Source organism: Miscanthus floridulus, chromosome 17 (assembly GCF_019320115.1).
Source record: "Miscanthus floridulus cultivar M001 chromosome 17, ASM1932011v1, whole genome shotgun sequence".
NCBI lineage: Eukaryota > Viridiplantae > Streptophyta > Magnoliopsida > Poales > Poaceae > Miscanthus > Miscanthus floridulus.
In genome coordinates this window covers 107,495,974-107,618,150 of record NC_089596.1, presented here as the reverse complement: position 1 = coordinate 107,618,150, position 122,177 = coordinate 107,495,974, and the positions used below count along the sequence as shown (strand labels likewise).

The 122,177-nt window shown below is 49.2% G+C and overlaps 5 protein-coding genes, 1 long non-coding RNA gene and 2 pseudogenes across 8 annotated transcripts; 4 read left to right on the top strand and 4 right to left on the bottom strand.

Moving 5' to 3' along the window:
* The first annotated feature begins 3,511 nt into the window (after positions 1–3,511).
* Positions 3,512–12,322, top strand: LOC136516980 (26S proteasome regulatory subunit RPN13-like). Of its 2 annotated transcripts, XM_066510494.1 has the most exons (12): positions 3,527–3,675; positions 3,774–3,833; positions 4,084–4,122; positions 4,211–4,285; positions 4,385–4,451; positions 4,528–4,603; positions 4,936–5,051; positions 5,134–5,160; positions 5,245–5,336; positions 11,330–11,407; positions 11,507–11,561; positions 11,868–12,319. In XM_066510494.1, exons 1-12 carry the CDS (start codon positions 3,589–3,591, stop codon positions 11,993–11,995), a joined length of 900 nt encoding a protein of 299 aa, XP_066366591.1. In that variant the 5' UTR covers positions 3,527–3,588; the 3' UTR covers positions 11,996–12,319. The 2 variants fall into 2 exon arrangements, with proteins under 2 accessions (XP_066366592.1, XP_066366591.1); XM_066510495.1 differs by lacking the exon at positions 11,330–11,407 and having other exon boundaries at positions 3,512–3,675; positions 11,868–12,322.
* Positions 12,323–50,648: 38,326 nt separating this feature from the next.
* LOC136518382 (uncharacterized) lies at positions 50,649–52,344 on the bottom strand. Its single transcript, XM_066512030.1, has one exon. The coding sequence runs from the start codon at positions 52,125–52,127 to the stop codon at positions 51,042–51,044; it is 1,086 nt and encodes a 361-aa protein (XP_066368127.1). The 5' UTR covers positions 52,128–52,344; the 3' UTR covers positions 50,649–51,041.
* Positions 52,345–59,733: 7,389 nt separating this feature from the next.
* On the bottom strand, positions 59,734–66,860 carry LOC136518699 (CSC1-like protein At3g21620). 2 transcript variants are annotated; one of them, XM_066512385.1, is made up of 13 exons: positions 66,498–66,860; positions 66,366–66,386; positions 64,726–65,055; positions 64,362–64,508; positions 64,098–64,233; positions 63,527–63,628; positions 62,700–62,819; positions 62,486–62,566; positions 61,966–62,306; positions 61,598–61,843; positions 60,690–61,014; positions 60,353–60,586; positions 59,734–60,263 (listed from the first exon to the last, which is right to left on the bottom strand). In XM_066512385.1, exons 3-13 carry the CDS (start codon positions 65,037–65,039, stop codon positions 60,003–60,005), a joined length of 2,307 nt encoding a protein of 768 aa, XP_066368482.1. In that variant the 5' UTR covers positions 65,040–65,055; positions 66,366–66,386; positions 66,498–66,860; the 3' UTR covers positions 59,734–60,002. The 2 variants fall into 2 exon arrangements, with proteins under 2 accessions (XP_066368482.1, XP_066368481.1); XM_066512384.1 differs by lacking the exon at positions 66,366–66,386.
* A 3,554-nt stretch (positions 66,861–70,414) lies between these two features.
* LOC136516163 (uncharacterized) lies at positions 70,415–83,596 on the bottom strand (annotated as a pseudogene).
* Positions 83,597–84,722: 1,126 nt separating this feature from the next.
* LOC136516162 (G-type lectin S-receptor-like serine/threonine-protein kinase LECRK1) lies at positions 84,723–87,252 on the top strand (annotated as a pseudogene).
* A 14,721-nt stretch (positions 87,253–101,973) lies between these two features.
* Positions 101,974–103,335, bottom strand: LOC136518460 (uncharacterized). Its single transcript, XR_010774511.1, has 5 exons — positions 103,175–103,335; positions 102,855–103,102; positions 102,677–102,769; positions 102,250–102,589; positions 101,974–102,168 (listed from the first exon to the last, which is right to left on the bottom strand). It is a non-coding gene; the product is annotated as an uncharacterized lncRNA (long non-coding RNA).
* A 2,677-nt stretch (positions 103,336–106,012) lies between these two features.
* LOC136518459 (uncharacterized) lies at positions 106,013–111,521 on the top strand. The gene is made up of 12 exons (XM_066512120.1): positions 106,013–106,470; positions 106,786–106,963; positions 107,088–107,224; positions 107,335–107,536; positions 107,645–107,883; positions 108,067–108,178; positions 108,334–108,475; positions 108,605–108,747; positions 108,842–109,011; positions 109,137–109,565; positions 109,653–109,708; positions 109,810–111,521. Exons 1-12 carry the CDS (start codon positions 106,249–106,251, stop codon positions 111,272–111,274), a joined length of 3,495 nt encoding a protein of 1,164 aa, XP_066368217.1. The 5' UTR covers positions 106,013–106,248; the 3' UTR covers positions 111,275–111,521.
* Positions 111,522–113,627: 2,106 nt separating this feature from the next.
* LOC136516912 (vacuolar cation/proton exchanger 1b-like) lies at positions 113,628–118,316 on the top strand. Its single transcript, XM_066510414.1, has 11 exons — positions 113,628–114,278; positions 115,569–115,636; positions 115,729–115,757; positions 115,848–116,044; positions 116,149–116,370; positions 116,470–116,601; positions 116,700–116,816; positions 116,898–116,951; positions 117,038–117,154; positions 117,641–117,731; positions 117,815–118,316. The coding sequence occupies exons 1-11, from the start codon at positions 113,850–113,852 to the stop codon at positions 117,874–117,876; spliced, it is 1,518 nt and encodes a 505-aa protein (XP_066366511.1). The 5' UTR covers positions 113,628–113,849; the 3' UTR covers positions 117,877–118,316.
* The last annotated feature ends 3,861 nt before the right edge of the window (positions 118,317–122,177 follow it).

The following is a 122,177-nucleotide window of genomic DNA, read 5'->3' as shown; positions in this document are numbered from 1 at the left end:
GATTGTGTGTTTTTTGGGGTAAAAAGCATGTCTGTCCTCTTTTTCGACGTTTTGGACGAGTCTTGGTAAGCAAATTGCATTTTTATATATATATATAGATGGGAGTATGCTCTAGTTCTACGGATTCCAAACGGGCCATTAGACTGACGATGATGAGAAGCAGTCAGTCATGTGGATGTGGGTCGAGGTCGATCATTCGATCCTTTCCATTTTGCAGGGAGTAGTACACTATTCCCTAGGTTTTTATTCGGAAAAGTCAAAAACACTGTGTAACTTTGATTGACTATCAATCAATTAGTGAGCCTGTCCTTTTTTCATCGGAAAAAAGAAGAAAAAGAAAAAAAGAAACAGGCCTAATCTTCTACGGCTAAAAAGAAAGAAACTAAGACCATCGTTTCATGTGACAATCGTTGGTCCGTCTCTGCCCCTTGCGATAAAATTTCGCGTCGTAGCTCTGCTCGTCTGTGCGATTTTTTTTTGCCCTCCCCTCGCCCCCGACGCCACCTCCCACCCCGCGCGACTCCCCCACGCCCTCGACGTGTCCTCCGCGCGCTCCACCACTGCATCGTCTCCTCCGTGCCCTCCCCCATCCGGATCTCTCTCCTCGCAGAGGCTCGTGCCCTCCTGGTGGTTGACGCACACGCCAGCGCGTCCTCGGTACGTGGCCAGCGGCGTCCTCGGCGCTCAGCCGACGGGGCTTGTGGCTGCGGTAGCGCCCTCGGCGCGTGCAGCGGCTGGACCTGTGGCGATGGCGGTGACCCTCACAATGCTCTGCGCCGACGGCAGTGGCACGTCGCCCCACCGCCGCATCTCCCCCTCCGCACCCTCTCCCTCCCGGATCTCACTCCTCGCGGTGCTCAACGCGCACGATGCCGGCGTCCTCGTCGCCGTCTCCGCCGCCGCCGTCTTCTTCGCGGTGGCGCTAGGGTTTCCTGCATCGATCTGGCTCTGATCTACAGTTCTCAACATCTTTCGCGGGAAGATATACAGCATGTGCACGCAGAGGCCGCCGCACGACTACTCTCAGCAGCTGTACCACAGGTGCCGGGAATCGTTCGGTAGTACATCGCCTCCATGGTGAGCCGCCTGTTCATAACCCTCTTGCTCATGTGAATGCCTGTATTTTTTTTACGTTTGCGCTTGGTTAGTTCATAGGTTGGGACAAGAACAATTCGCGTCTATAGGGACCAGCTCGCCCAGTTCTTCCACCCTGGTAGGTTTTCATTTTCAGAAATGCTACACAACATTGTTTTAGCACGAAAAAAACACATGAATTTTTTGCACAAAGAAACACACACGACGAGGCCTGGACGCGGCAAGCGCAGCACCAGCAGGATGTACGCAGGGGAAGGCCTGGAGCGCATGGGAAGCCGCCTGGAGGACAGTGCGCCAGCAAAGGAAACTGGCCCAGCTGGATTCCGATGAAGAGGAGACAGATTTTCAATCGATAAGCGCCCTCTGCATCCATCGTCTCCGCTGTATAATTTGTTCTTCCAGTAGAAAAAAAATTGTTTTCTGTGATATGTGATCTTATGATATGTGGATCTGTGATATTGTGATTGTCTGAAGGTAGAAGAAGGCTAGAGATAAAAGAATGATGGAGACTGTTGGATCTTAATCTTATGGTGCAAAAAAAATTCATGTGTTGGAATTGCATAAAACACATGGTTGTGCAATAGACATCTCTTCATTTTTACGCGCAGTGGCGGCGGTTGATTCACGATTGGCTGCCGCATTAGCTACCTCTCAATTTTGGTAGATTGTTTCTTACATTACTTCCTCTGGTTCAGTTTTCGCACATGGTTTTAAATATATACATACTGAACTATACTTTCATGTTCCCTTCATAATTATTTGAAAAATAACTATATGTCTCCTTCAGATTTGGACATCAAATGCCTTTGTATAGTTTTTGTCGGGTACCATAAAAAGGGTCCCTAAGCAAGAACCGAAAAAATCGTTTAGACCTCGTAAAAATCGAAGCTAAAAACAACCACCGGTAAACCCCCACCTTATCCGAGGCTCAGCTGGGCCGCCTGGCCCACCTCGAACAAATCCAGGCCCACCCGAAGCGGGCTCGGCCCAAAATAAAACCACGAGGCCTCGACGGGGTACCGATTCTCCGTCTCGCTCGAGCCCCGCATGTAAGACCTCGGACGGGGTACCGATTCTCTCTCGCTCGAGGCCCCGCACGTAAGGCCTTGGACGGGGTACCGATTCTTTGTCTCGCTCGAGGCCCCGCACGTAAGGCCTCGGACGGGGCATCGATTCTCTGTCTCGCGAGGCCCGCACGTAAGGCCTCGGACGGGGTACCGATTCTCCGTCTCGCTCGAGGCCCCGCACGTAAGGCCTCAAACGGGGTACCGATTCTCTGACTCGCCCGAGGCCCCACCCTTGAGGACTCGACGAGGTGCCGATTCTCCGCCTCACTCGAGGCTGGCTCGGCAACAACCCTGTCGCCTCCGCCTTGACCGATTTTTCTAACAGGACGTCACGTCCAACCAACGTGGCCAACCACTCCCGCAATGTCAGCCGAACGACGGCTCAACACAGCGGAGTGACCGACGAGATGGGAGTCGCATCGATGCCATGCCGTTCGAGGCAGGACAGGGCAGGGGTTACCGGTCGCTGTGCTCGGCACTGTGCCCACGACTGACACCTATGCGCACTGTGCTGCCTAACCCCACCTCCAAGGACAGCGCGGCGTGGAGAGTCATGTCTGGGTCCTGTAGCCTCGGAATCAGCGTACAGGACCAACTGCTCCCTCCGAGCCTTGGCTACCTGCTTTAGGGTCTCGATAGCCTCGGGATTCATGCCCGACGAGCCCCTCACAATGGTTCAGCCTTGGCATCTGACTGGGCCTCGCCTCTACGTTGTCAACATCAGCGACCGGTCGTCGTTCATAGTATGCGCCATGCCCTCGTCAAGCCATCACAGAGCTCCCACATCGCACAGGATCAGGCGTGATCGGCGCGTCGCTCAGTACACCGAGACAAGACCACTCATCGACCATGCCGCCACAGTGACAAGCTACAGGGCTCAGATATGTCGTCCCTGCTCATGAACGCCACGTAGCGAATCTGTGTACCGCCCCCACGCCTCCCTTCGACTATAAAAGGGAGTGACCGGGGCCGTTTCTAGGCACGCACAGAGGATGAACTCACGAAACACAGACGCACACGCAGACGGAGACATCACTCAGATAGACACACTCTGCAATACGCACACCCCTCCGCACTGCCTGAGATCAACATCTCAAGCAACCCACACAGCTCCATGTAGAGACCTGCCCTTGTCACTTCATCCATTACCAAGGCAAAGAGATATTGGCTCAAGGCTGACCCTTGATGAAGTCCTATTTTAATCGGGAAGTAATCTGTGTTACCATCATTTGTTCGGACACTAGTCAATAATGCTTAATAGTTTTACATTCAATGACAGAGCACTGAAATCTTCTTCAGTTGCCAGAATGTGAATGATCTGTATGTTTAAAATTTGCAATCTCATTGCTTTGTTGTTATATCATATAAGCTGTTAAATTGGTAAATGTGTATTAATGTATTTCCTTGATGTATTTGTCAGGATATCATGTGTGAGTTTCGTGCCGGTAAGATGTCTCGTGAGGGAACACGAGTGGTTCCAGACACACGCAAGGGTCTTGTCCGTGTTGGGAGGGTATGGATACTGAAACTTATACTAAGCTCAACAATAGAACTTCTAAGCTAGTTGATTATTTCTTTATTTGAATTTCACTGCAAACCTCTCTTTTGTAGGGTGAAGAAGGCTTAGTCCATTTTCAGTGGCTTGATCGTGGACAGAACATCATTGAAGATGTATCCTCTTGCACGTGTATTTTTTGTAGGCACTTCTTGCTCTGTTCTGGTTTTCTTAGTTGATAGTAATACTTCAAAGAAATTCTTGCTGTGCTAGAAATCCTAGTTTGCGGAAAGTGCCTGTTTCAAATGTTTGAACTTATATATGGTTCCTCTGTGGACTTTGAATATTGTGCCTCCACTTTTCCCTGCTTTTAGTTCATATCATCATCACAGAAGTTTTGTCTGTCCTTGATTCCATCTTTCAAAGGATCAAATCATCTTTCCTGATGAGGCAGTGTTTGAGAAGGTATTGAGTAATATAAGTTTAAGATGTTTTCCATGTTATTCTATTGAACTTCTATGCTTCAGTGATCAACCCTAGTTGACTTCATTAGGTCACAGAATCTTCTGGAAGGGTTTACATCTTGAAGTTCAAGCATGACAGCAGAAAATTCTTCTTCTGGATGCAGGTCAGTTATGTGTGAAACTGAAAGTTTCTGTTGTGAAAGATGTAGCACTTTTGTCATTCTCAAGGTTTGACTATCATGGTGCTCTCTTTTTTTTTTCAGGAACCAAATGCTGATGGGGATGCGCAGACTTGCACGCAAGTTAATGCCTACATAAATAGACCATTAGGTAAGCTCTTAATGTTGGGAGTCAGCACATATCTTTTGGTTCTTGGTCATTTGTCTTAAGTCATATTGCTGTGCAGATGCTGAGGCTGATCTTCGAGTACCTATTGAAGCAGAAATGTCTGAAGATACGGCTGATGATGATATCTCTTCCAGGTACATAAATCCAATGTGTTTTTAACCCCCTATCAACCTGTATGGCCATGGCAATAGAAACTGCATGTATTAATATATATGCTCGATGCAGTGTCAGAAACAATGTCAGCATCGTCTTTATCTGGCTGATGTTGTCCATTGCCTTCACTGCCCTTGTTTGCATCATGATATTTTATTATGCAGTTATAAGCAAATACAGTTTTTCTTAAAATGTGGGGAAAAAATTGCTCTCATCTAAACCTGCGATATTTTTACATATTAATGGATGAAAGCTTTACATTTTTTTGCATACGATCTTGTTTGATAACTTCTGTACCTTTCTTTCATGCCAGAGCTGGGAATTTAGTTGAGAGCATGACTGCTGATTTGGCTGGTGAAGTGACGTCTGCTGCTGGACCTGTACGCTTGGAGGATCTGCAGAGAATTCTGAGTGCAATACAGCCATCAGGTACCAGCTTAAAAATACTTTCCATTGTGTGAGTTCCTATATGCTTCTCTGAACTTGTACTTACATTCTCTTGGTACATCAGGTGCTGCATCTTCTGACCCTGATGCTGGTAAGTGCTATGGTAAACTGGTGCACTCTTGTTATTGATCAACTAGGTTTCTTTTTAATCTCTTGGTTCGTGCTGGTGTTGCAGGACTAGGACTAGGAGACATCTTGAAGCCTGATTTGGTCTTGCCATTAATTGAGAACTTGCTCATTGAACAATTGGCATCACATCTTCCGGAGGTTTGTACTGATGGATAAGTCTCATGTGTGGCTGGTCTTTGTGGGGCTGTGATGCTCACATGGTCCTTGTGGCTGTTTTTCTGTTTTTAGGACAGCATCTTAGACTTAGAGGACAAGCATCTTAGAGGACAGCATCTTAGACTAGAGGACAACATCTTAGCTAGGACAGCATATTAGCATCTTAAACTAGCATCTTGGCATATGCTTGGCTGGCTAGCAGCCTATAAATATGTAACCCCAACCCCTCAGGTTGGTATGGCATTTGTGTGAGCTTGTATGAGAAATAGACAAGAAAAATTGCCCCAACTCCTAGTGTCATCCTCTCTCGATGAGAGTAAGAATTCTCCTACTACCAAGAGTGAGAATTCAGCGACTAACAACTGGTATCAGAGCCGTATTATCCTGTAGCTTGAGCATCTCTTGCTCATCTTCTCTCTCAGCCCCACAACAGCCCCAGCTGTTGACAGCAGCAGCTCCTCCGGCCGCTCCTGTTCACTCCTCTCCCAGCTCGTCTGAAGCAGCCCTCTCCCCACGTAGCAGCCCCCCGGTAGCGCGTCATGTCCGCAGAGGCAGTCTCAGCGCTCGGTCGCCTCGAGCACGCGGCGTCGGCAGGAGGCCGAACTTGCCGCGGCAGAGGAACGCGAGCGAGCGGCGGCAGAGACCGCTGCGGCGGCGGCAAGGGCGTCGAGGCTAGCAGCGGCGGAGCTGGCAACAGCCAGAGCGGAGGCGGAAGCAGCGGCGGCGGCGAATGCAGCGCGTGCGGCGGCGGCGGAGGTCGAGGCTCTGCGCGGCAGCATCGGCAGCTCCATTTCCGCTGACGACACCGCCGAGGCGGACCTCGAGCTGCTAGAGAGGGAGGCAGCGCGAGCGCGGGCGGCGCAGTGGACAGCCGCGCACGTCCACGAGCGTGGCGGCAGCCCAGATAGGCGCGGACGCGCTGGCGGCGCTCCTGGAGGAGGTGCGCACGGCGGTGGCGCTCCTGGGGCAGCCGCGCACGCCCACGAGTGCGGCGGCAGCCCAGACAGGCGCGGACGCGCCGGTGGCGCTCCTGGAGGAGGCGTGCACGGCGGCGGCGCTCCTGGAGGAGGCGCGCACGGCAACGGTGGAGAGCGCGGCCTTCACAGGCAGCGTGGCTCTCTCTCCCCGGATCGGTCCCGACGGGTCGATGGAGAGCGCGGCCTTCATAGGCAGCGTGGCTCTCTCTCCCCGGATCGGTACCGTGGTTACCACGGGCTCCAGGCTGTTGTCAGGGACGTCGGTCCCGGCGGTGGGTGGCATACCCTCACCAAGACCAACTACGTCGAGTGGGCTGCGGTGATGAGGGTAAAGCTCCAGGTGCGGCACATGTGGGAGGCAGTCCGGTACGGCGACGTCGACTACGACCTAGATCGACTGGGCGCTGGATGCTCTCATCGCTGCAGTCCCGCCCGAGATGCAGTTCTCGCTTACCAGCAAGCGGACTGCCAAGGAGGCTTGGGACGCCATCGCTGCGGCACGCATCGGCAGCGACCGCGCCCGCAAGTCCACACTGCAGACACTTCGCAAGGAGTGGGAGAACCTGGCCTTCAAGCCAGGTGAGGACGTTGATGACTTTGCTCTCCGTCTCAACACTCTGTTGCAGAAGATGGTGCAGTTCGGCGACGACACTTACGGCGAGGAGAAAGCTGTCGAAAAGCTCTTCCGCTGCGTCCTGGAGAAGTACAAGCAGATGGCTCGCTCGATCGAGTCTCTGCTGGATCTCTCCACGATGTCGATCGAGGAGGCGATAGGTCGCCTCAAGGTCGTCGACAGCGATGAGCCACAGTCCCTCTCGGGGCCCATCACCACTGGCGGGAAGCTCCTTCTCACTCGGGAGCAGTGGCTTGCCAGCCAAGGTGACCGGAGGAAGGGGGAGCCTTCTTCCGCGACAGGGAGCCGCAAGCGTGGCAAGCCACGCAAGGCGCGCAGAGACGCCCAGGCCGGGGCGCGAGGACGTGCCGAGGGTGATGCCCGCAGAGGCGCCCAGGGCGGCGCCGCCGGCAGGCACAAGCCGGCACGAGACGACGCCTGCCGCAACTGCGGCCAGCTTGGCCATTGGGCCAAAGACTGTCGACAGCCACGACGCGGCCAGGCCCACGTCGCACAGGCGGAGGAGGAGGAGCCGGCTCTGTTCATGGCACATGCCAGCATCGAGCTACCTCCAGCGGCACCGGCCGCAGCGGCTCTCCTCCACCTTGACGAGCCAAAAGCACACGCCCTCCTCGGCGACAGCTTCCGGCAACGACAAGACTGACGGGTGGTGCCTCGACACCGGCGCCACCCATCACATGATCGGTCGACGGGAGTTCTTCACCGAGCTTGACTCTAGCGTCCGAGGCTCCGTCAAGTTTGGGGATGCCTCCGACGTGGAGATCAAGGGCGTCGGCTCCATCATCTTCACCGCCGTGTCTAGGTGAGCACAGGCTGCTCACCGGAGTCTACTACATCCCCGCGTTGAGGAACTCCATCATCAGCTTGGGACAGCTGGATGAGAACGGTTCGCGCGTGGTGGTTGAGGACGGAGTCATGAGGATTTGGGATCGTCGTCGTCGCCTTCTTGCCAAGGTATCCAGAAGCGCAAATCGACTCTACGTCCTTAACGTGCAGGTGGCACAACCCCTCTGTCTCGCTGCTCGTCGGGACGACGAGGCGTGGCAGTGGCACGAGCGTTTCGGGCACCTTCACTTTGAGGCCCTGAAGCGGCTCAGTGCCACGGAGATGGTGCGAGGCCTGCCGTGCCTCGACCATGTGGAGCAGTTCTGCGACGTCTGCGTGTTGACGAAGCAGAGGCAACTCCCCTTTCCACAGCGGGCTAGCTTTCGAGCCAAGGAGAGGCTCGAGCTTGTGCACGGAGACTTGTGTGGCCCGGTGACACCGGCCACACCGGGAGGACGACGCTACTTCCTGCTGCTCGTCGACGACCTCTCCCGCTACATGTGGGTGATGGTCCTCGGCAGCAAGGGAGAGGCTGCGGACGCCATCAGGCGCGCGCAGGCTGCTGCGGAGGCGGAGTGCGGCCGCAAGCTGCGCGTGCTGCGCACCGACAACGGCGGCGAATTCACGGCGACTGAATTCGCGTCGTACTACGCTGACGAGGGCATTCAGCGCCACTACTCCGCGCCGTACAGCCCACAGCAGAACGGCTGTCGTCGAGCGGCGCAACCAGACGGTTGTGGGGATGGCTCGGGCCCTCCTCAAGCAGAGGGGGATGCCGGCTGTCTTCTGGGGAGAGGCGGTGGTGACGGCCGTCTACATCCTCAACCGCTCGCCTACCAAGGCGCTCGACGGCAGGACGCCGTACGAGGCTTGGCATGGGCGCAAGCCGGCGGTCTCCCACTTGCGGGTCTTCGGCTGCCTCGCGTTTGCCAAGGAGCTTGGCCGCATCAGCAAGCTCGACGACAGGAGCACTCCGGGAGTGTTCATCGGCTACGCGGAGGGCTCGAAGGCCTACCGCATCCTCGATCCGAAGACACAGCGTGTGCGCACGGCGCGCGACGTTGTGTTCGACGAAGGGCGAGGATGGGCGTGGGACAAGGCGGTGGACGACGGCTCGGCTCCGACGTACGACGACTTCTCTGTCGAGTACGTCCACTTCGAGGGAGCTGGGGGAGTAGGCGGCTCTTCTTCGGCGAGCGCGTCTACCCCAGTCCCCGAGCCTCCACCGACCCCGGCGCCTGCTACTCCGACAGCACCACGCTCTCCTGCCAGGACCTCGGCTGCGATGAGTTCTTCGCCGGCTCCATCACAGCCGGCAACGCCACGCACTCCAGCACCGACAGGCACCACTCCGGGCACGTCTACTCCACCACCAGCTCGTGTCGAGCACGGCCCAGTTGAGCTCGCTACTCCGCTCTCTCACGACGAGGAGCGCGTCGACGCGTACCACGACGGCGAGCCGTTGCGATACCGTACGATGGAGAACCTTCTCGGCGACCAGCCGGTGCCGGGACCGGTGCCTCACGACCTGGAGGCGCAGTTGCACCTTGCATGTGACGACGGCGAGCCTCGGTCGTTTGCAGAGGCCGAGAGACACGCGGCATGGCGCGCCGCGATGCAGTTGGAGATGGATGCGGTTGAGAAGAACCGCACCTGGGAGCTTGCTGACCTTCCTCGTGGTCATCGCGCGATCACCCTTAAGTGGGTGTACAAGCTGAAGAGGGATGAAGCCGGTGCCATCGTCAAGCACAAGGCTCGCTTGGTGGCACGAGGTTTCGTGCAGCAGGAGGGGGTCGACTTCGACGACGCCTTTGCTCCCGTGGCACGGATGGAGTCCGTGCGACTCCTCCTTGCGCTAGCTGCCCAGGAGAGCTGGCGTGTCCATCACATGGACATCAAGTCGGCGTTCCTTAACGGCGACTTGAAGGAGGAGGTCTACGTGCACCAGCCGCCGGGATTTGCGATCCCCGGCAAGGAGGGCAAGGTGCTCCGCCTGCGCAAGGCCCTCTATGGCTTGCGGCAGGCACCAAGGGCGTGGAATGCCAAGCTGGATTCCACGCTAAAGGGGATGGGCTTCGAGCAAAGCCCGCACGAGGCGGCCATCTACCGACGGGGCAATGGAGGAAATGCCCTGCTGGTGGGTGTCTACGTCGACGACTTGGTGATCACCGGCACCAAGGATGCGGAGGTGGCGGCATTCAAGGAAGAGATGAAGGCCACTTTTCAGATGAGTGACCTGGGGCCTCTCTCCTACCTGGGAATCGAGGTGCACCAGGATGACTCTGGGATCACGCTTCGACAGACCGCCTACGCCAAGCGCGTCGTTGAGCTAGCTGGGCTCACCGACTGCAACCCAGCTCTCACTCCGATGGAGGAGAGGTTGAAGCTGAGCCGCGACAGCACGACAGAGGAGGTGGATGCTACGCAGTACCGGCGTCTTGTGGGGAGCCTTCGCTACCTCGCCCACACACGGCCGGACTTGGCATTCTCCGTCGGCTACGTTAGTCGGTTCATGCAGCGACCGACGATGGAGCACCAGCAGGCTGTGAAGAGGATCATCCGCTACGTTGCGGGGACTCTCGACCACGGCCTCTACTACCCGAGGTGCCCTGGGGCGGCACACTTCGTCGGGTACAACGACAGCGACCACGCCGGCGACATCGACACCAGCAAGAGCACGAGCGGGATCCTCTTCTTCCTCGGCAAGTGCCTCGTTAGCTGGCAGTCGGTCAAGCAGCAGGTGGTGGCTCTGTCCAGCTGCGAGGCCGAGTACATAGCGGCCTCCACCGCTTCGACTCAGGCGCTCTGGCTCGCTCGACTGCTTGGTGATCTCCTCAGCAGAGACACTAGAGCGGTGGAGCTCAGGGTGGACAGCAAGTACCGCTCTGGCCCTGGCAAAGAACCCCGTGTTCCACGAACGCAGCAAGCACATCCGGGTGAGGTACCACTTCATCCGAGGCTGTTTGGAGGAAGGCAGCATCAAGGCGAGCTACATCAACACCAAGGACCAGCTTGCGGACCTGCTCACCAAGCCCCTTGGGAGGATCAAGTTCCTTGAGCTCTGCTCCAGGACCGGGATGGTTCAACTCTCCCACAAGACGACGCACAAGACTTAGGGGGAGAATGATGGATAAGTCTCATGTGTGGCTGGTCTTTGTGGGGCTGTGATGCTCACATGGTCCTTGTGGCTGTTTTTCTGTTTTTAGGACAGCATCTGACTAGGACATCATCTTAGCTAGGACACATATTAGCATCTTAGACTAGCATCTTGGCATATGCTTGGCTAGCTAGCAGCCTATAAATATGTAACCCCAACCCCTTAGGTTGGTATGGCATTTGTGTGAGCTTGTGTGAGAAATAGACAAGAAAAATTGCCCCAACTCCTAGTGTCATCCTCTCTCGATGAGAGTAAGAATTCTCCTACTACCAAGAATGAGAATTCAGCGACTAACATGTACTACTGAGATGATATGTTACCCTGGCTTCCAGATTAACCGAACCTTGCAGCTCAACAATTCATTGTCATTGCTCAATTCCAGGGCTCATGGACTCCTGGTGATATTGTTGAGCTTCTCCAAAGTCCTCCTTTGCGCCAACAATTAGATGCATTCACCCACGTTAGTTACTCATCCTTACCATTCACATGTGCTACATGGTGATGTTACTAGTTCCTGGTAGTAGTGGTATGCTGATTTTGATGTTTGGTTGTGTGACAGGTTCTACGGACTGGGCAGATAGATCTTGCTCAATTTGGAGTTGACCCCAGCAAATGTAAATCCTTTTCACAGACTCCAACTCTAACACTTGATAGTAGATTCGTATATGTAGTGTGCTTGGGGTAATTAATGTCTGTAAAATAAAATAAAAAGGCAATCTGTTCAGCGAGGAAGCCTTGTTATTATACCTAAGGCTTAGGCAGTATAATAATGATAAAAAAAACTAAATGCCAACCATTCATGATGCTTGTTGCTGAACTTTGGAAACATTTTTTCCCTTCGCAAATTTTGCAGTCAGGGTAAGTATGGTATGCATCAGTTTTTGGTATCTGAACTTTTGTGCGTGTTGTGATTATGGCAGATAAGTTCACGGTGGCCTCATTCCTGGAGGCATTGGAAGACTCGGTTGCAAGAGGTGCCTCTGAAGCTGGAGACAAGGATGCAGAGACCCAGCGAGGCAGTGGGAATGATGCCATGGACGAGAGTTGATACTTGATAGGGGCAGCATCCTTGTACTAGGTGTTTGAATGCGAGTCAAGTCAACTGCTCATATCATGACAAGTCTTGTGTTGTTCGCATAGAACGCTAGCTAAGCTAGCTCATGGTATTTTGGCACACTGAAAGTATAGTTTCTAGACAAGTTTTGGACATTGTTACTGTAAGAAGTAGTACTAGGCAACAGTTCATCAGATATACAACATTGTTACTGTGAGAAGTAGTACTAGGCAACAGTTCATCAGATATACAGTACCATTTAAGGTTGGAAGGCGATTGTGTGTTTTTTGGGGTAAAAAGCATGTCTGTCCTCTTTTTCGACGTTTTGGACGAGTCTTGGTAAGCAAATTGCATTTTTATATATATATATAGATGGGAGTATGCTCTAGTTCTACGGATTCCAAACGGGCCATTAGACTGACGATGATGAGAAGCAGTCAGTCATGTGGATGTGGGTCGAGGTCGATCATTCGATCCTTTCCATTTTGCAGGGAGTAGTACACTATTCCCTAGGTTTTTATTCGGAAAAGTCAAAAACACTGTGTAACTTTGATTGACTATCAATCAATTAGTGAGCCTGTCCTTTTTTCATCGGAAAAAAGAAGAAAAAGAAAAAAAAGAAAACAGGCCTAATCTTCTACGGCTAAAAAGAAAGAAACTAAGACCATCGTTTCATGTGACAATCGTTGGTCCGTCTCTGCCCCTTGCGATAAAATTTCGCGTCGTAGCTCTGCTCGTCTGTGCGATTTTTTTTTTGCCTCCCCCTCGCCCCCGACGCCACCTCCCACCCCGCGCGACTCCCCCACGCCCTCGACGTGTCCTCCGCGCGCTCCACCACTGCATCGTCTCCTCCGTGCCCTCCCCCATCCCGGATCTCTCTCCTCGCAGAGGCTCGTTGCCCTCCTGGTGGTTGACGCACACGCCAGCGGCGTCCTCGGTACGTGGCCAGCGGCGTCCTCGGCGCGTCAGCCGACGGGGCTTGTGGCTGCGGTAGCGCCCTCGGCGCGTGCAGCGGCTGGACCTGTGGCGATGGCGGTGACCCTCACAATGCTCTGCGCCGACGGCAGTGGCACGTCGCCCCACCGCCGCATCTCCCCCTCCGCACCCTCTCCCTCCCGGATCTCACTCCTCGCGGTGCTCAACGCGCACGATGCCGGCGTCCTCGTCGCCGTCTCCGCCGCCGCCGTCTTCTTCGCGGTGGCGCTAGGGTTTCCTGCATCGATCTGGCTCTGATCTACAGTTCTCAACATCTTGTCGCGGGAAGATATACAGCATGTGCACGCAGAGGCCGCCGCACGACTACTCGCAGCAGCTGTACCACAGGTGCCGGGAATCGTTCGAGTAGTACATCGCCTCCATGGTGAGCCGCCTGTTCATAACCCTCTTGCTCATGTGAATGCCTGTATTTTTTTTACGTTTGCGCTTGGTTAGTTCATAGGTTGGGACAAGAACAATTCGCGTCTATAGGGACCAGCTCGCCCAGTTCTTCCACCTCTGGTAGGTTTTCATTTTCAGAAATGCTACACAACATGTGTTTTAGCACGAAAAAAACACATGAATTTTTTGCACAAAGAAACACACGGCGAGGCCTGGACGCGGCAACGCAGCACCAGCAGGATGTACGCAGGGGAGGCCTGGACGGCATGGGAAGCCGCCTGGAGGACAGTGCGCCCAGCAAAGGAAACGGCCAGCTGGATTCCGATGAAGAGGAGACAGATTTTCAATCGATAGCGCCCTCTGCATCCATCGTCTCCGCTGTATAATTTGTTCTTCCGTAGAAAAAAAAATTGTTTTCTGTGATATTTGATCTATGATCTGTGGATCTGTGATATTGTGATTGTCTGAAGGTAGAAGAAGGCTAGAGATAAAAGAATGATGGAGACTGTTGGATCTTAATCTTATGGTGCAAAAAAATTCATGTGTTGGAATTGCATAAAACACATGGTTGTGCAATAGACATACTCTTCATTTTTACGCGCAGTGGCGGCGGTTGATTCACGATTGGCTGCCGCATTTAGCTACCTCTCAATTTTGGTAGATTGTTTCTTACATTACTTCCTCTGGTTCAGTTTCGCACATGGTTATAAAATATATACATACTGAACTATACTTTCATGTTCCCTTCATAATTATTTGAAAAATAACATATATGTCTCCTTCAGATTTGGACATCAAATGCCTTTGTATAGTTTTTGTCGGGTACCATAAAAAGGGGTCCCCTAAGCAAGAACCGAAAAAATCGTTTAGACCTCGTAAAAATCGAAGCTAAAAGACAACCACCGGTAAACCCCCACCTTATCCGAGGCTCAGCTGGGCCGCCTGGCCCACCTCGAACAAAATCCAGGCCCACCCGAAGCGGGCTCGGCCCAAAATAAAACCACGAGGCCTCGGACGGGGTACCGATTCTCCGTCTCGCTCGAGGCCCCGCATGTAAGACCTCGGACGGGGTACCGATTCTCCGTCTCGCTCGAGGCCCCGCACGTAAGGCCTTGGACGGGGTACCGATTCTTTGTCTCGCTCGAGGCCCCGCACGTAAGGCCTCGGACGGGGCATCGATTCTCTGTCTCGCTCGAGGCCCCGCACGTAAGGCCTCGGACGGGGTACCGATTCTCCGTCTCGCTCGAGGCCCCGCACGTAAGGCCTCAAACGGGGTACCGATTCTCTGACTCGCCCGAGGCCCCACCCGTGAGGACTCGGACGAGGTGCCGATTCTCCGCCTCACTCGAGGCTGGCTCGGCAACAACCCTGTCGCCTCCGCCTTGACCGATTTTTCTAACAGGACGTCACGTCCAACCAACGTGGCCAACCACTCCCGCAATGTCAGCCGAACGACGGCTCAACACAGCGGAGTGACCGACGAGATGGGAGTCGCATCGATGCCATGCCGTTCGAGGCAGGACAGGGCAGGGGTTACCGGTCGCTGTGCTCGGCACTGTGCCCACGACTGACACCTATGCGGCACTGTGCTGCCTAACCCCACCTGCTCCAAGGACAGCGCGGCGTGGAGAGTCATGTCTGGGTCCCTGTAGCCTCGGAATCAGCGTACAGGACCAACTGCTCCCTCCGAGCCTTGGCTACCTGCTTTAGGGTCTCGATAGCCTCGGGATTCATGCCCGACGAGCCCCTCACAATGGTTCAGCCTTGGCACTGACTGGGCCTCGACTCTCTACGTTGTCAACATACAGCGACCGGTACGTCGTTCATAGTATGCGCCATGCCCTACGTCAAGCCATCACAGGAGCTCCCACATCGCACAGGATCAGGCGTGATCGGCGCGTCGCTCCAGTACACCGAGGACAAGACCACTCCATCGACCATGCCGCCACAGTGACAAGCTACAGGGCTCAGATATGTCGTCCCTGCTCATGAACGCCACGTAGCGAATCTGTGTACCGCCCCCACGCCTCCCTTCGACTATAAAAGGGAGTGACCGGGGCCGTTTCTAGGCACGCACAGAGGATGAACTCACGAAACACAGACGCACACGCAGACGGAGACATCACTCAGATAGACACACTCTGCAATACGCACACCCCTCCGCACTGCCTGAGATCAACATCTCAAGCAACCCACACAGCTCCATGTAGAGACCTGGGACTAGCTCCCTCTCTCGACCTGCTTGTAAACCCCTACTACAAGCACCTCGGTGCAAGGAATACAAGATTGATCTCGCAGACTGGATGTAGGGCACCTATTGCCTGAACTAGTATAAACCTTGTGTCACTTTGCATCACCATCCGGGATTAGGGGCACGCAGTACATTTTCACTAGTTGGTTGAGGGCTCGCCGGTCCAAAACACCAATAGTTGGCGCGCCAGGTAGGGGGTCACACTATGTGTCAGCTTTGTCATCCCAACAAGTTCTGGATGGCAGACCTCGTGCGACCACTGTGTCTTGGCACGGTGATCTGGTTTTGGAGCCTAGAGTTCATGTCTCTAGGACATGAGTACGATATGGTACTCCTCACACCCAGAGCCCCACCGACCGACGATGACATCACGCCCCAATAGCCTAGGCGCAAGCGGCGCCCAGGCCACCGCTCTCGTCGCGCTCGCCAGGCGCGGTGCGGGCGGGACCACCTTGACACCGTGCTCCACCGGCGTCCCATGCCTGGCTGCTGGTACAGAGTCCTTGGTTGGGGACCTGTCTACTTAAGCCTAGGCAAGGGAAAACGCCAGTGGCGCGCAGCGACGCCCCGTCATCAAGCTCTGCCATGCCACCTCCTGAGGAGTCGACTCTGGCAGAGCAAAGCCTAGAGATGGCACCATCCCCATACCCCTTTGGGTTTAGCAATACCGCCGCCGTCTATGCTTCCACCTACACTTCCGCTCACGTGGAGCCCTCAGAACGCCACCAACATTTTGCCCTCGACCTCGATGCCACTACCTTGACCCACATCCACGTTGACTCCTCGGAGGAGGATAAGGCATGGGCTAGAGTGGACTTCTTCGGGCTTCACGACCCTGAAACTATGCGCCGCTTCCTGGCTGCGAGCGACTACTGCTTCGGCTACTCCGATTCTGACGACGAAGGCACTTACGACCCCACTCATGAGTGCTTCCACGTCGAGCTTAGGATGCCGAGCACGGGCGATGAGAATGAAGGGGTAGGTTCTCGCTCCCCGTCCCCCGAGGGGGTGGGCGGCGCCGCACCTCCACACGTTGAGCCCTGGGCAGCACGGAACGAGGACCTTGCCCCCGAGGAACTTTGATGTTTGGACCTAGAGTAGCTCCATGAGCTTTAGGCCAAGGTCGAACAAGACTGACTCCTTCTGCAGCAGCTTTGAGACACTCTCGAGCAAGAGCAGCGGGGTCGCGGTGATGGCGGAGCAGCCCGGCGGAGGGCTCGCGACGTCAACCGTCGCATCAACAACGACGAAGGGGATGATCAACCCCCTATCTTCCATCGTGCTAGCTAGAATGTCACGGTAGCGGCAATGCTGCTCCGAATGATGCCTGAGCCCTCTACCTCGGAGGGGCGACAGGCCCGTAGCGAGCTCTAGGAACTCCTCGAGACCGCCGCGGTGTAGCAGGCTGAAAGTTTCGCCTCTCGACGGCGCGGAGGCACCTCAGAACTTCCCACGACACCGCCTCGGCGGGATAGGGAGGCCTCAGTTCGTCCCGAGCTCGCTCAGGCACCGACAGCCAACAGGGTCTCCTCGGTGCACGACTGCCTCGGCGATCGACGCGAGGCGCAAGGCGGCCACGATGCGGTCAGCAGGCGATGACGCCACGATAATGAAGGGCCTGCCCGAGGCTACCACCTGCACTAAGGTGGTCGCTACGATAGTAGGGAGGACCATAGTCCTTCTCCTAGGCCACCTGGCCCTCGAGTCTTTAGCAGAGCTATCCGCGATGCTCATTTCCTGGCCCGGTTTTGGCAACCGGATAACCTCACAAAGTACAGCGGCGAGACCAACCCCAAACTATGGCTGTCCGATTACTGCCTGGCTTGTCAGCTAGGCAGCATGGACGATGACCTGCTCATCATTCATAATCTCCCCTTGTTCTTGTTAGACTCGACGCGAGCCTAGCTCGAACACCTCCCACCCTCGCAGATCCACAACTAGCGTGACTTGGTAAAGGTCTTCGTCGGGAATTTTCAGGGCACATACGTGCGCCCCGAGAACTCCTAGGACCTTAAGAGCTGTTGCCAAAAGCCGGGCGAGTCTCTCTGAGACTTCATTCGACGCTTTTCCAAGCAATGCACCGAGTTGCCCCACGTCGGTGACTCAGAAATTGTCCAGGCATTCCTCTTTGGCACCTCCTGCCGAGACCTAGTCTGAGAGTTAGGCCAGAACGTGCCGACCTCGACGGTCGCGCTCCTTAACATCGCCACCAACTTCGCCTTAGGCGAAGAGGCTATTGGGGCCATCTTCCCCGACAACGATGCCAAGGGGAAGCAGAGGGATGAGGCCCCTAGGGCCTTGGCTCCCCACCTCCCCAAGAAAAAGAAAAAGGGTCGCTAGGGGAAGTAGGAGGTCCTCGAGGCCGGTCTAGTCACGGCCGTAGATCATAAGAATCCTCGAGGCCCCAGAGGCCCCAGGCTCTTCGATAAGCCCTCCAAGTGGATCGAGGCTCGTCCGATCAATCGAATCAAATCTGAGTGTCGGGGACCTAATACCGGGGTACCCTAGAAGGTGGAACCAATAACCACCGAACGTTAAAAACTTCTAGACAAATAAGAGCGTCGTTTCATCCCTTGTTCAAATAATAGGAGTTTGGTTCCGCCTCACCCGACGCCTTTTGAGATAGCTCTGCCTCGCCCGAGGGCTCAGGGTTAGTCTCCGTCTTGCCCGACGCCTTTGAGGTGGCTCCGCCTCGCCCGAGGGCTTAGGGCTAATCTCCGTCTCGCCCGACGCCTTTGAGGTGGCTCTGCCTCACCCAAGGGCTCAGGGCTAATCTCCATCTCGCCCGATGCCTTTAGGGCGGGCTTGGTCTCGCTCGAGGGCTGAGGGATAGATTCCACCTCGCCCGACCCCGGAGGGGAAGGGTCGGTCTCGCCCAAGAGATAGGGATTGGTCTCTGTTTCACCCGATGGCAAGGAACGAGCCTCACCCTGCTCCATATCTAAAGACTAGATTCATCTTACCTGACAACTTCTCCCCGTTGCCTCAAGATGATAGGTACAGGGCAAGACAAGACGTTCGGGTCAACCATAGCTCCAAGAACCATACCCTGCGCTCTGGTAGGAAAAGTACTGCCAGGGGATGACGGGATAGGTGTTTTAGACCCTTCTGGGCGCCGCAGAGCCCGAAAGGTTGTACAGGTGCGTGCCCTCGCCCTGTAGAGTTGTAGGCACTGCCTTCAGCCCTGGGACATAGAACCCGACGAAGATATACGACAACCGCTACGCTCTAGAAAAGGATTTGCTATCTCCACGAATGACAGATATTCCGTCACCACGCTATGGACCCGAGGGAGCGGCGCCGGCTTCCCGACCCGTCAGGTCCCCCAAGACAGAAGGCCTCGACCATGGCGTTACGCCGGATCCTGACCCCTCGTCCCTCCGACGAAGACTCACAGGAACCAGAAGGCGTGCGGAGCAAGGCTGGGAGAGGCTAATAAGTCAAAACCACTGTACTACAGCCCATACCCTGCGTAGGGATGAAGAACGAGGCCGGGTAGACGTGAGCCACAAGATTAGGTAAAGCCCTCATCCTTGTAAAGCCAGCCCCTTCATCTTAAAAGGGGAGGCGCTTCTCCCATCAAAGAGACGGACTTTAGACCGAACAAGAACACACACCTACATACAGTCAAGCTGCTATGAAGCTCTTGACCTCCTTTCAACCCTTCCATCAGAGACTTGGGACCAGTCCCTCTCTCGATCGTTTGTACCCCTTACTACAGACCGTTCACGGTGCTAATAACATGAGCAGCAATAAACTGGACGTAGGGACATTCGACCCGAACCAGTATAAATCTTGTGTCCTTTAGCGCACCATCCGAGACTAACACGCATTACTATAAATTTATTTGCCGGTGCTCGTACGAAACACCGACAGTTGGCACGCTAGGTAAGGGACTTTGCGCGTTCTAGAAAAGGTCTCGGATGGCCACCCACGCAATCAGCTGGGCCCTAGGCGCACACGTGCATTTTGGTGACCTAGATTTCATCATTACACTAGAAGGAGAGCTGGCGCTAACTCACACAGCCGCCCAGTCTCTCTCTTCCATCGACCTCAGCCGTCTTAGGCTTGAGGCCCCGCTAGGCAACTCCCTTGGACCCCTGTCATCAAGGGAGGCCTCGCACAACATCACCCTGTGTCCAGAAGGTCCCGTACAGAGTGCCCCGACAGCGTTTCCATTTGGTCTCCGCAACGCTGCGGCGACCGCTGGCCACCTTCTGGCACTACATGCAGTCCAGTCACCCACGGACATCGAGTTCATGGGGGCGATTGAGCAGGATACGGAGACCCTCTACGGGCTCCTCAACGAGGAACCAGGATCATTCTCCAGCTCGAATTCCAGTAGGGGGAGCCACCACCCTTCCTAGGAATGCTTCATGACGCAGACCCCCAAGGGTCAAGTCGAAAGTGTCTCTAGGGAAGAAGTCACCCCTATGAACAACCCTGACGGGAGATCTGGGGAAGAGACGATAGCCCCATCTTGCCTAAGGATGGAGTAGCTGAGGGCCCGTCAGCAAGAGATCAATGAGGCCGGGCAAGGGCTCGTTCGAGAGTACATGGACATCAATCGCGAGATTGAACGCCGCAAAGACGGGGGGCGCGCGCGTGCCACGGCCCGCACCGTACACCAAAGGATCCTCACCGACGATTGGACCCTTCCTCACTTTGCCCGAGCCAGCCAGAACATCGCCACAGCAACCGCCTTGCTGCATGGCCTTCCAGAGGCCGTGACAGCCGAAGATCACCAGGCCCACAGGGAGATTCGCACGTTGCTTGAGCGTGCGGCGGTGCAGCAGGCGGAAAGTTCGTTGTCTCGATGACGCGAACCCAACACCAGCCAGCGCACGCCCTCAGTGCATCCCACTAGGGATGTGTCTGTTCACCAAACACCGCCAGCCGGCAGGCAGCCCTCCGCCGTCCTAGTACATCAACGCCTCAGCCATGGCCGCGACGTACGCAACATCATCGACGCTCGGAAACACGCCCATGGCGACGATGGAGAAGCAGTGCACTGCGGCTACCATCCCTGACGTGGTGAACGCTACGATAGCAACGAAGACCGAAGCCCGAGCCCTAGCCTGCCAGGTCCTTAGGCCTTCGGTCGGCACATCCTCAACGCCGTGTTCCCCCTAAGGTACCGACCGCCTACCAACATCCCTAAATATTCTGGCGAAACAAATCCCGAGCTTTGGCTCGAAGACTATCGGCTTGCATGTCAGGCTGGTGGTGCGAGTGATGACAATTTCATTATTCGCAATCTCCCGCTGTTCTTGGCCAATTCGGCGCGAGCATGGCTGGAGCACCTACCGTCTAATGCTATTCAGAGTTGGGCGGATCTGACGGAGATCTTCGTGGGCAACTTCTAGGGCACGTATAAACGCCCTGGAAACCCATGGGACCTCAAGAACTACCGCCAGAAGGCCGATGAAACCCTTCACGGGTACATTCGGTGCTTCTCTCGGCAGTGCAACGAGCTCCCTAACGTCGCCAACGCCGACATGATAGGAGCCTTTCTGTCCGGAACAACCTGCGAATCCCTGGTCCACAAGTTAGGATGCAGGGGCCTGCAGACTACCAAGGAACTCCTGGACATCGCCACCAGTCATGCCTCTGGAGAGGAGGCGGTCGGAGCCATCTTTGATCGCTCTAACAGAAAGATGAGGCAGGACGAGGATGCCAGTGAAGGCGCCTCCAACCGTCCCGTCAAAAGGAAAAATAAGAAGCAACGGCGCGATAACTCGCTCATGGCCGCTGCCGACCGCAAAAGTGGTCGGAAGCCCATGGAGGGCACTCCGAACCACTTCGAGAAAATGCTCGAGGGGCCATGCCCAAACCACGCCCTCCCGGCCAAGCATCTATATAAGGATTGTGGCCTCATGCGCAAATACTTGGCCGGGGGCCTTAACAAAGGGGAGCAGGGGAAGGAACCTTTTCCCACCACAGACGACATAGAGGAGAAGGATGATGCCTTCCCAACGCCGACCGGCGCCCTCATGATCTTCGGAGGATCAACAGTGTACGACTCTAAGCGTCGCCAGAAGCTCACGCGCCGCGAGGTCTATACAGCCAGACCAGCCACGCCAGCCTTCCTCTGGTGGTTGGAATCCGCCATAACCTTCGACCGGACCGACCATCCGGATGTCGTCCCACATCCGGGAAGGTACCCGCTTGTCGTCGATCCTATCGTTGGACCAAAGCGGCTCACGAAAGTACTGATGGACGGAGGCAGCGGCCTCAACATCTTGTATGCCAAGATGCTCGACAAGATGGGCGTTGATCAAACGAACCTTTGCCCCATCCGATCACCTTTCCATGGTGTCGTGCCTGGTAGGCAAGCCGTGCCACTAGGGCAGATCGACCTGCCCATCACTTTTGGGGATCGGTCCAATTACCGGACTGAGACCCTCACCTTCAACGTAGTGGGGTTCCTGGGGACTTTCCACGCCATTCTGGGATGACCATGCTACATGAAGTTCATGGCCGTCCCCAATTATACGTACCTTAAGCTGAAGATGATGGGCCCCCGCGGGGTCATCACCATCGACACCTCCTTCCAGCGCGCTTATGAGTGTGAGGTCGAATGCTGTGGACACGCATCCGCAGTCATCGCCTCCAAAGAACTCACCACCCTCAGGGAAGAGGTCGTCGAAGAGGCACCCGATGCGAAGAAATCAACCGGGTCGTTCGAATCGGCAGAAGGCTCCAGGGAGGTCCTCTTGGACCCCAGCAGCTCTGAGGGCAAAAAAGTCCGTATCGGGACCACGCTCTCCTCCGAATAGGAAAGCGCACTCGTCGACTTCCTCCACGACAACAAAGGCGTCTTTGCGTGGAAACCCTTGGATATGCCAGGCATTCTGAGGGAGGTCGCCGAGCATACTCTCCAGATCCTCCCGGGCTCCAAGCCGGTAAAGCAACGCCTACGCCGCTTCGACGAGGAGAAATGTAGGGCCATCGGCGAGGAGATAGCCAAACTACTGGCCGCATGATTCATTAAGGAAGTATACCACCCAGAGTGGTTAGCGAATCCCATTCTTGTGCGAAAAAAGAATGGGAAATGGAGAATGTGTGTCGATTATACCGGCCTCAACAAAGCGTGTCCAAAGGATCCATTTCCTTTGCCACGAATAGACCAAATAGTCGATTCCACCTCAGGGTGCGAAACCCTCTGCTTCCTTGACGCATACTCCGGTTACCACCAAATCACGATGAAAGAGTCCGACCAGCTCGTGACATCTTTTATCACCCCCTTCGGATCGTTTTGCTACATCTCGATGCCTTTTGGTCTGAAGAATGCTGGGGCAACATACCAGCGCTGTATGATTAGTTGCTTTGGAGACCTCATCGGGCGAACCATTGAGGCCTATGTCGATGACATCATAGTCAAATCCAAACGAGCTGACCACCTTATCGCCGACCTTGAGCAAACCTTTGCGAAACTCCAGGCAAACGGCATCAAACTCAATCCCGAAAAATGTGTTTTCGGGGTCCCGAGGGGCATGCTGCTCAACTTCATCGTCTCCGAGCGTGGCATCAAAGCCAACCCAGAGAAAATATCAGGCATCACAAGGATGGGCCCGATCCAAAACATAAAGGGGGTTCAGTGGATCACAGGGTGCCTTGCTGCCATCAGTCGATTCATTTCATGCCTCAGCGAACGAGGACTCCCCCTTTATTGACTCCTAAAGAAATCTGACCGCTTTGAGTGGACAGCCGAGGCTCAGGAGGCGCTTGACATGGTTAAGCGATTTTTAACTAAACCTCCGGTCCTAGTGCCTCCATGCAACAGAGAATCCCTCCTGTTGTATATATCGGCCACCACCCAAGTGGTTAGCTCTGCCTTAGTAGTAGAGCGAGAGGAAGAGGGGCATGCCTTCAAGGTGCAGCGCCCTGTATATTTCATCAGCGAGGTGTTATCCGACTCCAAAACCCGCTACTCCCAAATCTAGAAACTCCTCTACACCATCCTCATCACCAAAAGGAAGCTATGCCACTACTTCGAGTCGCACCCCGTGACAGTAGTGATGTTGTTTCCCCTAGGTGAGGTCGTCCATAGCCATGACGCTATGGGAAGAACCGCAAAGTGGGCACTCGAGCTGATGGATCAGGGCATTTCTTACACCCCCCCCCGAACAGTGATCAAATCTCAGGTACTGGCTGACTTCATCGCGGAGTGGACCGAGGTCCAGATACCACCAGTAGCCGTCGATCAGGAGTACTGGACAATGTACTTTGACAGATCGCTAATGAAGAAGGGCGCCGGAGCAGGGCTAGTTTTCGTATCTCCCCTCGGGGTCCACATGAGGTACATAGTTCGGCTCAATTTCCCCTCATCAAACAATACTGCAGAATACGAAGCGCTCGTCAACGACCTATGAATCGCCATCGAGCTAGGCATCCGACGCCTCGACGTTAGGGGCGACTCTCAGCTGGTCATCAACCAGGTCATGAAAGAGTCATGCTGCCATGACACCAAGATGGAGGCATACTGTCAAGAAGTCCGACGACTGGAGGACAAATTCGATGGTCTCAAACTTAATCACATCCCAAGGCGCCTCAATGAAGCAGCTGACACGCTTGCAAAAGCAGCGTCTGGCCAAGAGTCAGTCTCGATAGGCGTCTTTGCTAGTGATCAACACAAACCCTCAGTGTGCTACGCAGGGTCAGAATGAGCCGACGATGGCCCATCTAGTCTGACCCCAGGGGCCGATCCTCCAACTACTTCGCCTAACCCCGAGGTCATGGAGCTTGAAGAGGACCCAGCCGCGGAGTCCGACCCTCTCGATGACTAGAGAACGCTTTACCTTGACTATCTCCTCCACGACATACTACCGGTAGACAAGACGGAAGCCCGATGGCTCGCACGACGCGCCAAGTCATTCGTTCTTGTAGAAGGCGAACTCTACAAACGGAGTCACAGCGGGATTCTACAACTCTGTATCCCTAGTGAACAGGGAAAACTCCTGCTGGGCGACATCCACGGTGGAGTCTGCGGTCATCATGCCGCACCAAGAACTTTGGTTGGGAATGCATTCCGACAAGGTTTCTACTGGCCCACCGCAGTAGCCAATGCCGAGCAAATTGTACGCACCTGCGAAGGGTGCCAGTACTACACTCGGCAAACACACCTCCTGGCCTAGGCTCTCTAGATGATCTCCATCACATGGCCCTTCGCGGTCTGGGGGCTCGACCTGGTTGGGCCACTCAAAAAGGCGCCCGGGGGCTTCACCCACCTGCTTGTCACCATAGACAAGTTTACAAAATGGATTGAAGCTCGACCAATATCCATGATCAAATCCGAGCAAGCGGTGCTGTTCTTCCTCGACCTCACCCATAGCTTTGGAGTACCGAACTCCATCATCACAGACAACAACACGCAGTTCACCGGTAGGAAATTCATTCGATTCTATGATGAACAACACATCCGAATCAACTAGGCAGCCGTCGCACACCCCCAGACGAACGGGCAGGTCGAGCGCGCAAACGGCATGCTCCTTCAAGGCCTCAAACCCAGAATTTTCAACCGGTTGAACAAGTTCAGCGCACGCTGGCTCGCTGAGCTCCCGGCCATGCTCTAGAGCCTAAGGACAACTCCTAGTCGGGCCACCGGCTACACACCCTTCTTCATGGTCTATGGTTCCGAGGCCATTCTTCCAACGAACCTTGACTATGGAGCGCCAAGAATCAGAGCATACGACGAATAGGGAGCCGAGGCATCCCACCAAGACGCCATGGACTAGCTGGAAGAAGCCCGCGACGTCGCCCTCCTTCGTTCGGCTAAGTACTAGCAGGCGTTGCGACGGTACCACAGCCGACAGGTGCGGGGTCGAGCCTTCAACATTGGAGACCTCGTCCTCTGTCTTGTGCAGAGCAACAAGGACTGCCACAAACTCTCCCCGCCCTAGGAAGGGCCCTACGTCGTCGCAGAAGTACTTCGCCTAGGCGCCTACCGGTTGAAAACCATCAACGGCGAGGTCTTCACCAACGCCTGGAACATTGAGCAGCTATGTCGTTTTTACCCTTAAAATAAGCGTATACTTTTTCTTATCTGTTTTTGTCATAACAAAACCCCGCTCCTTAGTGACTTCCGACCCCTGCAAATCGCGAGGGGTTAGACCTCACTCGGGGGCTGGCATGTGTGATCATAACATGTGACATATGTAATACAAGTATTACGCTTGCAAAAACCTCATGTGTTATATTTACAAACATTCTCTAAGATTTCCATTCGTCTCATAAACGAGTCCTAAGGGCTAAGATTTTGGGAACCAATTCTGAATACAACTGGTAGGACTGTAGGACACCCACGCCCCAGCGGCTGCAACCTCCTTGCTCACTAGCTCAATCAGAACTAGTTCACCCACATTCCTAGTTTCTTATGACTTAGACCATGAGAAGGGTCAGAAAGCACTAAAATCATTTCTACAAAAAAGGAGAAAGATAAAAAATTGCTTGCCATAAGCAAAAGATGTAAATTTGTTCATTTTTTGCACAAATTCATCACTTACAAAGTGATTTCATTACAAAAAGGAATAATATACTTGTAAATTCAGAGAACCGCTCACTCAGGGGCTTCCCCACAAAGTTATTCAATTATAGTCTCTGCTTAGCTTTACTACAAGTACTGCTGCGGTCGCCGCGCTACGCTCGGGGCGTGTACATGGACCAGCTCGTCTACTGCGGTCGCCGCGCCACGCTCTCCATCGGCGACGCCTGGGGCGTGTACATGGCCCAACTCATCTGCTACGGTCACCGCGCCACGCTCTCCATCGGCGACGCCCAGGGCATGTACACGGGCCAGCTCATCTGCTACGGTCGCCGTGCCACGCTCTCCATCGGTGATGCCCAGGGTGTGTACACGGGCCAGCTCGTCTGCTGCGGTCGCCGCGCCATGCTTTCCATCGGCAACGCCCAGAGCATGTACATGGGCCAATTTGTCTACTGCAGCCGCCGCATCACGCTCTCCATCGATGACATCCCACCGCTTCGCAGGATCCTCGAAGGCGCCGTCATCTACAACGCCTCCGCCGGGGCATCAAGGGACTACGCCATTGTCGTCAGCTGCAACCCCAACAGCGAAGCCTCCACCAGGGCGTCTGGGGACTATGCCATCATCACCAGCCACCACCCTAATAATGGTGTAGAGGCAGGAAACGTCTCCTGCCAAAGGAGGAGCACAGCGAACGACGGCGCAGTCAACAACGTACGGCACCCACCGGCGCCTCTTCTCTTTCGGCAGCAGCAACTCCTCGGCAAGGGCAGCATGCACCACCTCATCTACGCTGGATAACCTCCGGCTCGACATCATGCTCTAGATTCACGAGCGAATTTGTGAGTTTTCTCTCTCTCTGGCATTAATCTTCCTCACTCAGGAACCGCCGTGACGCACGGACGCATTCGGCAGAAAGGAAGAAGGAGAAATAGCGGCTCAGAGGCAGAAGAGGAGGTGGGATGAGAACTCCCCTCCCCCTCCCTATTTAAAGAGGAGGCGTTGTAGCTAAGGAAAGGCAAAAGGTTGGATGAAAAACCCTCTCCCTTCCCCTCTTTAAATACGGAATCAATGCTGATTGATACCTGAGGGGACGCGCCGGAACTGACGGGACGCACCTCGGTCAATGAGACGTCCCTCCTTGGTCAAACTAAACACTGCCTGGGTATGGCCCGTCACTGACCCGCTCCGGATGCGGCAATTAAGGCGCCCACATAGGCAGACAACCCTTCACCTCCCCATGCAGGACCACGGACGATCCGATGATAGGACCTTTCGGATCTCCTAGGCCGGCCATTCGGCCCAGAAGAGACGACGAACAAACGTCCTAAGAAAGAAAAGCATCTCTATCTTCTTACTTTACGTGTTAAAATTCATTCTCGAGCTTCCGACCCCGTCAAACGGCGGGAACACAAACATCACTCGAGGGTTGCCGAGGATGTCTACCAATCAAGACATCCTCCTCACCCAACCCCCTCCGTATGCTTGAAACTAAGGACATGAAATACGGGCATAAAACTTTGAGTAAAACTGGATGAACTAGCAGACCCTACGCCTTGGTAGCTACGGTGTTTCTGTCCACTAGAAAAATCATGCTCAACGCCCCTCGCGTCTCCAGCTTCGACATCTGCCTTCTCAAGAAGGGTTCGGAGGGGTCCGCCTACAGAATCTCCCCCAAAGGAGAAGCTATTAGGTTGCCCAAGTTAATTAAACGGCTCGGACCACCACCGAGATACGAAAAATAAAGAATAGCGATTCTTATGCAGGTTACTCCAACCTCATCGCAAACATCAGGGTCCGAACCCCACACGGACACATCTGGTAGGAGCTTTTCATCTCTCATACCGCCAAGGTAACATTACTGACCCCGCCTTCATTTCGATTATATTATACATATGCAAAACATCCCAACGCTTCGTGTCGCATCACGAAACGGCCATCGCCTCATTTGATATAGGCGACCACAGGCCGAGGTTCGAAGGTTGGCCCACAAAGGGCTCGAAGCCGCCTCATGTCGAACAGAGCCAGGGAGAAGTAACTGAGACAAGCCCCAGCGGCCCTGCCCGACCCCGCTTAGAAGCGGACAGGGACGTCTCGACCTTTTCTCGTTCGATTCTAACCCCGAGCCAAACCCACAGAATCTCCATCGAGGAGAGGCCATCGGGCCACCTGAGCCTGTCAAACGGCTCAGGCATCTGCCAGGAGGTGGGTTAAGAAGTTGTGGAGTGCCACCAGAGGGCTCTGCCGACCCCATCAGCAAATGATAGACCCAGATTCCACACGAACGTACCCGTTAGCGAGCTCGTTGAGCACGATACTCGAGCCGTTGAGGCAAGTGTTGTTTACTCAGCCCCTCCGATTGTGAAAATCGAGGACAGGGTAACACGCAAATTATGTCCGACCCCTATCAGACCCTAACAAGGCCCGGAGGCTCGAGCCAATCAATACAGGGACATAGGTTCGAAGGCCCCACCTTGCCATGCCCATAGAGTCCCTAGTTGGGGATTTCTGTTGGAAGACAGGGCGGGGAATATTGCAATGTCATCCAAGGACTTCGTCGACCCTGTCACCAAAACCACAGTTCCGATCTCCAGTAACCCCCGACCCCAGCAAATGCAGGGGGTCAGACCTTACTCGGGGGCTGGTTAAGGTACGGCTACCTCCTTTCTTTCTTTCAAAACAATCTCCTCGCATCAAGACCAGCGACAAGATTCGGAGGAACAGATTGGTAAGATCGCAAAAAATCAAACAAAACAAAATTACGACGCAAAATCACAAAACCGCGTCCAGACTCAAAAAATACCGACACTTATCCACATATTACATATAAGTTGTTCTCAAAATTATTCGACTAACTACTCCCGCGAAGGGAGAACCATCTCTTTCAGATTATCCGCCAGGTTTTTCGCAAGGGGAGCAACCATCTTCTCCATTTTCTCTAGCTCATCATCCTCATAGGTGGATGGGAAACCTTCGCTCATCACCTTCAGGTTGATTTCCTTCTCGTAATGGGCATGGGCGACGGTGAAGGCCTGGATGATTCCAGTGTGAAAGGCACTCTCCTCAAGCTGGCCCACCCGAGCCGTGATACCTGCGGCACGAGCCGCGAGCGGGCTGGTCTCCACTGGCTCCACCACCTTCAGGGCATTAAGGACCACCCTGACCGTAGCTTGCAGAAGATTATGCTCATCGCTCTCAACCTAAAGGGCCCTTCGTGCATAGGCAGCCTCTTTTTCTAGCTTGACGAAGACGTTTTTGGCGCTCAACCTTTGGCTCACCGCGTCACTGAGCTCCGCCTGGAGAGAGTGGACCACCTCGATGTCCTTGTCCACCTTCTGCTGAAGGGCCGTGGCCCTACTCTCGGCCTTCCGCCAGAGGTCCCGCTCCATCTCCCGCTCCTTCAGGACTTTGCCGGCCTTCTCATCAGCCGTGGCATTCCTCTGCAGTAGCTCATCTTGCTCCTTTTGGAGCCTGGCGATCTCCTCCCCATCCAGCTTGGACCTCGCCGACAAATCCTCGAACATCCCGTGGGCCTCCTCCATGTCTTCACGCTCCTAGGCAGCAGCAAGCTGTGTGGCCATGTCTGCTCGTAGCCAGGCCTCCTCGGAGAGGCGATCCCACTCCGTCATCTACTCGTGGAGGAATCAGGATTTATTCCGGCTATGAGCAACAAGAACCTGAAGAGGAAGAAGACTGGTATTAAAAATGTGAAAACACAAAAACATGCGAAGAAGGAAGAAAATCGAGCGGATACCTGGGTAGTAGGAACAACAACTTCACGCAGGGCTCCTCTGGCCTGGTCCAGGGCCTCCAGCATGGTTGAAATTCCGATGTCAAGACCCTCCCGCTCCATGCTCTCGGAATGATCATTGAGCGAGAACAGAGCTGACGTTGGGTCCTAGGCGGCCATCCACTGAAGCGGCGGCTCCCCCGTGTGGGGGAGCGGCTTCCTCCTGACAAAGGGGCCGGGGGCGGCTCCCTCTTGACCCTATGCGGCACCACCACTGCACTCGAGGACCCTCCGACTGGACCCTCCTCCGTCTAGGCCGCTTCGAGCGCCACGAGCGGATCCACCTGGCCTCTAGTGGCGCGGATTGCACTACGCCCTCGAGCGCCACCACGACCACGCCCGGCTGATCCTAGCTTGGCACGGTCACAACCACCTCCACCGGCGGTATGCGGCCCTCGGCCGGCTGTTCCACGTCTGCCATGGAGGAGGCCGCCTGCTCAGTAACCTCCGCGGGCATGAGTGCCACCGCACACGCCGTCGGGTTGGCCAACATAGATCCAACGTCGGCACCACTCCCGCCCGAAACAGGGGTGACGCCAAACGATGCCATCTGTCCCACTTGAATGGTGAGACTCTTCTTGGGCGCCAGCCCTAGGGGGTGACCCGTCCGCAAGAACCTACACAAAGGTAATAACCATTAGCTTAAAATAGAAATGGAAAAAGGATGAAAACAGGGGCAGCTCACGTTGACGTCCTCGGCCGGTGGAAGCGTTTTGGGGACGGATCCCCAGATCCCTGCCCCGACTCATCTGGGCAGGACCGTTTCGAGCCTACCCCCTGCTCTGGGGCAGGGGGGCTCACCTCATGGGGCACGACACCAGAGCTGCTCCCCTCCATCGTCTCATGGGGCACAACACCAGAGCCACTCCCCTCCCCCATCACTTTGGAGTCGACAGTGGCAGGCCTACTTTCTTCCATCCACCGGTCCTCAACCGGCATGCCGTGCGAAGCGGCAGACTCGTCGGCCTCCACCAACCTCATCGATTCACTTCCCTCCGTGTGGAACGGGAAGGGTCCCTGCATGGATGGGTGGCCACTTGTCAGCATGTCCTCATCCTCCAGGATGTCCCAATCCACACCGATGGCCTCATCGTTGTCGTCATCGTCATCATCGTCGTCCTCACTGCTCACATTCTCTCCCCGATCCCGTGCCTCCTGCTTCAGTCGTTTTGCCTTCTTTATCTCCTCCCTTGCTTTCTTTTCCCACTCGGCCATGAGTCGATTCACCGCCGCCATGACCTTGTCCTTCGGTAGTGGAACCGGACTATCCTTGAAGACTAGCCCCCTTGGCTGGTCCCAACATCACAAAAGCAAGTGTTAAAAAATGGAGATTTAGGAAAAAGAAAAGAGCACGGGAGAAGAGGGCTTACGAATTCAAAGAACCCAGGTTCTGGCCGCATTGGGGGATGTCTGGGCATCGGGTATACAATGTCGAGGATGCTGCCTTTGGAATCCTTCATCGGCTCTATCGCCTCCTTAATGCGCTGCGCCACTTCTGAAAAAGGGAGGGCCTCATCGACAAGCACCGTCCCCTCGAACGACATTTCGGGCATCATCCGATAAAGGGGAACCACGCGCGCCATCAGTGGCGCCACCCTCCTTGCATGATAGGCGCCGATAATCCCTGTCCCCTTTATGCCCCGATCCTTCAGGGCTTGAAGGGCGGAAAGAAGGTCGGAGAGGTGTTTCTTGTCTTTGGACTGGACGCCCCAGCTCCATGACTCCGGAGCCTCTTCGATGAGGCGTCTAGTGTACCTCGGTAGGGTGGCACTCACATCATCCCTAACATAAAACCACTACGAGTGCCATCCCTTGTTGGATGTCACCAGACGCATGTATGGGTATCCCCTCGACCAGGTATGGCGCAGATGAATGCTGGCACACCCCATTGGCGCGTTCACATCTTTCCCCCCAATCTTCTTCTTCGACAAACTAATGTTAAAGAAATACCGCCACAGATCAAAATGGGGATCGATCCCCAGGAAACCCTCGCATAGGGCCACAAATGCCGCCATGTGTTGAATCCCATTGGGAGTTAGATGCTGTAGCTCCATCTCATAATAATCCAGCAGCCCCCAAAGGAATCTATGCGCGGGTACTACGAATCCCCGCTCATGGAAGATAGCGAAAGAAATGACATACCCTTTGGGCGGCATCGGCTCACCCTCATCACCAGGCAGCAGCCACTCCTGGACGGTGGACAGCGGGTGGAGAAGGCCATGGTGGACGAGGTCCTCCAAACACCGTGGGGTAATGCTAGATCTACCCCCACAACTCCATCAAAACAATTGGGGAGAAAGGTGGGCGCGAGCTCGATGGCGGCTACGGGGCAGGCACAAGCTTGGCGGCGGTGGTGACATGGATGCAAGCCAGCTAATGGTGGTAGCGTGGGCGTAGGAGGCTGGGGCGATTGGTGGTGGGTGTTTCGAGATGCAGAGACAAGGGAGCAAAATATGGAACCATGGGGGCGAACCCTGTGGTTTTATAGGGGTGAAGGATGCAAGAAGGGCAACCATCCGCCTCGATCTCCAGGCCTGCCACGCGCCCCGCCGCATCACGTCACGGGACATGCGCATGCAGTCCCTATCCTCTCACCCCAAAAAATCACGGTGGACGGTTCGCCTTCCCCAGGCGAATCCGGACTCTCTACCCACCTGGGAAACGCAAGCCATGAAGACCTTTTTTCTCTTTGCCCACCTAGGGCCTAGAAGCTTGGTGGCCAGCCCAACTGAGGAAGGGTCCGCGAATGATCCGAAATCAAGGGCGCAAGCACCAGTTAGGTCAGCCCTGAATGAGTTCCCTACAAACGGGATGCCACGATCCTCTCAGGAAAACATCCAGTTGACAAAAATCTAAGTCCTTCAGCCTTACCTACGAAGGGACCAATACAACCCCCCGGGCGACTCTACTCAAATCACCCGGGGGCTCGGGGGCTACACCCATCGGGTGCGCTCGCGCGCACCCTTCGGCAAAGTAACTTCGACAAAATCAAAAAACACCCTCCAGGCGGTTCTACTCGAATCACCTAGAGGCTCGGGGGCTACTGTCGGGGACCTAATACCGGGGTACCCTAGAAGGTGGAACCAATAACCACCGAACGTTAAAAACTTCTGGACACATAAGAGGGCCGTTTCATCCCTTGTTCAAATAACAGGAGTTTGGTTCCACCTCGCCCGACGCCTTTTGAGATAGCTCTGCCTCGCCCGAGGGCTCAGGGTTAGTCTTCGTCTCGCCCAATGCCTTTGAGGTGGCTCTGCCTCGCTCGAGGGCTTAGGGCTAATCTCTGTCTTGCCCAACGCCTTTGAGGTGGCTCTGCCTCGCCCGAGGGCTCAGGGCTAATCTCTGTCTCGCCCGACGCCTTTAGGGCGGTCTCGGTCTCGCCCAAGGGCTGAGGAATAGATTCCGCCTCGCCCGAACCCAGAGGGGCAGGGTCAGTCTCGCCCAAGAGATAGGGATTGGTCTCCATTTTGCCCGACGGCAAGGAACGAGCCTTACCCTGCTCCATATCTAAAGACTGGATTCATCTTACCTGACAACTTCTCCCTGTTCCCTCAAGATAATAGGTACAGGGCAAGACAAGATGTTCAGGTCAACCATGGCTCCAAGGACCATACCCTATGCTCTAGCAGGAAAAGTACTACTAGGGGATGACGGAATAGGTGCTTTAGACCCTTCCGGGCACCGCAGAGCCCGAAAGGTTGTACAGGTGCGTGCCCCTCACCCTATAGAGTTGTAGGCGCCGCCTTTAGCCCTGAGACATAGAACCCGACGAAGATATACGACAACCGCTATGCTCTAGAAAAGGATTTGCTATCTCCACGAATGATGGATATTCCGTCACCACACTATGGACCCAAGGGAGCGGTGCCCGCTTCCCGACCCCTCAGGTCCGCCAAGATAGAAGGCCTCGACCACGGCGTTATGCCAGACCCCGACCCCTCATCCCTCCAACAAAGACTCACAGGAACCAGAAGGCGTGTGGAGCAAGGCTGGGAGAGGCTAATAAGTCAAAACCACTGTACTATAGCCCATACCCTACACAGGGATGAAGAACGAGGCCAGGTAGACATGAGCCACAAGATTAGGTAAAGCCCTCATCCTTGTAAAGCCAGCCCCTTCATCTATAAAAGGGGAGGCGCTTCTCCCATCCAAGGGACGGACTTTAGACCGAACAAGAACACACACCTACATACAGTCAAGCTACTACGAAGCTCTTGACCTCCTTTCAACCCTTCCATCAAAGACTTGGGACTAGCCCCTCTCTCGATCATTTGTACCCCTTACTACAGACCATTCATGGTGCTAATAACACGAGCAGCAACAAACTGGATGTAGGGACATTCGGCCTGAACCAGTATAAATCTTGTGTCATTTAGCGCACCATCCAAGCCTAACGCGCATTATTATAAATTTACTTGCCGGTGCTCGTACGAAACACCGACAGTAAAAGGATGAAAACAGGGGAATCGGCAGCTCATGTTGACGTCCTCGACCGGCGGAAGCGTTTTGGGGACGGATCCCCAGATCCCTACCCCGACCCATCTAGGCGGGACCGTTTTGAGCCTACACCCTGCTCTAGGGTAGGGGGCTCACCTTGTGGGGCGTGGCACCAGAGCCGCTCCCCTTCATTGTCTCATGGGGCGCGACACCAGAGCCACTCCCCTCCCCCATCACTTCGGGGTCGGCAGCGGCAGGCCCGCTTTCCTCCTTCCACCGGTCCTCAGCCGGCACGCCATGCGAAGCAGCAGACTCGTCGGCCTCCACCAACCTCACCGATTCACTTCCCTCCGCATGGAACGGGAAGGGTCCCTGCATGGACAGGTGGCCACTTGTTAGCGTGTCCTCGTCCTCTAGGACATCCCAATCCACGCCGACAGCTACCTCATCGTCGTCGTCATCGTCATCATCATCATCGTCGTCCTCACTGCTCATGTCCTCTCCCCGATCCCATGCCTCCTGCTTTAGTCATTTCACCTTCTTCATCTCCTCCCTTGCTTTCTTGTCCCACTCGGCCACGAGTCGATTCGCCACTGCCATGACCTTGTCCTTCGGTAGCGGAACCGGACTATCCTGGAAGACTAGCCCCCTCGGCTGGTCCCAACATCACAAAAGCAAGTGTTAAAAAATGGAGATTCAGGAAAAAGAAAAGAGCATGGGAGAAGAGGGCTTACGAATTCAAAGAACCCAGGTTCTAGCCGCATTGGGGGATGTCTGGGCACTGGGTATACAATGTCGAGGATGCTGCCTTTGGAATCCTTCATCGGCTCCGTCGCCTCCTTAATGCGCTGCGCCACTTCTGAAAAAGGGAGTGCCTCATCGACAAGCACCGTCCCCTCGAACGACATTCTGGGCATCATCCGATAAAGGGGAACCATGCACGCCATCAGCGGCGCCACCCTCCTCGCATGATAGGCACCGATAATCCCTATCCCCTTTATGCCCCGATCCTTCAGGGCTTGAAGGGCGGAAAGAAGGTCGGAGAGGTGTTTCTTGTCTTTGGACTGGACGCCCCAGCTCCACGACTCTAGAGCCTCTTTGATGAGGCGTCCAGTGTACCTTGGTAGGGTGGCACTCGCATCATCCCTAACATAAAACCACTGCGAGTGCCATCCCTTGTTGGATGTCGCCAGACGCATGTATGGGTATCCCCTCGATCGGGTATGGCGCAGATGCATGCTGGCACACCCCATTGGCGCGTTCACATCTTTCCCCCCAATCTTCCTCTTCGACAAACTAATGTTAAAGAAATACCACCACAGATCAAAATGGGGATCGATCCCCAGGAAACCCTCGCATAGGGCCACAAATGCCGCCATGTGTTGAACCTCGTTGGGAGTTAGATGCTGTAGCTCCACCTCATAATAATCCAGTAGCCCCCGAAGGAATCTATGTGCGGGTACTATGAATCCCCGCTCATGGAAGATGGTGAAAGAAACGACATACCCTTCGAGCGGCACCGGCTCACCCTCATCGCCAGGCAGTAGCCACTCCTGGACGGCGGACAACGGGCGGAGAAGGCCACGACGGACGAGGCCCTCCAAACGCTATGGGGTAATGCTAGATCTGCCCCACAACTCCATCAAAACAATTGGGGAGAAAGGTGGGCGCGAGCTCGATGGTGGCTACGGGGCAGGCGCAAGCTTGGTGGCGGCGGCGACATGGATGCAAGCCGGCTGACGGTGGTAGCGTGGGTGTAGGAGGCTGGGGCGATTGGTGGCGGGTGTTTCGAGACACAGAGACAAGGGAGCGAAATACGAAACCATGGGGGTGAACCCCGTGGTTTTATAGGGGCGAAGGACACAAGAAGGGCAACCGTCTGCCTCGATCTCCGGGCCTACCACGCGCCTCGCCATGTCACGTCGCGGGACACGCACGCGCAGTCCCTATCCTCTCACCCGAAAAAATCACGGTGGATGGTTCGCCTTCCCCAGGTGAATCTGGACTCTCTACCCACCTAGGAAATGCAAGCCACGAAGACCTTTTTTCTCTTTGGCCCACCTAGGGCCCAGAAGCTCGGCGATCGGCCCAACTGAGGAAGGGTCCATGAACGATCCGAAATCAAGGGCGCAAGCACTAGTTAGGTCAGCCCTGAATGAGTTCCCCGCAAATGGGATGCCACGATCCTCTTGGGAAAACATCCAGTTGACAAAAATCTAAGTCCTTCAACCTTACCCGTGAAGGGACCAATACAACCCCCCGGGTGACTCTACTCGAATCACCCGGGGGCTCGGGGGCTACACCCATCGGGTGCGCTCGCGCGCACCCTTCGACAAAGTAACTTTGACAAAATCAAAAAACACCCTCCAGGCAGTTCTACTCGAATCACCTAGAGGCTCGGGGGCTACTATCGGGGACCTAATACCGGGGTACCCCAGAAGGTGGAACCAATAACCACCGAACGTTAAAAACTTCTGGACGCATAAGAGCGTCGTTTCATCCCTTGTTCAAATAACAGGAGTTTGGTTCTGCCTCACCCGATGCCTTTTGAGATAGCTCTGCCTCGCCCGAGGGCTCAGGGTTAGTCTCTGTCTCGCTCAATGCCTTTGAGGTGGCTCCGCCTCGCCCAAGGGCTCAGGGCTAATCTCTATCTTGCCCGATGCCTTTGAGGTGGCTCTGCCTCACCCGAGGGATCAGGGCTAATCTCCGTCTCGCTTGATGCCTTTAGGGCAGGCTCAGTCTCACCCGAGGGCTAAGGGATAGATTCCGCCTCGCCTAACCCCAGAGGGGCAGGGTCGGTCTCGCCCAAGAGATAGGGATTGGTCTCCGTTTCACCCGATGGCAAGGAACGAGCCTCACCCTGCTCCATATCTAAAGACTGGATTCATCTTACCTGACAACTTCTCCCCGTTCCCTCAAGATGATAGGTACAGGGCAAGACAAGACGTTCGGGTCAACCATGGCTCCAAGGACCATACCCTATGCTTTGGCAGGAAAAGTACTACCAGGGGATGACGGGACAGGTGCTTTAGACCCTTCCGAGCGCCGTAGAGCCTGAAAGGTTGTACAGGTGCGTGCCCCTCACCCTGTAGAGTTGTAGGCGCCGCCTTTAGCCCTAGGACATGGAACCCGATGAAGATATACAACAACCGCTATGCTCCAGAAAAGGATTTGCTATCTTCACGAATGACAGATATTCCATCACCACGCTATGGACCCGAGGGAGCGGTGCCCGCTTCCTGACCCCTTAGGTCCGCCAAGACAGAAGGCCTCGACCACGGCGTTACACCGGACCCTGACCCCTCGTCCCTCTGACGAAGACTCACAGGAACTAGAAGGCGTGCGGAGCAAGGCTGGGAGAGGCTAATAAGTCAAAACCACTGTACTACAACCCATACCCTGTGCAGGGATGAAGAATGAGGCCGAGAAGATGTGAGCCACAAGATTTGGTAAAGCCCTCATCCTTGTAAAGCCAGTCCATTCATCTATAAAAGGGGAGGTGCTTCTCCCATCAAAGGGACGGACTTTAGACCGAACAAGAACACACACCTACATATAGTCAAGCTGCTATGAAGCTCTTGACCTCCTTTCAACCCTTCCATCAGAGACTTGGGACCAGTCCCTCTCTCGATCATTTGTACCCCTTACTATAGACCGTTCACAGTGCTAATAACACGAGCAGCAACAAACTGGACGTAGGGACATTCGGCCCAAACCAGTATAAATCTTGTGTCCTTTAGCGCACCATCCGAGCCTAACACGCATTACTATAAATTTACTTGCCGATGCTCGTACGAAACACCGACACCAAGCAAGCGGTGTTGTTCTTCACTGATATCATCCATAGGTTCAGGGTTCCAAACACCATCATCACTGACAATGGGACATAATTCACCAGCCACAAGTTCCTGATGTTTTGTGATGACCACCACATCCGTGTGGCCTAGTCAGCCATTGGACACCCTAGGACAAACGACCAAGTAGAACATGCCAATGGCATGATCCTACAAGGCCTCAAGCCAAGAATATACAACTGGTTGAAGAAATTTGGCAAGAAATGGCTTGCCGAACTCCCGTTAGTCATCTGGAGCCTGAGGAACACTCCGAGCCGAGCCACGGGGTTCACACTGTTCTTCCTGGTCTATGGAGCCAAGGCCGTCCTCCCTCCTGACTTGGAGTACGGTTCCCCAAGGCTATAGGCCTACAACGAGCAAAGCAAACTACACTGCCCGCGAAGACGCCCTCGACCAATAGGAGGAAGCCCGAGATGTTGCATTGCTACATTTGGCCAAGTACCAGCAAGCCCTACGACGCTATCAAGCCTAGTGCATTCGAAGCCGAGACCTAAAGGTGGGTGACCTGGTGCTGAGACTGAGGCAGAGCAATAAGGGCCGCCACAAGTTGCCACCACCATGGGAAGGGTCATACATCGTCGCCCAAGTGCTAAAGCTCAGGACCTACAAGCTAGCCAATGAGAAGGGCGAAATCCTCACCAACGCTTGGAACATAGAACAGCTACATCGCTTCTACCCTTAAATTTCCAAGCATTATATATATTATTTCTCGAAATACAATAAAGAAACGTTCTTTAGTTGTTCTAATTTTTTGAGAAACCCCTTGAGCCCATCAATGGGGATCGACGTTATGATAACGCTATAAGGGAGACTCAGCTCTGTCTCTACAGAGGTGCCCACCACGGGGCTCGAACAAGACTCGGCTCTACCTCTATAGAACCGAGCCTCCCTCGGGGGCTAGAAGGGGGGGATCCCCCCTAAGTCCCAGACACCATTTTTTAGTCGTTCTTTCGGAAAAAAAATTACACCAAACTCTCTAACATGCTCTGACAAATCGATTGCAAAAAACCTAAGGACTGAAAGTCTGTCTTAGGGCCAAAAGGCCGGCCGAGCTATGAGACGGCCTATGCCTCTAGGCTACGGCAACTCCCTCACCACCTTTTGCTCGAGGGGCAGCTTAGGCTCATAGGAAGTTTTTTTGCAAGAAGTATGTTCAAAGACGTGACAGAGGGCAGAGGCTAGGAAATACAATAAAAAATGATTAAAAAGCGTAGACACATAAGTACTTTAAAGTCCTCAATGGCCACAAGCATTACAATACAATAATAATCCTAATCTATTTACATGGCTCCTTTGGCCTAGGTCAAGGCTCAGCGTCGCCAGCATCGGCGGTCGGTGCAGGAGGAACCACCTCCTCTTAGAACAGCTTGGCCAGCGTCGTGCCAGGGGCCTTAGCCACCTCTACCAGCTTTATGACCTCCTCCTCGGCCTCCTCGTCATCCTTAGCCAAGACGTAGCCATCGCTGATGGCCTCGAGGTCGATGCCGGCGTAGTACGAGGAGACGACGGCCAGGGCGTGCTTGATGCCCGTGTGCAGCGCCCCTCGGAGTCGCTCATGCACTTGGCCGCTCAACGTGATCAAGAGGCTCCCAAGGGAGCTGCCTGACTCAACCCCCTCAACCTCTAGGGCCTTGCAGGCGGTACAAGCAGCGCTCTGCAGTGCGTTGTGCTCCCCGATCTCAGCCTCGAGCACTGCCTGCACTTCAACAGAGGCCTCAGCTACCCGAGAGACCTCCTTCTCCAACCCTGCGCAAAGACAAGCAGGATGGGGTTAAGCACAAAAGAAAATAAGCCGAACAGGGGTGAAGGCATATGGGACTCACCCTCGGCTTTCTCTTTCCAGCGTTGGACCTCGACCTAAGAGGCCTCAGCCGCCCTGGAAGCCTCCTTCTCCAGCTCTGCATCACATCGGGGAGTTAGGGGTCAAACGCAAGAAAAACAAATAAAATAAGGGGAACATGACTCACCCTCAGCCTTTTCCTTCTAGCCTAAGGCCTTGACCTAGGAGGCCTCGGCCACTTTGAGGGCCTCTGCCAGGGTGCCTTTCGTCAGTAGGTGCATGCCCTGCTCTGCCCCCAGCTACCCAGCGATGGCCTTGGTAGAGGCCGTCGCTTCTTCAGCCCGAGACCTAAAGGTGTCCCGCTCACCAGCCACCTGGGTTAGCTCCTCCTCCAGCCCCTTGATCTGCGCCGTCAAAGGGGTGGCCTGCTCCCGAGCCATGGCCGCCTCGGCCGTCATAATAGCACAGCAAAGGTGGAGGTCCTCCACCTTCGCGCTCCATGCTGATAGAAGCTCATTGGCATGGGCGAGCAAGTCCTTCTGCCGCTAGAGCTGGTCCCAGATGTCCCTCTCCCGCTGGAGGAACATCGACTTCCTGAGGGACCGAGCCTCGAGCTCCTAGACAGGTAGAACAGGGGTCAAGCACTGCAAGAAAACTCGGAAAAAAGACGACACCGCACGAGAAAAGAAGGTGCGTACCTCGGCAACGTCGGGTAGATTGTCAGCCACGACGAACAGCGCTGTCCACAGTGACCGCTCCGCCAGCTGGCGAAATTGCTCGAAGGAGCCCCAACGCCCCCCCCCCTCGGTCGTGTCCTCAAGGGCGAACAGAGGCTCCCCCTCAGGGTCATCCCGGCTCTGCCACAAGACGCGCGGGTGATCCCACCCGTGAGGCTCGGGTTGTACCCAGACGAGGGCTGAGCTTCCCTTGCTAGAGGTCGGAGCTGGCTGCTCTACGGTGCTAGCCGCCTCGGCATCCACCACCTCCATCCCTCAGGAAGTATCATCAAAGGAGATCGAATGGACCTCCACTTCCCGGGCGCTCTCCTACGACGGCGGTGGGCCTTGGACTAGGGGCAGTGCTGAGGCTTGCCCCGCCTCTGCCTCTGCTTCCTATGCCGTTGGCTCCACCGCGCCCACACCGGCCTCCACCGCCTCGGCCTCGGTGGTCCTGGGGGCTTCGACCTTCGCCACCTCAGCCTCGGTTGTCCTAGATGCCCCAACCTCCGTCGCCTCGGCCTAAGAGGTCTTAGGGGCCTCGACCTCACCCTCAGTGGCCTCAGCGACGGAGGACGCCTCGGCCCCATTTGACTCATGGGCCTCGGCCTCGAGGGACATAGGCACCTCATCCCCCGCTCGCTGTGAGGCTACCTCGGTAGCCTCTCCTTGGGCATCTGACCCCTTCGGGTCGGCCCTGGCCGAGGCCGCGCCACGCTGTATGGCAGCTTGCGCCTCCATCACCCATTGGGCGGTGGAGCTGGCGCTCACCTTGAGCGCCTTACGTGGCACCAGGGTAGGCGCTTCCGCCTGACACTTCTGGCTAGAGGCAAGGCACTCACAAGGTCAGCATGCGACCAAGGGACGAGCAGGAGGTGCTGCAACTCCACTGACAAAACACTTACCTCAAACGGGGACACAACCGCTTCTGCACTATGTCCCTCGTCCTCCGCAATGGTGGAGGCGGCGGCAGTGGCACGACCCCCATGTCCGTCGGTACCGATCAGCCCTCATTGGACCCCAGCGCCGCCTTGACCCTCTACGGAGGCTATTGGGTTGCTTCCTCCGTCGCCTGCTCCACCTCCACCATTGAGCCCACCAGGCTGATGGCGCACTTCCCTAACGCCCGTGCCTCAGGCGCATCGGCCTCGGCCCCAGGGCGAGCGATCGCCAACCTCGAGGCATCCTCTCCTCCTCCTCTTGGAGACGCTGGGCCGCTCACCGATGCCCCAGGCATAGTCCCCCCGATGTCAGGGAGATGGTCCAAGGGACCCTGCCCCGCCTCGCTCTCGTCTTCATTGCCCGAAGAATCCGTCGACAATGGTGACGGCGATGGAGACGCCTCCACCGAGAGACCGTCGTGCTTCTGTTGTCGATGACGTTTCTCTAGCTCCTTGCGCTCAAGGTTCTTCCCCTTCCGCCTTGCCTCCTCGGCGTCCTTCTACTTCTTCTGCGCCTCAACATGCGCCCTATTCACTGCCCACCGCTCTATGTCCTCGAGAACGGGTGGCGGGGAGGCTCACACATCCCTCATCCCCTACAGGAATGGTGAACGCAAATAAGGGAACAGGAAAATGCAAGGAGCAAGAAGGCTTCAGGGGCAGCAGTAGCGCGTGACTCACCAGAGAGATGTACCCCTGCATCGGGCGCATCGGGAACGGGGACAGACCACTGCTTCTCAGCCGCCCCTCCATCGTCTCTCTCACCCGACGTAGAATCTCCTCGTCGGAGAGGGCAACGGCAGCACCCTCTAGCGGTAGAAGGCCACCACGACCACAGTCGCCGTAAGGCCACGGCTGCGTAGCCTCTCCAACGCCTCCAGAAGCGGCCGCAGCTTGGGCTGATCAACCACCGGGACGCCGTACCTCCACCTCTCCGGCTGGCTCTCCACGACCCACCCGGTATAGGGGGAAGCCCGTTGTCGTCGTTGCGAAGGTAGAACCAGTTGTTGTACCAACGACGGTTGGACGACGTGAGCTGGGCCGGGATGTAGAGGAGCTACCGGTCTTAGCGCACTTGGAGAGTATAGCCGCCGGCCCTCATCGCCTTCTGCATGCCCATCGAGCCCGTCGGCTTGGTGGTAAGCCCTGCCCGAAAGAGGTGGAGCCACAACTCCCAGTGGGGGGGCAATGTCCAAGTACCCCTCGCAGACGGCGACGAAGATGGCCGCCTACGTGATGCAGTTGGGGTTGAAGTTGTGGAGCTCCACGCTGTAGTAGTGCGGGAGCGCCCGCATGAACCGGTCTACCGGTAGGCCGAGACCGCGCTCATGGAAGGCCATGAAGCTCACGACGTAGCCATCACGCGGCCTCGGCTCTGGCTCGCCCCCCAGAACAATCCACTCTGGTATGTTGGGGTCGGTAACTGAGCGGAGGAGGCCGTCGTCGACAAGCGACTGCAGCGTCGCTGAAGACACGTCGGACTGACCCCAAGGGTCCGCCTCAATGATAACAGCGCCACCGGCCATGGATGCGGTGGAGAATGCGGCTACGGTGGTAAGGTGAGCTCTCGCTATCCCTCTCTCTTTCTCCCCCTTCTCCCTTCTTCTTCCCGGCGCTCTCTATTCTTAGCAACGCCTCGAGGGCAGAAAAAGGCGAATGCAGGCAAGGTAAGGAGGAAAGGGGCAAGGCTCGTCATGTATTTATGCGGGAAGGGGGCGAAATGGACGGGCAATGAAACTGGGGAAATTTCCCTCAGATCTAGCGCAGTTAACCTGGATCCAATTAAACCGCCCACGCGTCCACCTTTTCCTTATTAATCGCGCACATACAGTAACGTCCCATCCACTGACATCATGTTGCATCCAACCGTAGCGACGGCAGGCGCCGTTCTGTCTCCCCAAGAAACTGTCTCAAAAGGCGCACCTGTCGTTGTCAGCCGATGGGGGGGAATATCCCCCACCCGATTCCTTTTAGACTAAGGAACTAGGCACCGAGCTCGTTACGGTCCAGGGGTTTGAAGGCTGGGCCCCTGAGGGTCTCGACAGCCGCCCCAGGACAACAGAGTCAGGGATGACTATGGGCGAGCCCGTACATGGCCAAGGCCCGAGCAAGCGATCGCTCGAGATGCCCTAAGTCATGTTCGAGACCAGCAGGGAGGTCTCTGAATGGGATCCCACCACAGGGAGGCACCAAGCCCCTGGGGCCAATCGAACGCCCCTAGGACCCACTAGAGAACCCCTCTAGTACTTTTGGAGCACGTCTCTAGACCACTTGCCGACCCCTATCGAATGGGGCACAGGCCTCCACTTGTACTTACCCGATAACAGCTCGCCGGATGTGTCACTGCTCACGCCCACCGAGGGTAGCCTGGCATACTCCACCCCTCCTTTCGAACGAAAAGGATGCGTGAGGGCCGCACAAAAAAGATAGGGAAACTCTTGATCGCCCTCTTGCTCCGCGTAGAGGCTCGGGGGCTCTTTCTGCATACACGTCGAGGCCCAGTCACCCGAATTCGCACTCAGGGGTTCGACAAACGCGATAAAACCCCTCGCTCAAACATGTGAAAAGCCCCTGGAGGAATAAATCCACTCCTCCAGGGCCTCAGGGGCTACACCCGGCGGGTGCGCTCGCTCGCATCCACCGAGGCCTCGAGTACGAAATACCATCCCGCTAGGAGCTGCCGCGAGCCAAGTCTCGTCAAAACCTCGGGAAGAGCGCTCATGCTCTCCCCAAGGCTCGGGGGCTACTGTCGGGTACCATAAAAGGGGTCCCCTAAGCAAGAACCAAAAAACCGCTTAGACCTCATAAAAATCGAAGCTAAAAGACAACCACCGGTAAACCCCTACCTTATCCGAGGCTCGACTGGGCCGCTCGGCCCACCTCGAACAAAATCTGGGCCCACCCAAAGTGGGCTCGGCCCAAAATAAAACCACAAGGCCTCGAACGGGGTACCGATTCTCTATCTCGCTCGAGGCCCCGCACGTAAGGCCTCGGACAGGGTACCGATTCTCCATCTCGCTCGAGGCCCCGCACGTAAGGCCTCGGATGGGGTACCGATTCTCCGTCTCGCTCGAGGCCCCGCACGTAAGGCCTCGGACGGGGCATCGATTCTCTGTCTCGCTTGAGGCCCCGCACGTAAGGCCTCGGATGAGGTACCGATTCTCTATCTCGCTCGAGGCCTCACACGTAAGGCCTCGGACGGGGTACCGATTCTTCGACTCGCCCGAGGCCCCGCCCGTGAGGCCTCGGACAAGGTGCCGATTCTCCGCCTCGCTTGAGGCCAGCTCGGCAACAACCCAACGTCAGCCGAACGATGGCTCGACATAGCGGAGTGACCGACGAGATGGGAGTCGCATCGATGCCATGCCGTCCGAGATAGGGCAGGGCAGGGGTTACCGGCCGCTGTGCTCGGCACTGTGCCCACGACTGACACCTATGTGGCACTGTGCTGCCTAACCCCACCTGCTCCAAGGATGACGCAACATGGAGAGTCATGTCCGGGTCCCTGTAGCCTCGGAATCAGCGTATAGGACCAACTGCTCCCTCCGAGCCTCGACTACCTGCTTCAGGGTCTCGGTAGCCTCGAGATTCGCGCCTACCGAGCCCCCCACAATGGTTCAGCCTCGGCACCGACTGGGCCTTGGCTCTCTATGTTGTCAACATACAGCGACCGGCACATCATTCATAGTATGCGCCATGCCCTGTGTCAAGCCATCACAGGAGCTCCCACGTCACACAAGATCAGGCATGACCGGCGCGTCGCTCCAGTACACCGAGGACAAGACCGCTCCATCGACCATGCCGCCACAGTGACAAGCTATAGGGCTCGGACATGGCATCCCTGCTCACGAACGCCATGTAGCAAATCCGTGTACCACCCCCACACCTCCCTTGGACTATAAAAGGGAGTGACCGGGGCCATTTCTAGGCACACACAGAGGACGAACTCACAAAACACAGATGCACACGTAGACGGAGACATCACTCAGATAGACACATGCGCAAGCAACGTGCAACACTCTACAATACGCACACCCCTCCGCACTGCCTGAGATCAACATCTCAAGCAACCCACACCGCTCCACGCAGAGACCTAGGACTAGCTCCCTCTCTCGATCTGCTTGTAAACCCCTACTACAAGCACCTCGGTGCAAGGAATACAAGATCGATCTCACAGACTAGACGTAGGGCACCTATTGTCTGAACCAGTATAAACCTTGTGTCTCTTTGCATCACCATCCGGGATTAGGGGCACGCAGTACATTTTCACTAGTTGGTTGAGGGCCCGCCGGTCCAAAACACCGATAGTTTTGTTCACTTATAAAATTGGTCGTGCACTTGCATTTCAGCAGACAACAGATTAATTGTACCAATAACAGGGGATTCCTCATGAATTTGCAAGTCCCACAGATCTTGTGCTGATGACGACAACCTAAAACGTTCAGAAATCTCTAGCTGAAAAAACACAATCATCGCTGTGGATTAATTACCTCCGATACTTGGATTTGTCAGCTCTAATGCTTTTTCTTCTATGTGAGTTTATTTAACTCCTGGTTGGATTTGTGTTCTGACTTTGATTGCATTTCCATTTGCCTATTGTTTTTGCAGGTTCCATCGCTGTTGCTGCATTGCTGCTTGCGTTCTTGGAAGAGCCATGGAACATGTAAAATACAGTTGGCCATATAAATATACAGCCTTCGGCATTCATTCCAACATGTAAACTTCAATCCTTCTACATACCTGTAAACTAATAGCATGCTTCGATGAGAGAAATAAAGTTTATTATGTATTTCTGTGCTTCACAGACCACTAACTTTCCCAGTAGACTGTGTAAGCCATTTCACACAGTTAACCTTCATGTAGTCATGTGTGTTAATTTAAAGTGTCCAATCCACACTTTTTCTTTCTTAATTTACAGATCGTCAGAGCAAGCAACGTTCCATAAATTCTCAAAGTTATTTCCTGCACGTGTCTCCTACAACTAAAAAAAGAAAGTAAGACCATTGTTTCGTGCGACAATCATCGCACCGCCCCTTCCCTTGCAATACCGTGCGTCCTAATCTCCTACGTCGCTCTGCTAGCAGTGCGATCGCCTCCCCATGATCGAGTCAGAAGGAAAGTCATGGAAGTCGTGAAGGCCGACACCTCCTCTCCCTCCCTGCCCTCGCGCCGCTGCGCCACCATGGAGGAGTCACAGTTGCACATCGCAACGCCGGACGGAGGCCGTCATGGAGGGGGCTAGAGCGCCATGGAGGGGGCCGAGCACCGGCCCTGGATCCGGCTTCCCTGCCCCCGCCCCCGCCCCCGCCAAGGTGTCTTTCATGATGGGGAGCTCGATCTGGCAGTAGGAAGGTGTCGTGGCGCCGAAACTGGTAGGCAAGGACCTGATCAGGGGCAGGGCTCACTGCGGCATGGATGGCGGCCAGCTGGCCATACCACCATCGAGGTGATGAGCCCTCTATCCACCCTCTTCCTGTCATGCCTCCGGCCTCCCTCTTCCTCCTCTCTCACTCTTCCTCGTAGGCTGGAGTGTAGGGCGGAGACACGATGGTGGCAGCAGTTTAAGTCGAGGAGGGCGCTAGCGAAGTGCATGGAGGCAATCAACTACGAGGGCCACCACGCATGAGGATGTGTTGGTCGCGCACAAGGAATAGGTGCGTCAGTACCCTGCCCCCTCTCTGTCTGCGATTGTGCACTCTTGGTCAGTTGAGATATGCATGTAAGGTGTTTGATGAAATTCCCTGATGGTGAGTGGAAATCTCTCGGATGCTTGGTTTAGTCAATAGGCTAGTCATTCATTGTTTGTTCATGTCATAAATTGGTGTTGAAAATTTGAGTTTAGTAGGTTCAAGTTTCAGAACCAATCTCAATCATGTTGGTATCCTTTGCTAATGTCAATCTGGTTCAAACACATTAAAATAGAGAGATCAACATTTGTGTATGCATGTCATATGACCTCGTGGCATATAAGGAGTCCTTGTGTAAATTTTCATACTGGTCAAACTATGTAATATGCATGATCTGTAAACCAATCGGGTGTTATAAATTAACTAGGCCAAACTCATGAAGGCAGCTAGATTTGTAACATTTTCATGGGGTGTTCTTTTTTCTATTGTTATTGCTATTGCTCTTTAGGAGAGAATGAGGACAAGAATTTTCATATATGCGAGGAGTAATAAGCTAGCAATCGATATTGCAATATCACTGGCAGATCAGGTATTGTACTACCATGGTCACTGATGCATTTTTTTAATTTATTTCTTTGATTGTAGTGAAGAGTCTCTATGGATATCGGTAGATGTATTACTAGAACAACTCTCTAGGCAAATATTAGTTCATTCCATGTCGTCGGTTGATATATTGTTATTATCAATGAGATTGTGTGGCACATGATAAGGTTATATGTAATCTTGTTCAGGATAAGAAAAAAATCAGTTAGTACATTTTTTTTCTTTATGGTGTTTCCTTGGGTTAAAATTGGGATTCTAGCACTGCTTCCGTAATTTGCCACTTACAAGTATGAAAATAGTGTTGTTCATGAAATAAGCTTTATCCTCCAATTCTGATTTTATTGACTGTGTTGAAGGCATTCATGTTCCAATTGGATTGTTGACACAGCCATTTCGTTGTAGGCTGTTGCAACCCTGACATGGGACCTGATGCTGCTGGCTGATGTGAACTACGAGGAGGAATTTGTGTTGTTCAGGCACAAGCCCAAGAGCGTCTGCCCCAACAAGTGCTTAGGCTCAATCAAAACTTGCAATTGCATTATTAGGCGTGGAGTTATGGATTAGGTATTATTCATTAAACCAAAAGGACCGTGCCCTGCTCATGCTCCGCCTCGCGTAATCCTCCTCTCCCTTCTCTGAATCATTTGATCCGATTTGTCTTCTGGGGTCGGTCTATCCGCAATCGTGAAATTAAAACTCTTCCGCTCTCATTGTATCAAGTTATGCACCCACTTAAGGCAAAAATTACAATAGATAAAAGCACTCTAGTTATGCAAATGAACACTATGCTAGAGCACTGTATATGCTAAGTTTATTGAAGTTTATGATTAATTTTGAAACATGGACTTTCTCTGAACAATACTTACTGATATACAGGAAAAATAACATTAAACATAAGGTTTTTGCTAGCTATGGAGTCAGGTGGTTTCAATCATGACCCTCCAAATGGTACTGCATTTCTTGTGAGAACTTGATTCATGATTCCAAATCAACTTACATTTTTTCTCATATAGTGTTGCAGCTTGCAGGAGTCACTGACAGACTCGATGTCCGACCCCTCTTCAGTTTCCACCTAGGGAAGCAGGTGAGGCACATTTTGTATCTTCCATTTTTTGTACGGGCTTGCCACCGACATAGTGACATGTGAAGATGTGTGGAGATATTGTGTTGTTGTATTGCTTCTATGATGGTAGCTTAGCTATAAACTACAGTGATGACAGATATTGCAATCCATTCCCATGTGGGAAACTTTTTTCAAATGTTGCCCAGGTTGGGTGGACAGTGTATACTAGATAGGTTGACATAGATTAATGTCTACTTTACCTACATGCTTAGAAATTACATACCACCGGGTTGCGTTGCTTTGAAAAGTAAAATTTTATGTTCACATTATCAGTTTTTTCATGAGAGAGAAGCAATCCTTCGTGGATGGTAGAGACGTGGAGCTAATTTATTTTTCCTATGATAATTATTTCAGATGTTTGAGCACTAACATGCTTCGATAGAACTCACAATAGAGGAAGTGTTTGGCTAGGATAGAAAGGACTACCGGTGAGACTGTATGACAGAAGGTAGCCACTTGCCCATTCACCAACAATGTTTGTCTCTGTCCTCTCTGATATTGTATTTAATTTTTGATTGGTCATATGTATTGGATTCAATCTTAGTGATTTTTTTCCTATAAATCTTTTAGATGGTTTAATTTTTTATTTCTTAGGTTGAATTCAGTAACTAAGTTGTTGAATCAGTTGACTAAGGAAGTTTAATATTTAATGTGCATAGAAGTTTTGTGTTTGATATACTCCAATTTCAAATATTTACTATTATTTTTATGTGCTGAAGCTACTTTTCTTTTTGTACTAGAGCCAAGAAACCTTGTGGATGCTCTGTTGCAAGTCTTTTTTCCTTAAGAATTTTTTCTAGATTTCTTTAGCATGTCCTTTTCAGCGCATTATTTACGGATGCATAGTGTATTTATAAATCTAGCTACTACCGCATCATATCACAACAGTAACATGTCATTGTAAATTGTTTGAACAGGTCTTTGAGAACTTTGTTCGTGGGAGAATGTATAATTGCAAATAAAGGAAATTAGTGGCTCCATGAACACGCTATCAACAATTGGGCTGCCCCTCGGTTGCCAAGCTCATTGCTACGTTGGGGCTTGAGACCTCCATGCCACGAGCGGCAAATGCAACGACAGTGACAAGGGTGAGGGGCTGTTGACGATGACACTCAGTGCTCAACAACTCCTAAAAACTACATACTGCTGGTGGACCCAAACCTGTGCAGTCCCATTAAAATAAAATATAGTTTACACTTTTTAATGTTGCATTAGGTATGAAACTCATTCAACATGGCTAATTTAGTGAACATAAATATTTTGAGTTTCACCAATGCTTATTGTAGAAGGTCATTATGACCGAAACATCTGTCTTACTATCAAATAGAAGCTTAAAATTTGTACACTGTAAATGCTTTTGCCTCTTTATTTGTTTTCAAATGTTTTTATGGATTAATCATTTGTTCATGTTCTGAAATTTGCTTGTTACTGCAGTTGGGGAACTACTTAGTGCAATTATTTATTTCAAGTGTATTACTATAAATCGTCTTGAATAATTATTAGGCTTTCTTTTGAATAATGTTTTCAACGAAGCTTGCAGATAAGACTGAGCCGATGTGTTGAAGCAAACCTATGTAGCTATGTCATTGTCTAATCTTTGGCCTTAAATTATATCTGACTTTGTATGAGATGGCCAAAGAATGTAAAATGATTTGGTTATCTAGCTATTGGCTTATGACGAAAATTTTAGGACAATTTCAATCTATAGGATTAAAACACTGCCTTAAGTGTACAGACCAGATAGTCGTAAGGAATATAGTTGAATAATTGTTTTGATTTCTTGTTAAGACTAAAATTATATTATAGTTATTCGTGCTTTATAAAAAATAATATAATAGTGACTATTGGTGTTACATATGGAAGTCGGTGTTTAATTTTCCAGTATTATTATCTAATCGTGCAATCCATGTGTTTTTAGTACAAAAGTTTAGTTGTCAGGTAGCGACTTTTGGGCGCGCTACCTAATTTAAACAAGAAGCTAGGATGATTTGTCTTTTCTCTTTTGACTTTTGGGCCTAAATCTAAATTAAATGGAATAATCCATCAACTGGCTAGCTACAGGAAGCGGAAGCCGATGACACCGTCGGGCTCGTCGACGGCCGCGCTCGAGCCTCCTCCCTGCAGTCTGCAGCCGGCGAGCGTCGGCAGGGCCATTGGCGGCGGCGCGGACGACGTTAACAATCCGAGCGTGAGGTCGAGGCCCATCGACGGCGGCGGCTGCTCTGCCTCTGCTTGCTGGTCGTCTTGTTGCGGCTCCGCTTCCGCCACAGCCTGGCTGACGTGAGAGGCGGCCGCCTCGGTGTCGTGGGTGTCCAGCGACGCGGACGCTGAGTGGCGGTCGCAGTCGTCGGACGAGGCGCGGCGGCTCTTGGCGTTGCTGTTGCTCACCTGATCACGAACAGCGGCATGTTGTTGCCCTTCATCGCTATGGTCTGACACCAGCATGTCGTCGTTGTGGTACTCCGTGGCCGGCAAAGCAGCAAGGTGCGGCTGCTTGTTTTGGGTCGTCGTCTTGGTTTTCTTCAACGGTGAAGGCGATGAGGATGTGCGCTTGAACTGGGGCTTGGACACCTTACGGAGAAGCCCCCTGCGCGTGTGTTTGTCCTTGTCGTCTCTGCTTTGGGCAGCGGCGGCGTCGTCCACTGCTGCTGCTGCTGCTGGTGGTGGTGGAGGTGCACCAGCAGCAGCAGGAGAGTGCTTGTTGGAGGAAGAGGACTTGGGGAAGACGTGTCGGATGTCGTAAGCCGCCGCCGCAGCAGCATTAATGGGTGGTCCGGCAGCCGCGGCGGCGTCGTCGGCAGAGACCTGGACGATGGGCGCGCCCTTGAGGACGGCCTCGACTGCGGCCTGGCACATGTGCCAGGTGCTCGACCAGAGGAGCCCGACTGCGCCGTAGACGGGGTTGACGATCCGGCCGCAGGCCTCGTAGAGGAGGGAGCGGAAGACGGCGGAGCGGAGCGCGTCGGTGGGCGCGGCGGCGATGAGGTTGAGGAGGCCCGCGCGGCCGTAGAACTTGGCGAGGAAGACGGTGGCGTTGGCCTGCGCGTCGGGGGACTTGATCCACTGCAGGCAGGGGCGGATGGTGCAGGCGTCGCTGCAGCCCTTGCGGAGGACGCGGCAGCCGTTGCAGCTCAGCCTCATGATCTATCTATCGATCGATCTCCTTCTCTCTTTCTTCTAATGTATTGTAGTGCTGCGGTGGTGGTGGAAATGGCGGCTGGCGGTGGCGCGTGCGAGCGAGCGTACCGTCGCGGTGACGACGAAGGAGGTGGTGTGAGCAATATGAATGAATGGAAGGAAGGAAGGAAGGAAGGGTAATTAATATATCCATCGTCATCGCCCCCCAACCCAACTACCCAAGGAAGGGAAGGAAGAGGAGACCTGGGCTAGGGGCTAGGGCTAGGACCGGGACAAAACCAAAAAACACGTCGTCGTCTTCAGGACGGCTGCGGCCTGCGGCGCCATTGGTTTCGATCGGCTCTGGTTTTGCTTTCGGTTGGGTTTTCCTTCCGAAAACTGGGAACGCACGCACGCGGTTCCGTCGCAGTCGTATATAAGTCTCTCGGAGCGAGGATAATTATACGTGGGCTGTGACTCTGCTGTAATTCAAAATAATAGATTTTGTATATAGATACTTTATTGACGGCTAATTCATTACTATTAAGACCGGAGACGGATCTATACAGGGGGGCTGGGGAGCTCCAGCCCCCCTACAGCTGATGCATAAATGGAAATATGGGGAGGATGAGGAAGAAGAAGAGGTGAAGGAAAGAAGAAAATAGAGAGAAAGATAAAGAAGAGATCAGCTCTCTTCAGTTCTAATCTGCATCTAAGATCTATTTTAGGTTTATGTGTCCGTGTGTCTGTTGGAGACAGTCATTTGGTGGTGGAGCGGGGAGGTGGAGAGGGGTGTGGGTGCATGCATCTCCATCTCCCCATCCGTGGTTCCATCCAAAACCGTGGTGCTGCCTTTGTTTCCTGCTCTTCCCTCCCACAGATTTGGATCAAGCATGCAATGTCTGGTTTTCAACTCCCTCCTCATGGTCATGGACACACCCAACCCTACCTCTAGGTTGCTGTTGGCCTGGATACTGCCTTTATTATTGAAAAAACAATCATGGCTAGTAGATCCTTCCATGTCTATATATATATATATATATATACACACACACACTCTCTATATATATATATATATACACGGGGTGACGTTGTAATTACCCCTGCTTTAATTTGAAGTTCAATCTCTACTTATTTAACTTAATTGGTAGCTTCCTCTAAATTTCTAAACTAGTAGATCTTACAATTCCTCCAACACATAGGATGGGAGACGGGATTAAATAAATGACAGAAAAAATAAAAATAGTTTTGAAAGAAAAGAAAAAAATAATCTATCCATTTTATTTTTTTGCGCATATAATCTATCCATGTTTTACAATAGTAGAACGTGGCAAGTAAAGCTCTTGCAGTGTAAGTCGTTTTAGTCGAACTATCAACTGGTGAAGGTAGGGCAAAAAAAAGTAGGGCAAAAAAGAAGTACAAGAAAGAAAGAAGTACGGGAGCCGAACGGCAAGCTACGCTACCTCCAGGTTTTGTGGGAAACCTGCTACGTACTGTAGGAGTATGTGTCCGTATATACGCTAGCTACATACAACTAATAACAGCGACGCATGCATGCACTGCACTCCGATCCGATCCGTGGTCGGTTGTCCAATCACCATCGAAATCAGCGACACCTGACGTGGCCTGGCCCCCAGTTCTCGGGATCGGGGGAGTATTATATCATCCTGAATTGGCAACCAATTTGGCATTGCTTCCCAACCTCTCTCAAACGTCGCTGTCTTTCTGTGGGCGCCTCAAAACCACGGCTGGTTTTGCTTTATTTCTACTCTCTCTCTCCTTTTTTTTCCCAAAATACTTAGCGGCGAGCGTCCGACCCTCCGGACATTCATGTTGCCATAGGCCGCCATGCTGGCATGAACGGCTCAACAAATGTTCCATTGTACTCGTATTTTTTATTAGAAAATCGTTCAGTCTTTGTCCACTCTCCAAAACAAAAACCCCACCCTCCACTCGTCAAGGTCCTACACTTCCAGCACCGTCGCCGCGGTGGCCGCCCGCCTACCACCATCCTTCCTCTCCACCGGGGGTGCTCGCGTGCCGCAGCTAGCGCTGATGCTGGTGGTGCTCGCTCCGCCCCATCGCGCGCGCTGCCCGTCTGGGCGAGGCAAGCCCAGTGCTAGTGCTCGCGCGTTGCCGCTTGTCGCCAGCTCCGACCCCAGCGACTGGATTCAACCGGGCCTAGCCTCCCCCATGTTGCAAAAGGCATGTTTTAAGTGTTTCAAATGTTTTATAGCTAGGTATATTGCAAGTGTTTCATATGGGTGTTGCAAAAGTGATCGGGATATCGCATATGGTGCCATGGTTGTACACGTATGTTGCAAGCTTTCGTTTCCAATATTCCATCTGTTTTTAAGACATATGCTGCAGGTGTGCTTATCTGGATGTTGCATGTGTTTACAATGGTTTCAAGTGTTTTACGGTGTTTTTGCAAGTGTTTCAGACCCATGTTTCAAGTGTTTCATCAGTCTTGAGATATATGTTCCAAGTGTTGCATCTGGATGTTTCAAAAAAAACATCGGGTGTTGTATCTTCCTCCTCGCCTCGATGTCTCCTCCGCCTCCAGCGCCACCAACGAGATCCGGCACGGCCCTCTGGGTCCTTCCCCTTCCAGGTGCTCAAGTTGGGTGTCGTGCAGCGGTGGAGGAGTAGGAGGGCCAGTGTTGGCCGGATGAGCTCGACGTGGGCTCTGGAGTAGCGATCGGACATCCGGGCGTTAGCCCTTCTGTTTTTTTTCTTGCCTCCGGCTCCCGTTATCAAAATGGCTCCGGCTCGTGTTCATTTGGTGCGGCTTGGTCTTTCTGGCGCGGAGGCCGCATAAAATGGACCCTAGGCCATGTTTAGATTGCAAAAAATTTCAACCCGATGAATAGTAGCACTTTCGTCTTATTTGATAAATATTGTCCAATCGTGGACCAACTAAGCTCAAAAGATTCATCTCGTGATTTCGAACTAAACTGTGCAATTAGTTTTTTTTTTACCTATATTTAATGCTCCATGCAAGCGGCTAAAAATTGATGTGATGGAGAGAGTGAAAAAACTTAAAATTTGAAGGTGATCTAAACAAGACCCTAATTTGTTTGGTTTTTGTCTGTACTTGCTCGTCTAACGTATGAAACACGTTACTCTAACTGAAATTAGAATTCAACCGACCGACCATTGACTCAACCCCTTCTAACTTACGCTCTGTGTTCAGAAGATACAAATTCTTGTTATATATTAGATGAAACTTATATATATATAATATGACACCGGATAATATCGTTATATTTGATTAAATCAGTAGAAAAGACGATACTAACATTATGATACCAACTAAATATCATTAGATAATTTTTATAAGATATGATTTCTATAGTAAGTTTTTTCTGAAGATATAAATGCTCATATTATTTTTCTATAAATCTGATCGAATATAAATCGGTTCAAGATTCCTTGGGCATTGCAGTGGTCCAAGTATGACCTGGGACCCGAACCTGTAACCTACATTTCATTTGCTTCTCTCCCTCGGGCCATGTGACGTGACGGCTTGGAGGGCCCGGGCACGGGCAGGGCCAGCCGACGATGACGACTGTGGACTGATGAGACAGGGACGGGAAGGAAGGAAGGAATCCGCGGTTTTGGGAAGGAAAGGAAGCCGGTTTTCCGTTTTCCTTACTTCTTCTTTGGTAATGGGTTAGGCAGTCCCAATGATGCATTGATGATGGTTTTTATCATCATTAAATGACTTGTCATGTAGATAAAACGCTGACATGACAACGTAATTAATGAAGAAAGAGAGCAAAAATCATAGAAATGGTTTCTTCATGAAGAAACCAGGTCTACTCTTGACCCAATGCACCAAGAAACCATGAAATCGCTATTGGGGAGAAACCACCAGTTTCTAGGAAGCTCGTGTCGCACTCCCATTGGAGGAAAAGATAGAGTTGGGAGAGAGAAAGAGAAAATAGTTATTACTCATAGAAACCATGGGTTGAAAAGTAGTACTTTTTTTTTGATGCGGTATCCTATGTTATAGAAACTACTAGTTTCTTTCATTGGGACTACCCTTATGGGAGTGGGAGCTCCGATCCCCACGTTAGTTTAGTTGAGTTTATTAATTATTTATTTAATCCAGCCCACCAGCTCTCGGTTTCCTTCGGGACACATAGGATAGCAGCACATGTACATATATTATATACATCTTTCTTCTTCTTCTTATTATTATTATTACGGTAGACTGAAGATTGTGATTATCTCCTTGTCTCATGGTACAGTAATAAATAAACTTGATTCATCAGCTTGTAATAATATTACAAAGCTGACATGCTTGCAGGCTGTGATAACCTCGTTCATGCATTCTACTCGATCTAGTGCATGCTATATATATTGCTATGGTAGCACCGACCTCAATCATACTGGCAACAAGTAGGCCATGTGTTCTGTTTGTTTGCATTGGATTGAAATATCAGATAGATATAGATTGCACATATCTCTTGGTTCTTCCTGTACATGCAAACAATCTATGGCCTGTTCGCTTGGCTGATAAGTCATGACTAAAAATACTGTTGGCCGATTTATTATGAGAGAAAAATACTGTTCGTTGGCTTAAAAAAGTACAGCTTACATAAGGCAAGCGAATAGGGCGCTAGACACTAACTGTACTACTCTCTCCATCCTGAAATACAACATATCCTTTAATTTTATAACATAGTAAGTATGTGACGATGTAAAATAAATGCTGCCACATGCATGTAGCCGTCCTTCTTTAACTGTAGATAGATCGACGATATTCTTGTGTTTATCATAGTTCGAACCTCGTGGGTGGTAGACGCAGGTACGTACGTGATTGGAGCTATGTATGGGATATATAGTTATATTAATTCACCTACAGAAACTCATCTAAAATATCAATAGAATTTGAGTGCTTCAGCGATTCATCTGTCTGTCCGTCCTGGCCTCTTGAAAGAGATTTGATTTTCCTGGGCTGGGACTGGGCCCAGCGCTACCATGGGCCATGTCCTGGGCTCGTCAGGTCGCAGCAGACGGAGGAAGACGGGCTGCCGGCACGCAGGCAGATGGCACTGATAGATACTCGTAACACACTACACACAGTGGTTTGACTTGGACCCAAGCAAGGCAAGAACAAGATTGGAGTGGACTAGACGGACAGCATCGTCCACATCATGGGCATGGGCGGCAATCAGGCAGGCCTCCGCCGCCTACGCATCTGTTTGTCGGCCACGCCGCACCCCGTGTCGGACGGGGCCGGAGCATCATGCTCATGCGGTGCTTCCTCTTCCTCTCCCTCTCCCTGCTTCCTTCCTCGTGCAGATGCATATGTTGCCTTGCCTGCACCATCGTCGACTGCATATATACACTACCATCGATCCCTTACCTGCTGCTACCAAGGCAAGAGAAAGCATTTGACATCGCCGATCCACAGCGCAAACACATACACTAGATGGCCACAGTAATAGATAGAGCTTGCTAGTTATGCAACGCGCGCAGCAGGGAAGTCCTGGCTGCTGCATGCTCTTGATCGATGCAGTCTACACCATCATGCCAGCAATCATCCAGTTCTCAGGACTCAGGTGATGTAATGCATGCAGCCATGCATCTAGCTACTTGCTCATTCCTAAAGGCTACATCTGCATACTACACCAATAACGCTAGCTGTGCCGTTTCTGCATTATTAGTTGCACAGAATGAAACTAATGACAGTATCATTGGTTGATTCTTGGCTACCTACCCACCTACCTAGCTGTTTACTACTGCTAGTATGTTGCAATGCCTACTTGTGCGCCACTGCGCATGCATCCTCCTTGTATTCATGCATTACCTGTTTCTTCATTTGTTTCTCCATGTTTTATTTGTTTCCTTCTGCAAGTGCCAAGGTAAAGACGACCATGACGATGAGCTGAAAACTCTGCAAGCATGGGCCGGGGTCAGACTGCCTCGAGCTCGTTGCATCTGTTCAATGGTCGGAGTTCCTCAACAATAATGCAAAGATATACGCGGCAGAAACTAAACAAAGGACATAACATATATGCAGTGGCTTGGCTTCAGCTAATCAGTTTCATCTGCGAGCTGGTTGAGGTGGGCCTTAGTTGGGAGCATGCATGCAAGACTGCTACCTTAGCTAGCTTCTTCTGAAAACTGTTCAAGTGCCTGCTGCACTTCTTCAGTCAGTCTGTGCAAAATTACAGTTTCATCCATATTCAAGTGCCTGCTGCAATTCTGCAGTTTGTGCAAAATTGCAGTTTCATTCATAGTCTCTCTGTTTCAACTCGTACGTACCTTAAGCTGTTTATTTATTTGGATTGGAGATGTTGATATATGCAATGAATCTACTATTCAGTCGAATTTCGCCTTCAATTCGTCCCACATACAGTTAGTACTAGAATAGATGTTATGTTAAGGTTAGCTCTCTGCTGACAATGCAAGTTGCTGGAACGACGAACGAAGCTGCAACAAGGAAATTGCAGGCGCGATACAATGTACCAATACAACGAAGATGCTCTCTGCCTCCTAAAACAAGTTTGCTTGCATGCATCATTCACCGTGCATGTGACGATACATATATTTGATTCAAAGCGCCCGTCCTCTTTGTCTGCTGCTGCAGCTACAGGCCAGGGTGCGTGGTTTGTTCTGCGTGCCTCCAACTTGCCGTGTCGTAATGGCAGTGAGCAGCAGATCAAACAGAAATATTCGGCGTAGGCAGGTGACCAAGCAGGGCATCTCTTTCTCTTGTGTGCTGTGCTGTTGTGCTGTGCCAAGTTCTTGTATTAGGAGCAGAGTAATCTAATCCGAGAGCTGGAATGGAGGAAGCTTAGCGGCAGCTACCAAGTGAAGTCTCACATCGCACATGACGACACATGCATGATCATGTGGATTGATAGATAGATGAGGGCACGCAGCCGACAAGAGGAATCGGATCATGGAGGCCATTGCAGTTGCAGTAGAGTAAAATATAAGGCCAAATATAAACAAGCTCAAGTTTTCATTGCCATGTCTGATGGTGCAGCAGCATGAAGGCGTGGGGCCGTGGGTTGCCAGTGATGCACATCACGCTCCTCTCCTCCAGGCCTGCAATTATGCAACTAACTAATAATGTACTTACTCCTGTCCTGCAGCTCTTTTTTGAGATCTGCGTCTGCTTAAGCAGTTAAGCCTATAGCTAGCTATATAAGAGAGAGGCCATGGGAAGCTGCAGCAAGCCTCTGCATATCCACAAGCATATATACATACATACATATCGCAGCAAGCCTGCCCATTCTGCCATTGCTGCTTGCCTGCTTCTGTCGCACAAGCAAGCAAGCAAGGAAGCAGCCTGAGGATGAAGATGAAGGCTGGGAGCCAGCAGAGGAGCCGATCAGCCGCTGGAGCTGGAGGGTTCGGCAGATCTCTCAAGGAGCAGAGGTCCAAGGTGTACATCGCCATGAGATGCGTCGTGATGCTTCTCAGGTGGCATGACTGATCTGCTCTGCTCTCATCTATGTACTGACCGACTGATCCGTCAAGATTTTTGTCTTAATTTAGAGTTCTTTTTTTCTTGGCTGTTCTCCGATTACCAGAATGGTAGGAGCTCGGCCAAGCTAGGTGATGTATGTATATAGAACTCTAGAGATGGATGGATGATGCTAACAAATTCATCAGATAATGAACTGTTGTATTCATATTCTTTGTCCAAGCTACAGTAAACATTCTCTCCCCTCGGTCCTCCCCCAGCTCTCTTGAATTCTGTTCTATGGGGTCGGTTGCAAATGGATCAACATATGTGTGCATGTATGTCCTCCTGTCTTGAACAACCAACACCCCCAAAGCAACGCAAAGCAAAGCAATGGAGCATGCAGGAGCAGCATCTCCCTCCTATTTCATTTTCATCCATTCTGTACAGGCTACCTAGTCTACTACTGGCTATCGCTGTAGAGCACTCTCGGGCACAGAGAGCGAATCCGATCCTTCGTGCTTGCTCTGCGCTGGCGTCGTCCTCCTCGAATGCCGCTTCGTCGGCACGATCACCTCCTCCCCCATCCACTCGTCGTCGTCCACCACCGAGTACCTGTCGTCGCCTTCGTCCCCCTTGAACACCGGGTGCAGGTACGAGTTGGCCAGGTACGCCTTCAGATCGAAGTTGGGCTCCCGGGCGCGTTCCAGGGTGTCCTTCATCATCGCCTCCTGCCAATTTCATTATATATATGTTCAGCAACTCGCATCGCAGACAACAAAATACCACCATCAATCTAGTACATGCCACGGTGAAATACCTGCAGTGGGTTCCTCACGAACGCCGGCTCAAACCGGTTCTTGCAGTACTTGTAAAACCAAAAGGTCAGCACAGGAAGAACAAGGAGCACAGGCGTCGACTGCTCGAAGTCGTTTGTGTTCATCAGTCCCAGGAGCAGCAGTTGTGATACAATCAACGCCGTGATTATACGCCCATGAACACTAGGCCAGAACTGTGCGGCGCTCTCATATTGCTGATTGTAGACATTTATTATCTAACACAAGCACACAGGACTCAAATCAGGCAACTTATTCAAAATCATTTTTAAATACCCCCAGTGGGTTTGACAATCCGTAAACTCTCAATGTGTTCTGTACCTGGTGGCGGAAGACGACATATGCGAACCCAAAGAACACCAATATGAAAGGAAGCAAGAACGGTGTCACCGCAGCGTAAACAAGGCCAAGCAAGAAGTATAGCTGTATTCTAGGTTCGGTTGAGTCAAAGCAGATACTGCCAGGATCCATTGCCTCTTCTCTGTCCTTTTCAGTTTTGACCAAGAACAAGTTCTTCAGATGGAAGAATATCAGCGGCTTCAGTCTCAATATTTCACCAGCTATTCCAGTCCAACCATCAACCATTATATATGTTATGAAAAAAGTCGCCTTCATTGGGATGGAATCACCAATGATCCTTGGTATGCTGCAGAAACAAGCAATTTAGACACTCTGGAAATCATGACTGCCTTTTATAATTTCATTATGAGAATGCAAGGAATAGATTATCAGAAACATATACACATGAGTTGACTCTCTCTAACATTAACCTCTTCTAGAGAAAGGCTCCAGTAACAGTATATTCTGCCCAATAAAGTTCCCCTCTAATACAGGAGTTAGTTAGGTCTTAGTGCCAAACCTGTACTGCACTACCAAACAATCAGTCTACCTTCTAAACTTAAGTTTTGTTATCACATTGAGCATCAATATCCTAACCTTTTTTTTTCTAGCAAGGATGCTATTAACATTATCCTAGACTCTTGAATTCTTTTACTACTCATCACTACTAATACTTCTACCGTTTATTGCTCCTGTGAAATGAACAATTAACATATCTGTACATGACAATGACTGCATTCTATCTGTCCCAAAGGATTAACCATCGGACTGAAATTATATCACCCACACAAACAGAGTACTCAGTAAGTCCGTATCCATGCTGTGCTATCACATCTTATACAGTAGGGATAATGTCAGTAGGTCAGGTGGCACAGGACATGAGGACATACTCATTTGCTGACGTATGGAGGTAGGTTTTAAGCTGCTCCAGAGCAGATCCTGCAATTACACTCGTCAAAAATACATTGAAGAACAAGAATATATAATACTTTGATGCAGATCGCCTCTCCAGAGATGACTGTGATATCAGTCCTTCAAATTTAGACATAAACATCAGTATAGTTGGAAGAACTATAAGGAAGATCTTCAAAGCAATTCCAGGAAGAAACCCTTGGATGAATGATTTAATGAAATGCCTGCATAATAGTTGACAAGCAGAAATCAGGGCATGTCATCAAAAGAACATGCAAAATACTACCATAAGCTATGCTGAAAAGTCAAGGAAATAGCATAAAGCCGAAAGTTAATGTAGACTTACAATTCAATCAAGGGTTTTAGAAATGGAAGTGCCTTCTCTATTCCTTCAAGGTTTGCAAGAGACTGTACGAGTGTCATTGGGATGACGTAAAAGAAGTTAAGGAAGAAGAATGCCACAGCAATTATCAACCTCCTAACTGTAAGGGACACGAATGGGATGGACAGATTATTCCAATAAACATCACGAGGTTCCGGGGCCCATTCTGTCAACCAGACTGTTGGATTGCTGGTTTGTTGGGTCTGAGCACAGACTGCTGCACCCCATCGGGAGCGAAACGAAACAAAGGCTGCTGGCACAACCGATTTTGGATCCTTGATGACCTTTTTACGCTCTTCAGCTTCCTGTGTATTGCAAAGCATTAATTTAAAGTTATAATGCACGTTAACTGTAAGCAAACACTAATGAATTTTGGAAACACAATATCAGCATTCAGCCCTATCAAAATAAGCAATATGTAAAGTATACGCTAAAGCACAGATGCAAGAGCTAACAATCTAGTTGCACAGAAACTACAACTTACTTCTTTCCCAATTTTCTCGATCTCTGATTTGTAATAGTCAATAGCATCCACCTTGGAACCAAAACATCCAAGAAAGCCAGTCTGCGACAAAGCTCAGGGAAAGCACAAGGAATTAATACTAAAGATACTAACACAGTATTCCAGTTTAGAGATGTACAAACCAAAATCTACATCAAAAAACAAAATAGCTATCTAATCATTCTTGCCGACAAACCTTTGTGGTGGGCCTCTCTGATGGATTCCGCTCATACTTTAGTCGGTAATAATCAAGCCAGTTTTGCATCTTCTTCTTCTTTTCAACCAGATCAGCAAGTTTATTTGCGTTGTAAACCACCTAAACAGCAATAAGGAACATTTATTTTCCTTCCCTATTGTAGAACAATGTTAATTCCCAGAAGAGTCTACTACTACTCTGGGACGAAAAGATGTGTGAAATGTGAAAGTAGCAAAGAAAAAAGGTATAATGCATATGCCAACCTAAATCTGATCTACTCAATCTCATAGATTCTACATCATCTTATTTATGCTTACCATTTCCTTTTCAGTATCATTCATAATTTGCAGAGACAAGAGTTATTTTGTTAGAATTAGCCGCATAGCCCTATTGGGCCTTGTAACTGTAGTTGGGCTGGGACTTTTTCTTGCCGCCCAAGCTACCCAGGGCTGCATATATGTAGATATGAATTGTACCACTTGCCTACTAACGTAGGGTGTTAGTCCTATGCACTGGGCTCAATGCAATACAACTATTATTTGTGTGGCATACCTTCTTTTTAAAAATCACTCGCTATTTGCAAAGGAGTTATAAAAGAAACTACATTAGAATCATGCTAATAAAAGAGTTTTTTTTTAAAAAAATCACTCGTTATTTGGAAAAGAACAAGAATTTATAATGAAGAGCAAATGTATTTGCATTATGTTAATCACAAGCCGCTAAGCACGTTAATAATGGGATGAAAAGAAATTATAAAGAGCAAAACCATAGCAATGCAGGGAGCATTAACCATCTGAATGTAGTCAGACACAGTTTAGTAGAAGTACCTGGTGTCTTAGATAATGATCGGGATGATTGACAAGGAAGAAATGTTCCACAAGCTCACTGATTGATTCATCAGGATCTGGTGGTATATTCCGCACAAGGACCTAAAACACATTGGCAAATTAGTAACTTTGAATTAACGAACTCAGAGGCACATCAGCTTATCATGAAAACTAAGTAAAAATAGCTCCGGTAAGAAGATATTTTGACTTCCAGAAAAGGATCTAAGAAACATGTTGGATTTGCAGCCACAAGACTCGAATGCAATTTATCTGGAACATGGAAGAAACATTCGCACAAGTTCCTAATTATTTGTACACCCCATAAAATCGAAGTCTTAGACCAAGTAATAGATGGATCTGAACACGAATTTGGTTTGTTACACAACGACGTAGAACTCTGAGAATGCAAAAAAATAAAGCGCAGAGTTGGTTAAATTATCGATGGTAATTTTATGGAGCATCTCTACTTGTTCAACTATTCAATGTGATATGCAACACAAAGTAAACATATGGATCCAAACCTACTGTCATAAACAGGAACAAAGTAGCAGAGTTTTTTAAAAAAACATACGGTGAACTGGTCTGGTCGGCGTTTCTCTGAAGCTAGAAAGCGCAACCTCATGTTTGTAATAATTTCATACTCTTTGAACAGTACATAGCAGGTCCAAAATGTGATGACATAAGCCATGCTCAAGTGAGCTATAAACCTGAACAAAACATGGGGAGTATTAAATATGCGGCCACGCCTCTGCCTTTTAAGCTACGTGTAAAGCCTAGAAAAGTAGAAAGTGTGACTATAGAGTTGGAAATAGTTAGTTTATGATCTGTTGCTCACCTCTTAGACCCATTAGGTACATTGGATATTGAAAGTTTGTCGATAGGACTGTAGACTACATTGTTGTGTCCTAGGGTATCATTGGTCCAATTGACTGGGACCAGAACAAGAAAAGCCAGAACTGTAATTGGAACAAATATCTTGAGCCTGCAGTGATTAGTAAGAATTCTATTAGTGCATAGACATCCAAAGACAGGGAAAACAGCGATGGAAGATATTAGAAGATTGAACAATGCGAACCTGTATAAGATGCCCAACTTAGCACTAAATCATTATGCATGTGAGTTCGTGTGTGGGGGAGAGAGATAAACAGCAGGAGATAACAGTATAACTAACCAGAACATAGAGAAGACATACAACATACCCGGTTATGTATATCCGTAGATAGACCACAGAATCAAGGCCTGCATGGTTAATGAGCTCATCCTGGGGCATATTGAGAGCAGCCGGCATCCAGTTTAAAAACTTCAAGTAGGATCTCCCGTCTAAGTTGACAAACTTCTGCACAGCTGCACCAGAGACGACTGGGTTGTCTCTCATTCCCCTGAGGTACCATTTAGGGAAGTAGACCCTGTCGTTGATGGGCTGCAACCGAAGGAATGCAAATGCGAGCAAGAAGGCAAGGGCAGTCAATACGTTGAAACCCGCGGCGACGCCTATGTCACCAAGTGAAGCCATGGTTGCCCTCTAACTCCTGCTTTACAAAACAACTGTACAAAGTAAGGATGACACGAACCATATGACCCAAAAAAAACATAATGGCCCCCAGAGGAAGCAAAGCTTGTTTTTTTTTTTTTTTGTAAGAGAAAATTGAATCGCAGACACAAGAATAAAAAACCAGCATGATGGCCCCCAGAGGAAGCGAGATTGTGAGAGAAAATTGAATTGCAGACACATGAATTTGTGGTTGCTTATTAGATTCCCAGGATCAGTTGAGACAGGGGCAAGGTAATTATGCCAGACTGGAAGCGTGTGGAACGAGAATAAGACGCTATGCATTAGTAACATTATGATAATCAAATCAATAGATGATGCAGGACGCCACGACAGGCGGTGTTTGAGTACCACAGGGGAGAAGGAAGGTGACACACACAGCAATCAATGGGTGGATGACGACTGCGATCCTGCTTATATGTCTTAAACAAATGGACAGCTCATGGAAAGGAACAGATAACGGAAGTGAGGGGCCTGGTAGCGTTGCCGAATGGATGGAGTGGAACAAAGCATGTGAACGGTCTCGAAAGCTGGTGGCTTTACCCCCATCCATACTCCGTGCATCCCAAAGCGCGGGAGAGAAGGCGTCGTAGTCTTTGACCAAAGGGAAAGATGTGCTTGCCATTGCCACTGCCTTGCCGACATACTACACTAGTACTCCTTGTAATATATATATATATATATATATATATATATATATATATATATATATATATATTCGATTCCATATATATGTACAAGTATAATCAGTAACAAATATAGAAAAGAAAAGGAAAGAAAGAAAAGAAAAGGGGGGGAAAAGAGAGCTAAGCTGCGCTTGTATTATTATGTGCTTTATTATATTATCAAACGCGTCGTGGGAGTGGAATGCAAAAAGAGGATGTTTTGAGCAAACCCCGAACCCCTCCGGAGAAAAGGGCGTGACTTAACGACTAAGAATCGTAAAAAGTGGAGACGGAAGAAAAGGAGGAGGGCGGATTTGATGCGAATCGGAGGCATCTGCATCCGCCTTTGTATGCATCATCATGATTCGTGAGATGAAGCAGCAGCAGGTTAGCTGCTAGCTGGTGAACTAGAGAAGCGGAACAAATCAGGAACATTTATTTGTACATACAGTTGAGCGATCTCTGGATAGATTGATGAGTTGATCCGATGGAAAAACCAAACCAAGTTTGAAGTGGAGGCGGAGGTGAGCAACAAACACCATTGAATTGCATGTGTGACGATTGATTGATTGAATGAATGGATGGATCTAATGTTGGGTGGGGGGAGAGAGAAGGACATACGCACCGTAGCCGGGTACCGCAAGGGCTGAAGAGGATTTGCGATTTGCGAAGCGGAACGGACGGATGCATCATCAGAATCAGGAAGACTAATAGAGAGGAGAGGAGGGGTGGAAGAAGAAGATAAGTGCTGTCTCACCTTGCGCTTGCGGGGTGGATGTGCTGTCTCTGGATTGCCTGCCTGGCTGCCTTCCTCCGTTCCCTTGCGTGTGCTGCAATCTGCAGCTAGCGCGCGCTGGCGGCTTCTTGTTGTTCCTTGCCTTTGCCTCCCCGAAGGAGAAGGACTAGGACTGATGATCTACTCCTAGCTTGAAACTACTAGTATCTTCTTGACTGAATGGGTAACGTTGGTGGATGGATGAATGAATACTCCTCTCCCTCCTCCTGATCCTATCCTAATTAAAAGGAGGGGGAGGGGGAGGATGAGGAAGAGGATGCTGGGAGGGGGCGGTGGGGGCCGGCAAGCGCGCAACGGTCACTTGCCTGGGTGCGGGTGCGGGGGCCTGGGGCTGCTGGGTACGCGACACGACACAAGAAGAAGAAGGCCGAGGCTGTTTTCTTTTCTCCTCGTCTTCCGTTCCGTTGCTCTGTTTGTGGTTCCTCCTGACCACACCAACGCCGTCCGCACACAACAGGAGGAGTAGGACGGTGCTGAGCTGGGCCTGGGGCCTGGGGCCTGGGCCAGGACGTGTAGAGCACGCGGTCGGCAGGAGACAGCGGACGCGGTCCATGCACGTGGACGCCCGGTACGTACGTGTCAAAATCAAAACCAAAGACCCCCGCCCGTCAAGTTGCTACTCCAGCAGATATGACATGACATGCTACATGTATTTTATTTATTATATTTACTTATTACAGTAGAAATAGGAGAAGGAGAAGGAGAAGACAAGGAATACTATATAAATGCTCAGCTCTGTTTTCCATTAATTAACCTATTATTAATCTGTGTGTCCAAATCCTTTTGATTGTGCCAGTCAGCCAGTGCCACCCAAACGCCTATATACTACTATCTCGTATATATAATATGGATGTGTGCTATGATTAATTATTCTAGTGGAGTATGCACGTTTCCTACTACTACTACTACTACTACAAGAAAGTCAAGATACCCACCTACATATATAATGGAGGAGAGGGAGAGGAGGCCTTTTCTTTTCTTTTCTTTTTCTCTGTTTCTGTATATATGAGCGACAAGAGTACAGTCAAAATCGACTCAATCTTGTAGTATCCGTACTTACATGCTTGCTTTTATTTATTTTATACACGTACGTACACGAATACAAAAAAGAACAAAGAGAAGAAACAGCTGCCTTTCCGCTCCACATCATCTCTCTCTCTCTCTCTACAAGCTGGCTCAACAACTGCTTCAAGAGCAGCTAGCCATTGGGCTGGAAAGCTCCCTGCCCCCATCACAGGGCCTAGCCCGCGTATGCCTCCCACATAGTGGGCCGCGGCCGCATTTTCGAGCTCGTCCCGTCCGTCCGTCCGTCCATGACCGCTCTCCCTGGCAAAGGTGCGGACCCCGGCGGCGTGTGCCTTCCTTTTCCCACTTCGACACTGCTCCTGCTCCAACCCCCTGTGCTGTGCTGTGCTGTGTCCCCTCACCTCTTTTCCCTTCTGTCTCCACACGGTTACTGCCTAGTTTCTGTCTCTTCAGCCCCTTTCTATTGCAGGTCACTGGATTCGGACGATACAGCGACACCATAGCTGTCGACAGCAGCACTGCGCATCGACCTCGTCCACACCCACCCATGATAGAATCCACTCCAGCCAGGGCCAAACATCCACAATCCATCCTACTTTCACGTATTACTAGTATATTTCTAGCACTAATAATAACTATTACTCAGCTGCGTACTTATGTCATCTTACCGTCCAAGGTGTTAATTGTCTTCCCTTCATCCAATCATCCTCGTACCAAGTTCAGAACAAATCAACTCGGCAATACATCACTCAGATACCATGTTTACTTCAAAGGTACCCGGTACTGCTCCAGTTATCCAACAACTTATTTAAGCTCTGCATTTGCTGCAAGCATAGTTTTTTCTATTATTATTGTATACATCACGCCCTTTTCTTTCTTGCTATTTTCTTCTTATGCAGCACTTAACTCTGTTTCTGGGACGTCCTCCAGGTCAATATCTTGTGCGCATGGGTCACGCAAATATCAGGCAACATCTATCTACGTTGATCCATGTGCGTTAACATGGCTTCCCTTTTTCTAGATTTCTTTTTTTTTATAAACCATGTGTGGGTTGACTGGGTGCTTTTTATTTTATGTATACATAATAACAAGCATGTTTGGCCTGCAGCCTCCTTGTACATGACAAAGTCTTTAGCCTTTAGACTTAACTAGGTAGCGTGTTCGTGCGTTGCTACGGGATAACTAATAATTTGTAGTAAAAACACATGGATCGCACGATAAGATAATAATACCGTAAAAATTAAATACCAACATTAAAGTGACAGTTAATCCAAAAAGCATAGTTTTTGAAATTAACAGTCACGGAGAACGCGGCGTCGCAGGCTCACAACTCTACAGTATAGACTTTTCCATAATGCGGCTAGGATCATGTCCGTGCGTTACAACGGGAACAAGATAATGCCACGATAATTTAAATTCGATCGTGCGTTGTATTGTTAAAAAAATGATTTTGACCGTGACGTTCGCAATAATCCATTTGTAGCCCATAGTTGTAATTTTGGATGGAGACATTTATTTAAATACCCATGCATCTCCTACTCACAACAATCGCAAACCGTATTTGTAGTTACATATATAGTTTTTTAGTTTTGTGCCCATATTTTGCCTAAATACCGACCGCTCCAACAAATCACCCGACCTCTCACAACCCGGAGGTGAAAACCTGCCTGCAGTGACATGAAAATTAATCACTTAATTTATGCTCATTGATGCCTCCTTATGTGTTGTCGTCATTCTACAAAACCATGGAAAGCCTCATGAAGGAAGCCTCATGAAGGAAGCCTCATGTTAACGACAAGAATAAGCCTTTTGCAGATGATGGCATTCCGAAGGAAGAAAAAGATTGGTATCAAGCAATCCCTACTAAACCTCAAGCCCAACACAAGGCCTTAACCTAAGCCTAACAGTCAACAAGCTACTAATGGCAGTTAGGAACGACACAAAAAAGGTGGAGGAGGTTCAAGAAGGGGGTTTGTGTGCGACTATCTTAGGTTATCATGCCCATAATATAAAAAAATATGCACCATTTTTGCCATGCATGGTCTGGACACTATACCATGAGTACAATCATTTTCAATTTATGTGGAGGACCAGATATTCAGATTATCATATGAGTAGAAAAGCACTGAAGCACCCAAAAAGAAACAAGCCTTGTCCTTTGCCTACAATGTGAGATAACATTGCATCCATATATTCACTACCAGTAAAGCAGATAATCAGTACTCATCACAGAAAATCTCCAACCAAAAGTTTATCTCCACTCTCCCAATTTCAAAAAAGAAAAACCTCACTCAATAGCCTTAAAGAAAATTATACCACAAACCTTGATTCCTGGTTCAACTTCTCTTAGCCTATGCTTGTCCAGATATTTCAATCACGTTATGCAACATCAAGTCAATTCCATATGAGTTCAGTAAGATCTCTTTCAGCAACCTTCTCAATTTCCTGCAACGAGTACTGTAGCAGTTCACAAATTGCTAATCCATCATCAAACATAGGAAACATATGTAGTCTAAAAGTGAAAAGGAGTACAATTTTTCTATCTTGTTCTTTACAAACAGGAGAATGTATAAACAGGTACTCCATCTCAAATAAATTGGCAACGCATACACTGAAGGTAGCTGTAAACCAAGAAAAATAATATAGTTCTTGTTGCATTGGTCCTGTCATTATGACTATTTCTTTTGCCCTATGAGATGAAATCCAAACTGATTTTTTTTCCACTGCATTTGTAAAGGAACAAAAGTCAATATATACATCACAACCTGATTTGACTTCAATGGTAGTAGTAGAAATAGAGAAACTGATCTCAATGATAGTAGTCAATATATACATTAGTCCTTCAACTGCAGTTACCAGTAAATAGTACCGATCAAGTACCTGCAAATGCACAATTGAATCAAATAAAGAACCTTTCTGAATATGCATTTATTGTACCAAGAACGAATCAGTCCAGGGATGGGAGCAAATCAGAACCCCCGGCGCCATTCATCTCCTCCGGCTCCTCCTCCAGCGTGGCGAGGAACAGATCAGAACCTCAGGGCGGACCGAGCCCGCGCATGGATCGATCCAGGGATTGGCGGACTGGGAGAGTAGATTGATCCATGCACCCTGAGCGATGCAAACCCTAGCGATGGACAGAGAAACAGGAGGCGAGGGGTGGGAGCTTTATCGGCGCAGGAGTTGGCAACGTCGATGAAGCCATGATGAAGGCTCACTGCGCCTTAGTGGATCCGCGCTGCCACGCGATGGGCTGCCGTGGCCGCTGCCGCCATGGCTATAGAGCACTCCGCACGCCGCCTTTAGGAAGCTGCTCGACGGGCCCTGTATATTTATTTAATAACACAAATTCACCAACTATCACAAAGAGTAAATCAGATATAACACGCTAAAGGTTTCATCCAAAGTGTTGTATATTTATTTAATAACATAAATTCACCACAATGAGTATCAGGCATGATCAGGGAGCAGAAAAAAATATCAAAAGAACAGAAGACATGAGGTAAGTACAAACCTGTATATTGCAAGAAAAGTTTCATGTATGGTTTCAGCCATAGAACCCACTATGTATAGGTAATATTTGACATTCGTAGCCACAGAAGGATAGTTAAAAACTATATATGGAAATGGAGAAATCCTTAGTAATGATGCCAATCTCCTTCGCCAACAAGCCTTACAAAAGCTGCTTTCTTGGGATAACAAAACACTTGGGAATAAGGCGATTGCGCCAAAACATATTAGAGCAATAGCTGGTCTGCTGAAAGTTGTTGATTCCCAGTAAAGAATAGGTGCAACAACTTGCAATGACAACATGGAAATCAAGGTCAGCAAGAAACTAAGAACGCAATCCAGGGATATCTGGGGCATCAAAAGTTATTAAAGAAAGCCAACACGTCTATTCAAGTGGACTATAAGGTGGTCACACTAAATTGGTGCCGATAAATAGATGATGTAGCCAGCTTATTCACTCAATTCAACAGAATAGAACTGTAAGCTCTCTGATCAGCTAAAATGAAGATGTCAGCATAAGACGAATGATCATCAACTTCCCGGGAGAACTCTCTCATATAATTTACTTTGAAGTGACGCAAACAAGTAGCGTCCGCGGGCACATGACCTCTAATTACAACTGCTCCTTGCACGTGCTATTGACTTTATTGTACATAAGTGTCTGATCTGACTTAATATTATAAACCTTTGGAAGGGATAATAAAGTTTAGTTAGTAATTGTAGGTAGAGCTGTAAACATTAATTTGAAAACAATTTCAATCCTTTTTATAACCAAAAATATCACAACTAATAGCATTACCAGTCTATTCCAGTCAATTTACGTTGCAGTGCAAGCACAGATGGAGAATCAGTTCATATCTTAGATATAAAGGCCAATCACAGACAATGATTAGAATTAACAGAATGTTATGGCTCATTGGGGCAAGATTTTTTGTTTTTCAAGAGTCATAGCACACTATGACAATTTCAAGTCTACTCTACAAATTCACATGACACCCTCATCCAATGTAGACACCCAAAAAAATTTTGACTTCCAAAAAGATCAATTAATATTCTATGTTATAATATATTAAAATCCTTGAACACTACAATAAAATAAGCTAGCAAAGTGTAATTTATCACCAGCTACATCAACTTCCAACGAAAACATATTGCCAAAAAGACTTGTAGGAGTATTCCTCCTAAAGTTAACTATGATAACAGGAGCATGGATAGAAAATGGAAAACTATTTCTACCAACTCTGGGGATTAGCTTTCACAACAGAGTTGGGTCCAAAGTCAGAACGGTAGCACAAGCTGTACTTGTTCCAAGTATCACTTCCATGTGAAGTTGCTTGTTGCGAATACAATTTTCTCAACCAAAGTGGGTTTGTTTAATTAAGAAGGCCACCAAAACAATTGTAGCCATGATGCCCGTCACAATAAGGTTCACTGGAAATCTGTACCACATCTTATAACATCCAAAAAAATCAAGAACCAGTTGGTTTGTGAGACTATTCCTACCTATCCACCTTTTGGTGAAAGCACATACACTACTGGAGGTCCAGAGCACCATGCCTGCAGACTCCACATATTGGGCCACTAAATACCAGTGAGAGGCATTGGCTGATATCAAAACTTCAAGAATTGGCAAAGCATTTCTCCTTCTCCTGTATTGCAGTTGGGAATAATGCTAAATGTGTTCTTTGAACAACGACATCCTATACGGTCCTAGTAATCTTTAAAACTGATATCTCAACGAAATTTATTGGTATTCTATTCTAAGCTCTGCTTCAGATTGAGATCCTAAAACTCTTGACAACCTCATCCTTTTGCTAGTAATATTGGCAAAATGAAAATTAGTCACATGACATCCTCATCCAATGTAGACACCCAAAAAAATTGTCTTCCAAAGAGATAAATTAATATTCTGTGTCATAATATATTAAAATCCTTGAACACTACAATAAAATAAGCTAGCAAAGTGTAATTTATCACCAACTACATCAACATCCAACGAAAACATATTGCCAAAAAAGACTTGTAGGAGTATTCCTCCTGAAGTTAACTATGATAACAGGAGCATGGATAGAAAATGGAAAACTATTTCTACCAACTCTGGGGAATAGCTTTCACAACAGAGTTGGGTCCAGAGTCAGAACGGTAGCACAAGCTATACTTGTTCCAGGTATCACTTCCATGTGAAGTTGCTTGTTGCGAATACGATTTTCTCAACCAAAGTGGGTTTGTTTAATTAAGAAGGCCACCAAAAAAATTATAGCCATGATGCCCGTCACAATAAGGTTCACTGGAAATCTGTACCACATCTTATAACATCCAAAAAACAAGAACTAGTTGGTTTGTGAGACTATTCCTACCTATCCACCTTTTGGTGAAAGCACATACACTACTAGAGGTCTAGAGCACCATGCCTGCAGACCCCACATATTGGGCCACTAAATACCAGTGAGAGGCATTGGCTGATGTCAAAACTTCAAGAATTGGCAAAGCATTTCTCCTTCTCCTGTATTGCAGTTGAGAATAATGCTAAATGTGTTCTTTGAACAACGACATCCTATACGGTCCCAGTAATCTTTAAAATTGATATCTCAACGAAATCTATTAGTATTCTATTCTAAGCTCTGTTTCAGATTGAGATCCTAAAACTCTTGACAACCTCATCCTTTTGCTGGTAATATTGGCAAAATGAAAATTAGTCACATGACACCCTCATCCAATGTAGACACCCAAAAAAATTGACTTCAAAGAGATCAATTAATATTCTGTGTCATAATATATTAAAATCCTTGAACACTATAATAAAATAAGCTAGCAAAGTGTAATTAAGAAGGCCACATAAAAATTGTAGCCATGATGCCCGTCACAATAAGGTTCACTGGAAATCTATACCGCATCTTATAACATCCAAAAAATCAAGAACCAGTTGGTTTGTGAGACTATTCCTACCTATCCACCTTCTGGTGAAAGCACATACACTACTAGAGGTCTAGAGCACCATGTGATGTAGACTAGGCCTGATCTTCCAAAAGGTGTAATAGCATTGATTGGTGGAGACTCGACGTTCATGATCTAGGCTTCGAACCAAGACTGATTCGGACCCCTGCAACCGTTACACCACTGCTCCGTTGGTTATCAACCACGCGAATGCGATTGACCTCGCCGAGAAGGCTTTCCTGCAAGCGAATCGAGAACACAAGCAAGAACAGGATGAACGCAATCTGAAATTACAAATAAATATGAGGCTTATGATAACAAGAAGGAGTTTAAGTCTTTATTCAAAAGGACTAATCGCCACAGGTGAACAAGATCAAGAACTGGGGCCCTGGTTCACAGCAAGCAGCCTTGGCGGCACAGTTGCAGCAAAACGATGTCTGTTTTACGAGAAAATCAAGAACTAAACAAAACTCAAATCCTAAGGAGAGCGACGGCTGCTATTTATAGAGTCTTGGGCATCACCCCCCTGGACGCACCCCCTAATGGGCCCAAACACGATATACGGTCCAACGGACCAAAAGACGGTGTCGCAGCACCCTGACAGATTCTGGATGCTGACTTGTTTCGATGATTTCTATTGATTCCGAAGGTCTTTTGATGTGAGACCACTTGGATTGGCTTCCTTATCAAATTAGCTTTCCAACCATATGTGGATCATCGAAAACGAAGTCCGGATGCGTCCTAGATGACAAGTTTAAGGCAGACTAGTCTTGGAACCCGAGATGGGCTCCAACTTTAGTTGGACTAGGCCTCCACTATGAGAAAGATGAATTGGACACCCATACTGGTCCTCCTCCTCTCCTTGGATTGTATGTGATGAAGAAGTGATGTCCTCATCATCCTCCCTTTCTTGAATTGAAGTCATCCTCGACTAAAGTAGATCGTCTCCTCCATTGGATGACAGCAACGATGGCTTTGGAAGAAGACGTTCATCTTGGCACCCAATCCTTCACAAAGGTGGCTGCCATGGTGGCTTCCCTACTGGGAATTCATCCTCCTTCAAAAGGTTAGTACCAAGTAGACATATAGGCAATGTATAAGTTAAAGTATAACAAGGTTCATCATGATCAGCAAGAACAGATTTAAGAGCAAATAAAACTTCTTTTATATTACTTGATGGTTTATTTATTGGTTTGCTAAAGTCTTTATCATGGCCTTTCTTTTTCTTTTCAGCAAGTTCCTTTTCATATTGCACAATTTCAGCAGGAGTTAAAGGAAGTAAAGCAATGGTCTTTCCCTTAAATATAAAAGTATATCTATTTTGCCTACCATGATGTAGAACATTATTATCATATTGCCAAGGGCGGCCTAACAAAAGTGAACAAGCTTGCATAGGCAGGATATCAAAATCAGCATAATCATGGTATGATCCGATAGAAAAATGCACACGAGCAGATTGTGTTACCTTTGCCTTACCACTATTGTTGAACCACTAACCATGGTATGAATGTGAAAGAGCACGTGTAGATAAACCAAGGGTCTTGACAAGCTTAGAACTTACCAAGTTATTGCTGCTCCCTCCATCAATTATAGCACAAACACAGAAATTATTGACAATGAGGAACATTTGAAACAAATTATGGCGTTGTAGCTTGTCTACTGGCTCCACTTGTGTACTCAAAATACGCTAAACAAGGATTGATTTGTAGTTTACAGTGCATGTCACACTATCAATTACCTCATCAGGATCTTCAGCACTATCCGTAAATTTATCTACATAAAGATCAGTTGCAAGTGCAAATTCATTCTCTTCATCACTAGCACTAGCATACCCACCATCATCAGTAGCAATATATGCACGTTTGCTAGGGCATTCTTTAGCAATATGTCCCATGCCCTTGCAGTGGTGGCAAACAATTTTAGAAGAGTGGCTAGAGGAAGGTGTAGTAGATCCACTAGAAGAAGGTGTGATAGAAGAACTCTTCTTTACAGGCGCTGGTGGTGTCTGCACATTAGAAAATTTACTCACCTCGGTTGGACATGAAGGAGTGGATGGAGTCGTGGAACGCCTAGGTTGTCGTCCCTGTACTTCCCTTTCAGCTTTAAGAGCATAATGATATAATTAGGAAAATCTAGTCCATTCTTTATAGTCAAGAACATCATGTATTTCACGACGCAAACCTCCAAAAAATCTAGAACACTTATCTATTTCATCCTCTTATATGTTACTACGTGCTAGACCAATTAAAAGCTTCTGATAATATTCCTCAACAATCTTACTATCTTGATTTAAACGTTATAGTTTTAATCGCAGATCACGCTGATAGTATAAAGGAACAAATCTGGATTTCATTCGTCGTTTAAGTACAGTCCAGGTTTGAGGTATTTGAGCATTAGCATTAGCATTAACATTATTGCAAATATCATTCCACCAGAAAAGAGCAAAACTAGTAAACTCACTAGTAGCAAGTCTAACTCTATATTCTTCAGGGACTTGATGGGAGCTAAATTTTTTATCTACAACCATCTCTGAAAGGTCCTAATGGCTAGAGGGGGGTGAATAGCCTAATAAAATTTCTACAACGACACTTAACAAAATAGTTAGACAATTACAAGGCGAAGCAAGTGTTGTGCTAGCCTACTCAAAATGCAAGCCACCTACCATAATTCTAGTTTAGATAGTATCTATTCACACAATAGCTATGACACTACTCTATGTTAGTGTGCTCTCAAAGGCTAACTAAAGAGTCACACCAACCAAGCAAGCAAGCTCTCACAACTAGCTACACTAAAGAGCTTGACAACTAGTTTGCGGTAAAGTAAAAAGAGTGATCAAGAAGGTTATACCGCCGTGTAGATGAAGGAACCAATTAATCACAAAGATGAATAACAATGAAGACCAATTACCTCAAAATCAATGATGAACACAATGATTTTTACCGAGGTTCACTTGCTTACCGACAAGCTAGTCCTCGTTGTGGCGATTCACTCACTTGGAGGTTCACGTGCCAATTGGCTTCACACGCCAAACCCTTAATAGGGTGCCACACAACCAACACAAGATAAGGATCATACAAGCCACGAGCAATCCACTAGAGTACCTTTTGGCTCTCCACCGGGGAAAGGTCAAGAACCCCTCACAATCACCACGATCGGAGCCGGAGACAATCATCAACCTCCGCTCGACGATCCTCACTGCTCCAAGCCATCTAGGTGGCGGCAACCACCAAGAGTAACAAGCGAAGTCCGTAGCGAAACATAAACACCAAGTGCCTCTAGATGCAATCACTCAAGCAATGCACTTGGATTCACTCCCAATCTCATAAAGATGATGAATCAATGATGGAGATGAGTGGGAGGGCTTTGGCTAAGCTCACAAGGTTGCTATGTCAATGAAAATAGCCAAAGGGTGTGGGCTTCAATCAGCTATGGGGCTTAAATAGATGTCCCCACGAAATAGAGCCATTGTACCTCTTCACTAGACACAACACGGACTGACTGGACACTCCGGTCAAGTTGATCAGACGTTGGACCTCAGCGTATGGTCGCCCGACGACCAGCACGTGTCCCGACTTCAACGGTCACTTGAGTTGACTGGACACTATGCTATAACTGACCGGACGCTGAGCCACCAGCGTCCGGTCGTTTCTAGTAAGGTTCCAGAAATGCCTTTTACCCACCGGATGCGTCCGGTCAAGCACGACCGGACCCTGCCATCGTCCGGTCAGAGACCCTAGCCTCTGTGCGCTGCCCGACAACAGGACCGGACACTCCCTGCCAGCGTCCGATCACTGAGCGACCTAGCGTCCGGTCGTTTGACCGACGCCAGCACCTCTGCTGTTATAATTGACCGGATGCGCCAGTTCCTCTAGGACCAGCGTCCGGTCACCTTGTGACCAACAAGACTAACTCTTTTTCATCTCTAACTTCTTTACCCTTGCTCAAATATGCCAACCACCAAGGGTATCACCTTGTGCACATATGTTAGCATATTTTCACAAACATTTTCAAGGGTGTTAGCATTCTACTAGATCCTAAATGCATATGCAATGTGTTAGAGCATCTAGTGACACTTTGATAACCGCATTCTGATACGAGTTTCACCCCTCTTAATAGTATGGCTATCAATCCTAAATGTGATTACACTCTCTAAGTGTCTTGATCACCAAAAAAATAGCTCCTATGGTTTATACCTTTGCCTTGAGCTTTTTGTTTTTCTCTTTCTTCTTTCCAAGTCCAAGCACTTGATCATCATCATAGCATCATCATCATCATGATATGATCTTTATTTGCTTCACCATATGGAATGTGCTACCTATCTCATGATCACTTGATAAACTAGGTTAGCACTTGGGGTTTCATCAATTCACCAAAACTAAACTAGAGCTTTCAATCTCCCAATCTAAATATGCTTCAGGATCAGCAGAACCAGAAAAAAGGAGATATCTTAAACTTGGTTTTAGAGAAAGGATCATTATTACCTTGGTTATTACCTCCTATACCGCGTCGGTTAAAGTTCAACCGATTACGGTAACGTGCATCCTCAGTACGTTATTGAGCTTTGGCTTTAGCCTCCACGTCGCCATCCTCCTCCTCAGAGAGATCATCATCATCATCTTCAGAACGTGGTCTAGGATGTCGTTGTTCAACATCTTCAATCCTATTGGCCAAGTTGGTGATTTGTTGAAGGATCTCATTGAACTTGTCGTCAAGAACGGCACGAAGCTCATTCTTAGAAACACAGTCATTGAAATCTATAGGTGTGTCCCCGTTTCCTTTGCCGCTGCCTTCCGCTTTTCCTGACATGGTTAGTAGAAAGAGGAAGATAATACAAATAGTATTATCCCTACCAACTACTTATGTTGTGGACAAGAAAAAATAAGGCACTTAATTCTCAAGCGTCTTACCACGGTCTTACAAGTGTTCTTATCAAAGCAACAGGCGGTGTAATTGGTCGGTGATTGTGATACCGTTGTAGCTTGAGTGTAACAGTTGCAAGGCGAACCTATACTTGGTTAGAAGAAAATGGAGCTTGGACAGGCACAATATAGTAGCAAGGAATAGCAAAATTCATAACTAAATAGCAAAGCTGAATAAGTATCCCAAGTACTTGTCTTAGTTGCTGGCCTACTCACGTTCCAAGTACTAGATGTATCAAGTGATGTGAACAGCAGGAATATGATTAGGAATAAGGCAGAAATCAGCACACGCAAACACAACTCAAATGGCGCTCTCTATGTGCTCCTCTAGATATTATTCCACTTTTGCCCCTCTCTTTTTTCTCTATTTTTGGGTTGTCGTTGTTTTTTGGGGATTCTTTGACTTTTTATTTTTATTTTTTTGATATTTTTTCTTCACTTAGGAGCACAAAAGAAGTAACCACAGAAAATATGAGCTTAAAGAAGTGAAAGGCATGTCATGTGGAAATTTCAAAAGACGTGCTCAAAATCGACAAAAAGCTTATGACCACGAAAAGAGAATCTTGTGACCAGTTTTTGACCAAAATAAAAATCTCTGACTCCAGTAAAGTTGGGGATGGACGGATCCAAAAAAAATTTCTGATCAATTTTGATATATGGAACATCAAAATCCGAGTTCGTATGCGAAAACTAGACCAGTTTTATGAACTGACTCCGAATTAGAGAACAAAATAGGGAAATGCGCACAAAATTGGTCACAACAGTAAGGATTTGATAGAAACAGTGAAGACAAATATAACAAATTAGATGGCGTGGACTAGGATTTGATAGATATAAAGAAAACACAGCAAGACTTGAAGGTGTTCACGGATTATGATAAAAAACAAAGGAAAAAAACACAAACTGGACTAAAAACGATCTAAAACCAACAACCAGAGCTTGACCTAGGACACAAACTCAACCACGTGACACAGAGATAAAATTGCATGGCACAACGAGGCTATAGGACAGGAAATATGTGATGGTGTATATTTTTTGGCTTTTTGTGGACTATAGGTAATGCAAAAACAGTAACAATCTAAAGGGAAAAACAAAGTTATACCTAACGAGCAACAAGGTCTCTAATACCACTTGATGTAGACTAGGCTCGGTCTTCCAAAAGGTATGATAGCGTCGATTGGTGGAGACTCGACGTTCATGATCTAGGCTTCGAACCAAGACTGATTCGAACCCCGCAACCATTACACCACTGCTCCGTTGGTTATCAACTATGCAAACGCGATTGACCTCGCCGAGAAGGCTTTTCTATAAGCGAATCGAGAACACAAGCAAGATCGAGAGAACGCAGTCTGAAATTGCAAATAAATATGAGGCTTATGATAACAAGGAGTTCAAATCTTTATTCGAAAGGACTAATCGCCATAGACGAACAAGATCAAGAACTAGGGCCCTGGTTCACAGCAAGCAGCCTTGGTGGCACAGTTGCAGTAAAATAATGTCTATTTCATGAGGAAATAAAGAACTAAACAAAACCCAAACCCTAAGGAGAGCGATGGCTGCTATTTATAGAGTCTTGGACGTCACCTCTGAAAGCTCTAGTTTGGTTTTAGTGAATTGATGAAACCCTAAGTGCTAACCTAGATTATCAAATGATCATAAGATAGGTAGCACATTCCAAATGGTAAAGCAAATAAAGATCATAACATGATGATGGTGACGCCATGATGATGATCAAGTGCTTAGACTTGGAAAGAAGAAAGAGAAAAATAAAAAGCTCAAGGCAAAGGTATAAACCATAGGAGCTATTTTGTTTTGGTGATCAAGACACTTAGAGAGTGTGATCATATTTAGGTTTGATAGCCGTACTATTAAGAGGGGTGAAGCTCGTATCGAAATACGGTTATCAAAGTGCCACTAGATGCTCTAACTCTTTGCATATGCATTTAGGATCTAGTGGAATACTAACATCCTTGAAAATATTTGTGAAAATATGCTAACATATGTGCATAAGGTGATACACTTGGTGGTTGGCATATTTGAGCAAGGGTGAAAAAGTTAGAGGTGAAAAGGAGTTAGTCTCGCTGGTCACAAGGTGACCGGACGCTGGTCCCAGAGGAACCAACGCATCCGGTCAGTTGTGGCAGCGAAGACGCTGGCGTTGGTCAAATGACCGGGCGTTGAGTCTTGGACTAATCGGACACTGAGGTCTAGGGTCCAGTCCTGTTGTCGGACAGCGCTGAAGAGAGTCACTGTGTGATCGGACGCTGGCAGGGTCCGGTCAAGCATGACCGGACGCGTCCGGTCGAAGAAATCCGTTTCTTGAACCTTACTGGAAACGACCGGACGTTGGAGGCTGAGCGTCCGATCAGTTTGTATGCTGCGTCCGGTCAACAGATGATCATTGAAATCTAACGAACAGTATTTGAAGCAGTGGACACGTGGCATGTATCACGTGACCGGACGCTGAGGGCCAGCGTTCGATCGATCGGACCGAAGCGTCCGGTCACCCCGCATTATGCCCAGTGAAGGGGTACAACGGCTCTATTTCGTGTGGGCTTCTATTTAAGCCCCATGGCAGGTTGAAGCTCATACCTTTGGCCATTTTCATTGACATAGCAACCTTGTGAGCGTCAAAGCCCTCTCACTCATCTCCATCATTGATTCAACATCTTTGTGAGATTAGGAGTGAATCCAAGTGCATTGCTTGAGTGTTTGCATCTAGAGGCACTTGGTGTTCATGTTTCACTACAGGATTAGCTTGTTACTCTTGGTGGTTGCCGCCACCTAGACGGCTTAGAGCAACGAGGATCATCGAGCAGAGGGTGGTGATTGTCTCCGGCTCCGATCGTGCTGATTGTGAGGGGTTCTTGACCTTTCCCCGGCAGAGAGCCAAAAGGTACTCTAGTGGATTGCTCATGGCTTTTGTGATCCTCATCTTGTGTTGATTGTGCGGCACCCTATTGAGGGTTTGGCGTGTGAAGCCAATTAGCGCATGAATCTCCAAGTGAGTGAATCACCACAACGAGGACTAGCTTGCCGTCAAGCAAGTGAACCTCGATAAAAAATTATTGTGTTCATCATTGATTCCGAGGTGATTGGTCTTCATTGTTATTCATCCTTGAAATTGATTGGCTCCTTCATCTACATGGCGGTATAACTATCCTGCTTACTCTCTTTACATTACCGCAAACTAGTTGTCAAGCTCTTTAGTGTAGCTAGTTGTGAGAGCTTACTTGCTTGGTTGGTGTAGCTCTTTAGTTAGCCTTTGAGAGCACACTAACATAGGGTAGTGTCATAGCTATTATGTGAATAGATACTATCTAAACTAGAATTGTGGTAGGTGGCTTGTATTTTGAGTAGGCTAGCGCAACACTTGCTTCGCCTCATAATTATCTAACCATTTTATTAAGTGTTGTTGTAGAAATTTTTATTAAGCTATTCACCCCCCTCTAGCCATTAGGACCTTTCAACCTCCCTAGACGCGCCCGCTAATGGGCCCAAACACGATACACGGTCCAACGGACCAAAAGACGGTGTCGTGGCACCCTGGCAGATTCTGGACGCTAACTTATTTCAATGATTCTTGATGATTCCGAAGGTTTTTTGACGTGAGACCACTTGAATTGGCTTTCTTATCAAATTAGCTTTCCAACCATATGTGGATCGTCGAAAACGGAGTCCGAATACGTCCTGGACGACCAGTTTAAGGCAGACTGGTCCTGGAACCCGAGATGGGCTCCAACTTCAGTTGGACTTGGCCTCCACCATGAGAAAGATGAATTGGACGCCCATGCTGGTCCTTCTCCTCTCCTTGGCTTGTATGTGATGAAGAAGTGATGTCCTCATCACCATGCCTGTAGACCCCACATATTGGGCCACTAAATACCAGTGAGAGGCATTGGCTGATGTCAAAACTTCAAGAATTGGCAAAGCATTTCTCCTTCTCGGAATAATACTAAATGTGTTCTTTGAACAACGACATCCTATACGGTCCCAGTAATATTTAAAACTGATATTTCAACGAAATCTATTGGTATTCTATTCTAAGCTCTGCTTCAGATTGAGATCCTAAAACTCTTAACAACCTCATCCTTTTACTGGTAATATTGGCAAAATGAAAATTAGTCATGTCACCTATTCTCACGAGCTAGCCACAAAAAACATATAACAACACAAACCAAGAAAGGAAAAATGTTTTTACCACAAACAAACAAAAATATCAACAAATATTCGAGCATTCCTGCACAAATCGAAACCGCATCGCAACCAACGATTCGACGGACACGGCAGGAGCAGAACTTAGAAGTGATAGGAAAGATCTCCCGTTCGTGAGCAATTTCTGCACGATCCGTGATGCAAGCAATCCCCCTCAAAGGAGGTGGCGGCAGAGGGGAGGGAGGAGGGACGGGGCGAGAACACGCACCTTCTTGATAAGGAGTGGGCCAAGGAAGACGACCGCAGCAGCTCCGGCCCTAGCAAGGACGATCCTGAGCACGGCGACCTTGGCCCACCTCCGGATCGAGCGGCACCGTAGCACCCTCGGGCACTCCGCCGCCGCGGCCGCCTTGATGGCCGCCGTGGCATCCCCCTCCCCCTTGGACGTACCTCCACCTCCTCCGGGATCGTCACGTATTCGCTGCGTCTACCATTGGCGGACCCGGGCGAACCCATCGACCGTGGGGACCCGATCAGGCTAGCATCCGCGGGGGGACGCTGCCCTGAATCATGCTGGTGAGGAGTCGCCGGATCGGCCAGGACCCAAGCGGAATTGGGCTTGGGTTGGGTGGGTTCCGGCGAGCTCGGCGTGATTGAGGGCTAGGGTTCATCCGTGTGGGCTGTCTGTGTGGGAGATGAGCCTAGTGATGTCCTTGCCCTCCATGAGGGCGAAGAGTAGGTCGAGGCGGTCCTCCACCATGGCACCGATGGAGCCCAGGATGCGGCGCACGTCGTCCTCGGTCGGGAGCGCCCCGTCGTGGCCTCGCGTCACTCGGCGGCGCCCCGTCTGCCGTGGCCTCCCGACGCCTGGAGGCGGCGCGCCTGCAGTGGCCTCGTGTCAACCGGCGGTGGCTAGGGTTACACAAAGGCCGAGGAGTCGCGTGGGCGGTGAGCGCGAGCGAGGGCACCAGGAGGGGGGCACGGGCCGGAGAGGCATCGGGGCGAGGGTTGGGGGACTCGCGGGATCACAAGCTTGCCCACCTGCCGGCGCCGCGAGATCGCAGGCGTGGGTAAACGGACGAACCAAAACAAACGTCGCACAGAAAAATGTCCACGCTTTATTCTTTTTAGTTGTTGGAGATTATGGTTTTGCTTTTGTTATAGTTGTGTTACCTACTCCACACTCGAGGTAAGAGTTTTTTTACATGATTTGTTGAGAACGTTGTTTTATGATTATTCATCACTAAGATTGGCCTGACTATAGTGGACATAGGAGAATTCCCTATTCAAATAGCCTACTTGTCTTTCATATTGAGGGCCTGTTTAGTTGCCAAAAAATTTTGCATAGTACCTGTCACATCGAATCTTGTGGCACATGCATGGAGTACTAAATGTAGACGAAAAAAAACTAATTGTACAGTTGGGTGAGAAATCGCGAGACGAAACTTTTGAACCTAATTAGTCCATAATTAGACACTAATTACCAAATACAAACGAAAGTGCTACAGTGGCCAAAATCCAAAAAAAAATTTATCTAAACGGGGCCTGAGTTGTCCTCACCCAACCCCTGTGGTGGATGAGACGCCAGACGCTGATGGTAAAATTTAAGAAGGCTCCAGAAAATTGGACATTTGTTCTTGCTTTCCCTTTTTTTGCTGACTAAATTTACCAGGACCAGGTCCACCTACTTCCTTTTATGTGCCTGACACTCTTGAGTGCCCTGCAGCTTCTTCTTTGAGAATCAGGCACTTCATTTTGCAGTGCCCAAGCAACAATACACCTCTCCCCCCAAAACAATGGCCACTTATATTCTCTGTCTGTCTCTGATTCTGTTCATCAACCAAGCTATTCCTGCCATGGCTGCTCAGGCCAACAAGACTGAAATTCCTTTGGGAGCCACAATCAATGCAGGCGGTGTGCAAAGTTGGGTCTCACCTTCGGGGTGCTTTGCTTTTGGCTTCCATCCTGATGATGAGGGCTTCTCCATCGGAGTCTGGCTTATCATCGGTGAATCCAGAAGGATTGTGTGGACTGCCAACCAGGATGACCCCCCTGTTTCCGGTGGCTCAGTTCAGTTAACTTATGGTGGTCTTCAATGGATTCCAGCTAACGCTGGCAGCCAAGGGAAGTTCATATTCGCCACCTCTACTCAGCCTGCCTCTGCTGTGATGACGGACATTGGCAACTTTGTGTTGTACAACAGCCAAAAACAGGTCCTTTTGTCCACCTTTGGTTCTCCGACGGATACCTTATTGCCAGGACAGAACCTACTTCCTGGTAGCTAGCTGTTCTCAAGTGTATCTGAGACTAACCATGCCACAGGGGAGTATCGGCTTTCCAACCAGCTAGATGGCAATCTTGTGTTGTATCCTGTTGATGCAGTCGACCCTGATAGCTCATACTGGAATACTAGCACCTATGGCAATGGCTACCTCCTCACGGTTGCTTTGGATCCCAATGGCACACTATGGATGTTCGACCAACAAACAACATATACAAATGTGTTGTTCCTCACAAACCAATCTTCTAAAGCAGATGTGTACTTCCATCTGACATTGGACATGGACGGTATATTGCGACTCTACTCCCATGTGTTCTTTAGGCAGGGGGGAGCACTCATGACAGAAATCAAATGGGAAAAGCCTAGCAGTGATCAATGTGATGTGAAAGGCGTTTGTGGTCCAAATAGCTTCTGTCATGTGAGTCCTAATGGAAATACTAGCTGCTCTTGCCTCCCTAGTTTTGAATTCTCAAGTTCTAACCAAAGCATGCCAGGTTGCTGCAGGGTGCGGACTGGTGGCTGCACAGGGAATAGCTCTAATGATGGCATTAGACTGGTAGCTACGATGGTTGAGGTGAAGAATACTACATGGTCAGATAGATCATATGCTGTTCCACCACAGACTACAGGAATTGAAGCCTGCAAAGCTCTTTGTCTTTCTGACTGTTCCTGTGAGGTTGCAATGTTCGATTCCTACTGCTCAAAGCAGATGCTTCCAATGAGATATGGCAGGAGTTTAAGTCGTAGCAATACCACGCTATTTGTGAAGGTCTACACCTATGAACCCAATGGTGCTGTCAGAAAGACTAGGAGCACTGGCTCAATTGCCATGTTGGTATCAGGCGCTGCATTGGCCATTTTCTCACTGATTGCGGCCTCAGCATTCATGCTACTCTGCAAGCATCGCCTGTCATCACGGTACACAAGGGCTCCACAACTTCAAGACTCAGAATTTGATGATGACAGCATAGCTATTCGATCCTATTCTTTCTAGGATCTGGAGATGTCCACGGATGGATTTTCTAACGAGTTAGGAAGGGGCGCTTATGGTACGGTGTTCAAAGGTGTCTTGACCAACAGTAACAAGGACATTGCAGTGAAGAGGCTCGAGAGGATGGCGGAAAATGGGGAGAGAGAGTTCCAGCAGGAAGTGCGTGCAATTGCACGAACACACCACCGTAACCTCGTGCGCTTGCTGGGATTCTACAACGAAGGCATGCACCGCTTACTTGTGTATGAGTATTTGCCCAATGGGTCCCTTGCGGACCTCCTGTTCAAGGCAGATGCAGTGCCTAGTTGGAGCAGCAGGGTTGCGATTGCGCTAGATGTTGCAAGGGGGTTACATTACCTTCATGAGGAGATAGAGGTCCCTATAATTCACTGTGATATTAAGCCAGAGAACATACTCATTGACAGCAGGGGGATGGCAAAGATAGCAGACTTTGGCCTGTCAAAGCTACTAATAGGGAACCAGACACAGACTTTCACCGGCGTGTGAGGCACACGTGGGTACCTTGCACCAGAATGGAGCAAGAACATGGCAATCAGTGTGAAGGCGGATGTTTACAGCTACGGCGTCATGCTTCTTGAGATGATAAGCTGCAAGAAGAGCATGGAACTGAAGCTGGCTGGTGAGGAATGCAACATTTCCGAGTGGGCCTACGAGTACGTGATATCTAGTGACTTGAAGAATGTGGTGGCTGGGGAATGTGTCGACGAGGTGGAGCTAGAAAGGATGGTGAGGGTGGGCATTTGGTGCACGCAGAATCAGCCAGTGACCCGGCCTAGCATGAAGAGCGTGGTTCAGATGATGGAAGGAAGCGCTGAAGTTCGGCGGCCTCCACCGCCTGCATCATTTTCACAGTCACTGATGCGCTCCGGAAGCAGCTGATAACTCTAACCGTCACTGCAAAGGTATAAACTTGCTGTCTGGCAATTGCTACGAAAGCAGAATGGAATCTTGGGGATGTAATTTAGCAGGTGCATTTGATCGATTCATTAGGGAGTAAAATTTTGACAAGTGTGCATTGTCATCGTCCTGATTAAGCAGTATGGAGATGGATCATCATTTGATAACTTGCATTACACAATTCTGTGTATCCAGCTGCTGTCGATTGTTGTTGTCTGGTAGTTTGTTTAGTTCTAGGAAATTCTAGAAATATGGCGTGCCTGCCTTTATGACCGGTCAGTTTGGTTTATGTAATATAGATAAATGTGGTTATGCAAGTAACAAATTGTGGTCCGATGAATCTGCGAACACAAGGTTGACAAGTACCTTGTGTGTTCGTTTTGTGATGAGTGATTGTCAATGTGATCCACGAAGTAGGTTGAGTGATGACTAACCCTACCATGGCGAAAGCTATGTGTGCGACATGTCTTTTGGCTTGTGTTGTGCAGGTGTGGAGCTCGGATGCGGTGGTCGACGGCGAGGTGAAGGTCAAGGAGGACGTGCCGTGCCGACAGACCGGGAGCGGTGAAGGACGGACGTGAGGCTTGGACCGAGGGACCCAGAGGCCGGGTGACTAGCCGCGGTGGCTGACACTTGGGACATCGACAAGTGCAAAAAGACATGGAGTGACGGTGTTGACCGGGTCAAGACGGCGGATGCGTGAGCCGAGCGAGGCTCAGGAGGACTTGGCGGGCCGGCCGGTCGAGGACGGCGGTGACACGCGTTGGATGGCGGGGGACGCGTATGGAGTACGCTACTCGCGGACGGTTTGATGGTTTGGGCCTCAAAACCATCGGATGAACGGTTTACGGGTTTGGGCCTCAAAACCCGGGCGGAGGTTTCGAGGAGGGACGGATGGCACGTGGCGGCATCGGGGAGTTCGCGTCGAGGCGAAGCTACCGATGAGAAGGCGCGGTGGCCGTCGGATCAAGATTACACCGGGTTGGACAACAACGCCCTTGGGCTTAGCGGTTCAACTCATTTGTATCCAGGGGCAAAACTGGGAATGTGTAATAGCCCTGTTAAATAGGATGAGGGAGCCCCCATCTCCCTCACCTCCTCCATTTTTCATTTTCTCCTTTAGGGTTTCTTCCTCTAGTTTGCTTCCATGTATGAGAGAGGTCCACAACTCAAATTGTGACTTGGTTTTGAAGGAATCGGTGGCCGTAACCACCGTATGCCCTCCGGGATTCATGATTTAGTTGTGTTATTGATGTGATTTTGGTGTTCTTCACGAGCTCATTTTATCCCTTCTTGTTTCCCCTCTCGTTTCTTCGATTTGGGATGGTTTTGGTTCGTTCTTGTTGCCTTGGATCGATCAGTGACATGAGTAGAAGCTTTCCACCGAAGGAAATCCACTAATTCCTCACGAGATCGCAGATCCGGGCAATTTTTGTTCTTGACCTATTTCTTGGGGTTTTCTTCAATTCCTTCGATTCACGGAGTTAGAGTTTGTCTCGGGCTATGATCTTTTAGAGGTTGCCTTTCTACTCGCTTGTGAACCCTTGTGCAAAGTTTCAAGTCATTTGGAGTTGATTTGATCAAGTTATGGCTTGATTTGATTTTTCCCGAGAAACTGCTCGTTCATACCGGACGTGTCCGAGATCATACCGGACGTGTCCGATATTTCTCACTTTGGAGTTTTGAGCCGAAATTTTGTGGAGACCTTCCCTTGGTGTCTAAAGAGCTATGGTTAAAATTTCATGATTTTTGGACACCGTTTGATGGGGTTTTGGATTTTTCTCTTTTGGTCAGCCTGCTGCTGAAAATCCCCGGACGTGTCCGAGATCATACCGGACGTGTTCGAAAATACCGGACGTGTCCGATATAATACCGGACGTGTCCGATATTTGCAGGAGCAGTGCTGTTTTATTTTGGGAGTTTGCTCGTTTGGGCTTCGATCTGTGGTCCGTTTGCTCTGTGGTGACCCACTGTGTTCTGAGGGAGCATCCACCCTTCTCTAGGGTCGTGGTCATCAAGTCTTTCGTGTATGGTTTTTGGGGATTGATATTGGGACAGTGGTCGAAGATTTCAAAAGAAATTTGAGGCTCCCATTCACCCCCCCCCCCCCTCTGGTCGCCGTTTCCGGTCCTTCAATTGGTATCAGAGCCGGTTAAGGATCATTCCACCTTAATCGGTCCGTGATCCACGAAGGCGACATGGAGCGTGGTTCCGGCAAACCACCGCACTTTGATGGGTCCAACTATCCTTATTGGAAGATCCGCATGTCTGCGCATCTCCAGGGGATTGATTGGCTCGTCTGGGAAATTTGCGAGGATGCTACTTACGTTGTGCTCCCTGTTGCGGCCCGTACCCCCCAAGATCACAAGGATCGGCACAATGAAAATAGCAAAGCTCGCAGTGTGCTTTTCTCGAGTCTTTCGCTTTCTGAGTTCGAGCGTGTCTCCGATTGTACTACAGCTCGAGAGATCTGGGTGAGGCTTCAGAGCTATCACGAGGGGACCGCACAGGTCAAGACCAGACTCTACGAGACGTACAAGCGCGAGTACGAGAACTTCTCTCAGTTTGATGGCGAGTCTATCGATGCCATGTTTTCCCGCTTTCAGACTATCGTCAACAAAATGAAAGCGAACAAGGCCAACCTACCTTATAGTGATCATGAGAGGGCGCTCAAGCTTCTCTATGCCCTTGATCGAAAGGTATGGGATGTGAAGGTGTCGGCAATCATCGAGTCGGCCAACTATGACACCCTCACCGTCGATGAGCTTTTCAGCAAGCTCAAGTCCACAGAGATCGACTACCAAACCCAAGCCAAGCTCAAGAATCCTTCTGCACCAACTATGGCTTTGGTCTCAGGTAGTGGTTCAAGTTCATTGACTAACCCTTCACAAGCTTCTTTCTCTTTGTCGTGCTTGATGTCAGTTACAGAGGAGCAGCTGGAGTCTCTTGAGGATGATGAGTTGGCACTCGTCATCAGTCGGTTCTCTCGGTTTCACAACAACCGTTTGAACCGCCGACGCAGTGGTGGCCCGAAGGAGGGATGCTATGGATGTGGAGATCCAGACCACTTTGTCGCGCACTGCCCCAAGAAGAAGCCCTTCACCAACAAGTATGACTCCGGCAAGCGCAAGGATAAGCGCAACTACACCTCCGGCAAGCACAAGGCCAAGGGCGGCTTCGACAAGGAGGCGATCAAGAAGGCGTACCGTAGGAAGGCCAAAGCTCAAGAACGTGCCTTCCTCGCCTCCCTCAGTGACCTCAACGACGACTCCGACGATGATCACTCTTCTTCTCCCTCGATCGATGATGAGTCTGAGAAGAAGCGCGAGGACAAGCTCAACGGTCTCTGCTTTGTTGCCGGTGCAAACCGTGGTGGGTTTTGCACTATGGTGGTTGACGGTGGAGCAAAGCTCAAAAAGGACGTCGACGTCGACGATGATGAAAATGAGGTACCGCCCACACTTGACTCACTTATGCTTGAGATTGATACTATGAATGATACATTGATGAGTCAAGATAAGTTGCTTAAGCATGCTGCCCGTGAGAGAAAAGAGTTTAAGGACCAGCTAGAGGTTGCTTTGAAGGAGTTGGAGCTTGCCAAGAGTGGTGTAGTGGTGTCAGAGGAGGAGGAGTGCGATGAGTGCGCTATACACATGTCTAACCTCTCTGACTTGCAATCCAAGTATGCTGTTTTGCTTGATGAATGTGATGAGCTAAAGTCTCGTTCTGGGTTGCTCGGTGCATGCAAGTCCTGCTCAGGCTTACAATCTGAGTTGGCAGAGAAGGTTGCCAAACTTGCTGAGTTTGAGAAGGCCAACTCAGATAGCACCACCACTACATGTGTTCGATGTGAAGCTTTGGTGTTGGAGCTTGAGTCCTGTAGGCACGACAAGATGGGAACCGAGGAAGAAAACACACAACTTCGGTCCATCTTGAGCTGGGTGTCGTGCAGTGAGCCTCAGTTGGGCATGATGGTGAGCCAGTTCAGGCGGGGAACTGACTCATCGGGAGTAGGCTTTGCTATAGGTGGGAAGGGTGAGCATGTCTATGGCAAGGTTGGTGAACATAGTGGTTTGAACCCAAGTGAGAAACCCATCAACACTCCCAAATTGATCAAGATCCCTCCACCAGAGTCTACCAAGCCTATGATCAAAGATGGTGTGTTTGAAGAACCACCAAAAGCTCCACCATCCAAGCAAGTTTGGGTTCCCAAACCGAACCACTTTCGGAACTCACTCGATACTCTACCCAACATCTCTAGTGCACCCCTTCCTAAAGCCAAAAAGCCTCAGAGAGTGAACCACATCCACAAGAGAGTGAGTCAATCACCATCCAAGAGAGAGGTGAGGTACCACTATGACTATTGCCATAGAGATGGTCATTTGGCTGAGTTTTGCTTTAGGAGGAAGAGAGATGAGCGGCGTGAGTACGAGTTGAACAACCGGAACATGTACCGTCCTCCCCATGGCGTACATGTACTGCCTGTTCAGAGGCACATTGTTAGGCCTAGAGGTGCAATGCCTCAAGGTGCTAGGCCTCAGGTGGCGAGACCACATGGTGGTCATGCCCGGCGTGGCCCAAGTCATGATCTATATGACTCTGGACCTCACGACGGTGGCTTTCAGTCCCACACTCCTAGCGGACCACGTTTTCCCCCACGTGGTGATCGCTTTTCTCCAATGGGACATGGCATGTATGGTGTTTTTCCTAACACTTTTCCAGGGCAAATGACTCAACACTGGTATTCTCCTCATTTCACTAACCCCAGTGTTGTGCCATTTGCTCACCTCCTGTATTTCTATTGATGCAGAGCGGAGGCCTGGAGAACACGTGGCTTGTTGATTCCGGCTGTTCGTGCCACACGACCGGAAGTTACAAATGGTTCTCCAGCCTTGACCCCATGCAATACAAGGAGTACATCACATTTGGGGACAATAGCAAAGGTAAGGTGTTGTCTCGTGGGACCATTCGGGTCAATGAGTCTTTTATCTTGAAGGACGTTGCTTTGGTTTCAAGCCTGCATTTCAATTTGCTCTCTGTTTCACAACTCCTTCAAGATGGGTTTGAGGTGCGCTTTAAGACTGGACTTTCTCGTGTGCTCGATTCTCAGGGACATCTAGTTTGTCAGATCATTCCTTTTGGCCGAGTTTTCAGAGCTGATTTCTCTCAGTCTTTCGGTTCTTCTCGCTGTTTGGTTGCCGAATCTTCTTCTGATTTGTGGAAGTGGCATAGGAGACTTGGTCACTTGAGCTTCGATCTCCTAGTGAGGTTGAGTTCTCTTGACATGATCCGAGGATTGCCCAAACTTAAGTTTGAGAAGGATCTGGTATGCCATCCCTGTCACCACGGAAAGATGGTGGCTGCTTCCCATCCTCCAATGACTCAGGTCATGACCATGAGACCCGGTGAGCTACTCCATATGGACACTGTTGGTCCGGCTCGGGTTCGGTCAGAGGGAGGGAAGTGGTACGTTCTTGTGATCGTGGATGATTTTTCTTGTTATTCTTGGGTGTTTTTCATGGAGGGCAAGGACGAAGGGTTTTCTCATGCTCATGACTTGATCTTGAGGTTGCAAACTGAGTTACCAAAGAATGTCATACGAGCTATCCACAGTGACAATGGCACTGAGTTCAAAAACTCTCAGTTTGACACCTTTTGTGCTTCCTTGGGTCTTGAACATCAGTTTTCTTCACCCTATGTCCCTCAGTAGAATGGTGTTGTTGAGCGCAAAAATCGGACTTTGGTTGAAATGGCCAGGACGATGCTCGATGAGCATAGGACTCCTAGGCGTTACTGGGCCGAAGCCATCAACACCGCCTGCCATGTTTCAAACCGCATTTTTCTTCGTGCTTTCTTAAAGAAGACATCCTACGAGTTGCGGTTTGGGCGTCCACCCAAGGTGAGTCATTTTCGAGTCTTCGGTTGCAGGTGCTTCATTCTTAAGCAAGGTAATCTTGATAAGTTTGAATCTAGATCTTCGGACGGTATATTTCTTGGTTACGCTTCTCATTCACATGCGTACCGTGTGCTTAATCTTGAGACTAACCGTGTCGTGGAGACTTGTGAAGTCACCTTCGATGAAACCATGCCCTATTCTATTTCGGTCTTTGAACGTGCAGGTGATGAAGAGATGGGTGATAGCATTTCCGTTGAGGATGACGATGACGTTGATTGGGATGATCCCAAGCCATCTCAACTGGCTGCCCCGATCGAGCCAGCTTCGACCACTTCGGCTCACGGCCTCGAGCCCTCCACCTCTACTTCATGGGGTCCATGCGAGCCGCTTCCTCAATCGACTGAGGAGGCCCCAGCTGTGGATGAGGGGGAGGCAACTTCGTCTTTGGGTGCACCTCGACATATCCAGCGACGCCATCCTCCTCAGACCATGATCGGCGACATCGACGAAAGGGTAACGCGTTCCAAGTCTTATCATATTTCCCATTTCGCTCATTCTGCTTTCGTAGCTTCTTTTGAGCCTCGAGATATTGGACACGCACTATCTAATGCCGATTGGGTTAATGCTATGCACGAGGAGTTAGAGAACTTTGAGCGGAACCAAATGTGGGTTTTAGTTCCACCTCCACCAGAGTGCCACCCCATAGGTACAAAGTGGGTTTACAAGAACAAGCAGAGTGAGGATGGGGTGGTGGTGAGAAACAAGGTGAGATTAGTGGCTCAGGGTTTTTGCCAAAAAGAAGGAATATACTATGAAGAAACCTTTGCTCCTGTTGCCCGTCTAGAAGCCATTAGGATTCTTTTAGCATTTGCAGCTTCAAAAGGGTTCAAGCTGTATCAGATGGATGTAAAGAGTGCCTTCTTGAATGGGTACATAGAGGAAGAGGTTTATGTGAGGCAACCCCCTGGCTTTGAAAATCCAAAGTACCCCAACCATGTTTTTAAACTCCACAAAGCCTTGTATGGTTTGAAACAAGCCCCGAGAGCCTGGTATGAGCGTTTGAAAGCTTTCTTGCTTGATAAGGGTTTTAGGATGGGTTCCGTAGATAAGACTTTGTTCCTCCTCAAGCAAGGCATAGACATTCTTTTGGTTCAGATATACGTGGATGATATAATCTTTGGTGGCTCTTCTCATGCTCTTGTTGCCAAGTTTTCAGATACTATGAGCAGGGAATTTGAGATGAGCATGATGGGCGAATTGACTTTCTTCCTTGGGCTGCAAATCAAGCAAACTCGTGAGGGGACGTTCGTGCACCAAGGCAAGTACACCAAGGACGTGCTCAAGAAATTTGATATGGGTGAGGCCAAGTCTCTTTCGACGCCCATGTCAACCACGACGGCCCTGGATGAGGACAAGGAGGGAGAAGCCATGGACCAGAAGGAATACTGAAGCATGATTAGGTCCCTGCTGTACCTAACGGCGATGAGACCAGACATCCAGTTCGTAGTCTGCTTGTGCGCGCGCTTTCAGTCTTTGCCGCGCACGTCTCATCGTCAAGCCATCAAGCGGATCCTCAGGTACCTTCGTTTTACACCCGAGTTTGGTCTTTGGTTTTCAGCCTCCTCCTCTCTTTCTCTTTGCGGGTATTCTGATGCAGATTATGCTGGTTGTCGTGTTGAGAGGAAGTCCACTTCGGGGACTTGTCAGTTTCTTGGATCTTCTCTTGTGTCTTGGTCTTCTCGCAAGTAGTCTAGCGTCGCCCAATCCACCACAGAAGCTGAGTATGTTGCTGCTGCTGCTTGTTGTTCCCAGTTGCTTTGGATGATAGCTACTCTGAGAGACTTTGGGTTAGAGTTTAGGCGAGTGCCTTTGTTTTGTGATAGCACCAGTGCCATAAGTGTAGCTAAAAACCCAGTCCTTCACTCAAAGACAAAGCACATAGAAGTTCACTTTCACTTCTTGCGTGACCACTATGAGAAAGGTGATATCGATCTGCACCACATTGATACCCAAAACCAGCTCGCAGATATCTTCACCAAACCACTTGACCAAGCCCAGTTTGCTCGCTTGCGAGGGGAGCTTGGAGTTTGTTTCCCTTTTTAGAGGAGGGAAACTTTGGTTGTTGTATTCTAGTTTTGCTTTTCTTTGTAGTTTAGCCTTTGTTTTTGTTTTTATATCATTCTTGCATATCATATCATCATGTATCATATTGCATCCTGAGCTTCATCCTTATAGTAGCTAGATTGACACTATGCTCTTGTTGGGGATGTTATGGATATACAATGATGTGCTTTTGGCTTAGGCTCCTTTTGATCAATTGATACATGTTATGAGCTAAGCTTGTTTTCCAAACTATGAACTTGATTAAAACTTGTTGAAACATGAAATGTGTTCACCACTACTTGTGGCACTAGCATGTGTAGAATGTGTCGAGATCTTTTTCTTGCTTCATATATATGCTTAGTTGCTATGGCTCATACTTTGAGTTACACACTTGCTTGAGAAACTTGATTTTGTGCTAAAACTTGAAAATCAAACTCAGTGATTTGAAAAGATCGGGATGGGTCTGTACTATCCTATGTCAGAGTATCGAGACAGCTCCAAATTGCACTTATTGGTGAACTTGAGCTCTGTAATGGATACCGAGATCATTGTCTTAAGCTTCTGATTGCCTTTGGCATAGGCTTGACATGGTCGCTAAGTTAGGTTTTGATGGCACAGATAACCTCCCGCACACACTTGTCTGACAAACTTTGGTAATAAGCTGCATAACTCCGATAAATTTCAATTGGTGTCTAAAATTTGATCAAACCACCAGTTTGTCTCATGACATGATGTGTGAACTTTGTTTGGGGTAGTTCACTTTGCATACATGTGTAGCACAAGGTTGATCTCCTGTCTATTTTTGCTATGTGCTCCTTTGGTGGTGAACCCTCTTTTAAAATTGCTCAAACTTGATCAAAATTGCTTCAATGCCATATTTTGTCTCATTTGGTCACTTTGAGCATTTGCTAGCACTTGTATGTGTTGCTATATATACATGACAGCATCAACTAGAGCCTCTTTTCAATCTACTTACTATAATCTTGAAGCTTCTGCATTCGTGCATTTCTGCATTCATAGCATGATTTGAGGGGAAGATGCAATCTTTGGGCTCTAGCTTGATAAGTGCATGTGTCAACAAGGGGGAGAAGTTTTCCACACTCACAATGACACAAGGGGAAGAAACTTCCAATTTCACCTAAAGTTGAGAGATATGCATTCATTTGAGAGAGATTGCACTTGTTCAGGGGGAGTTGCATTTGAGGTGTTTGGCTAGATGTGTTGAGCCTTTGCCTCTTCTGGAGGGTCTAGCAGTTTTTCGGTTTTTCGGGCTTTGCTAGTGGTGTTGAGCCCGTTGCCTCTTCTTGAGGGCTAGCTTTGTTTTACTTGGTTGCGTCGAGCCATTGCCCATGTCTTTGGGGACCAAGTTTTGCTCACTTTCAAATGACCCAGTTCTTGGCTTTTCTTTGGCTTTTGGTCATTTGGGTGAGTTCTTTCTTTTCTCTTCTTTTTCTTTTTCTATTGCTCAAGCTGTTCGTGTATTGGTGTTGACAATGCACTCATCAAGGGGGAGATTGCGAACACAAGGTTGACAAGTACCCTCGTGTGTTCGTTTTGTGATGAGTGATTGTCAATGTGATCCATGAAGTAGGTTGAGTGGTGACTAACCCTACCATGGCGAAAGCTATGTGTGCGACATGTCTTTTGGCTTGTGCTGTGCAGGTGTGGAGCTCGGATGCGGTGGTCGACGGCGAGGTGAAGGTCAAGGAGGACGTGCCGTGCCGACAGACCGGGAGCGGTGAAGGACGGACGTGAGGCTTGGACCGAGGGACCCAGAGGCCGGGTGACTAGCCGCGGTGGCTGACACTTGGGACATCGACAAGTGCAAGAAGACATGGAGTGACGGTGTTGACCGGGTCAAGACGACGGACGCGTGAGTCGAGCGAGGCTCAGGAGGACTTGGCGGGCCGGCCGGTCGAGGACGGCGGTGACACGCGTTGGATGGCGGGGGACGCGTATGGAGTACGCTACTCGCAGACGGTTTGATGGTTTGGGCCTCAAAACCATCGGATGGACGGTTTACGGGTTTGGGCCTCAAAACCCGGGCAGAGGTTCCGAGGAGGGACGGACGGCACGTGGCGGCATCGGGGAGTTCGCGTCGAGGCGAAGCTACCGATGAGAAGGCGCGGTGGCCGTCGGATCAAGATTACACCGGGTTGGACAACAACGCCCTTGGGCTTAGCGGTTCAACTCATTTGTATCCAGGGGCAAAACTGGGAATGTGTAATAGCCCTGTTAAATAGGATGAGGGAGCCCCCATCTCCCTCACCTCCTCTATTTTTTATTTTCTCCTTTAGGGTTTCTTCCTCTAGTTTGCTTCCATGTATGAGAGAGGTCCACAACTCAAATTGTGACTTGGTTTTGAAGGAATCGGTGGCCGTAACCACCGTATGCCCTCCGGGATTCATGATTTAGTTGTGTTCTTGATGTGATTTTGGTGTTCTTCACGAGCTCCTTTTGTCCCTTCTTGTTTCCCCTCTCGTTTCTTCGATTTGGGATGGTTTTGGTTCGTTCTTGTTGCCTTGGATCGATCAGTGACATGAGTAGAAGCTTTCCACCGAAGGAAATCCACTAATTCCTCACGAGATCGCAGATCCGGGCAATTTTAGTTCTTGACCTATTTCTTGGGGTTTTCTTCAATTCCTTCGATTCACGGAGTTAGAGTTTGTCTCAGGCTATGATCTTTTAGAGGTTGCCTTTCTACTCGCTTGTGAACCCTTGTGCAAAGTTTCAAGTCATTTGGAGTTGATTTGATCAAGTTATGGCTTGATTTGATTTTTCCCGAGAAACTGCTCGTTCATACCGGACGTGTCCGAGATCATACCGGACGTGTCCGATATTTCTTACTTTGGAGTTTTGAGCCGAAATTTTGTGGAGACCTTCCCTTGGTGTCTAAAGAGCTATGGTTAAAATTTCATGATTTTTGGACACCGTTTGATGGGGTTTTGGATTTTTCTCTTTTGGTCAGCTTGCTGCTGAAAATCCCGGACGTGTCCGAGATCATACCGGACGTGTCCGAAAATACCGGACGTGTCCGATATAATACCGGACGTGTCCGATATTTGCAGGAGCAGTGCTGTTTTATTTTGGGAGTTTGCTCGTTTGGGCTTCGATCTGTGGTCCGTTTGCTCTGTGGTGACCCGCTGTGTTCTGAGGGAGCATCCACCCTTCTCTAGGGTCGTGGTCATCAAGTCTTTCGTGTATGGTTTTTGGGGATTGATATTGAGACAGTGGTCGAAGATTTCGAAAGAAATTTGAGGCTCCCATTCACCCCCCCTCTGGTCGCCGTTTCCGGTCCTTCAGAATCAAAATATGGAAGAGGAATGTAGACATTTTTGGTCGGGGGAGGAACTGGATAAACTGTTACTAGTTGCCAAAACATTGGTTCTTGAAATTAGTGGTGCACTACATGTAGAATATCCTAAATCCATTTCTCTGTTTTTCTGAGTTTGAGATGGTCTCCAATGTGTGCTGTGGACCAGCACTCTGTTCTTTATTCCTCCCCCTCCCCATTGTACATAACCATGAATATTTTTGTTTAGTAGTGTATTGTTTGATTGTGACCTCTCTCTCTAAGAAAGATGGTGACCTATCTGATGATTCCTTTTTCTTTGTTTTTTCCCTCATGGGCATACATGAGTCCAGTACTAATTCAGGCGAGCCATGTGAGTACGAAATTACATGGTTTTGGCATTATATTCTTATGATAATTATTAATCTAAACCATCACGGTTCACGCAAGATTTGAATGAGGCCTGCAGCTTTGCTTTTTTGTTCTTCATCGAAGGCACTTGCACAACTGCAGTCTGCATTGCATCACCCCCGCATGCCACTTGTCTTCCCTACTTCTATACAGTAGAAAGAAATTTTATTCTATCATGTTTTGGTGATACAGTGGCAGTATTGGCAGTTGTGTTGCATTGCATCATGGCATGGATCCGAAATAAGATACTCTCTGTAGTAGTTGCTGGCGCTGCTGCCGTGAGTGAAGAATACAAAAACGGAAATTAGGTCACCTGACCTCACCTGCAACGCTGTGGCGGCTTCTGCTTCTTGCCTGTGCATGTGCATTCATCTCACCAAGCCAACCAGCCAGCCACAGAGATCAGCTCCAGTCACAACACAAAGTGCACTAGATCTCCATTATTTTTATTAAAAAAAAAGCATATATACTAACTAGAGGGATGTGGTGGACTAGACTTGTGCTGGTGAGTGAAATTACAGAATCTGTGGCTCACTGTCACTGCTGCTTAATGTATTCCTTACAGACAGGCTTACACCGTTGATCTTACGGGCCGGGTATGATCCACTTTGCAGAATCATAAGGGAGCAGCAGCAGCATCAGGCGGTCCTGTGTTGTTTGAATCTGATCGCCATTCTGCATGCATTACTAGTAGTAGTAATAGCTGTGATGTGGTTTGTTTGACTGGGTAACTAGGCCATTTCTTCTTTTTGAATGAACAAACAAACGGGTAAATAAAATAGGACAATGACTCCTCTCAGTCCTCATACACGGGCATTCGCTTCCACTAAAGAAGATGAGATGCTCAAGTTGCATGCATGGAACCAACACAAAGACAGACAGGGATGGATTATGTGCCTGCTCTGTGCCTGTGCCTCTCCTATGAAATTTGAGTCTCATCACGCGACAAAATTGATGAGACTCAAATTTTAAAAAAATAGAAAACCCTTCAATACGATATCGGATGAAGATAATTTTTATATGTAAATTGTAGACCTCGATGAGATCTACAACTTTATAGTTTTAATTTTTTTTCATTTAAGGATAGTAAGATGCTGGAAAAAATAATATAAAATTTTAGCATCATAATAGCGCTTGCCGCATTAGAGCACTAATATATTATTTGTATGGAGTTAAATGAAAATACTTTTTATACCAAAGTTATAGCTCTCAATGAGATCTACAACTTTGTAGTTTTGAGTTTTTTCATTTGAGGACGTTAAAATACTTAAAAATAATATAAAATTTCGGCGCCTCTCGAAAATATCAAAAGTTACTGTTCATCATCAAAACCGCCCAGAAGGTTGAAAGTTGAACTTTTTCCAGAGTTGGAGGGCCAAAGTTATCCGGTTTTGAAGTTCGAGGTTGAAATCCGGACTTTGACGAAAGTTGGAGGATGTAAATTGGACTTTACCCTAAATAAAATAGGACAATGACTCCTCTCAGTCCTCATACACGGGCATTCGCTTCCACTAAAGAAGATGAGATGCTCAAGTTGCATGCATGGAACCAACACAAAGACGGACAGGGATGGATTATGTGCCTGCTCTGTGCCTGTGCCTCTCCTATGGGCAGGGCAGGGCAGGGCAGGCAGGGACTTCGTTGTGCCATTTTTTATGCTACTAGGATGTATGTACAGTCGGATCTGATCGCCCATTCATCAGGCATCTAGTACTTTCTACTTGCTAGTAGTACCATATATACTCGTAGTTGATAGGAGCATCATCCTGCCTGAATCATGAGCCCAAAGAAAATGCATGGAGTGGATCCGCTCCTTTCACATTGTTCTCTTCTTCTTGTCCGTCTGCTAATGAGCACGTACTGGTACTGGGTTGACGGTGAAAGAAAGCAGAACGAGAGTGAGACTGAGCAAGATGAGACCAGAGAAGCAGGCCAGGCAGCGGAGCAGGACAAAACGACAGTTTGGCGCATCATCTGATCAGTGATCATCATCTCCCTCCGGCCTCCAATGTCTCCAGCTTCAATCAGGCACCACAGTCCACACTCCACAGGCAGGGCAGGCACGCACGCATCGGCCGGAATCACGTTCACATGGGATGGATGGATGGCGGATGCCCCCCAATTTTGCCATCTCTCGCATATACCCCTCCCCTGTCAGCTATCACTCATCTTCTTCCTCCTCCGTCCACGGTCCACCTCAGCTACCTTACCTACTGGAGTAGTACCTCTTGTTCCTGCCTCTTTTCACTTGAGCCAGCCTCCATTTTTAGTTTTTTTCCCACCACTCTGCCTCTGGTAGCGATTTTTTTTAATTTTAACACTTTTTAAAAACTAATTTTAAATTTAACATTGTCTATTTTTTTTTTCAAAACTAACATTTTTTGTCACGTCTATTGTCATGGCGCGGCCAAAAGCCGGTGCCGCACCATGCATGGTGGCACGGCAGGGGGCTGACGTGGCGACGACCGGAAAGATTGACGGTTGACGTGGTAGGGCCTGCCGCGCCACCCATCTTGGCGGGGCAGTGCCGCGCCACGGAGCATGGCGCGGCGGTACTTGAACGGTTTAATCGGAACTTTCCACGCCGATAGTGGGAGTTAGTCTAGGTATTTCTTGACGTAAAACTAATAGTGGATTTGTTTGTCTTTTGTTAAATCTTTTTCACGGTCAAATAGAGAATTTGATAAGCCAATGTTTTTTTCGTCTTTCGTAATACGGTTAACCACTGTGTTAACTAATCGATTATGAATAATTGGATTAGATTGAAACGAATATTTTTTTAAGGGAACTTATTTTTTTGGCTTTTTTGCCCCATATTGTAGGATCGACAGCGACGCGACCATGGACCTTGGCGTCTAGATACCCCGGGATTGTCGCTTCCCGAACTAGTTGCTACTTAATCTCGCCGGTAGTGCTGCCGCGACGCATTGAAACGAATATGAAGCAAATAAATGAAGTCCGTGCGCAAGTTGACAAGCTGCCACATAACATATTCATTGGTTTGACATAAGTTCGACATAACATAACCAACTAAGCCTGCAAGTTCCGGACGCCAATATTGATTCGACCTAACAAACTAAGACCCAGGAGCGTAAGGATCCATCGGACGCCTCTGTCTCTTCGGATTTATTGGCAACACATTGGGAATGTAGCCAACGTCGGTGTGGTCTCGTCGCCGGTGCGTACGGCTCGTACCCTGCAAGTATATGATATGTACAATTACTTAGAATTCTTTATGATCGTTAGTTCATGTAGCCTACGTATTTAAAGAAACTACCTTTGTTAGTATTGTGAGGCTCCTTGGGTACAAATAGGGCACAACCTAGCTGAGACATGCCGATCTCGTCCTGTGGCCAATCGTCTCACTGGTCGTGCTGTCTGCGGAAGCCCGGGGGGCCATCATCGTCGTCCTCGGTTGCAGGGTCCTTTCCAGCGCTATGATGTGATGGTGTACGCACCGCGGAAGTGGCACCTGTCATCAGCTGAGAAGAGCCGGCTGGTGTCCTCAAAGAGGCTGAAGACGTGCCACCCGACCGCACCGGTAGTGGCGGTTCCTCATAAGGAGTGTCCATGCAGCTCAACTTTTGAGCTAGCTTCCTGCAGCTCTTCTTCACCTTCTGCATAAATAGACGTTAAAGTTGGTGCATTTTCCAAACGTATATACACTAAAGAAACATTTTTGGAACGGACAAGTTTATGTTTACCTACACAAAAGCCGCGAGAATGACTGGCCCCTGCCCTCTAAACTCGTGAAGCCAAAATGCTGCTTCGTTGGACAGCCTCGACAATTGTGTCGCCTGGGTATAGAAACGTGGTTGAACAATTTTAGTATACATACTTAATACCAAATAGATAACAAATTGTATCATTCAAGTATCTTACCATGTATCTTTGTAGCGGAGCTCTCTGTAGCTGTGTGTCCTCTCTAGTGGCAACGTCATACACATCTTCGATCACATCTTCCTCTGAGTCCTCGTCAATCGCCTCCTCAGTGTACGGGGGCTTGATATGTGTCCTCGTAGACCTATGAAGTCATCACCGGCTGCCGTTCCCTGGTCTCCCACAAGTGGATGTGCGCATTGTGTGGCACACGTCAATCCTTGGTCTTGTACCTCTTCCTACGGTCATACCTGCAACAAAACGATGTTAGTTGTACCACACACATCTCTGAATTATAGCTTTGTTATTAATCGATAACGCACCCGTGCAATTCTTGGTTGGTGGAGTAAAGCGGTGGTGGACAGCCTGTCATTCTTCCAAACTGTCTGCAGACCTTGATGAGCAAGTGAATCTCGACCACTTGGAAGAAAATAAGAGAGACATTACAGCGATACTCCTCTGACTCGTCCCTAATGACAGGACTAAGATAGTACTGGAGCTCTGGAGCATCCCAAGGACACCAATGCACCTGAATATTTCGTAATTGAGTTATGCTGTGATATAGTGTACATCGAATAAGACACATGCATGATAGTAAAGAGAGCGTAACCTGGTGCTGTGTCAGGACGTCGAGACCGTCCGTGTACTCCCTGTACTTGCGCCTCGCATTTCCTCTAACTAACTCTGTTTCGTCCAGATATACAGAGCTGTAGAGAGTGTATCCTGTCCGTTCTATTGTTGCATTGAACACGATAATGAACCGAAGTACTTACCGGTAAACCAGTATTAAGGGGCCTCCCAACGGGGCATCATTCCCAACACCAAATCTAGAGTAGGTACGAGCAACTCCAAGGTCCGCATACCCTGAGGTGTAACGATAGGCAACATATAGCTGTCGATACGTCCATGTCAGGACTGCGCTGCCCCAGCTGTACGCCACTATATTCTCCCACGGCTGGCGTAGTATATCAAGAAAGATCCAGCTGATGGTGTTGCCCGAGACGTTTGGGAAGAGGAAAGCACCAAGAAAGTGCCAGAGCCACACTCGAGCAAACCTGTCGATCTGAGCCTCCTCAGTCTATGGCTCCAAGTAATCAAAGCGCTCTGTGATCCAGGACGACAAAACACTGAAACTTTTCCTGAAATTGACCAAAGAAAAAGAGACCCAATGGCTGCAGGAAAGCAATGCAAGTATTAAATAGACTTGAATTTCTCACTTATTTTTCTTGGAAGCCTCGTCGTCCGGTGGAAGAAAGCCAGTAAACTGAGCCACTAGCTCCCACCAGTGATCGTTGTCAACTATCAATATCACTGGAAGTCCCCCCAACCGAAGGCCAAAAATAGCCTTTACGTCCTGCATGGTCAAGGTCATCTCGCTACAAGGTAGGTAGAACGTGTAGGTCTCAGGCATCCACCTGTTATAAGAATAGAATGACTATTAGTTGCCTCAAATTTATTACAAGAATATTTACGTACAAATAAGGCAGTCGCATCTGTCTACAGCTGCAATAAGTAGTGCTGGGTCAAGGAGCGGAAGACCGTAGTTAACAACACGGACAAGCTCGAGGAAACCGACACGCCGTATGTACGGCGCGTAACGCTCGTCCCACTGGTGCGCCTTGGTGTGCGTGCGGGGCCTCAAAAGAGGCAAGGCCACCTCTGCATCGTTGTCACTCAAGATATGTCCTCAGTGCTGGTCATCGTACTCCACCTAAAAATGGGGTACAACGGGTGCTGCGTGGGAGGAGCCATCCTGATACAAATTGATAAACAAAGAGTTAGAGTATTCAAATTAATATTATGTAGCATTGCAAAATTTGAACTACTTGTAATGCAATACGAACACAATATAAAAGCACATGTATATATTTAAAGTAACATTAACAGACGTATTAAACAACTTTACTAGAAATATAAGCATTTGACGAAACTTCATACTACAACACACCTCAACCCTAAAAACTAAATAACTAACTATAAACTAAATAATAAATATCTAACTATCTAAACTATACTACGACGCACAACCTCAAAACAAAAAAACTACCTACCTAAATCACAAATAAATTTACTAACCTAACTATCCTAAATCACTAACTATCCTAAATCACTAACTATCATAAATCAATAACAATCCTAAAACCCTAACTATCCTAAATCACTAACAAACAAATAACAACAAAGTCACAAACAAGTTGGGGTAGCCTAGAGTTGAAACCTAGTAGAAGCAATCAAGGTTTAGGCACGTGAATAGCTGTCTTCCAAGCACTCCTATCTAAGGCTAAGTCTTTGGGTATATTCCATCTTTTTAAGTCTTCTTTTATTGCATCTACCCAAGCTAACTTTGGTCTTCCTCTGCCTCTCTTCACGTTACTATCTTGGCTTAGGATTCCACTACGCACCGGTGCCTCTGGAAGTTTTCGTTGGACATGTCCAAACCATCTCAGCCGGTGTTGGATAAGCTTTTCTTCAATTGGTGCTACCCCTAATCTATCACGTATATCATCGTTCCGAACTCGATCCCTTCTTGTATGCCCGTAAATCCAACGCAACATACGTATTTCCGTAACACTTATCTGTTGAACATGTTGTCTTTTCGTAGGCTAACATTCTGCACCATACAACTATCCTAAATCACTAACTATCCTAAATCACTAATTATCCTAAATCAATAATAAGCATGAAATCGAGAGGGGGTACCTTGGTAGGAGCGAGCGGCCTCGACGCGCCAGCGTTCGTGGCGCGGCCGGCGCGGGCGCTGCGTGGCCGGGCGGCCGTCCGGGCGCGCTGGCGGCGAGGCGCGTGCGAGCGCTGTGGCGGCGGGGCGCTGCGCGGCGGCGGGTGGGCGGGATGGCGTGCGTGCGGGCGGGCGGGCTCGCTCGCGATATTTATCTATCCCTGCCACGCCATGCTCCGTGGCGCGGCACTGCCGCGCCAAGATGGGTGGCGCGGTAGGCCCTGCCACGTCAACCGTCAACTTTTCCGATCATCATCACGTCAGCCTCCTGTCGCTTTGAAAAAAAAAACAATGTTAAATTTAAAATTAGTTTTTAAAAAGTGTTAAAATTTTTTAAAAAAATACTGGTAGCCAGGCAGCCAGCACAGACAGCGCATTCATCGTCACCCCACTCCCTCCCCAGCTCGCCTCTCTCTGCTGTCCCAGTCCCAGCTCCCAGGCCAGCGCATTCAGTTCAGTAGCTGCTGCGAGCTACCACACCGAATACCCACACAACGATACGATACGATACGATTCCAGTCACAGAGGCAGAGCTAGCACAAAGCGGCCGCGCCGTGCAGCAGTACATTTATCCGGCCAGCCGGGCCGGCTGCACCATTGCTCTAGGAGTAGTGGAGCACTCGTCCTCTGCTTCCGTTCCGGGCAGAGGACCAGGACGGCATGGTGTGGAAGAGCTGGGGCGCTGCGCCGCCGCCGCCGCTGCTGCGCATTGCTCTGCTGCTTCTCGCTGCTGCGGCGCCGCTCTGCTCCGGCGCCGGCGACGTCGTCCTCAGTTTCTCAGCCACCCCGCGCCGCGTCTCCAGGTCCACGTCCGCCGCCTTCGCCTTCCGGGTCCTGCGCGCCACCGGAGGGCCTTGCGCTGACTGCCTCGTCACCTGCCAGGTACCATACCAAATGCACGCACGGCCACGGGCCACGGCATTGCTGCCTGCCTGCGTGCCTGCATTCAGCACGGTGCAGATGAGCGCTGAGCCGCTGACCACGGCCATGCATGTGGCTGCTGCTTGCTGCTTTCTTGTTTTGTTCCTCCTCCTGGCTCATGTTCCTGCTCCTTCTCCTTCTCCTTCTTTCTGCTATCAATGGAATTGGTATGGAGCCACACACCGGCATGCTAGGTGCCATTGAATTTGATGTAGGAACAGCAACACTAGGGATGGATGCTTGTGCTTACATTACATGCCATGTACATCCATGCAGTTGGACGGCGAGCCGGCGTCGCCCTGCGGCGGATCCGGCGGGAGCAACCGGACGACGGCGGCGGCGAGCTACGCGGGGCTCAAGGACGGGAACCACACCTTCACGGCGTGCGCGAGAACCACGTCACCTTCGAATTCATCGTCCAGCCCCACCTGCGACACCTACGCTTGGGATGTTGGTTGAGTAACAAACATGGCTGCCTAGCCTTCCTGCTCCTGCATCTCCCCTCTTTCACTTCTCTGTAACTGTGAGCCTGCTGTGACGACTGTGAATCACGCGAGCTGCGTACCTGCACCGTGCAGACACTGTGCCACCAACGGCGTCCGTGTCGGCGGGGCCGGCGTTCACGAGCGCGGCCTCCACCGTGTCGGCGCTCGTCTCCTTCTCCGAGCCATGCCCCGGCCGCGGTGGATTTGTCTGCAACGCCACCTACTGCAATGTACTGCGCTGTATTCATTGTCTCTGTCTGCACGCACGCACGCACGCGCAGCCAAAAACTGGCGTGCGTTTTCACTGCATGCATATCATATCATATTGTTTGCATTGCAGCTCATCGTGTACGGCTCCGGCAGCGTGGACCCGTCGACGCTCCAGGTGCTCAGCCCCGGCCTGCGCTACTCCGTCGCCGTCGCCATCTCGCCGGACGCGCAGTACGGCCGCCTCATCCTCGTCATGGGCAGGGGCTTCTGCACGGACGCCGCCGGACACCCGTTCACCAGGACGCCCAACTCCAGCTTCACCCTGCACTTCGGTACGCCCCCACGCCATGCACACTGAACTGAAACACGACGACATGCATGCTAGCTCTCCATGAATCACTACCACGCTGCGTGTTAGAAAAAACGCTCTGTAAATACAGATCGAAGGAGTGACTCCATGAACATCACCGCCACCGTTCCCGAGAAGATGCTCCAGATACAGGGCGTCACCAGGCTGGTTCAGGCCACCAACGATGACAACAACTTAAGGATGTACCTCTCCTTCGCTCAACCGGTGCTCAACTCGTCCGAGCAGATCCTGAGTGCCCTTACGGCGACCGACGCCGTGCTGACGCCCACCAACAGAAGCACCCTCGGCAATCGCCGCTTCGGCTATGTTGTAAGTAGCAGCAGCAGCAGCAGCACCTACTTACTGGTTCATACACGCTGTATTTTTCTTCTTCTTTCAGATCAGCCATTGCTAGCTGCTTCCTAATTCGAATTCCATGTTCTTCGTTCATTCCTTCGAATCACTGATTGCGAGTTGTTTCTCTGACATACTATATATGATCCTACTAACTAGGTAAACAAGATGTCTGACACCGCCATTGTGACTGTTGCCTGCGACACAAGCTCTATTATCAGCAGGCAAGGGACTCCGGTGGTTTCAGCAGAGCCATTCACGTTTCTTTATGGTTAGTTATTAGCACAGAGATCCACCCTCTGCTTCTGCTCCACCTAATTTAGAATTTACTACTACTGATACTCAGCTGACTAGCATTTTCAGATGCTGTTTAAACTTACTCATTTCTTTGTATTTTTGCTTCTGCTCGGTAACATTGTGTGATAGACACACAGAGACCTTGGGTTAAACTCGGCACATCGACTTGGAGGACCAGCTCTCGTGACATCTCGGTCCTGATCAAGTTTGCAAAGCCTGTGTTCAACCTCAGCTCCTCGGCAGTGCAGGTGTCTGGGGGCAATGTGTTGAGGCAAGATTATATATTAAGCAATAATAAATACAATCTTAAACAAAGTGACTCATCTCCTGATGTATTCACCTAGGAGAAGATAACTAATTAAGGCTGTTATTAGCATCTCATGGTTCATTGTTCTTTCAGATTCCATGAAGCCAGTAAGAGCATATACACGCTGCAGATACAGGCAGTCGATAAGCTGGTATCGGTTCAGGTTGCTGAGAACGCAGCCCAGGACGTGGCCGGGAACCCCAACCTAGCATCAGACCGTCTTCAAGTGAGGCACTGTATGAGCTTCTTCTTTGCTTCAGACATTCATACTAGTTACAGACACTCATTAGGCAGGCAGCAGGGCACTTGATGTACTGTATGTATCTGCAGATTCTGTGCCCGCGTCATCGTCTTGGATCGCGGCAATCACCACTGTCATATTTCTGACAACTGCTGCTGTTGCCACGCTCCTCACCGTCTCGACTTCGTCTCTCGTCGCTTCCGGAGCTATCTCGAGGCCCTCTGCCTACATGATCTCAGAGCCATCAAGAAATGTCCTGGTACGTACGCCACGCCGTCGATGACATGACATCTTCAATTCTTCATGCATGGTTACATTACATCACAGATGGATGGGTGATAGTGTATAGGCCATTTGGTGATTGATCTTGTGAGTTTTATTCAGAGGATGGCGTGCCACATCCAAATCTTTGCTCTGTCAAGATGGCTGTCAGTGAACCTGCCAATCGAGTACTACGAGTTTGCAAAGGGGATAGAGTGGAGCATCCCATACATGCGTCTTCCATGGGAAGGCCCTGCCGCAGATCCATTCCTGGGATACTCCACAATGCCCGCAATTGCATACTCGGAGCTGCTCGGCAGGAGCGCCGTTGGCACTGAAAACATCTCCTATCCTCGAGCACAAGGTCAGCCGATGATGCCGACGCAGATCATCCCGTCAGACCCGGTATTCCCAACGGAGATCCCTGAAGATCGGAAACCCACACCGCCGATGCAAACTCCCAGAGACGCCACGCCGGTGATGCCAGTGCAGACCCCGTTGCCGCTGGACGGGATGCCGCTGACTGCAATGGAGTACCGTTCTTTCTTCGAGGTCAGTTGTTCTACTTACTGCTTGCATTGCTTAAGTTCTGATGAAGTCTGGATATATAATGAACAAGCAAAGTTTAAAACATTGCAGAACCCAGACATGAAGCCTGAGGCACAGATCATCATGAAGCTACAAGATTTGGATGGGTATGTTGCATTGTTGACGATGCTTGCTTGTGCAATGGCGTAGCATGAAGAAAGTGGACTGATGAGCTGAGCATGTGTTCTTGTGTGTCCATTACATGCAGGTGGACGTACTTCAGCAGAAACATGATCTGGCTGGGTGTCATCGGCGGCGGCCTCATCCTCCTGCACCTTCTCACCCTCCTCTACTTCAAGCTGAGGTACAGAGACGGGGAGCAGCGGCAGCATTGCTACGGCGCCCTGGTTCTCCCCAGGCTGGAGATCATGGTCGTCGTCCTGGCGATGCCGTGCGTCGCCCAAGCGGCGGCGGCGCTCATCAGGGGCGGGACCACATACGGCCTGGTGGTAGGGATCGTGCTCACCACCGTCCTGACGTCGTTCCTGGTGGGCCTGCTGCTGTTCCTGTCGCTGGGCATCACCATGGGCAGGCTGCTGCAGTACAAGGAGGTGCACCAGGAGGCGCAGGAGTACGACCACTGGTACCAGGAGCTGGTCCGCCGCACGCTGGGCCCTGGCAAGCGCGGGCAGTGGACGTGGAAGGACCCGCGCCGCGCCGCCTGCCTGCTCAAGCTCGGCCCGCTCTTCGAGGACCTGCGCGGCCCGCCCAAGCACATGCTGACGCGGATCGCCACGCGCGGCGGCGGAGGCGGCAAGCGCCGCCTTGCAGGCGGTGGACCAGAGCGGATGATTGCGTCGGAGGACGAGAACGATGACTCGGAGGCGCCCTTCATCCAGAAGCTCTTCGGCATGCTCCGCATCTACTTCACACTGCTGGAGTCGGTGAAGCGCGTGGCGGTGGGCATCGTGGCCGGCGCGCACGCGTCGTCGGGGCGGTCGTCGCGCGCGCACGCCGTGGCGGTGCTGTCCGTCGCCTCGTTCCAGCTCTTCTTCATGCTGCTCAAGAAGCCCTTCATCAAGAAGCGGGTGCAGCTGGTGGAGATCCTGTCGGTGGCCAGCGAGGTGGCCGTGTTCGCGGCGTGCCTTGCGCTGATCGACAGGACGGCTGCCAGCGGCGGCGGGTGGCTGCCCGACGGCGAGGCGCGCGGCGTGGGGCTGGCGATGCTGGGCGCCTTCGTGTTGGGGTTCGCGGCGCAGGTGTGCAACGAGTGGAACGCGCTGTACCGGCAGGCGCGGCTGCTGAGCGCCGACCGGAGCTCGTTCCTGGATGGCGCCAAGACGGCGTGCCTGGGCCTGCTGCTGCTCGTGCTGCCGTCGTCGGTCCTCGGCGAGCGGGTGGCGGTGAATCACCAGCAGGATCCGCCACCTCCGGATGGCGGTGGAGCCGCGGAGAGCGTGTCGGCGTCGACGGCGGCCGACGGGGGCAGGGGCGGGATTGGGAGCGAGGGTTCCCGGGGCTCGAGGAGCTCCAATAACGAGCGGTGGTGGCTTCGGCAGCTGCGGGAGATGGCGAAGGCCAGCTTCAGCAAGGAGGGCAATGCGGTCCCGGGCGGCGGCGGAGGGGAGGAGGCGTCGACCAGCGGCAGCAAGGCGAGGAGTGGGGAGTGGAAGTCCAAGTCCAAGAGCCTCTACAACGATCTCGAGGCCATCTTCTCCAACACCAGCAGGTGATCCCGTCCATCTATTCTCGACCGTCCGATCCTAATCCGAAGGATGAGCATGCAGGTCCACCTCACCTAGATGTACTGTATGTATCTTCTTAAATCTCCATTTTTCAGTACGAGAAGATGGAGTAGGTAAAGATAACAAAATTTTAGTGACGAAACAATGAATTAGCTTCGGCTCTGTGTCATTATCGGCTAATAATTAGCTGGTTAATAGCTAATATCTAATATTAGCTAGCTACCTATTAGCTGAAGGGTGTTTGGATGCACAACTAATAAAAAATGTTAATAAGATAACTATTAGTTGCTATTATTTAATTTGGTTCAACTAGTGAGATAGTTATTATCTAGAAGTCCCTGTTCGTTTATGCTGAAATTTAGCTTATGTTGATGTTTATGTTGAAATGTCGTGAGCAGCACTACTTTTCAGCCATGAAAGAACAAGCCAATATTGTTAGTTGCACCTGTTTGTATAAAAAAAAGATAACTATTAGCAAATAGGGATCCAAACCAGCGATGGCTCGTATGATATGTGAATAAGCGAAGTTTCTGAGGCAGCAAAAAAAGTGCTCTCGTGTCTTTATTTTGTTTCACGCTCTCTTCATGCGCCAAACGCCCGCAAACCAAAACGGCTTGTGAAGAGGACCGCGCTACCGCGAGTGGCAGCAGCCTGCGGCTTGCTCCGTGTCGACCAGCGTTCGAGTCCCAGACTCAACTCAGCGCTCGTCCCTCACCTCGGACATTTATTCTCCGTTACTCTTCATTCTCCTATAACGTGTGTTGCAGTTTTATTCGTATAACGTGTGTATGGTGGTGTGGATATTTATTCTCTGTTATTCAGCTGCGTTCGTTCTTCAGGTATAGTCGTAGGTTTATTCATATAACGTGTGTGTGAGATGTGCGTGTGTATGGTGGTGTGTGTCTGTATCCGAACAGATACTACCGCTGTACTTAGATGAGAGGAAAAAAATGGCTAGTGAAACCAAAATCAGAAAAAAAAAAGAAACTGAAGTTGCTTTTTGCGGGTTGGTTTCAGTTATGATACAGTATTTTTCTTTTCTAATAAACTAGCACTAGCCGAGCCCAGAAATCAACCAGCGAACATATTGTTTGTACAGAAGGTGAAGCCATAAAATGCGCCCTTTTGGCTTCACTGTTTTGGATAAAACCGAAGACAGGACCTAAGGATGTACTTGGTATCTTGGAACATTTCTGATTCAGACATGTGACACCAGAATTGACTAAACGATTTCAATGACAGCGTTCTAGCTCCAGAAACATAGAGAAACGTTTCTTCTTTTTGCACTACATGGTTGAATATGCTAAAATGTGGTTTCACACCGATATATTCTTGTTCTCACCTTATGGACTTCCATCGTGTAGTTTACCAAGAATTAAGTGCAACAAGTAAAAATGGATTGTGTTTAAGTTGTTCTTGGTACACAAAAAGTTCTATTTCTTGTGACGCATGTTTCCATTTATAAGATTTTTTTATATTGAAAAAACATATGTTTGAGAAACCAAAATCCAACCTATCAGCCAATGGTCTCACAAAGTGACTCTAATTCATTCTAGAAATATTTCCTGAGAGAAGATGTAGAACATTTGTGCGAGAATCTGTCCCTACCGGTTACACCCAAAGTCTTCACTACCCTTGCCATCGCAGTTTCGATAAAAAAATCCCATGCATGGTTTCCAATGCTAATGGCCTTTTGGGCCAATGCATGTGTAATGTGTTAGTGAGATTTCAATAGCAAATTTGGGATTACAAAAATCTCTAGTGGCAAATAATTAACAAGCTGTCCTAAAGTGGAACAACATGAATTAAGCATGAATCAGTTTATTTCGGATCAAATAAACATATAGCTAGCTGATCATGAACTATCCAAGTAGTACTGCTAGTTGATCTATGGTGTGCCTTAGTGCCTAGACGGCCATGACTAGTCCATCCGCACAACTAATAACTAAACTAAGCCATCGCTCTCAAAGGCCTCGTTCGGCTGGTGCTAAAAAAGCACTATACATAGCTGATTTTTACTGTTTATAGCTTATTTTCTCTCACAGAATTATTTAGATTCCTCCCCGCGAATGGGACCAAAATGTGAATTTGTTCTTTCGTACATACATTACAACACACGTCAGTCCTACGTCCACATCCTGCAGGTCCATGAGAAATTGAGAATGGTCCATTCTCATTCCCATTCCAATTCCAATTCGAATCTGCCAAGGTGCAGCAGCGCGCTCCCTCGGTCCCTCCCTCCCTCCGGCTCTCCCTGTCTCTCCAGCACGATGTCACCTGTCTGCTGTCTACTAGTAGTATATACGTAGTACAATACATGTGATAGATCGATCGCATTCGCATTCGTATCCATCGTTGGGTTGCCTTTGCCTCCGCCCCCAGCAAGCAGCAGCAGCAGCAGCAGCCCAATTGCATTTCAGTGATGGTGATCTGATTTCTGTAGCCACGGCGACGGTGACGAGCAAGGAGCTGGAGCTGGAGCTGGAGCTGGGTGACTGACGAGCGAGGCCCACCCACCGTAGGTGAACAGCAGCCAACAAGCCAAGGCAAAGGCAAATAGGCAATGCCTGCAGGCGCGGCTCCAGCTCCACACACGAGGACCAGATCCAGCGGCAGCCCCAGCGCAGCCCTCGGCCCCCCGCTTCCCTACTGGGGCGGCGCCGCTGTTGGCGCAGAGGAGCAGAGGTGGCGCATCGGCATGGACTCCGCCGCCGTCGCTCTCCTCGACTCCCCCGCCTCCGCCTCTTCCTCCGCCGCCAACGGCAACGCCAAGGAGATGCCCGCCCGACACCTCGCCCACCGCACCGCCCACAACATGTCCTCCTCCTCGCTCCGCAAGAAGTCCGACCTCGCCCTCCTCCGCAAGGTACCCTGCGCCACGCTCCGCCGCCTCCTCGACAACTTCCAGGAGGTCCTGCTCGCCACCAAGCTCGCCCTCCTCTTCCCCGCGGTCCTCCTCGCGCTCGCTGCGCGAATCTTCCAAGTCGGCCAGGCAACTCCTCTTCCTCCTCCTACCGTCATTGCATCTTTTTCCCCATTAATTTCTCGCTCGTATATTCGTTTTTAGTACTCCAGTTCGATCAAAATTTGGGCATGTTCTTCGATTGATATTCTCTGCATCATTCAACGCGCACAGTCAGACCGGGAGACAGATATAGATTGTTTTTTTATACGTGTATAAAAAAAGAGCATTTTGATCACACCAGAGGCCAGCCAGGCTCAGGAGGCAAGATTGCATCTGCTTCATGTGCCGCCTCAATTCTCACCGCTCTCTTCTCTGCATCTCACCTCCCTCTTACCAATCTATTGCCTGCCAGCCACTTCCCAAGCACATTGCCCTTGTCCCAAACAATAAACTACCCATCCAAGTCAAAGAAAATACAACACAACGCGTAAACAGAGAAACAGACTCGCGCTCTCTGGTGATGGCTAGAATTGCAAAGTATTTGTAATTTTGCATACATACATGTGACCATGTGGGCTAGCTAGCCTGTTCCTGCCAAATTCTGTTCGATCTGACACAGATGGAATCATGGAATGAAGAAATAGCACCACAACTAAACTAATCCGCCAATCACATGCATGAGCATGCTTCCCCTACGTCCTATCTAACACCTTGTCGGTCCTGCTCTACTTGCCCATCTACTAACCAGAACCTGATTTATTATTCTTCATCCGTCGCCCAATATTCTCCTTCCTTCTACTCCTTCAGTTGACCTCACTATGAGCACCCACAAATGACACAGTTGACAGCACGACAGGTTGGCTTCAGGTTTTAGCTCCAGCTCAGCAGGTTCATTTAGACTTTCACTAGGCACAACAGCGAAAAGTGATATGTAATTCCTTCCATGAGATATTAATGATATGTAGTTCCTCTTCCTACCATGAGATATGAATTTTGCATCAGGACAAACTTCTACTTTGTCTTTCACCGTGGTCCTGCTGGGCATGTGAACTAGCTTGCACACGTACAATGTTCTTCTCTGTCCTCGTCCAAAAACATGAGTACATGATATACAAGCAAAAAAGGACAGATTGGATTGCCACAAACATGACCTTGCTAGACGCTGAATGAGCCTCGCTTCTTTTGTTCCATTGCCACCTCACCATCGTTTTCTTAACTTCAACAAGATACAACTAAATATAGGACTCCATCTCAGTATTGCATTCCAATGGAACTAAAACTGATCGAAACAAGTGATGCTTTGTAGCCAATGTATGATCATGCGCATATCTCCCCTTCCTTTTTCTTAATGCATGCTTTCTTCGTGAAACTCAACAGGAATGGGTCTTTGTGCTTAGCTTGATCGGCCTCGTTCCTCTTTCTGAGCGACTTAGCTTTCTGACTGAGTAAGTTTGTTCTGCTCAATATCATACCGTGTTCTTGATACCTCCTGTTGATTAAAATCTTTCCGCTATATTAATATATGTTAATGTTGCAGGCAGGTTGCATTTTACACAGGGCCTACTGGTAATAAAAAAATAAATACTGTCAGATTCAGTCTTCTTATCCAGGCCACAACCTTTACGTTGTATCCTAACCAGCCCGAGTAAATTGCAGTGGGTGGACTGTTGAATGCAACATTTGGAAACGTAACAGAGGTCATCATTGCAATCTTTGCGCTGTATGAAGGCAATGTAGTGGTGGTGAAATGCTCCCTACTTGGCTCAGTCTTGTCCAACTTGTTGCTTGTGCTTGGAACCTCCCTTTTCCTTGGTGGCCTGGCTAACCTTGGAACTGAGCAGCTATACGACAGAGTAACCAACTCAGCTATTTCTCACCTATTATTAAGCTGTCCTTGAAAACACCAAAAGAAATTTTTTGTCTTACTAAAATGAGTATATGGTTTTGTTGCGTACAGATGCAAGTAGATGTCAGCACAGGACTTCTGATTCTTGGCGTGCTATGCCACTCTCTGCCACTGATGCTGAGGTATGCTGTGAGCTCTGGGGAGCACGCGGTATCCTCTTGGGATTCAGAACTGGAGCTGTCCCGAGCATGTAGCATTGTCATGCTCCTTGCCTATGTAGCCTACCTTTTCTTCCAACTGAAAACCCACCGCCAACTCTTTGAGCCCCAAGAGGTGTGTTTGTAATATGTTGCTGATTGTAACCACCAGGAGCTGCTAAAATTGAACCAGTTGGTTAATATAACTATGTGATCCAATCAAATGATTTTGTAGGTCGAAGATGATGGTGATGATTCGGTCTCTCAAGACGAGGCAGTACTGGGATTTTCCAGTGCGATGATTTGGCTGGGGGTCATGACTCTGATGACAGCAGTCCTATCAGAGTTTGTTGTGAGTACAATTGAGGTATGCATCATGCAGTACAATGCCATGTTTATTTTGCCCATTTCAGTCAACGCATACACTGTAGTAGGTTGTAGTGCAGCTAATGATTTTCTTAACAGGCAGCATCAAAATCATGGGAACTATCTGTCAGCTTCATTAGCATCATCTTGATTCCAATAGTTGGTAATGCAGCAGAGCATGCCGGTGCAGTCATATTTGCTTTTAAAAACAAGCTGGTAGGGAACTTGAGGAGCTCTTGCACAGTCGTTGCAATGTTGTGGTAGCATCTACTAACAGAACATTGTTGGTTGAAACAGGACATCACCCTCGGAGTATCTTTGGGTTCTGCTACACAAATTTCCATGTTTGTGGTGGGTGTTAACTAAACCTGTAGAGATAGTTCCATGTGCTTTTTTTGCATCAGTAAACTTTAATGGTGGAACCAAAAACGTGCTAGGTGCCATTGAGTGTCCTTGTAGCCTGGATCATGGGAGTCCCGATGGATCTTGATTTCAACTTGCTTGAGACTGGTTCTTTGTTTCTTGCAGTATTAGTAACGGCCTTCACGCTCCAGGTATTTTCTTTCCTTTTTCTTTTGCACCCTCCTTGATGCATCTTAAACATGATTGATAGCATGGATCTTTCATTAGTAGAAAGGGCAGACCCAGTGCCGGAGGCTCCCACATGAGTGAGGTCTGGGGAAGGGATAAACCGAGACAAGCCTTTTCCCCGCAAAATCTGCGGAGAGGCTACTTCGAACCCACGACTTGGAGACTCAGTGAGACAGCTCTCAGCACTGCACCAGGGCTGCCCTTCATGGATCTTTCATTAGTAGAACATTCATAAATCTTGGTTGGCTAGTTGTATGTGCTTATTTTATTTATGAAGAAAAGAAATGCCCACTTGGTACGGTTGGGCTGTATCCTTGTTTCTAGGGTGCAGCAAAATTTAATTTTCTCTAGGAATCAAGCCCATCGATGTGTTATTACTGGCCATAGGAGTGCTGTCAATATTGTGGTATTAGCACTAAAGAGTGACTACTCTCTTACGTGTTTTGCAGGATGGATCATCGCATTATCTGAAGGGACTGCTGCTTCTGTTTTGCTACATTGTCATTGCCGTATGCTTTTTTGTTTTGAGACAGCGTGGAAGTATGGATTTCTAGTCTCAACAATTTGAACCATAATTGGTTGACATTTTCTAAATAATCTTAACAATATGTTGCTGATGCCAGATGGAAGCAATGATGATGTCCATCATCAGCTGGGTGTAGCAAGCAAGCCATGGAGGATTTAGAGTGCCAGAGCTGACAGTAGTTTCTCAATGAATAGCATGGACTTTGGTTTGCACAATTTTGCATGGAGCACTGGAGGAGCCCTGTGAAGTTCTGACTAAAGTATGTAGACTGCGGGAAGATGCTGTGCAGCTAATGTGTGAAAGCAGAAAGCAATCAGGCGAGACAATATGTAAGTACATACAAAGACTATAGCTGAAAACGTACGTCGTATATTATATAGATGTTGCTTAAGACAAGTGTACATTACTGTTGTTTTGTTCTTCCAAGTTCCAACCAAGGTGGTGTTATGTGGATTTGTTAGCACTTGAGCAGAGATAATAGGCAAGCAATGCAACTAGAATTCGGTTGAGCTGTTGAAATCGTCTCCTGTAAATCTGTGACATATCTTACTATTTCCAACTGGGCTTTTAATGGCGCTTTTATGTTAATCCTTGCCAGGCACTCCAGGAAAAAGAAATGTACATCATAAGAATTCACACAGAAGCTATAAAACGCATTATCATAGTTTTTTTGTGCAGACTAAGATATTTGTTTTTCTTCACCCCTATGAACATCTGAGCTACAAATATGGTGTGTGCGTGCTACAAATAAGGTCGTGTGCATGCATTCATAAAAGTGGGTGTGCTTATCTAAAAGACCCTTATTAATGTATTTTTCATTTGCCACAAAATAAAAATGTTTGCATGTTTACACTTCTTTGGGTTTGCATTGCACTGTATATTCTGCCAGGACACTCTCATGGTCACAGATTCTGTCTTGTCTTATGCATGCCTTTTTGCACGGTCTGTCTGCGCTCGAGTGCCTTGTCAAGAACATAGACAAAGAAAGAAACTGAAATGAAACGACAGATGTATGTGCAGACACTCTTATAAGAAAAATAAATATGGATCCTAAAAATTCACTCAAAAGCTATAAAACACCTTGTCATAGTTCTTCAGCGCAGACTAAAATATTTGTTTTCTTTGACCCTTTGTATTATTTGGCTGCACTCTAATCCATCTCAATTTACATGTATCGATGTAGAAAAACTAGTTATTTTTTTTTACTTCAATCTACTCTAATTTATATGAGTACGCTTGTCTAAAAAAAATCTTATTAGTGCATTTTTTATTTGCCACAAATGAAAGTGTATACCTCTGCCCTAGGATAAGACACTCTCAGTGGTCACAAGTTCTGTCCTGTTTTATGCATGTTTTTTTGCACGGTCTGTCTGCATTCTAGTGCCTTAAGAGCAAGGCTAATAATACAGTCGATATGCTGGCTATAAGGTTCCTTATAGCCTTCTCTCAGCTCACTCATATAATAGTTGGCTCTTTACAGTTAATACATGGTCCACTTGTCTCTCTTACAGACTTTTTTGGTTCTTGTGCCCAAGCCGGCTGTAAGCTTACAGCCTGCTCCTCCTCTCTCTCCTCCATCTCAGCATTTAGTCGGCTTACAGCCTGCTATTATACTTGCTCTAACCAGAAAGAACGCAGACAAATAAAGAAACTGAAACGAAACGACAGTGGAGTAGGTCACTCTCATTGGGAGAAAAAAAAAAGAAAAAAACTTCGCCGACAGCATCAGCCATCAGAAGTTGTTTTTTTTACCAAATCTTATTATTTATTCTCGGCTAGTTTTCTCATAATCATTATTAGCCTTATTTAAAAATAACTGATAACTTCCATTGTTATTGTTTGTGTAAACAACATTTATTTGAATAATTAGGCCCCGTTTAGATCCGAAAATTTTTGGGTTTTGGGTACTGTAGCACTTTCGTTTGTATTTGGTAATTAGTGTCTAATTATGGACTAATTAGGTTCGAAAGTTTCGTCTCGCGATTTCTCACCCAACTGTGCAATTAGTTTTTTTTTCGTCTACATTTAGTACTCCATGCATGTGCCGTAAGATTCGATATGACGGGTACTGCGCAAAAATTTTTGGATTTTGGAGAGAACTAAACGGGGCCTTAGTAAAGTAATGTGAGAAAAGTATCATTAGAAGTGTTGTCATATGGTTGTGACTTGTGAGCTAGCCTATAGTTGGTGAAGGGTCGGCATCATATCCATCCATCGCCTCGCCCTAGCTAGTGTCTTATGCGAAACCTAGTCTTCCCCACTAAGCAATGTAAAAAAAGGCTTTATTAGCATAAAGTGACTTTGTCTTATTTGCAATGCATCAACACACGACAAGTGTCATCTACCAAGTTTTCTTTTATAAAGTTCACCAGCCAAGTTGCTGCTTTAGCCGTAGCCATCATGGTTTAGGAGCCTCCGGTTCCACCACAAATTAGAGCCAGCTTAAGTGTGTTCCTTGATTGGTGTTAGCAAGAGTGCCACTGTGCCAGTACAATTAGCATGCACATGATTGTGCCAGTACAATTAGCATGCACATGATAGCAAGTACTCTCTCTCTCTCTCTCTCTCTCTCTCTCTCTCTCTCTCTCTCTCTCTCTCTCTCTCCCTCCCTCCCTCCCTCCCTCCCTCTCTCTCTCTCTCTCTCTCTGTTTTATCATTCAAAATTTGTCAAAAAAAAACCTTGATGCTTTAGCTCTTGAAACTAGATTGGGCCCATATCAACTTGACAGGTCTGCATGCCTCTATGCATTGCCTTTAACTAGCGACTTATTTCTTAATTAGCAAGAGTCACTCAATAAATAGAGCTACTCCATACATGGGTAATTCTAAGCACTAAGTACAATCTCAATGCAAGTTTTATGGGCATTAAATAAACTGACATGACATGGTATAAATAAAAAGTGAAACGGTAAAAGTTTCATGGGATGAAAGAAGTCTTGGAAATAAGAACATGAAACGTCCACTGAGACTGACTTAAGGCTATCTCCAACAACAACGCCCAAAATACGAGACTCATTCGCTATTTGGGTAGCGTTACAGGCAAAGTGTTCTCCAATAGCAGGACTCAAAAGAGAATCCTTTCTGCAAATGGATTTCCAGGAGAGAGGATGCCCATATTTGGGTTGTGCCCTCAGGCAACCCAAAATAGGTCTTCCGTATAGGTACTCTGTTGGAGACTGATTTTTTATCTCTTACTATCTATTTTGGGGTTTGGATTCTCATATGAGTTCCTTGTTGAAGATAGTCTAGTATATCCTAAAAATCCTAAAGCATCAAGTTTTTTTTGGGACCGAGGAATTTATTACAAACATGCTAGGCAGTGGCCAGCCGAAGCAACATCCTGGTTGAGATGTGGGACACGGATATTATGGTCCGTAAGTGAAATTCTTGGTTTGACTGTTCCTATTCGTCATGAATTGTATCTCCAAACACTAGGTTTAACTCACATGGCTAGTGATCTAGTGATAGATGATGATGTGCTCGTCAACACTGGTAGTCTAATATGATACGTTTGTCAATCTCATGATATGTCGATCCAATCTCTCTTAGACGTGCATAGGTGTGTTCGCACATGTACAGTGGTGTTATGCATGTACGAACATATACATCTCTAGTATTATTTATCAGAACGATAGTTATTTGGTGTTAGGAAGACAAAAGGTCCGCCAAGCAAGACACAGCAGAGCTGATGGAACGATGACTGTTGCAAAGATTTTGAGTACGAGTTGAGTGTAGGAAGGTCTAAAATGTATCAAATTGACGTAGACTTCGTCAGCTCCAAGCGATTTCTGCTTCCTGCTGCTGCAGTGCATAGACGGTAGGAGTCGGTAAAGTAAAAAAAAAACAATAACTTTATCACATTCTAATTTATCTAAGAAAAAATGGTACCATGTCATCAAAATATCTATGTGGCATCAATTTTGTATTAAAATCATATTGAAATACACATAAAACTCCTGCCTTAAATGTATGGCTAGATGTGAGCCGTCCTACACCAATAGTTGGTGTAAACAAAGCGCTTCTAGATGCTCTTCTTCCTTCGTGGTCGAATTGTCTCCCTGCAGCAACGCGGAAACGGAAGCAGGAAATTTCCTCGACAGCTATGGAACGGCACGGAATGGAACGGAACGGAACAGGGAGATTAATAATAAGATTGTTTCTTATTAGAGACCGTCAAATCACGATCAGTGGGTGTGGGCGCGTGTCCCTCCGGGCGTCCCCTGTGATTCTTTTTATTGAAACATTCGTTTCCACAATTTTATTTTTATTTTTCAAAAGCTACAAAATCATGGTCACAATTTTTATATATATCATACTTTGTCGCACAAAACCTATCACTATAATTTATTATTGTAATTTTCTCAATATAATTCTAACATAATTTTGTAGACAAAAATAGTCATGATAACTTTTAGCATGGTGTTTTTCTTTAAAAAATCATCGAAAAATAGCTTTATATA

Coding starts and splice junctions, on each gene's coding strand:
- LOC136518382 (XM_066512030.1), bottom strand. CDS start 52,127: ATGAGGCTGAGCTGCAACGGCTGCCGCGTCCTCCGCAAGGGCTGCAGC.
- LOC136516980 (XM_066510494.1), top strand. CDS start 3,589: ATGTGTGAGTTTCGTGCCGGTAAGATGTCTCGTGAGGGAACACGAGTG. Junction 4,604..4,935: donor GATGATGATATCTCTTCCAG/GTACATAAATCC, acceptor CTTTCATGCCAG/AGCTGGGAATTTAGTTGAGA. Junction 5,052..5,133: donor GAGTGCAATACAGCCATCAG/GTACCAGCTTAA, acceptor TTGGTACATCAG/GTGCTGCATCTTCTGACCCT.
- LOC136518699 (XM_066512385.1), bottom strand. CDS start 65,039: ATGGCTTCACTTGGTGACATAGGCGTCGCCGCGGGTTTCAACGTATTG. Junction 62,307..62,485: donor TCGAGAAAATTGGGAAAGAA/GTAAGTTGTAGT, acceptor TGCAATACACAG/GAAGCTGAAGAGCGTAAAAA. Junction 60,264..60,352: donor TCGTGAGGAACCCACTGCAG/GTATTTCACCGT, acceptor TGAAATTGGCAG/GAGGCGATGATGAAGGACAC.
- LOC136516912 (XM_066510414.1), top strand. CDS start 113,850: ATGCCTGCAGGCGCGGCTCCAGCTCCACACACGAGGACCAGATCCAGC. Junction 116,045..116,148: donor CTGAGCAGCTATACGACAGA/GTAACCAACTCA, acceptor TGTTGCGTACAG/ATGCAAGTAGATGTCAGCAC. Junction 116,952..117,037: donor CACAAATTTCCATGTTTGTG/GTGGGTGTTAAC, acceptor AAAACGTGCTAG/GTGCCATTGAGTGTCCTTGT.
- LOC136518459 (XM_066512120.1), top strand. CDS start 106,249: ATGGTGTGGAAGAGCTGGGGCGCTGCGCCGCCGCCGCCGCTGCTGCGC. Junction 108,476..108,604: donor TCTGGGGGCAATGTGTTGAG/GCAAGATTATAT, acceptor TTGTTCTTTCAG/ATTCCATGAAGCCAGTAAGA. Junction 108,748..108,841: donor CCGTCTTCAAGTGAGGCACT/GTATGAGCTTCT, acceptor ATGTATCTGCAG/ATTCTGTGCCCGCGTCATCG.